The sequence below is a fragment of the Cotesia typhae genome, unplaced genomic scaffold (assembly GCF_013202065.1).
Source record: "Cotesia typhae breed Kobodo isofemale line unplaced genomic scaffold, CoteBio_Ctyphae contig_56, whole genome shotgun sequence".
Taxonomy (NCBI): domain Eukaryota; kingdom Metazoa; phylum Arthropoda; class Insecta; order Hymenoptera; family Braconidae; genus Cotesia; species Cotesia typhae.
Window position 1 is genome coordinate 803,316 of NW_027423760.1, and position 144,179 is coordinate 947,494.

General features: G+C 30.6%; 7 protein-coding genes, 6 long non-coding RNA genes and 1 pseudogene across 24 annotated transcripts in view; 5 read left to right on the forward strand and 9 right to left on the reverse strand.

Moving 5' to 3' along the window:
- Nucleotides 1-4,615, reverse strand: part of LOC141532128 (uncharacterized) — a 140,359-nt gene extending 135,744 nt beyond the window's left edge. Inside the window, exon 1 of one of the 7 annotated variants that reach the window (XM_074250331.1) lies at nucleotides 4,187-4,615. Coding sequence is in view for 2 of the 7 variants with exons in the window: in XM_074250328.1 (XP_074106429.1) it covers nucleotides 2,739-2,804 (66 nt within the window). In the remaining 5 variants the exon portion in view is untranslated. Of the gene's footprint in view, nucleotides 1-2,738; nucleotides 3,309-4,186 lie in introns of those variants that run through there. The other 6 variants (XM_074250336.1, XM_074250328.1, XM_074250327.1 and 3 more) reach the window with 6 other exon arrangements.
- Nucleotides 526-1,886, forward strand: LOC141532093 (uncharacterized). Its single transcript, XM_074250263.1, has 2 exons — nucleotides 526-643; nucleotides 713-1,886. Exons 1-2 carry the CDS (start codon nucleotides 634-636, stop codon nucleotides 1,798-1,800), a joined length of 1,098 nt encoding a protein of 365 aa, XP_074106364.1. The 5' UTR covers nucleotides 526-633; the 3' UTR covers nucleotides 1,801-1,886.
- A 2,603-nt stretch (nucleotides 4,616-7,218) lies between the features above and the next one.
- On the forward strand, nucleotides 7,219-9,662 carry LOC141532089 (uncharacterized). Of its 4 annotated transcripts, none has more exons than XR_012480030.1 (7): nucleotides 7,219-7,495; nucleotides 7,573-7,631; nucleotides 7,715-7,874; nucleotides 7,967-8,153; nucleotides 8,247-8,307; nucleotides 8,545-8,708; nucleotides 9,417-9,662. It is a non-coding gene; the product is annotated as an uncharacterized LOC141532089 (long non-coding RNA). The 4 variants fall into 4 exon arrangements; XR_012480029.1 differs by having other exon boundaries at nucleotides 7,220-7,485; XR_012480028.1 differs by having other exon boundaries at nucleotides 7,220-7,495; nucleotides 7,573-7,874.
- Nucleotides 9,663-10,966: 1,304 nt separating this feature from the next.
- Nucleotides 10,967-13,801, forward strand: LOC141532108 (uncharacterized). Its single transcript, XM_074250282.1, has 2 exons — nucleotides 10,967-12,827; nucleotides 12,899-13,801. The coding sequence occupies exons 1-2, from the start codon at nucleotides 12,301-12,303 to the stop codon at nucleotides 13,059-13,061; spliced, it is 690 nt and encodes a 229-aa protein (XP_074106383.1). The 5' UTR covers nucleotides 10,967-12,300; the 3' UTR covers nucleotides 13,062-13,801.
- An 8,785-nt stretch (nucleotides 13,802-22,586) lies between these two features.
- On the forward strand, nucleotides 22,587-33,631 carry LOC141532049 (uncharacterized). The gene is made up of 7 exons (XM_074250207.1): nucleotides 22,587-22,609; nucleotides 23,555-23,727; nucleotides 26,797-26,927; nucleotides 30,921-31,103; nucleotides 32,163-32,324; nucleotides 32,960-33,151; nucleotides 33,249-33,631. Exons 1-7 carry the CDS (start codon nucleotides 22,587-22,589, stop codon nucleotides 33,426-33,428), a joined length of 1,044 nt encoding a protein of 347 aa, XP_074106308.1. The 3' UTR covers nucleotides 33,429-33,631.
- LOC141532090 (uncharacterized) lies at nucleotides 23,892-26,089 on the reverse strand. Its single transcript, XR_012480032.1, has 3 exons — nucleotides 25,194-26,089; nucleotides 24,363-24,554; nucleotides 23,892-24,264 (listed from the first exon to the last, which is right to left on the reverse strand). It is a non-coding gene; the product is annotated as an uncharacterized LOC141532090 (long non-coding RNA).
- A 519-nt stretch (nucleotides 33,632-34,150) lies between the features above and the next one.
- On the reverse strand, nucleotides 34,151-35,347 carry LOC141532078 (uncharacterized). 2 transcript variants are annotated; one of them, XR_012480022.1, is made up of 4 exons: nucleotides 34,921-35,347; nucleotides 34,634-34,825; nucleotides 34,438-34,582; nucleotides 34,151-34,363 (listed from the first exon to the last, which is right to left on the reverse strand). It is a non-coding gene; the product is annotated as an uncharacterized LOC141532078 (long non-coding RNA). The 2 variants fall into 2 exon arrangements; XR_012480021.1 differs by having other exon boundaries at nucleotides 34,438-34,825.
- A 1,010-nt stretch (nucleotides 35,348-36,357) lies between these two features.
- On the reverse strand, nucleotides 36,358-37,503 carry LOC141532079 (uncharacterized). The gene is made up of 3 exons (XR_012480023.1): nucleotides 37,469-37,503; nucleotides 37,195-37,321; nucleotides 36,358-37,076 (listed from the first exon to the last, which is right to left on the reverse strand). It is a non-coding gene; the product is annotated as an uncharacterized LOC141532079 (long non-coding RNA).
- A 31,975-nt stretch (nucleotides 37,504-69,478) lies between these two features.
- Nucleotides 69,479-72,425, reverse strand: LOC141532050 (eukaryotic translation initiation factor 2A-like; annotated as a pseudogene).
- A 1,972-nt stretch (nucleotides 72,426-74,397) lies between these two features.
- Nucleotides 74,398-77,866, reverse strand: LOC141532114 (uncharacterized). 2 transcript variants are annotated; one of them, XM_074250291.1, is made up of 3 exons: nucleotides 77,546-77,866; nucleotides 75,610-75,855; nucleotides 74,398-74,597 (listed from the first exon to the last, which is right to left on the reverse strand). In XM_074250291.1, the coding sequence occupies exons 1-3, from the start codon at nucleotides 77,796-77,798 to the stop codon at nucleotides 74,563-74,565; spliced, it is 534 nt and encodes a 177-aa protein (XP_074106392.1). In that variant the 5' UTR covers nucleotides 77,799-77,866; the 3' UTR covers nucleotides 74,398-74,562. The 2 variants fall into 2 exon arrangements, with proteins under 2 accessions (XP_074106392.1, XP_074106391.1); XM_074250290.1 differs by having other exon boundaries at nucleotides 74,398-74,642; nucleotides 75,604-75,855.
- Nucleotides 77,864-86,799, reverse strand: LOC141532051 (uncharacterized). Its single transcript, XM_074250209.1, has 5 exons — nucleotides 86,742-86,799; nucleotides 81,047-81,253; nucleotides 79,922-80,276; nucleotides 78,061-78,261; nucleotides 77,864-77,881 (listed from the first exon to the last, which is right to left on the reverse strand). The coding sequence occupies exons 2-5, from the start codon at nucleotides 81,199-81,201 to the stop codon at nucleotides 77,864-77,866; spliced, it is 729 nt and encodes a 242-aa protein (XP_074106310.1). The 5' UTR covers nucleotides 81,202-81,253; nucleotides 86,742-86,799.
- LOC141532061 (uncharacterized) lies at nucleotides 85,672-105,393 on the forward strand. The gene is made up of 8 exons (XM_074250220.1): nucleotides 85,672-85,766; nucleotides 91,674-91,796; nucleotides 97,314-97,653; nucleotides 98,928-99,125; nucleotides 100,463-100,790; nucleotides 100,871-101,161; nucleotides 101,800-102,042; nucleotides 104,316-105,393. Exons 2-7 carry the CDS (start codon nucleotides 91,696-91,698, stop codon nucleotides 102,039-102,041), a joined length of 1,500 nt encoding a protein of 499 aa, XP_074106321.1. The 5' UTR covers nucleotides 85,672-85,766; nucleotides 91,674-91,695; the 3' UTR covers nucleotide 102,042; nucleotides 104,316-105,393.
- On the reverse strand, nucleotides 98,100-100,690 carry LOC141532062 (uncharacterized). The gene is made up of 3 exons (XR_012480015.1): nucleotides 100,557-100,690; nucleotides 98,935-99,090; nucleotides 98,100-98,864 (listed from the first exon to the last, which is right to left on the reverse strand). It is a non-coding gene; the product is annotated as an uncharacterized LOC141532062 (long non-coding RNA).
- A 13,602-nt stretch (nucleotides 105,394-118,995) lies between the features above and the next one.
- Nucleotides 118,996-120,096, reverse strand: LOC141532096 (uncharacterized). Its single transcript, XR_012480033.1, has 3 exons — nucleotides 119,777-120,096; nucleotides 119,137-119,358; nucleotides 118,996-119,075 (listed from the first exon to the last, which is right to left on the reverse strand). It is a non-coding gene; the product is annotated as an uncharacterized LOC141532096 (long non-coding RNA).
- Between the last annotated feature and the right edge of the window lie 24,083 nt (nucleotides 120,097-144,179).

The window sequence follows — 144,179 nt, forward strand, 5'->3', positions numbered from 1 at the left end:
TTCTTCTTCAGATGAAGAATCGATTGATGACGATGGTGAAAATTTTCGCTCTCTAATTAAAATGTTGTATGATAATAAATTCAACGATAAAGAAACTGATAAGTCTTTGAAAATACAAATTTTAACATTATTACCTATAAAATGGAGTGAGAGACGTATTTGTGAAACTATGAATACATCAAGACATTTGTCAAGAGTAGCAAAAAATTTGGTTGAAGAAACGGGTTTACTTTCTACACCTGAATCGAAATTAGGTATGGGTAGCGTAAAATCGATGTTTTAAATACACTTGAAAACTAAATTACTCAACATTTTTGTATAGGGAGGACAATTACTGATCAGGTAAAATTAAAAGTTGAAAATTTTTACAACGATGATGAGTATAGTGCTCAAATGCCCGGTATGAAAGACTTTGTATCAATTCGAAGTGATGATGGTAATCGGATACACGTCCAAAAAGACTTATCCTGTCTAACTTAAAAAGAATTATACCAATGTTTCTGTGAAATAAATCCTACTGAGAGAATTGGATTTTCAAAATTCGCTTCTTTGCGACCAAAACATTGTGTGTTAGCAGGGGCAAGTGGAACACACACCATCTGCGTGTGTACGATTCATCAAAACGTGAAGTTAATGATGCTTGGTAATTATCAAATTAATTAATAATTATAAACGCGTGAATTTTAAGTTTACTAAATTACTGTTATTTTAGGTGCAAATATTTATTCTTTGACAAGGAACACAGAAAAGCCCATTAAACACTACAGCGATTACTTGAGCATGATTATATGTGAAAATCCATATTTTCAGTGTTATTTAGGTGGATGTAAAAACTGTCCTGGGGTCGATGAGTTGAGTAAAATTTTACTAAAATGTTTTGAGGACCGGGAAATCGAGAATATTACATATAAATATTGGATATCAAAACCGAGAAGTAGTTTAGAAACTATTATTAAGCCTACAGAAGAATTTGTGGAAAAATTTTGTAGTGAGTTAGAAATTCTTCTACCTCATTCGTTCATTGCTAAGGAGCAAGCCCAATTCTTGAAGACATTGAAAGATACATTGAAACCAAACGAATACGTTATTATTTGTGATTTTGCAGAAAATTATGCCTTCGTAGTACAAAATGCGGCAGCTGGTTTTCACTGGAATAATAATCAGGCAACAGTTTTTCCAGTCGTTATTTATTATACAGTAAATAACAAACTTGAACACAAAAGTTTAGTAATTATCTCAGATTCTAACAAACATGATGCCGTTGCTGTTCATGTTTTCATCGAAATAATAACTGATTACGTGAAAAGTCTTCCTGAACGTTGTAACAAGATTTATTATTTTTCTGATGGAGCTCCTCAACAATTTAAAAACTTTAAAAACTTTGTAAATTTATATTCCCACGAAGATGATTTTGATATTCCTGCTGAATGGCATTTTTTTGCGACTGCCCATGGGAAAGGTCCGTGTGATGGAATCGGTGGTATTCTCAAACGACTTGCAGCGAGAGCAAGTCTCCAACTCGCGGTAGACAAACAAATAACGACACCAGAAGAACTTTTTGAATGGGCTTCTGCACCGGATAACTTGCCGAATATTATAGTGAAGTTTTCCCCAGAAGAAGATTATGACACAGCAGTAAATGATTTAAATGATCGATTTTTGAAAACGAAACCGATTACAGGAACTCAACAACTACATTGTATAATTCCGGACAAAAATGGTTGTTTACTAGTTAAAAACTTTTCGAATTCGAATGAACACAGAATTTGTAAAATATTTAAACGACAGAGAGAAAAGTAATTAATTTTAGCTGCATCAATTATTGATCTTACTAATTACAGTCATCGATGAAGCCTCTAAATTGTGAATGTAATGCCGTAAAATCGTTGAATTGTATTTACCTCATTATATAAATAAAATTTATGAAAAAAAATTTTTTTTCCATTTTTGAAAATTTAACAATATTTTTTCAATTGAATAAAAAAATAGAAAGAGAAATCGGCCCAATCTGGGTTCTACAGGGATAACTGTGGAATTGATTAAAGTTTATTTTAGAAAAAAAAATTTTAAAAAAATGTCGAACTTCGAAAAATCATTGATTTTTGTCAAAAACTGAAAAATTCCATATGTATTGACTTACAAAAATTTTTTAATATTTTTATCGGAAAGTACATCTAAAAACAAAAATTAAAAAAAAAAAAAAGGTACCTAAATGTTTAGTTTTGAAAAAGTTATGGCTATTTGAAAATAAAAAAGCCATTTTTTTGAAAAATTCATAACTTTTTTGGAGTTAGGTAAAAAAATTCAAAAAAATTCTGAGAACCGTTTTTTATAGGGTAGAAAAGGATGGAAAACTTTCGGCCAAATCGAAAAGGGTCGGGGTCAAAAGTGGTCGATTTGGCATGGAATACCCCATATGTACGTGGACTAGTCACTTCGAATTCAGAAACATATTCTTTATGCTTTTATTACGATATCTTTCGATCAAATCAATCGTTTTTTATGGAATTTGTAGCATTCTATATATAATAAAAGCCAATTCATTAGCTCTATGATTATACCACCCAAATAGAAAGGCTTGCTTGACTATTACAAATGTGGCAACTATTGGGTGTTCAACTACTGCAGCACATCAGAATTGATTGTACTACTACTCCTCCTAATATAGTAAGTATATCTTTAGAACCTCGAAGAAAAATAAATATTCAACTCCTTACGTAAAAGAAAAATTCATTTACCTCAGCAAGTCCTAAGACACCTTTATTTTCATATGGAGATAATCCATCAGCATAATTGCAAGACATTTTCTGCTGTGGCGAATTTTACAGAAAAAAAAAGTTCGTCAAATTTTTAGTTCGAAATTACATAAACGACACTCTTATATAGAAACTGTCATTCAAGTGAATAACAAAAATAAAAAGCTTTATAACTTAAATGGTTTGTGTCAATTTTTTTATTTACTCGAGAGCTGTGTATAATGTTTGGAATTATAACAAATAATACAATATGCACTCGAGTGGTTAGCGATGTCTCTTTTAATTTCATAAGCTACAGATAAAAAGCCCGGCTCTCTTAAGTTGGCGGGGGGTAATTGATTTTTTATTAATTTTTTTGGCTAATTCAATTGTTTTTTAACTGTTCTTCAATGTTTGATCAAAAATTTCTTTTGTTCGTTTTTAGTTTTTTTTTTTTTTTAATTTTCAAAAATTGACTCTCAAGTTAGCACTAAATATTGATTTTCTCACTTTTTTTTTTTTTTTAATAGTTTATAATTATTTATTCATTGTTCGATTAAAAAAAACATTTGTTCGTCCTTCGTTATCCTGTAATTTAATAATAAACTTTTTTTTTATTCTAAACCAATTTATTTTCACCGCGCATGCGCAAAGGTCATTCGAACCGTAAGTAACCCGGCAATCTTTAAATGAGAATTATTTGTAAATTATCGTTATATCCAAGGGACATAAAAAGTTTTCTGTTAATATTTTTTAGGATTTAAGTTGATAATTATCTTAAATATACGTATTGCATGTCTTTAATGCAAAACACGTCGGTAGGTTCTACAATGGCCTAAAAAGCAGTTCTTACTTTGCATGTTCTGCCATTTTTGTATAATCTATTTATTTATATTAAATACTAATGGTCGTTTAATAGTTTTTAATAGTGTATTTGGATTATTTCATAGTAATAAATTTATTGATGAACTTTTTTTTGTCAAATTCGCCCGAAAATTTTGTTATCCTTTCAGCTATACAACTATCAAGTTTTTTTTCAATTTTATATAAAATTTTATGAGAGTAATCAACAATCGATTAATTTTATTCTAATAAAAATATTCAATTAGTTATCAATAATAGTATTGTACTATTCTACTTCCGATTATAACCACACGAATGACCTGATTGGTGCGGTTTTTCAAATTTCAAATTGCATTTTCTCATAATAATAATAATTCAATATAGAGAAAAATAAAAAGTTTGACAACAGATATCGTGATCGATACAATTTCAAAAACATGTAATAGACTAGTTACTTATAATCAAAAAATAATAAAAAGAGAAATACATAGATAAATAAAAGATAATTTTTTAATTAATTATTAATTCACAGACAACTATATCTGTGTTTATATTAAGACGATAATCGAAAAAATTATGATTATGTTAATAATATAATAGTTACCTACCGACCGATTTTCTATTGAATGTAGTGAAGTCTATTGTATTTGAATTGTCTAACTAGACGTGTTTAACTATATTTATAATTAATTGATAAGTTAATTAGTAACAGGAATAAAATTAATTGTGCATTAAGCTGTTGGTTTGTAGCCAGGTGATTTTTCTTATGTGATTTTACGTATTAACAACTGCATAGAATCATCTAACGTAGGATAATTTATCACAATACTATCAACTTAATAAATAATTTATAATAAATATAACCATATTCAAATGAACAATCATAACTTTCATAATATTTAATAATCAAAAATGTACAGATAAAACCTGATGTTGTCACTGTTGTCAGTGTCATAAACCATGTGTCTTAGTAATGTTGAAAATCATGCTGGTAAAGCAATAAAAATTAGTAATGTACTTAAAATTTTTTTCTACAATGAACCCATTGTTATTAATAATTATGAATGTATTCATGGTAAATATAGAACTGATTTAATAGAAAAAATTCCAATAACTGAAAAACAATTTATGATAACTGATTTTTAGTATTCAGCTAATAAAGCAGCTAATGATAACATTAAAAAATGTCAGCGTACTATCTACTTAATAACCCTTTTTGTTTTGACTTATTATTGCTAAGACTTGGATCTGATTATTACACTTGTTTATTGTGTTCTGATAATTAACTACTGGAGAGATCAAATATATAAACTTGTCTAAGCAACAATAACACCGTATAACTTCATTTCAGAAAAAACTGCGATGTTTCTAATAATTGATAATATTTATGAAACTAAAATTGACAGATATTGAAAAAATTTTTTTAATTTTATAAAAATGAAATTATTATGAAAAAATTTAATAAAAACAACTCCACATTTGAAAATTAAAAAAATAATTAGTGAACATTTTTAGAAGCATTTTTTTATTGTAATTGATTTGCTACAAAAATTAAAAAAATTTAGCTGTCAGCTAGTATTATTGATATTCTATTAAAAAGAAAATTATCAATAGTCTTTTTTATAGACTGGTCTTCAAAAAATTATAAATGTGTTAGATTCATAGTGGTTTGTTAGATATGTTTATATCAATGGTGGCTTATATTTTTTGTTACACTCTCAAAGCTCAATGATAATAAATAAAATAATATTATTAAATAAATTTTTCTTTAAATGTAATTTATTAGTAATTTAAAATAATTCTATCTGCTTACAATATCTAATTTATATCCACAATAATTTTCGACCTACAACATCAAAAAAGTTAAATAAATAAATAAAGTTATCAATTAAATAGTTTATTATAGACGTGAGCGCTAGTAAAAAACTAAATCAAGATCAAATCTATTTTTTTATTATTATTATTTAATTAAATTATTTATCAGTTCATGTTAAAAATACTAAGTAAAGAAAAAAAAGATGAGAAAGATATAAATTAAAACGAGAATATTATATATCTGGCGTGCGCGAATTGGATTACAAAAGAAAAAGTTTATTTTACTTTATTTTACATTGTTTCCACAGAGTTATTCTCAATAAGTTAGTAAAACCACATAGAATTTGTAATCGTTTTTGTGCCATTCGGTCAGCTGGAGAGAACAAATAATGGTGAAAGCCCCTAAAACGTTGATTAACACGTGATGTTAGCCAGAAACTAATGGCCTTAGCACACTGATTATAGCTGAGATGAATTGAGGACAAAGCACTGATAACTTTAAGTAATGATAGTAAAATAACTCATGAATAAGATCAATTGAAAACTATGAGAATAAAATGATATAATAATAGTAACGCAAGAAAAATACAAGTTCTGCATATATTCTCGGTCGATAATAATTCAACTAGAAAAACAAGACTCTTATGAAATACTTTTCATTCTCACTTTCAGGCACGCATATTCTAGTCCACGTTTTTGATTTCACTGTTTTCTTTTATTAGTATTGTTATTATTATTATTATTATTATTATTATTATTATTATTATTATTATTATTATTATTATTATTTGGTAAATTAAATTATAAAACTCCCAGCTAAAAATGCCAAAATAGGTAACCTCCGTGGTTGAAACTACTTATGTACAGTAAATATAAAACTTCGCCCCAAGTGGCACAAAAATATTTTATTGAATTTAAGTTGACATAATTATTAATGTTTAACTTCTTGGTAAGCAGAATTTACCAAAAGGTCAACTATTTTTTGTGACGTTTGGCGTATAAGTCCAAACGGTCTCGATGTTGAATTATTACACTGACACCGATGTTTTCATTAATTTTCAGCGTGCTTTCCTAAATATCAAAGCGGTGTTAAAATATGATATCGAATTTCACATTTCTTTTATTGATAACTAAAAAAAAAAAGTGTCAACTTATTCACATATAAAAAATCCTGATAAATCCACGTAGCGTTAATATAAGAGCTGTTATATTCACGCAGCGTGGCTTTATCAGGACTTTTTTACTTATGATGAGTAGACATGTCTATTAAAAAATTGTCTCATGCTTTTCATATTTACATTTTTAAGTTCATAAATGATAATAATAATAATAATAATAATAATAATAATAATATATATATATATATATATATATATATATATATATATATATATATATATATATATATATATATATATATATGAGAAGAGAAATACGAGTTATTTCTTTGGATCAGCGAATTATATTCAAAAAGTGTAATATTGCAGAAAAATATTTATTTTCTTTAATTTGAATGTTTTTCAAAATTTAATTAGTTCCCTTAATTAATTTAATTAACCTTTTTTTTAATAAAAATAATAAGTTTTTTTTTTTTAGAATTTAAATTTGTTTCATTTCCTAACAAAGATAAATTTGTTTATATGTTTTTTTTTCGCTACGTATTTCTTTATATTTTAATTAAAAAAAAGAAAATTTTTCGATAGAAGGACATCATTATTGAAAATTTATTCAAATTTCTGCTACATTTATGAAAGATGATAGCTGCAGTGCCACCTAATGGATTGTCAACTAATCGATTACATGAATACATACATCATAATGTGTATACGCAAGTGGTAGTGTTGTTATTCAGTTATTCGACATATTTTTCACACATGCTCCAATTTATTTCAATTAATTTCTTCCGTATTTGATTCAGAAATTTAACTTCTTCGATCGTTTATTAATTAATTGATCAAGCTTTGTCTGTCTATTATAATAATATTATGAGTGATTTTTGATCTTAGAACATTACGGAGTGAAGTGGGTTACATTGACAAGTCAAGTAGCTCTACGTACATATGTATGGAAGGTAGTTTGTCGAAATTAATTTGTAAGTTAGAGTATGTTTATATTTATGTAATTTTTTGGAAACCTTAAAAACTCAGTAATTATTTTTATGACTTCATACTTTTTTCAGATCTAGTTGATGTTTGATATCCGATATTAATTAAAAAATCATGAAACTGGTCAGAGGATGTAAGTGTTCAAAGTTACTCCATTTTGGATTACGAAAGTTTACAAAATTGTTTACATTATTACAAAATAAATGGCTTTTGCAGTTTATTGGTAACATGTATAATTCTGAAAAAACATCGGATAATTCAATAACATGAAAAGATGTAGATTGAATAAAAATATGGGAATGGAGTTATCATTGCCAACTCTTAACTAAGTGTATGGTGATCGAAACAGAGTAACTGCTTCGCGGCATAAATATTGGTAATAAATATTATTTTGTTGAAATATTGACTTATTAATTATAATTTAAAAGAATTTAATAGATCATATTGACACCATGAATTTTATTTTAGTTGGAATGGACAGACACCAATAGATTGCAATGCCTAGGAATATTGAAATAGTATTTCAGGTTTTACTTGAAACTTAGTGCAGTAGTAACTACGGATTATTGGTATGTTTGGAAAGGTCGTTTCGAATAATTTTGTTTCAATTATGTAATTGGAGATTTTTGAAGCAGTACTTTTTATTTTCATGCAGGTATGGAAAAATTTTCGATATCAGGTTGTATATAAATACATTTTTCTATAAAAAAATTTTAATATGACCTATATTAACGATTCTTTATTTTAGGATGTTTCTGGTCAACTATATTAGTAAACAGTAGAATTGAATCTAAAATGAGTACTGATATGTAAGTTTGAAATGTTTTATTATCATTAAATAAAAATTTATCATTTTTTTTTTTTTTGTGAAATAAAGATACAATTTATAAGCTGCTTAATCACTTTTCGTTTGTGACAATGTTTTATATTTCAAGTATATAATGTCGATTTATTGAACAAATATTCTAATTTTAATATTTATAACGATTCTCAAATAACTGATGTTTTTTAAATCAAATATTTTATTAATTTATTTATTTTTTCAGATTTATAAAATAATAATTCCAAATAAAATTAATTTCGAAAACTAAAGTAAATGAAAATATTGATATCTTTAAACATGGAGCACAAGATATTTCGTATTTGGATGTATCTATATATTTCTTTAAATTCATTTAATAAATATTCAGTCAATATTTTTTGCTTGAATGTAAGTATAATTAATCATTTTTCATTTTTGATTAGAGACATTGAAATTGAAAAATAATTTGTTCTATGAAGTAATACTGTTATATCATATAATTAAAAGTGGATAAATTTATAACTAATAAGATTTGCAATAAAATTAATTTGTAATAATCTGATGATTGACAAGAAAGTTTACTAGTCGCCGATAAAGTAGATAATCTTTCAATTTTATTTTTATATGCAACAATGGCTAATTAAAATCTGATAGTTTTATATTTTTAATTAAAATATTTATGTTAGAAAAAAATTTTTTCGTCTGATTTTTAATTTTTTTACAATTTATTTTTCTGTAAAAATAAAATATCGTAATTGTAGTTTATGTACTTGTGTATATAACTTATAAACATTTTTGACTTAGCTATTTGTATTATTATTATCATCATTATGATTATTATTAACATTGTTATGTTCAAACAAATGACTACTTGTGTGATGAATATTATATCGAAAGAACCTTTAACAAATAAAAAAAAAGTTATAAAACATTTATTTTATAATTGAAAATTAAAATAAATCAGAATTGCGTAAATATAAAAATAATATTTAGTAAATAGATATTCTTGTGAATCAGACAAGGTGTGAATTAAACATTAAAAATTTAAGTAAGGTGCTTTCATTAAATTTTTTTGTAATTACTTAATTGACTAACTGTTGTTATTGATTTTTTTAGGTATTACTAATTTTTCAAGTAAGAATGCCACCTAAGAGTAGAGTATCGATAGACGATGCAATTAATGTATTGATAAAATATATTAGTTATTTTGCATCGGATCAATTACCTGAATGGTCTTCTGACGTATGGGATAAGATGTCAAATGAACCTGAATTTAAAGATAAGTGGAATGTTCCTTGTATAAGAACAAACATCAAAGAAAATCGACGCGATATTCTAACGAAAGCAAAGGAACGATGTGGTTATTATGTACCTATAAAAATAATGACATAAATAATGATGATAATGACCTCGATGATGACATCTCCGACGATTGCGACCGGGACGACGTTAAAAAGATCCAGATTATTATAGTAATGTGTATATTAATGAGCAGAAGGATTTTGAGTGTTTTGATGTAGTACTTTCCAGACATCTATGGAACTCGATTCAAAAGTTACTCCTATTGTAAAGAACGATAGTAACTATCCCGGTCTTCAACCTAAAGTATGGACTGATACTCTGATATTAGAATTTTGGAAGCAGTATCGATTAAAATGTGCATTCGTATTTAAAAAGGTACTATTCAACAATATGGACATTATTATGCAACAATGATAGGACGATGCAAAAGTAAGAAATGTAGAAACAATTTATTTTGTTATATCGAAAACGATCCGGGTATTGATGGTGATGTTATCATAAAAATGAACTGTCGAGACACACGATTTGAGAAGCATGACGATCTTAGCCGTCCACTTAGAGGAAAAAAAAGAGAAGAAATGAGAAAAGAAGTTAAAGATAAAGGAGCAAAAGCAAGTATTAGAGAAGCATCCCGAAAGCTTCTTCAACCTGGAGACACTCAATGTCCAGTGATAAGTAAAGCGAATGTTCTATACCAATTAAAAAAGAATCAACAGAAAATGAGTATGATGTGAAGCCAGAAGACAGGCGAGATTTGATAAAAGCTCTTATGTGTGTAGATGAGACCCCCATTTACCGTAATTCGATCAAAGTTGTAAGTGCTTCACCTTTCTGGGTTTTCTATGGAACACCTTCCCAAATTCATTGTTATCGTGAGTATCAGCGATTACACAAAGACTTATCATCAATTAGCATTGACGCAACTGGTGGGATAGCCTGAAAATTTATTGATTGTGGTGAACGTACAAGTGCTATCTTCTTATACCAAATCGTCATAAATTTCTATAATACTACTATTTCGACATATCAAATGTTGTCGGAATGTCATGACACAGATGTAATTACATTCTGGTTAAGAAGATGGTTACGGCTTGTACGTGATTCTTCGACTGTTCAGAGGATTCCTGGCGAGGTTGTGTGTGATGGTTCACGTGCGTTACTAAACTCAATAGCTTTAGCGTTTAATAATCAATCATTACCTAATTATATCGAGTCGTGTTTTAATAAAGCTAAAAATAATACTTCATGGAAACCGAATACGTATATTCGGTTGGACACAGCCCACTTCATTCATGCTGCCAGCTCTTGGAAATGTTGGAAGTCGGTAAATCACAAGAATGTGAAAATTTTTATTTGTATTGCATTGCACTGTTGATTCAGTGTAATACTTTGAAAGACTTTGAAAAAATGTTAATATTGATTTTAATTGTTTGTTCTACCGAATTTGATGATTCAACAATTTTTTATAATCAAAAATATATTACGCCTCTAAATGCTCGAACAGAATTAGAAAATATAATTGGTAATAAAAACAGTAAAGATTTGTATCATGAAATTGAAGAAAATATGAAAAGTATGGACTTCGATGCTGAAAAAGTACTATTTTGAATGACGAAAAAGAAGATCCAAGTAGTGACTCGTCTACCATTAGTTCATGGATAAAAGATCTTGTTACTATTTCAAATAATGTTCAAACTACTGGTAAAGTATTAAATTGTTTTTATGTACCATTATTCAAAGAGTCCTTTCTAAAAACTGTCAAAGATTTTCCACTGTGGACACAAGTATGTACTCCAAAAATAAATTACGTGCTACGTCATCATATATTGAGCAAGACTTTAGAGATTCAAAAGAAATGCTCAATCGGCAAATCGGTCTTCCTGCACGAGTCGACATTTTAGTGAAAGCTCATTTGAAAAATCTTTTAGGTGGTATGGTTGTATTTCAAAACAAGCTCACAAAATTTGTCGATGACAATATTGATAAATCTACTATATCTAACGATTCAAATTGTAATGATGCTAAGTCGGAGGAAAAAAACAGATGGTGTTAAGGTTGAAAATTCAAATGATGCTAAGATTAAGGAAAGAGCAGATGATGTTGAGGTTGAAGATAGTATTGATTTTGAAAATTGGCGCGGCTTGGGTAACGATATGAAACATCAAAACTTTGAATGGATTAATTATGCAAATAATTTAAATCACCCTACACAAGATATGAAAGCCGAGAATTCAACTATGGAAGTAAGTAACGATTCTGTTATAGAGAATTTGAATAAATCTATTGAAAGCGAGCATGATTATAGCTTAAAAACTAGTACTCCGAAAACTACCCAAATCTCTGAAAGAAACGTATTAGATGCTGCTATTGAAAAAAGAGAAGGAAAATTAATAACGAAGGTAAATACTTTAAAGACTGTCCTGAACTTAAATTAATAGATAATTTACTTGCATCTCAAAAGAACAAAGAAAATGTTCCTACTATAAAAAAAAAAGGCAAACAAACAGAATTATATTTATTGATAAATGGGAATCTAAGTGGACCAGTTATTCATAATGGGGTAGCTTTTTTAGCTTATAATACTTGTCCGTTTGACAGTATAGTCCAGTTAATTTTTAATGGAGCATTAGAGAGTAAGAGCTTTCATGAATTTTTAAATTGTTCTGAAAATTCGACTTTTAAAGTTGCATTAAATTTAATGAGAAATGGTGTGATCAAAAATGGGCAACTATATAATGATCGGTTCAATATTTTACACAAAATTTATCAACAACAAGAATTAAAACAACCAATGAAATGGAATGATGAAGATACAAATAAAGTAAACACAATATCACGTGTAATATATTGCGAAGACAATGTTAGTGCGTTATGGAATAAATTATTCCAAAACGATCCTAGTTTAATTGAAAATATAACATGTACAACACCAGAATGTGTTGATTTTCAAAATAAAAGGCCTACGCTGTCTGTCAATTATGAAATTCTTCTTAAGAATGGTATACAAGATTTGCAAAATGCTCTCATCTATCATGGAACGTTCCAATCAATCTGTACTTTTTGTAAGAATAAAACACGAATCTGTGAACAAAAGTTAAACTCTTACATTTATATTGAGTTGGACATCAAGCTGCGTAACCAAGATAGCAGCATGTTATACCGGTTACGAGACTTTCCAACGTTTTTAAATATCAAAGAAAATGAAACAAAAAATATACGGTATCGGTTGGTATGATTTTATTACAATATTTCTAAAATTCTAAAAATTGTATTCTAATTTTCTTTTTAATTTTCAGTTTGTGTGGACTTATTGGATATAATGCACATCATTATATTGCATATTGCCGCAGATTATGCGGAGATTGGCGATTTTATAATGATTTAATGAAGGAGTCAAAGCCAATTGGGAAGCATACAAAAATTTTACCACATGGAGTTCTTTATATATTAGAAAAGTGATAAGTCAAGTAATTTTATTACTTTTTTATAATTATAAAGAACAAAATTTTCATGGTGATAAGGGTGGCACAAAAAAACCCATTATTTTTTTTTTTCTGAGTCGAGTAAAAAAATGTTAGTTTTTGCTGTTTTAAGAGGTCGCTCCAAATTTTTTTAAATTTCAAAAATCGTAAAAAATCGAAATTTTTTTTTTTTAATTTTTTTTCTCGTTACGTCGAAATTTTATAAACAAAAAAATAAGTGCCTGAAAGTTTCAATTCAAAATTAAAATTTTGAAAGGTCGCTAGTAATTTTTTTTTAAATTTCAGAGTCAAAAAATGCTAATCCAATTAAATAGTCTTAATAAATTAAAAAAAATTATGAGCGACCTTTTAAAATTCACATTTTAAACTGAAACTTTCAGGAAAACCTTTTTTTTTTGGTTTATAAAATTATGACGTCACGAGAAAAAAAAAAAAAATTCGATTTTTCACGATTTTTGAAATTTAAAAAAATTTGGAGTGACCTCTTAAAAAATTGTTTTAAGCTGTCCTTTGGAGCGAGCTCTTAAAACATCGAAAACTAACATTTTTTCACTCGAGACTCAAAAAAAAATTAGTCAGTTTTTTTGCGCCACCCTAATGGTGATAAAAAAATATAGTTGGAATGTAATGTTATTTTTAGACAAATTCACATCATAATAATTACTATCTTAAAATAGAGTTTCAATAAATAGAAACTGAATTCTTAAAAAAAAAAAATCTGCTCAGTAAATGCTGATGAATTAATTCATTAATTCGAATTATTTTTTTGTTTAATTGAGTACTTAATCGTAATGTCTACTGAATAGCAACCGTAATACACGATTATTATGATGAAAATTTAAATACATATTTTTAGAGCATGTTAAATTAATCTTGAAGATTTTAAATTTTTATCGATGTTTTTGAATAATTTATTCAGAAAATTGTTGAAATTTTAGTGTATGAGTATGGTGCAAAATAATAGGTAATTTAAAAGAATATTTTATTTAATTTATTCATCTTTGTTGAAGAATTTATTTATTTATTAATTATAATTTTTTGTTTGCTAATTCTACGTACAAAATAGAAACCATCCATATACTAACATATACTATATAGTTATATGAAAATTTTCATTTGATATTAATTATTAATAAGAACCAACTTCATGTTATGTATTTTATATTTAATAATACAAAATCCTTCAATCCAAGACTAAAAATTTTGTATTAAATGTTAATTATAATTAAAAGAGCAGAAGTATGCCACTTTTTATTTCAATAACAAAATCATTTTTAATTATAAATGCGTAGTTTTTCAATATTTTTTATCCTAATTGATCGAGTATGAAAATTCTAAAACTTGTTAGATGTTTGTCAATTTTAATATGATTATCAACTATCATTATAATAATAGGCTATAAGTTGATGATAAATAAAAATATTTTTTTCAATTACAGCTACTAAGACTATTACATTCACCTAAGCATCTGTCACAACCGAATTAATTAAAACCAAACTTAGATTTTATATTCGGGAAAAAGTGAAGCGTAAAAAATATTCTGATAATATATATTTGGTAATCCTTCCTAAACACATTTGTATTCGTAATATAATAATTGCTTTTATTAAAAATTATTTGTTGTTATGCTATTCTTTTTCTTAGATATGGGTATCTAATACACAGAAATATTTTTTAAAATTAACACAAAATATCGTAATGAAAAGCTGGTTTGATAAGTACATGAGTCTAACGTTCAGCTTCGCCGGTCTCTTGCAATAACAGTGCTTTCTGATCTTTCTTAAAAATTAATTTTATTTATAACGATGGAGAGACACTATATTGCTCAATCGAACCTAAACTTATAAAGCTGATAATTGATCATGCTATTAATGTATTAGAAGTAACTATTCATACGTAAAAACTCTGAGTTAGTCACGCAGCGTGGATTTATTAGGATTTTTTACGCTTAAGTAGACATGTCCTAAAGTTTTATGAAAAATTATCTTATGTAGAAATTAAAAATTTTATCGCTGTGAATTTCTGAAAATACTTTATCAATAATTGATAATATAATTATTATTTATTTATTTATTTTTATTTATTAAATATATATGCCAAAGCTAAACAGCCGAATAGCAATGATAAATAAAGTTTATATCAACAAAATCAACATAAGTAGTATTGGTTAGAGATAGTTTAGCAATTTATAATAATAGGATTTATTTATGATTTTAATTTACAATTAGAATATAAATTATAGTTTAAATTATTAAACTAAATTAATAAGTCTATATAATACTAAGTAGAAATTATTAATTCATTGTTTCAAGATTCACAAAATAAGTAAAGGCTTTATTTTTGAAAATTTCGATGGATTGCGAGTTTATGATGTCAGCTGGTAGTTCTTGCCAAGTTCGAATAGCAGTTACGATGAATGAATGCTCAAATAAAGTGGTAGCAAAGTTTGGCATTTTAAAAGTGACATTATTATTTTTCGCTAACAATCCACCAGATTGTCTTACGTCAGCCTCAACTTCATGGAAGAGATCACGCAGAAATTTTGGTTGACCAGTTTCAAATAATTTAAAGAGCAAGCATGCCAATGAATAACATCTACGTGATTTAACATCTACGTGATATTTATTATAATTGATTTGTTATAAAATTCTGAAAAAAATTATCAGGTGTTTGCTGATTTCGGTATCAGTAAATATCTACGATATTAGATATTGGATCTAATAGACACTCAATAATTTTTATAGAAGCTACAAGTGAAATTTTTAAAAAATATTTTCGTAGAACTAGTTTTTTAAATGAAGTTAAAAATATTAAGGTCTGCTGCTTTGAGTATCATTAAATAGTGATGAAATAAAAATGATTAAATAAAAAAAATTATTAGGTACGTGTACTAAAGACGTGCAATACGTATATTTAAGATAATAATTATCAACTTAAATCCTAAAAAATATTAACAGAAAACTTTTTATGTCCCTTGGATATAACGATAATTTACAAATAATTCTCATTTAAAGATTGCCGGGTTACTTACGGTTCGAATGACCTTTGCGCATGCGCGGTGAAAATAAATTGGCTTAGAATAAAAAAAAGTTTATTATTAAATTACAGGATAACGAAGGACGAACAAATGTTTTTTTTTTAATCGAACAATGAATAAATAATTATAAACTATTAAAAAAAAAAAAAGTGAGAAAGTCAATATTTAGTGCTAACTTGAGAGTCAATTTTTGAAAATTAAAAAAAAAAAAACTAAAAACGAACAAAAGAAATTTTTGATCAAACATTGAAGAACAGTTAAAGAACAATTGAATTAGCCGAAAAAATTAATAAAAAATCAATTACCCCCCGCCAACTTAAGAGAGCCCTGGTGGCTATCAGGGGCAGCTTGAAAGAAGCTTAAACTATATATCCATACTATAGCACAACACTGAATGTCGGTAATTGTTATGTCCTGCGAGGTTACTAGATTCGCTGATGATGACACCTCGTGGACAAGTGGGTTGTTTATTGTCACGCGGGATTTGATTTTATAATTTAATTTGAAATATACTAAAAAAATTACTGATTGAGATTGTGTGGCAAGGTATGATTTTTAAATGATAAGAGTTCAATTGAACTTTATGTTGATGTTTATTTAGAAATCGGAGAGATGGAGTGAATAGTTACAGCTCTCGGGGAGAAGTGAAGTCACAAAGTCTCAACTCTGACTCCTCAGCTTCACTTTCCCCCACTATGGTTACACGTATACACTTATACTATTGCTAGAACTACCCTTATACATAGTGCGTAATATACTATCTTACATGTACTTATATAAACTTACTTTTATATAACACTTATTTGCGGCTGCGGCCGGCTTACATATTCATGTACCTGTATTTACCTGGCTTTAAATTCAGCACAGCGACCTGGGGAAACCGCAGAAAACCTGGTCGAGGTACAGACAGTAATGATAACATAATATCAGATCGTTGTTAACAATGATCATCCTTATCTATTATTTATAATTTAATTAACATATATTCATTAGAATCAATTAACGTGTTATAATTTTAAAAGGCTTTTAAAGTATTATCTGCTCAATAAATTATATCAGATGCGGATTTTACTTAAATATTTGCTAATCATTTCTAAATTCAATTTAATACCATTTACTATTCAATTATTCTAATATGTAATTAAATTTGTCTAAAACCATTGTGACATTAAATCCATACATATATACACATGTTGTAGCGTCTAAATACTCATTATTTATGTTATTTAGTTACTTAAAATAAAGTGGATAAATAAGTTATTTTTATTTATTTGTTGTCAAATTCAGTTGAAGTGCCTTGTTTTTAGAGAACAAGAGACCGTTGACTTTCCACACGTGTCTTTTATGGCTTTTCTTTTAAGGACTTGAAGTTGTCAATGTGGCAAGGACATGTTCTGTGTTTACTCGAAGATTTTATGGTTTTTCAGAACCTAATACTATATTCCTTTGTATTATTTTCTTGAGATTAAAGTTTCTCTTTCGAAGACACGTGTGCACTCAACGACCAAACTCAGCAATTAAATCAACTATTAAATCAAATAGAAATTCTAAATCTATATAAAATATAAATATAAATTTAAATTATAAATGTAACTAATTAACATATTCAAATTCTGTTTTATCTGACAAGTAGTGTCACCTGCCAGATGCAACCCAAAGCATTATAGTTATTGCGACATAACATAATGGAGTCTCGAATTTTTTTTTCTCCGATTCACGCGGGAAAATTTAAATGAACTTGAGTTGAATTATTTTACTCTCAATCAATTTTTTTTTTTTTTATGTGATTAATATTCTATCGACTTCGAAAAATTCACAAAGAACACGAGCACATAAGGCATGCACATTTGGATTTTCTAAACTTTTTTTGAATATCATTAATTTCAGAAAATCCATTTATTTTGGCTTAGCCTCAAATCGAACACTATACTCAAATGTAGCTTTACAGCGACTTTTAAAATCTATATAACAAAAAACACTATTTATAATTTATTATAAACCAAATTATACGAAATTTGCCTGGTAATGTATCAACGATGACACCTATTGTATGACTGTATATAACACTGCTGTTATTACAAATTATTTCTGCAAATTTATGATAATATTACATTTTAATTAGTGAAAAGTGATTTTGTATTGAGATATAAAAATTTTTGTTGATATTTGAATAATCTAATAGAGGAAATAATTTTTATAATTTATCTTCACTTATATCCAACAAATCATCATATTCAATGGGTCCTGTACAAAGAGGGCACTGATTATTGAGATCGGCAAAACACGAAGTACAAAATAGTCCATTACAATTAGGTGTCATACATTTGATGTGATTGAAGTTAGTCTTATTCACAATAGTTCCACATATCAGACACATCTTTGGTTTCTTAAAACAATACTTCAAAATTGGGTACTTCGAAAAAAAGTTTTCATAGGATGTATTAGATTCACCATTTTTGATGTATTTTAGTCCATTCTGGCAACGCAGCTTACGTCTAACGAATTTTAAAAAATTTTCTCGGACTCTACAATAATTCATTGATATTAGACAAAAAATAATAAAAGTTTCTGAGTTAATTTTTTACATTACCGAAGAATATGATTGTATAACCAAACTGTTCGATGTCTTGCTCTTTCAGGATAATAATAACTCATGACCGTTTGACTAAATCTTCTACCATATGGCTCAAAGAGAGCCAATAGCCAACAAAAACTAATTATCATTGCAATTGTTATATATTGATTATAATTTGGTGATGACGGATCCGGAAGACAAAGAAATGTTGAGTTTCTGTTATCATTTTGAAATCGTAAAAAGATTTTAGATACATTTCGATAGATATCCGCGATATATTTATTGCCAACAACATGAAATCCAATAATGTTACTTTCCAAAGTTTTCGTTGAAAATCGACCATAGTAATTGATGGTACTTAAAATCCAGAAAAGACTATGATCAACAAATAAATTAATGCAAAATTTGATAGTTACTATCCCTAAAAAAATTGTTGATCTAGCCATTCGAATTTTTTCTTGAGTAATCAATTTTATTGACAATAACTTGATATATTTCTTTTTTTCTCTTCTACTTAGTGGCAAAACTATTTCTTTTTTTTTTCGTCTTCTAATTAAATCAATATTATAAAAATTATTAGTAAGATATTTATTATCAAAAGAATCTTTTGTTAACCACTTGTATCTATAGTTAATAACTCTGAAATGGATGAAAAAAAATATTAAGAAACGTAATTCATTAACATTAACTGGAGCCAGGAAATTCTCACCTCAATAAAACACATAAGAAAAAGAAACTTGTTATGAAACTCATTGAGTTAAACAATATCGAAAACCTACTAATTTGAGATTTAATATCTTTTAAGATATATATCACTATATTTTGATACTGATTATTTTTGTGAGTTTCAAAATTCAAAAAATGTGAAAAATTGATTTTAACGTAAAACATTGTTTTCAGTTGATACATAAAACTTTTGATGTCTATAAAAAATGACTAAGTACATAATTTTTTACACTATTAAAGTAATAAAAAGCTACTATAACAAATAATATTGAATTCATACTTTTTTGAACAGTATCTAAAATCATATTTTTGATTAGAGAAGTCAAGAGACATACGAAGTCCAAAGGTTTTATTGTATAACATAAATTTTGTGCAGTATTTGCTATTTCACAGAAATGCTTAAATAGTGGTCCAAGTTTTGCTTTACAATCAGCTATAGCAATGTTAAAAACATTTTGACATTTCTCATACGGTGTTCCGAACTTTTTATTGCAAAGGTTCACAATGCTTATAAGCCAATCGTAAACTGACTTTACTATTGAATCTATAAAACATAAAACCGTAAAGCAATATACAATTTATGACTGACAATACTTACAAAGACTGAGGAAACATTTTTTTATTGTGTATAAAATGATTTTAATATTATCCATTACATTGCTGATAACTTTGACGATTTGCATAATAGAATATCGAAATGCTAAGTAGGGTTGTATCGTTAGATTAGTGAAAGTTTCAATAATTTGTTTCAATTCTTCCTATGAACTCAAAAGGTTGTAAGATATTAAAAAAAAATTAGGAAAACGGTTGACCCCAAAGGCCATCCCTGCAACTTCCCGCTAATTCTATACTCAAAATTGCACGTATGACGTTTTTGAGCTCTTCGAGCTCAAAAATATAATGTCCGTATCATTTTGAGCTCACCGAGCTCAAAAGTCTTATTAAACTTTAATAAAACACTATTTTTTGAATATTCAAGTCGCAATAACTTTTGAATGAATGAACCGATTTTCACGCGGTTGGCGGCATTAGACTCAGTTTTCAAAGCCTCATAAAGAACTATTGAGATTAAGTTGATCAAACACAGAATTTCGAAGTAATTAAGAAAGAACACTTTTTAAGTTTTCTTTCGACAACGATAACTGACAAAGGAATCAACCGATTTTGACCGGGCTCCCTGGTTAAAAATATTGATTGAAAAGGATTGAAAATGATGAAATTAGAATACTTTTGAATAATTTCAATTCTTTTTCATGTATATATAGATATACAGTTCACATAGGGTGACTGATTCCCAATACTTTTCAATCAATATTTTTAATCAGGGCTGACAGCGATCGACCTGGTTTTTTGAGTTTAATAGCTGATTAGTTTTTGGAATTTATCCTAGGAGCTGTTTGAAATTATTCTAAAAAATCACATTTGGAAAATTTTTTTTTGGTAGTTTTTTTAAGATTTTTCAAAATTTACCGGGTCGAATCGGTCTAAATTGTCTTTAAAATCTAAGTTTAGTCAAGCCCCTTCGAATGGTAATAAATATATATATATATATATATATATATATATATATATATATATATATATATATATATATATATATATATATATATATATATATATATATATATATATATATATATATATATATATATAGGTGAGACGATAAATTTGATTTTCATAGAATTTTTTAACAGGAGCTTAGTTTGAGCATTTCCGCTGAAAATTCAAAATTTGGCCGGAAGTGCCAAATTGAATCTCCTGTTAAAAATTCTGTGAAAATCAAATAAATCCTCTCACCCCGAAATATCTCAGAAAATGCCTAAACACAGCTGCTGTTAAAAGCGGAACTCAAAATTCCAATTTTAAAAGGTTCTTCACGGAAGTTATATTTTGGCACACCCTAATATATATATATATATATATATACGAACATCATCGCGTAAACATTCAGTGAAGCTTCCTAGGAGCTCAAAACGTCATCATCCGTTCAAAACTCGACTTTCGAAAAACGGGCTAAAACCAATAACTTCCCGGTTTTCGAAAATTTTCAATTTTTTTAGCGGGAAGTTAAAAATTAAACTTAGTTACATCATTAACTACCTGTCCACAGGACAATAGCTCTGATAATACTTGAACGTTATGAAGTGTATTGCTTGTTGGACCAACTAACATGAGAACGAAAGCATAAGCTATCAATGCTTGGCGTCCACGTTTAGAAAAACATTGGAAAAATAGTAATAAAGTGATACATCTGAAGAATAAAAGCATTTTAATTTTAGGATTAAGAAAATTAGAAATTATAAGTTTTCTCAATTACCTAATTCGATAAGAAAAAGCTAAACTGATTGTCAATACTATTCCTAATAATGAGCAAAAGAAAGTCGCAGAAGATAGAGTAAACTTTGAATAGACCAGGAAGCATAAAAGAATGATAGTTAGTAAAACTCCACTTAGAAAACCAATAATGCTTTTGAAAATTTTGTTTTCAAAAGTGTCATTTAATGTTATCATGGAAACACTAAAAGCTAACAAGATTGCTAAATTGGTCACAGACTTCTGCAGTGTCTTATAAATTGTATTATTAGATCTATATTGTTATTATCATATCAATATTTTGATAATGGAACGAAGTGAATATTTCAATAATATACATACATGAGATTATAAATTTTTGTTTTCTGCAGAAAATTATGGTGAGTTTTTTTAACTTCATTTGTAGACATTGAATTAATTTTTTCCTGAAAATAAAAATTTTTTGATTTTTCTAATCTTGATGATTTCACCATAAATTTGAAGAAAGCCATTTTCAATGATGAGTAATAATTTTCTGATGGTTATAACTGCTCATTAGGTCAATTTTTGTTGTTTGATTTTCTTTTCTTGTAAAATATTATACGATGAAAATAAAAAAAAAGTTAGGTTAAATATGAATCGATGATAAACTTTTTTTGTATCAGTATCAAAGATGTAGTCTTTATTCTTTATCCTTTTATAATTAGTTTATCCTTTTATGATTAGTTTCCGAATTTATTTGGTCATCATGTTGAAGTAACATATGCATCACAAACTTTTAAATAACAACTTCAATTAACTGTTGAATTTGAATGTCAACTGTGATACACATAGTTAAATTCAGTAGGTGGCGCTACCTGTCATTGGATGTAATGCCTCTAGATGCATCCAGCAGGTGACTTTACCAGTCAGTGAAGTGCGAATTAAAATAATTTGGATTATTTTAAATTCTTATATTAATTTATAATTTAAATAGTGATGACTGTCCAAATTAGTAAGTTTAAGTTCTATGTTGTAGAATATTTATTATTTAGAGTATATTTTGTTTCAATAAGCTACTAGCTGTTACCCGCCCGCTCCGCTGGGCACTTAGAATTGTATTTAGAATTGAATAAAATTATATTTTTAGATCTAGACTTGAAATTTAATTGGAGTATTGTTTTGACTTGTACAGATTCTAAATTCCATCCGATTGGCCTGTACCTTTTATTCATGTGATTATTCTAGTTAATATTTATTGTAACTTTCAATGTGCAGTCCCTATAACATCCCCGTGGCTATCTTCCAAAAATGAATAATTATTGACATGAAGAAAAAAATATTTAAATTAGTTCTCCTCGAAGGCCATCTCTGTAATTTCCTGTTTCTCGAAAGATTTAATCAAATTTTATAGCTGTAGGAACTGTATTTAAAGAATATGAATTTTTTGACAATTATCACCCTTGTGGAAAAATTTCTCTGAAAAAACAGTGAAAAAATTTTTAAAAGTACAAATAATCGTTCAAAAAGTTTTTTATTTTCTTAAAAAGTCCAAAAAAGTCTTATTAAGTCGGAAAAACTCTTCACTCGACTTAGGAAATTTGATTTTTTGCAAGATTTTAGACTCTGCCAGAAGAGTTATTAAAACTTCCTGTAGGAAATTTGTGCGGCTACGTAAAGAGTTATTCTGAGTTTTTTATACCTCATAAAAGGTTGTGTAAAAAAATCGTGCGGCTGTCAAATGAATTATTCAGAGTTTTTCTGATTTATTAAAACTTTTTGTCGAAAATTTGTGCGGCTGCGTAAAGAGTTTTTCAGAGTTTTTTTTATACTTTTTCAAAATTTCTGTATAAATTTTGAGCGGCTGCGTAAAGAGTTATTCCGAGTTTTTTATACTTTTTAAAATACCGCAGATAATTACTATTGCTATTAAAAGAATTCTTCGCAATTTTCCTTATAGATTATTAGATAAAAACTTACGTGCTTGTGAAATAATTGAATTAAAGAAGATAAATAGTACAACTATTTTAAAGGGTAAGTACTGTTAAGGTATATGCTATAAAAAGAAATGATTGAAAACACATTTTTATTATTTTTTAAAATATATTTTTTAAAATATATTAAAATAAAAATTATTTAATTAAAATATAAAAAAAAAAATAATTCATCTCTTTAATAAAATTAAGAAAAAACTTTAACCATTATTCAAACTTAAAAAATTTTAAACTTTTGGCCTTTAAGGTAATCTTTTTTTTTTTTTTTTTTTTTTTTACTACCTATATAACGTTTCTATTATCAACTTACATAAGAATAAATTTTTAAATATTTTATATATTAAATACAAGCAATATTTCAGTTATATTAAATTTTATCATTAAGGTACTTTGTAACTATACCATTATTAGAGTCTTAATTTTTTCTTTGCTGACATTATTGCTCGACCTAAGTATGTATTGAGTTTTTTAAGCTCAATACGAATCCTTTCTTGCGAAAAATTTCGCGTTCTGATGAAGTCTTCGAAGTGATACGGCAACAATTCAACTTTCTTCGGCGTAAGAGGGTCTCGTTCACCTGTATTTTTTTGTTTTCTTACAACTCTTGTAGCCAACAGCTCTGATCTCCATAAAATTCATATTACAGCACAAAATTTATATTGAAAAGAATAATACCTTGCTAGTTCCAGGTGTGACATCAAATGTTACCTTCTTGGCTGCTAGTATTGGATTCTTATTTTCTTTTGCAAGCAAAAATTTTCCTTTGCCCATTTTGATAATTTTTGTAATATCATTGCCATCATGAAGGTTGTGATCATCGCCTTCGATATCTCCTATATCTTCTGCAGTTAATTCAGACAAATCCCTCTAAAAATGATTAAATTTATCAATATTTGAAAATGTCTTTTATAATTCACATAATTTATAAAAATGTTAATTATTTATCAGATGGAATGAAAATAGATTTATCATTGTATAATCTGCATTAACGAGCAAATTTGAAAAAAATATCATTGTCGAATTTCATTAAGTTTATTTTACTTCGAAATAGGCTAACAGAATGGGACATTTCATAAGGACTTCCGTAATAAAATTACTCAAGAGACAAACAATTAAACGAGTTTTGTTGGTAAATTAATAATGCTGCTATTTTTAACTTACTGATTCACTTTTTTTTTCCTTAATTAATATTTAAAATTGTTTAAAGAATAAATCTGTTATTTGAAATGATATTGCATTGAGCTTTTTAGCGATAAATTTCTTTCTGTTCATAACAGGTTAGTAGCTTATTGACATTTTTATTTTTAAGTAAACTCAAATAAAAAATTTCAAAGAGACGTTTTGAAAGACAAATTCGTTGGATTTAAAATAGTTAAAAAATTAAAAGTGTGTTTTATTCATTAATCTAAAGACAATTTACTATATGTATAAGATATTTCTAATAATTAAAATAGATCAAATACAAAATTCATATTACTACAAAAATACATTAAAAAAAAATAATACCTTTGTAGCTTTCGATATGGAATTAAGTTTTTTCTTGTTGATTTCTTTCGATTGATCCAAATTCTGTTTTGCCTCGGTGATTTTATTGCCATCATGCAACTTACAATTATTGTTTTCGTTATCTTCTTCTACGGGTTTGTAATCTGTCACTAAAGATTCCCCCTAAAAAAGATTAAATATGTCAATTCTAAATTTTCGAAAATTTCTTTTGTAATTCTCTTAATTAATGAAAAAAGTAGTGAAAACTTTTTTTTTTATCATCAGCGTTCAGATGATTTTTAAAGAAATTCACAAGCATGATATATCGTATAGTTTAATAATTATTATATCAACTTAAAACCAACAAGTAGAATGTATGTATTATTAACACCGCAAAAAATTCAAAGAGCAAATTATTTTGACATCTCATTGATCCTATTATTGACAGGTCTTTTATTACATACATACATACATACATATCTTGAGACAGAATGCATACACTCGTCTGTTAGTTAAATTTCTGATATTTTTTTTTTAGATGTTTATTTGAATTAAATAAATGAATTCATTAAAATTAATTTCAGAAAAAATGTTTAACATTCTGAATTTATACACATCTAATCATTTTATTTATTTTTTCCGGCAAAAAAATTATCGTGCTACTTATTTTGTTTTCTTCACTAACCAATTAATTAAACAAAATCACAATAATTTATTAAATCAACTTCAACTTTGTCGCTGTTAAACGTTCTATAAAATATATGTATTTTTACAATACAGTATTGTGTAGCTGAAGCTGTTAAGTTGAGGGCCAGTTTTTCAATCCGGGATAAAATTTTATCCGATGCCAATCTATGTATAAATTGGCATCGGATTAAATTTTATCTTGTATTGAAAAACTGGCCTTTAAAACTGAAAACTTAGTGATACATAGAATAGAAAGAATAATAAATATCAAAATTAAAGAATTATATTTCCTGAAAAAAATTTAGTTACTTATAAAATAGCAATACGAAAGAAAATTCAAACTAACACTTGAAAAGTTTTTTTCAATATTTCGAAATAAGTTTTTTAGCATAGACACAGTAGAAAAGAGAGAAATAATTAAATGCAAGTATTTTTTCTAACGCAAAAAATTAAAAATATTTATTCAACATAAATATAAATTTCACTTATTAATGTGACTAAGCAAGTGTGGGATAGAATTATGTAAAATATAATCGATGGACATTTTTAATGTAACGATTTTTATTTCATAAATGTTTAAACGATCCGGATAAGTTAAACGTAAAATCAGTTGAAATGAAGTATTAATTATAAAAAATAAAATTCTCGTCTCAAATACAAGTAATTGAAGCTAATTTAACTTTTTTTTGTAGTAAATTCTCAATCAATTTGTTCGTTAAAAAATGTTTTAAAGAATTTGTGTTTGAAAAAAATTGTTTTATTAAAATAAAAAATTATCTAATGATATTACTTAAACAAATTACTATTATGTTTTGAAAAACAATCGGAATTTAGTCAACATCAATATTTTTCTAATTATAAAATAATCAAATTGTTATAGATAAATTTTCAATTAGATATGCTTATAATAATTAAACAAAAATATGATCCATTTCAGACATTCGAGAAGAATTAGAAGATCCACAGTTACGTTTACGGATTCCAAAAATAAAAAATCCATCAGCACTCAAGTCATCAACTTCAGAGGATGAAGAAGTCGATCTGACAAAAATTAAAAGACGTCGACAAGTAAGTGTTCATAATTGCTTTGAGCATTTTAGTTCAGAAACAAAGACTTATGTATTAATTATCTATAGTTAACTTTTTTATTGATTATTATTATTATTATTATTTTGTTATTAAATGCTCAGGGGGGGTTATCCCCGGAGTCCGATTCTCCGAGGGCCCAGCCTGAGCTCCATCCGTTACTGCTGGACCACTCCGCACAACAAGGCGGTTAGTGATCACAGCAGGCCAAAGTCATTTCCCTTAAGAGACGGAGAGAACCAAGTAAAACAGCCTTCTGCATCCTAACTGCCAAGAACTCAGCTTTTGATGAGCAAGCTGGAACTTTGGCAAGTGAGGATACAAAAGACTGTTTCATCCCTCCAAGAACGCCAACAATCAGGACGACAAGCTTGACACGGTAACCTGGGTAAGTTTGCCAATTTCAAACGGGAGATCCTGATATATTTGTCTTTTGTGCTCTTCTTTGGCTGAGATGTTGTATTCATCCGGGGCCGAGAACTCAATGACATAAATGTCACGAGTGGCCTTGTCGAAGAGCACAATATCAGGTTTGGTGTGATCTATCCGCCGGGTTGTTACAAATGGCATGTTCCAATAAATTTTGCAACTGTCATTCTCAACAACCTGGGGAATATCTCCTGGCAGATAAGGCAGCAATGGTGTCACGTCAATACCGTAGCAATGACGAAGATAGTAGTACAGTACTCTCAAGGCAGCATTGTGACGCTGTATGTATGCACCTCTCGCCAGCACTGGACATGCCGACAAAAGGTGCATAAGCGTCTCCGGATGTTGTCTACACCTCCTACAGGAAGTGTCCGGTAGCTGCACCTGGAGCACCTTGCTACGGTATTCGAGAGTGTTGATAACACCATCTTGGCAGGCAAATATAAACCCTTCGGTCTCGGACATCAGGCCAGCTGACTTCAAGAAGGAGAATGTCAGCTGGGTGGACAAGCCATGGTCACGGACGTGTTTGGAATACACGCTGTGCATGGACTTGTCCATGTGTTCACCGAGGAGTTTTTTCTCCTCGGCTATCCTGACGACGCTCTTGAACTCCTTTTTCGGGAGTTCAATGAGAGCGTTTATTTCTCCGAGACCTAAGGTATTTGCCGCGTAGATTGCTGCCTTATACAAGAACGACCCCTTCCGCGCATTTTCATGACTATGAACAAATTGCATCAGGAAGTCGTCCTCGTCTGCTGTGAAATTGGCAACCTCGTATGTTAAACCCAGAACCAAACGATCGTGAAGCCGCTCCAAGCTCTGCAATCCTCTCCTCCGATGTTCCGGGAGAGGTACATCCTGGCGACTGATGAGTTAGGGTGCATGCTCTGATTCATATTGATGACTTTACGGGTTTCGATGTCGAGACCTTTCAACTCATTTCGAGGCCATTTCAGGGTCCCAAAAGAGTAAAGTAGGACCGGGACAGCGAGCATGTTAGTAGCTGAGACTTTGTTCTTGCCGGAAAGTTCTGATGACCAGATCTTCCGGAGTCTCCTAACATACTCGCTGCGAAGAGTTGTTCGGACTTCAGAGACGGCATGCATTTGCCGCTCTTCAATCCCTAGATATCTGTACAACTCTCCGGCGTCTAATTCTCTTCAGACGCTCCCATCCACTAATTCGACATCTCCACCCGTATCAGAGCACTTACCCTTCGCCAGGTGTACGACCGCACACTTGTCCAACCCAAAAGACATTCCGACATCTCGTGTGTACTCTGCTACGATGTTGAGGGCCGTTTGTAGATGATCTTTGTTGGCACTGTATATCTTTAGATCATCCATAAACAGTTGGTGAGTGATCGTGTATACTCGATCACTCGGTGGCCCCGCAGAGTACCCACGAGTTTGTCGGAGGGCAACAGATATTGGCAGCAGTGAGATGCAAAACAACAGAGGGCTCAGAGAATCTCCCTGAAAGATGCCTCTCTTGTACTGAACAGTTCCGGTTACGTGCAAGGCATTTCCACTTCCTATGTGAAAACGCGTTCGCCAGAGCTGCATCGTACGTTGTATGCATCCCACTGTTTGGCGATTGATTCCGAGGCATTTGAGCAGATAGAGAATCAACTCATGTGAAGTTGAGTCAAATGCCTTACGGTAGTCAATCCAGGCCATGGACAGGTTGCGTGGGTAGTAGATTGCATCTTGAATGACGCATCTATCTACCAACAAGTTGATCTTGCAACCTGACACGCCCTGTTTACTGCCACGTTGTTCGTATATCTGTTGCCACACAGGCTCTATCTCCCGCAAGATACGGTTATTTAAGATTTTTGTAAAAATCTTGTAAACCGCATTCAAGCAAGTGATAGGCCTGTAGTTCTTCGGGTCGGACAAGTCACCCTTTTTAGGGATGAGTACGGTTCGCCCTTCTACCAGCCAGTCTGGAATTGGTTCGTCGCCCTGAATGTATGATGTAAAAATCCGGGCCAGATGAGCATGTGTAGAAGAAAATTTCTTCCACCAGAAGATGTTTATGCCATCTGGACCCGGGCAGCCCAGTTCTTGCTGCCATTCAGGGCTTTACGAACCTCTTGCACACTGACTGCAGGGCTCTCTTCGGCGATATCCTGCCGTCGGTGTTCTCGACAGAATGCCTCGAAGTCGTGCAGAGCTGGAGTATCCGGGTTCACGTTTGGTTGATCTCCGTACAATTCACTCCAAAAGGCTTCCACTCGCTCAGATGATGGATAATTCTCGGGAACAGCGGTCTTAGGTGACAGAAAGCGTGAAGGGTTGGATCGAAACAAAGAGTTGTCGATCAACCGCTTCAGCCTTTTCTCTAGTGACTTTTGGAAGCCACCAGAGCCCGCAACCTGTTAAGAGAATCTTCTTTGATGACAAGAAGAGTACTCTTGTTCAGTGTGTGATGTCGCCTTCGAAGTTCTGCCGCCATGCGACGAACTTTTGGCGTGTACGGTCTTTGAGTACTAACATACTCTATCACACACTGAATGCGGGAGACTTGTTTCCGAGAAATGTCAATTTTGTGTCCAAGTTGAGCGATGCGCAGCTTCAACTTCGCCTCGAAGGAGAGAGAATGTCTTCTCTCTATCGGCAGAAGCGAAGCCGCGGCACCGTAGACAACTTGGTTGACAGTGAGCAGAGTGGAGTCCTCTTGAAGCTGTGTGGGGAGATCTTCGTTCACCGTGTCGAGCTGTTGTTTTGAGTGAGACATCTTTTTGGAGATGCTCACTTGTCGACCTGTAAAGAGGTTGTCGTTGTCCTCGGAGGAACGGTGCCGTTCTTGGTGTAGCGGTGCTGGAAATGAAGGCCGATTAGACAGCCTTCTATTTGGCAGCAGCGATCGTCGATTATGCCGAAGGTATGAGGCGTAATTACGCAGGTGTTTGGGCGTAAAATGTCTGTGCTCCGGATGCATGCCACACCAAAGTGTGTGCATCCGGGCCATATACCCTGATACCTCCGGCTCGCTGTTCTGCCAGCACACCAAGAGATCGGCGCGAAGCTCCTCCGTCCACTTAAACTTAATCCTATAAGCGCCGGGGTCGTCATAAGTCATCGGGTCCGGTGTGCTCCTCCCACCTGATGACTGGTCCTCATCCGAAGAGGACCGGTTGTGGGGAGCACTTCTGAGATTATACTGTTTTGGAACTCAGATATTACGGTGCAACGGGTAGTTGGCCCGTTGCTCCGGTTACGTTGTTAGCCTACAGACCAGATGTTGCGGTCTGCGTTTCCCGCGGTGCGCCACTAGGAGGCCACGTAACAAGCACCGCATAATTATTATTATTATTATTATTATTATTATTATTATTATTATTATTTAGAATAAAAAACAAAACATAGTTGCATCTAAAAAAACAGGGAATAGACGAAATTTTGAAAGCTTATCAGTTTAACAGTGAAATAAAAAACACAGTACATATTTATAATAAAGTAAACTATTTAAAAAATTTCTCATTTACAATAACACAATAGTTAGACTTTTTAACGAATATCATTCAAAATTTTTAAGGAAAAGATTAATGATAACAACATTGCTGATAGTTCAGATGAAACTGTGGATGCAGACAATGAAAACGTGGATAGAGAGATCAATGATGTAGGTAATGGTGAACAATTATCAGGAAATAAAAATTTGGTCCTGCAAGAGCAAATCAGCAATGGAAATAGCACAATTATTCCTGAGACATATGAGGTAAAAATTTATTTTACATTTTGGCAGGGATATGCGTTTAGAGAATGATAATTATACAAAAAGCCTTTCGTGTTAATGTTGCTCACAGGAATTGCATATTTTTTTTTTATTGTCCCAGATAAAAAATCTTCATATTTTAGATTTTTTAAATCAAATGATTTTGATTTTCCTCGAAATTTTTAATGACAAATTTTTTTCATTACTTTTTATAAATGTAAATATGAATATGCTACGGTAAAAGTCCCTATTATTGACAGGTCCTCTACTATTGATACTCTATTTAATTTTATTATTTCGTTATTAAAATCTGTTAATAATCACAATTGTTGATATTTCATGACAATTTTACATATTTAAAAAAAAATAGTTAAATCTAATTCCAAGGTATAAACTATTCACTGCAAAAAATTTCATTTATTGAAATAGGCCAAAACTGCTTATATGCTTGTAATTTCTTAAAAATATTGTTAAGAAAGACCTTATTTTCAAATCCAGATTTCTCAATATTTTTTTTAATGTAATTGCATTGTTTAAAATTATTTTAGATTATTTATAATCTAAATAACCATATAATCATTTATTTATACTTGATCGAGTTAAAATTAAATTTAAAATAGCGGATGTCAATGATAAGAATATTTGACTAGAAAAAATTGCTAAAAAAAAAAAATCTGGTAAAAAATATAGAAAAGCTAGAGCTTAAACGAATTTTAAAATAATAAAAATTATTAATACGTTTGCATTAGTTATTAAAAATGATATTATTATTAATATAAATTCAATTGTAATAAAAGACCTGTCAATAATAGGATCAATGAGATGTCAAAATAATTTGCTCTTTGAATTGTTTGCGGTGTTAATAATACATACATTCTACTTGTTGGTTTTAAGTTGATATAATAATTATTAAACTATACGATATATCATGCTTGTGAATTTCTTTAAAAATCATCTAAACGCTGATGATAAAAAAAAAAGTTTTCACTACTTTTTTCATTAATTAAGAGAATTACAAAAGAAATTTTCGAAAATTTAGAATTGACATATTTAATCTTTTTAGGGGAATCTTTAGTGACAGATTACAAACCCGTAGAAGAAGATAACGAAAACAATAATTGTAAGTTGCATGATGGCAATAAAATCACCGAGGCAAAACAGAATTTGGATCAATCGAAAGAAATCAACAAGAAAAAACTTAATTCCATATCGAAAGCTACAAAGGTATTATTTTTTTAATGTATTTTTGTAGTAATATGAATTTTGTATTTGATCTATTTTAATTATTAGAAATATCTTATACATATAGTAAATTGTCTTTAGATTAATGAATAAAACACACTTTTAATTTTTTAACTATTTTAAATCCAACGAATTTGTCTTTCAAAACGTCTCTTTGAAATTTTTTATTTGAGTTTACTTAAAAATAAAAATGTCAATAAGCTACTAACCTGTTATGAACAGAAAGAAATTTATCGCTAAAAAGCTCAATGCAATATCATTTCAAATAACAGATTTATTCTTTAAACAATTTTAAATATTAATTAAGGAAAAAAAAGTGAATCAGTAAGTTAAAAATAGCAGCATTATTAATTTACCAACAAAACTCGTTTAATTGTTTGTCTCTTGAGTAATTTTATTACGGAAGTCCTTATGAAATGTCCCATTCTGTTAGCCTATTTCGAAGTAAAATAAACTTAATGAAATTCGACAATGATATTTTTTCAAATTTGCTCGTTAATGCAGATTATACAATGATAAATCTATTTTCATTCCATCTGATAAATAATTAACATTTTTATAAATTATGTGAATTATAAAAGACATTTTCAAATATTGATAAATTTAATCATTTTTAGAGGGATTTGTCTGAATTAACTGCAGAAGATATAGGAGATATCGAAGGCGATGATCACAACCTTCATGATGGCAATGATATTACAAAAATTATCAAAATGGGCAAAGGAAAATTTTTGCTTGCAAAAGAAAATAAGAATCCAATACTAGCAGCCAAGAAGGTAACATTTGATGTCACACCTGGAACTAGCAAGGTATTATTCTTTTCAATATAAATTTTGTGCTGTAATATGAATTTTATGGAGATCAGAGCTGTTGGCTACAAGAGTTGTAAGAAAACAAAAAATACAGGTGAACGAGACCCTCTTACGCCGAAGAAAGTTGAATTGTTGCCGTATCACTTCGAAGACTTCATCAGAACGCGAAATTTTTCGCAAGAAAGGATTCGTATTGAGCTTAAAAACTCAATACATACTTAGGTCGAGCAATAATGTCAGCAAAGAAAAAATTAAGACTCTAATAATGGTATAGTTACAAAGTACCTTAATGATAAAATTTAATATAACTGAAATATTGCTTGTATTTAATATATAAAATATTTAAAAATTTATTCTTATGTAAGTTGATAATAGAAACGTTATATAGGTAGTAAAAAAAAAAAAAAAAAAAAGATTACCTTAAAGGCCAAAAGTTTAAAATTTTTTAAGTTTGAATAATGGTTAAAGTTTTTTCTTAATTTTATTAAAGAGATGAATTATTTTTTTTTTTATATTTTAATTAAATAATTTTTATTTTAATATATTTTAAAAAATATATTTTAAAAAATAATAAAAATGTGTTTTCAATCATTTCTTTTTATAGCATATACCTTAACAGTACTTACCCTTTAAAATAGTTGTACTATTTATCTTCTTTAATTCAATTATTTCACAAGCACGTAAGTTTTTATGTAATAATATATAAGGAAAATTGCGAAGAATTCTTTTAATAGCAATAGTAATTATCTGCGGTATTTTAAAAAGTATAAAAACTCGGAATAACTCTTTACGCAGCCGCTCAAAATTTATACAGAAATTTTGAAAAAGTATAAAAAAACTCTGAAAAACTCTTTACGCAGCCGCACAAATTTTCGACAAAAGTTTTAATAAATCAGAAAAACTCTGAATAATTCATTTGACAGCCGCACGATTTTTTTACACAACCTTTTATGAGGTATAAAAACTCAGAATAACTCTTTACGTAGCCGCACAAATTTCCTACAGGAAGTTTTAATAACTCTTCTGGCAGAGTCTAAAATCTTGCAAAAAATCAAACTTCCTAAGTCGAGTGAAGAGTTTTTCCGACTTAATAAGACTTTTTTGGACTTTTTAAGAAAATAAAAAACTTTTTGAACGATTATTTGTACTTTTAAAAATTTTTTCACTGTTTTTTCAGAGAAATTTTTCCACAAGGGCACTCCCGCATTCCTATATTGGGGAAGAATTTAGTAAGATCCTATTTAAGATGATTTTTACATTATAAATAAAAGCTTCCAACAAACCTTCAAGTCCATAGAAACTATTATTTTAAAATGAGAGATTTTTATTGCTAACGCCCCCGCAATACTTTTTGGGGTTAGAATTTGAGATAATCCATTATCAGCTGAACTTGACATTATCCACGAATATTCCAACTAAATTTTGAGACTGTAAACGTTACTGTTTGGAAATTAAAATTTCAGATATTAACACACTTACCCCCGCAATGCCTATCGGAAGTAGAATTTTTTGAAATCTGTTTTGAGATGATCTCCTCGTGAATAACAAAAGATTCGTACCAAATTTACAGCTATTAGAAGCTATATTTTAGAAATGATGATTTTTTATTGTTAACTTACCCCCGCGATCCTTATTAGGGGTGGTTCGTCGTAAAACCCGCTCAGATCATTTCTGTATCACATACAGAAAAAAGAAAACTTTCACCAAATTTGGCCACAATAGGATCTATAATTTGGAAATTATAAATTTTAATAGTTGACACCCACCTCTGCAAACCCCGCTGTAAGGTGAGCTATCGTAAAATTCGTTTGTATATTATTTCTATCCCTTGCAACCTTCACCTCACTCTGGAATCACTCTGTATTCAGAGTCAGAGTGAAATCATATTGAAACCAGTGTGGATCCAGAGTGGTTTTGTGCCTTTTTTCCAGAGTCAAATCACAGTGAATCCAGAGTGATCCCAGAGTGAATTCAGTGATCCCAGAGTGAATTCAGAGTAATCTCAGAGTGAATTCAGAGTAATCTCAGAGTGAATTCAAAATGAAACTAGAGTGTTTTCAGAATGTCGTGAAAATGTTTTCAACGTGGGTTTAGCGCTTTTCAGAGTAAATTCGAATAATTCTCAATTTTGTCCTTAGTATACCCTTGCAACCTTCACCTCACTCTGGAATCACTCTGTATTCAGAGTCAGAGTGAAATCATATTGAAACCAGTGTGGATCCAGAGTGGTTTTGTGCCTTTTTCCAGAGTCAAATCACAGTGAATCCAGAGTGATCCCAGAGTGAATTCAGTGATCCCAGAGTGAATTCAGTGATCCCAGAGTGAATTCAGAGTAATCTCAGAGTGAATTCAAAATGAAACTAGAGTGTTTTCAGAATGTCTTGAAAATGTTTTCAACGTGGGTTTAGCGCTTTTCAGTGTAAATTCGAATAATTCTCAATTATTTGTCCTTAGTATATTTATGATAACTTTAACACGAGTGTAGTGCATTGAGTTTTCATAATTTACCTAATTATATTAACAGTTAGACGACAAATGGTTAATGAATTGATAATCATATAGCATTTTTCAACTACATAATTAACAATCATTTCATTCTACAAAATAAGAGATAACAAATTTTGTAATTTGAAAATACTTTCAATTAGTTAAAGGTCTATTTTTATCTTTATTATATTAAATTATGAAGTCAACAGGTGAATTTAGTATTATACATTATTAATTGGTTCCCTATTTAAAAATTTTTAAATGTTATGAATTTTTGTATGACTTAAAAAGATTTTATTTTGAAAATACTAGAAATTCACATAGGGATCCGTTTGATCCCGGGAAAAAAATTATATATAATTCTATAGAACCATATATAATCTATATATAATTTCATATAATTTATATATAACTATATGTCTTTACATATGTTTGTTTTTAAGATTATATGTAATTATATAAAGCTATATATAATTGCAAATAATTTATATATAACTGTACATCACTACATACATTCGTTTTTAAGATTATATATAATTTTTATATAACTACATATAATTACATATAATTTATATATAACTATATGTCATTACATGTATTTGTTTTTAATATTTGATCGAGCTAAATTTTAAATTATTTTAATTTTAAATTATTAAAATTTAACCAATTAAATAATTGTCTTCGAATAAATTAATTTATTAATAGTTAATAAATCTTTCTATCAGTGTATATTGATAATTAATAATTTACAAACGAAATAAAAAATTTTGTTCATTACGCATTGATCATGAATTCGATTTGCATTACTTGTAGTTGTTAAAAACCCTGATATTCAAGTAATTCTCATCGGTAAACTGGTAAAGAATTAGTCTTTCAAGCGTCAGGTCCCAGATTCGATTCCCGAGCGTAACGGTTGTTTTTTATTCGATTCCACTCTGACTTTAGTCTGGGTTCACTCTGGTTCCACTTTAATTTAATTCTGAGTTCACTTTGATTCCACTCTGGCTTTAGTCTGGGTTCACTCTGGTTTCATGTTGGAAAATAGGCACAAAACCACTTTGGAACCATCATGATTCCATAACGTTTCCAGAATTTTTTCAGACTGATTTCAGAATGATTTGAAAGTCGCAAGGGTTAAGTCATGATACGGAGCTTCAATAGCACTTGTTGCTACGAACCATTCTTCAACATGAAAAGAAAACAATAAATAAGCAAACTTCTTGTAAAGCTAATAATTCTGAAGGGTTGACGTGAAATTGTTTTCTGAACATATAAATTTTTAAACTATAGATAGCTTTCGATAGCCAACGAGCATAGTGCATAGCACTAAATTTTAGTGCGGAGCTCTAAATTTTACACCTTTGTTTGGTACACCTCCTAAAAAAATGTAGCTCAACGTCAAAAGTTCATGATAGTCATCTCTTGAAGTTCGATTCTGTAAAAATGAAATGTAGTTAATATTAAAATATGAAAATTGTTTTCTCAGTGAGAGAAACAAAGCACAACTCAGCAATAATTATTTCCATTAGTAAAAAACTGTACAATATTTTTACCTGTAGATGATCTTCGATGAAGGGTAGTAGAGTACTTTTTTTTTCGTCCAGAATATCTTTAATTATAACATCTTCTGTACCGATGTCATATTTTAACTTGTCTATTTTTTCCCAATTACTTTTAAATCTGACAAAAATCGTTACATTAGGACTATTAGTACTTGGCCACGCTACTGCTGCTACATTTTTCAACATTATTTCAAAAATATGGTGCCTGCAGAATGTCTTTCGACTTTTTTCATTGGCTGATTTAAAAGTTCCGGAAGTAACTTACCGTCCCAGTGTACGATAAAATTTTGTGCAGTTTCCTGTATCCCGACTTTCAAATTCCCAGCAACTGTTTTTCTGAATTTTAATCGAGCATTGCGAATAGTCGTGTAACTGATATTATAATTGTCTATATCTAATCCAAGACTAGTAATGACAGCAGAAATAATATGCATTGCACTCCGATTACTGATTTTAGTGTGATCCAGTACTGCTACTAGAACTTCAGTCATAACATCAACCTTACGTTTCCTTATAGCTTGTGGAAACTCATCTTCGTAATCTGACAAAGATCGTTTTTCAGATTGATTTGATCATTGGCTACTTCCTTCATTAGACATTGAGAACTGCGATAATTTTTGACTCCCCTTGAGGAAAAATTTCTCTGAAATAACTGTAAAAAAATTTTAATAAGTACGAATAATAGTTCATAACGTTTTTTGTTTTCTTAAAAAGTCCGAAAAAGTCTTATTAAATCAGAAAAACTCTTTATTCGACTTAGAAAGTCCGGTTTTTACCAAGATTTCGGACTCTGCCAGAAAAGTCATTCAGAGTTATTAAAACTTCTTGTAGGAATCCTTGTGGAAATAATTCTCTGAAAAATCTCTTAAAAAGTCAAATTTCCCCTGCAAGTTGGGACTTTCCTAAAGGGTTATTAAAGATTTGATAAGACTTATTCAGTTTTCCAGTAAAAAGAAGAGAAAGTTTCGTTTCAAAAAATTTACTGGTCAGAATTGGAGAAAATTGAAAATTAAACTATTAAAAGAATTAATGCATGTTTTGTAAAGAATTTTTTTTTCGAATAATATTTTCATCACAAAAATATTTCGATAAACATATAATCGCTCATAGTTGAGCATGCCAAAACATCAACAGCAAATAAAGTGCATTTGCTGGTAAAGACAGATACTACTCAGAGAGTAAATCAAATCAATATTTAATTTGGACTATTGGGAATTCATCCACTTAGATACGTTACCTGACGGATGAAATATTAACTGCTCTAAGCAGGTCGAATTCAAACAGCTGATATCATATAACATGCCGAAGCTGTAGTTGAAAGTTACTAAAGTTATTTTTTGGAATATTACCTAATTAATTATCATATATAAGCTTAGTTACTATTAAAAGGTACCTTTAATTTTCACACTGTTAAAAAAAATTTGAATTATGGAGCTCATCGTTCTCTTCTTCGGTCAACTCTATTAGTTCATGAAGCACCAGTTCCGCATTTTTTTCTTATGTTTTTTACCAGGAGCCTCCAAAGTTTTTTGTCTTTAATTCAAAACAATCGTGCTCTCTCAAAGGTTTCGGATCATATTTTTCAAGTGCAGCTTTGTGAGGAGCACTCCAAACACATTTTTTGTCGGTGCAGGTGATTAGTTGCAGCTTTTCAACAGAATTTCTAAAAATATTAAAATATAATATTAACAATAGAGTGATATGAAATTTAATTTTTCTATGTGCGATAAATTTATTTATAAGCAAAAACTTAACCTGTTACAATACAGAAGTGTAGCCACCACGTGTTTACAGTCTTGACCTTCGCCAGCTTTGCACGAACATGACATTCCCATAACTTTTCCATCTAATCTGACGGCGAAAAATTGATATTAAAATAGTAATTTGAATATAGTTTATTAAAAAATTGGCTTATTCTGTCTTAGTATCAGCGTTAAGTGATTCTCGGATTAATCACTTAATACAACAAACAATGAGAAAATTATTTTGAGGTTAGGTACGCCATAAAGGGTCAAATTTGTCAACATAGACAATAGAGACGGTAATATCATGCTAATTAACTAGAGCAATGATAGAATATGCCATCTTGGGACTGCTTGCTGCAGTTTTTCAAAGAATGATTTCTACTTATGCAAAGTTGGCGTGAATAAAGTTGACAATGAAAAAACTTAAATTTTTTGCTAATTTAGGAATTTTGCTACAAAAAATTAAATAGTCTTCATTTTTATTTTTTTGGTAAACGACAGAAATGTTGAAAAATTGCAAGATCTATGTTATAATTTTATTCTTGTAGTTTTTTTATTAATTTGTATGTTGTTTTAATATTTATTATGAGTAAGAAATCATAATAATTTAAAAAAAATTTTTAGTGTAGGGAAATATGATGGTAATAAAGAGAAAAAATAAATCTACATAACACTATGAGTTAGTATTTATCAATTTCTTACGTTTTCCGGTATAAAAATGGCTGTAAATTCATTAAATATTGGTTGGATAACTTTTTTTTTATGACTCCCCTTGTGGAAATAATTCTCTGAAAAAACTCTTGACAAGTCTTTATAACTCTGAATAAGACTTTTCGAAATTCTTCACATCCCTAACTAAGTGAAGGAAAGACATAATAAGTCTTCAAAACTCTGCAATACTCTTCAAAAGTCAAATTTTCCCTGCAATTTCGGAATTTCTCAAAGAGTTACTAAGACTTGATAAGACTTGTTCAGTTTTACAGGAAAAGAAGAAAATATTTCTTTTCAAAAAAATTACTTATCAGAAATAAATAAAACTATAAAAAAGAATTAATGCATGTTTTAAAAAAATTTTTTTTAAATAATATTTTCATCACGAAAATACTTTGATGGGCATCGAATCACTCATAGTTGAGCAAGTCAAAACATCAACAGCAAATGAAGTGCACTTGCTGTTGGAAACAAATATTACTCAAACAGTAAATCCAATCGGTATTTAATTTGGACTATCAAATATTAAAGTCAACTTTCTAGGTAGGAAAGAATTTTCTAACCACATGCCACCTATTAGAAACTAAGAACACTCAAAGATTCTAACTGTAAATTCGTAAAGTAAAATATGTTAGGTATCAATTAATTCCAGCAGATAGCGTGTGGATAGAAAATTCTTTCCTACCTAGAAAGTTGACTTTAATATTTGATAGTCCAAATTAAATACCGATTGGATTTACTCTTTGAGTAGTATCTGTTTCCAACATCAAGTGCACTTCATTTGCTGTTGATGTTTTGACTTGCTCAACTATGAGTGATTCGATGCCCATCAAAGTATTTTCGTGATGAAAATATTATTTAAAAAAAATTTTTTTAAAACATGCATTAATTCTTTTTTATAGTTTTATTTAATTCTGATAAGTAATTTTTTTGAAAAGAAATATTTTCTTCTTTTTCTGTAAAACTGAACAAGTCTTAATAACTCTTTGAGAAATTCCGAAATTGCAGGGAAAATTTGACTTTTGAAGAGTATTGCAGAGATTTGAAGACTTATTAAGTCTTTCCTTTACTTAGTTAGGGATGTGAAGACTTTCGAAAAGTCATATTCAGAGTTATAAAGATTTTTCAAGAGTTTTTTCAGAGAATTATTTCCACAAGGGTCAGTCCTTTTTTTCTTTCTACCATTGGTGATTTGCTCGAAAAATTAAAAGAAATTATATTTTTTTCAAAAATTGTACTTTGACGACTCCTACCGGTGAACCAGTGCGAGTTACACAAAAAAACTTTAAGGCTTTTTTGAAAAGCGTGAAATTCCCCACAAGGTCCATTAAACCGATTTGCAATATTGTAAAAGCTGGCTAAGCATTAGATATTTGAAAAAAAAAAGATTTTTTTACGTGCATTTTAAATGGTAAAACTTTAAATTTTTATTGTAAGTAATTAAAATTTATATTAAGAGCTCAAACTTGGTAGGAATTTTTTTTTCTATATGTAGATTAATATTTTTCATGAGCATCGAAAAAAAAAAATTTGCGGAAATGAATCACCTTAATATATATATATATATATATATATATATATATATATATATATATATATATATATATATATATATATATATATTGTAACAGTTTTACCTGCTCAGGTTGGCCCCTAATCAATTTTTAAATTAACTAACAAAACTAACAACAATAAAAATTATCAGGGCGCCACCAGGATTATTAATCACGGTTCCTGGAACCGGTCCAGAGCTGAGAAAATCCTATCTTAGGGTAGAGAGAGTGGAGGAAGGTTGCTGTTAAATAATAAAAATTTAATTAACAAGATCGATCTATATTTATTAACAATAAAAATAAAACTTAACAGAGTTGGCTTAAAATTAGTTAACAAAATTTCATTCACACACACACTAACCACACTTAACAATATCTTAATCTCGACGAGCCCCTCCCGGCGTCTACCCGTCGATTTCTAACTTATTCTCAACGAGCCCCTCCCGGCGTCTACCCGTTGATTTCTAACACGTGCCCCTCCCGGCGTCTACACGTGACAGGCCCCTTTCGGCGTCTACCCGATTTCTAACTACTGTCACCCGCACAGAGACGAATCATATACTAGGATCGTTAACTCGGCTCACAGGAGTAACAGCCCAGCGACGAAACATAGGCCTAGATACTCCTGCAGCTTATACACACTTTACTACAGAACAACAGCCCAGCGACGAAACATAGCCCTAGATGTTCTGCAGCACACTCTCATAACCCACACCAGCTACAGCAGTAACGGTCCAGCGACGAAACATAGACCTAATCACTCTGCAACTCACACATAACCCACACTTGTCTCACACTCACACTACTAACTTGACTTTTATTAATTTTTACTTTATAAATTTTACTTTAATAAAATTGACTGTAACTAATTCTAATTAAATATTTTAGATCAATTATTCAATCATTAGTAAATTAATAAAACGACAAACAATATTCAATTACAACCAATTCTCAAATTCCAATTGTAAATTTTAATTCCGTTAAAATATTAGATGGATTATAATTCCTCAGTAACTTATAATCATGGTATTAACAATATACAATAACTATTTAAAACAAAAGGTCTTAATACCTTGAATTAACTTTTGATAATTAAATAAATCACAATATAAAATTCTCAATCACGTTCAAAATTATTAACACAAGTTTAATTAATGAATTCTGACTAAACTCTTACTGTGACAATTTTTGACTCAATTAACTAATTCCTAGGACTTAATGTCCACGCCGATAATTATCAAATTAGAGTAAAATTAATTTAATTAATTCACGGACTTAATCCCAAAATTATTAAATTCACACTTGATGGAATAATTTTATAATATAATATTCTCAATAAAAATTCCTAATATAATATACTTAATAATTTTCCAATCTATATTATCCTCAATTAATAATTTTCTTAATATATTTTTCGATCGGTATTGTTTTTCAATAATAAATTCTGACTATAATATTCTTAACAATTAATACTTAATAATTTTCCGATCTATCTTATTTTCAATAATAAATTCTAAATATAACAATCTTAGTAATTAATTCTTAATATAATATTATTGATAATTATCTACTCGTTTTATAAATTATGAAAAATTTGACAAACTCGAAATATTCAATTTTTATTTGCTAGAACATTCGCTAGCTAAGTTTTGCTTGACCTTGGGTATTGGAATTTACTGCGACACAAAAACTGACGCTTGGCCAAATTCCACGAATAAAAATTTGTCGATTTTTTTCAATGACAAAAATCAATCAATTTTACTAAGTTAATTATTATAAAAATAAATTTAACGAATTTTCAGATGTTAATTAATTGATTGATAATTTTTAGTTATTAAATTTTCCCGTAAGGTCAATTGAGAGATTTTCGGGTATAAGCCCCCATGAAAATCTCTAAATCCAAAACTAGCAAATGTTCCACAATTAATCTATTAATAAAAATTTTATATACGAGGAGAAGAGGAATGATAGACCGAGTACAAACCGCGGTCTATCTTCCGCCCACGGAATGAAATAAAGTACCTGAGTATTTGACTTAAATTCCTATTCACGATGTCTCTCCGATGTGGTGAATTCTCTGAGTACTCGTTGGTTGGTTTTCTTTCACTCCGGGGATCTGTCTTTACTTCCACTCCCGTTTTCCTATAACAGTAAAAATGTTAGAAATGTTGTCTTCAAACTTAAAAGACAATCTTGATAAATTTTCATCGCAGCGTTCCAAGATTCACGTGCGAATATATTAATTACCTGTTTTTCTGTTGAGTAGTGACCGGTGCGGTTGACTATCAAACCTCTTCTGATTTTGTCATTCTCCGACTCCCGAGCACTTACCCATTCCACCCCCCCTCTTAATTACTAAACGGAAGACCCCGAAGGTCGGGGCGCGCCAGTGCTGAGTCGACTAATTATCGATCTCTGGCGACTTCTCGATTTAGGGTAATTTACCCTGTTACAATATATATATATATATATATATATATATATATATATATATATATATATATATATATATATATATATATGGCTAATATATATTTGATTTGATTTGATTTTTGAATCACCCTAATATATATATTATATATGGCTCTTTACCGTAAGATGGACGGTGGTGTTTATTACTCAATAGGCCCTATAAGATGACTGAATAGTAATTACGGACAGTGTCTCGGATAGCTTAACTGGTAGAGCCTTTGGCACGTAACCAAACGATCCGGGTTTGATTCCTGGTCTGGGCTGTCCGAATTACTTTTTCAGTTACCGAAAATTCCTACTGAGGAAAGGTCCTCCCCTTCCTCCTTTATCCTTTATTTCCCCCAGTTCCCAAAAAATTTGTCTTTAATGACAAATTTAGCTATTATATATGGCTATATATTTGATTTGATTTGATTTTCATAGAATTTTTTAACTGGAGCTTAGTTAGGGCACTTCCGCTGAAAATTCAAATTTTCGCCGGAAGTGCCCAATTAAACCTTCTGCTAAAACATTCTATGAAAATAAAATCTATCGTCTTACCCCAAAATATCTTAGGAAAGGCCTAAACACAGCTGATTTCAAAAGCGGAACTGAAAATTCCAATTTTAAAAGGTCCATCAAGGAAGTTACATTTTGGCACACCCTAATATGTATATATATATATATATATATATATATATATATATATATATATATATATATATATATATATATATATCAGAGAGGCAGGAGTTATTGTTGGGGATTCGGTATTTTGTGATTCACTCATTTTTATTATTACAATTAATTAATATTCACAATTACAAAAAAGATCAATTATTACGAATGAGTAGATAAACTCGTACAAGGTTAAGTTAATTCAGGCCACAAACAATATTAATAATATCTTGCGATTGACCGAGACTTAGGAAATAACGAATTCGCGATCACCAGGACGTCCGTTCGATCTCGATCTCAAAGCAAGAATGTCTTTTCAAAAACTATTCTCAAATAGTCTGCCTGCTGCACATTTCTCTTTTCCTTATTAATTTTATGATACCCCTATCGTCCTGGGATCCCGACTACGTTGACAACCATGTGCCTACCTAGGCCTAAGCCTACCGCAATAAAACATTTTAGTTATATCTTATTTTACAAAATATTAAAGTAACCATACATTTCTTAAAATAACTAAAAAAATAGAAATATCCTAAAGAATATTCTCATCGCTTCGTCAGAAAATACTCCACTGTACTTTACTCTCCGACACGGCCATTCTGACAATCACACGCCCTCGGGTGTATCTAAAACATTGAGTTACAGTGGTATTTTAGTTTTTGATCTTGACTGACCTCGCTTATCATGAAACATTTTACAATAGGTAAACTACATAAGAAAATTTCAGAAGTCCTTTCCAGTAACAGAAATCCATTAATCATTTATTATACTAAGGAGTTAACGTATAGTACTCAAGAGATCGAAATCCGTCAATCATTATTCCTTATCATCCAGTCATCAAACATCATTTCATTTTTTCTCCACCAATAGACCTTTGCACTATCTCTAGGCTACCCTGTATGCCACATACAGTATCCCACACATCTTGTAGTTGCCACAACTACCTACCGTCATATCATCAGCTGCCCATCGCACCCTGATCAAACTAACATTAGCCACTAATTTAGTTTGCAGTTGCGACTACACACTGATGCATGTGCGTGATCAAAAATACAAAAACAATTCAGGTCCACGACCTACAGCCATCAGTGCGCCACGTCATTGGTGGTCTCTCTTTCTACCAAAGTCCCTATTTCAGGACCCGCATCAACAGTCTCTCCTGCACAATTTTCATTGTCCGAGCAGACATCCAACTCAATAGGAATATGATTCTCAGGCATTTCTCTCAACTTATCATGACTATACTTAAAACTCCTATTATAACTCAAAGATTTTAGTTTGTATCGATCATTATCAAGTAATTCTGTTACCACAAATGGACCTCTAAATTTTCTGTCAAGTTTCGTCTGATTATGTTCTTCATTTCTAATTAAAACATGATCTCCGATTTTAAATCTATTGACTTTAGCTTTATTTTTATCGAATCTAATTTTCTCATAATTAGCATTCTCTTCTATACTATCGATCGCTCGTTGTCTTACATTAGAGATATCAATTTCTTTTTCGTTGTCATCAACTAACAATCCATAAGGTCTTGCTTTCTTACCGATTAATAATTCTAACGCACTAGATTTGGTAACACGATTCAGGGTTGAATTTAAAGCTAACTGGACTTCACCAATGGCCTCTTGCCATGGGCGATTATTAGATTCAACAGTAGTGAACATATTTTTTAGCGTACTCATCACACGCTCTACTTGACCATTTGCCCGACTAGTACCTGTAGCTATTAAATGCAAAATAATATTTAAAGATTCACAAAAACCTTTAAAGTCTTTTCCAGTAAAACATCTACCTTGATCGGCAATCACACGAGCTGGGACTCCAAAAATAAATATTGCAGCCTTTAAAGCTTTGATAACACTATGACTGTCAATTTTGCGAGTATGATGTAAATAGACATATTTGGTAAAACCATCAACAATAACAATAACGTATTCTTTGGTATTATTTTTACCACTCAATTTACCTGTAATATCTATATGCACAGTATGCCAAGGTATGCGGGTCTTGGGGATGGGATGCAACTCAGCTTGAATTTTACCTGAGTGGGTTTTAGAGAGTTTACAAGTAATACAACTGTCAATAAATTTACGTACATATTTAGACATACCCTCAAACCAGTAATATTCATAAACTTTATTGAGTGTTTTATCCCAACCCAAGTGCATCACAGACTCATGTACGTGGTTAATAACGGACCACCGAGAAGCTCGAGGTACGATCGGCAATCAGATGGTTTCACCTTTTCTTTGTATTTTTCGGTAAAGCGTATCGGCTCTAATCTCGTAAGATTTTGAGAGGTCTTCCGATAGCTCATCATTTTGTAATTTAGTGACTATTTCCGAAATTTCTGAATCACGCCGTTGTTCGGCAAGGAGCCAATCAATTGATATTTCCGCGAGTTTTACACGTTTCTCTTCAATTTTATTAACTTGTTTTGACAAATCAGGCAAAGGATTTCGAGAGAAGAAATCCGCGTGAGCCATGTATTTGCCTTCTCTATAAACTATATTGAATTGAAAAGCTTGTAAATAAGCCCACCATCTATGTACTCTATCGTTAAGGTCAATCTTATTTTGGGAAGACTTTAAAGAATTGCAATCAGTCACAACGGTAAATTGTCGTCCGTGCAAGTAATGCCGAAAGTGTTTTATTGATTTAACAACAGCCATAGTTTCAAGTTCATAGGAATGATACCTGGACTCAGCTGGACTTGTTCTTTTACTAAAATATTCAATAACTTTATTTTTACCATCTACTTTATGCATAAGTATTGCTCCGTACCCATCGGAACTGGCATCGGTATGCAGTTCTATGGGATAATCCGGGTCAAAAATAATTAAAACGGGTTCATTGGTTAAAATACGAATTACTTCTTGTCGAACATTTCCATGTCCCTCAGTCCATTCAATATATTTTTTACCTAAGGTGAGTGCATATAAAGGTTTCATAATTTGTGAAAATCTCGGGACAAATCGTCGGAAGTAAGACGCAAGGCCAATAAACTGTCTAAGCTGGGTAACTGTCCGAGGAGCGGGTAACAACGTTAAAGAATTTATTTTACGAGGGTTTGGACGAACTTCCCCATCTTTAATTTCATACCCGAGATATGAAACAGATGTTTTAAGGAAAGAACATTTTGAAAAATTAAATGAGAATCCCGCATCTATAAGAATTTTTAATACCATTCGAAGTCTTTCAAACGCTTCCTCTATTGTATCCGCAATTACTAATACATCGTCTAGGTAAACTACAACGTAAGTATACGCGAGTTCACCTAGTGCTTTTAAAATTGCTCTTTGGAAAGCAGAAGGAGCGTTTTTAAGCCCAAATGGCATTGTTAAAAATTCAAATTGGCCATCAGGAGTGACAAATGCCGTACGTTCTATAGATTCTGGATGTATGGGAATCTGATGGAAATCGCTGGCCATATCTAAACTAATATAAAATTTAGCTTTTCTAAGTCGCGGTATCTGATCTAAAATAAGCGGCAAAGGAAATTTATGTGCTATCGTGTTTTTATTTAATTCACGATAATCAACGCATAAGCGGTCTGATCCATCTTTTTTCTTAACTAGTAAAATAGGGCTAGCAAACGGTGAATTACTAGGACGAATAACATTCGCTTCAAGCAATTCATTAATTCTTTTTCTAACTATTTGTTTCTCTTCTACACTAAGTCTATATGGCCTTCTCTGTACCGTAATGCTCGGTCAATTAAACGTATTTCAAGTTCACCACCGTTAACGTGAGTACGAGGGAAGCCTGTGATAAAAGAACTTTCATATTCTTTTAATATTGAAACTAATCTTATTTTATCGTCTTTATCAACATCGGTATCAACGGTATCAAAATTGATGATTTCAACTTTACTACATTCATTTATGACTTTAGATTTACCGATATTAAAATTAAGTTGGGAAATATTTACTTCAAATTCCAAGCTTAAAATTTCTCGACCAATTAAAATATTTTCGTTCAAATATTCATCCGGGACAACGTGAAAAAGAATCTCTAATGTAAACGAATTCATAATAACGGTAGACAAAATTTGCAAATTACAATTTACTGCAACATTTCCGATACCCTTTAAAATTACTAATTCGTTGACTCTTCTTCCCGAGAACTTGAGAGCAATCGATTCTTTTATTAGTGAGCATTCCGCGCCCGAATCAAAACAATATGGAAACGACTCACCAAGATGGTTCAGAATACCTGTAGGAGCTGCTACTGTGCACAGATTTACACGAAGTTCGACGCCACCGTTGTCCTTGTTGTTTCCTGGACCGCTACGACCGCTGCCTGAAGCCGTACAGTTTGGCGCAATATGGCCAGCTGCTCCGCATTTGAAACACGTCACAGGACGCGATGACGAGGGTAATCCTTGGCTACCACGATAGTTACTGCTTTGCTCTACGTGTTTCTTCTTAAGTTTAGGACACTCAAACTTCTTGTGACCTATTTCTCCACAAAAATGGCACTTCACTGACACCGCTGGCTTGAAACGCTTTGAATCCGGTGCAGAAGAGTTATCTGACGCTGACACGGGTCTTTTTCGAGTGTAGGAAAAGCCTCGCATTTCACTCAAAAAGTCAACTTCCGTTTTGATGTCTGTAGTCAATGCCACGCGCTCCACCCGATTGTCAAGGTGAGTCAATCGCGCAAGCACAACCGCATTGATAATTTCATCGACCGATAAAGACCTCCAGCGAGCCTTCAGCGATGATCGAAGTTGAATGCCGAATGCACCGACACTTTCATCCTTGGTTGGTAACTCCTGGTGAAGTTTCAGCACGACCGCTGTCGCAGTTTCCTGTCCACCAAAACGTGACACGAAAAGTTCTTTTAATTGCGGCCACTGTATACCTGGAATTGCTGCTTGAGACAGCCACTGAGCCGCTGAGCCTTCCAAAGCTTTACTAAGCGCCGATATCAATCCGCTTCCTTGGAGAGGGTTTTCCAATAGGCACAATTCCGTTGCTGAACACCATGCAACAGGATCCGATCCCGCACTCTCTGGATTGAACCGCGGTAAAGAAACATTATTGTTTCTTCTTTCTAGGTAGGAAAGAATTTTCTAACCACATGCCACCTATTAGAAACTAAGAACACTCAAAGATTCTAACTGTAAATTCGTAAAGTAAAATATGTTAGGTATCAATTAATTCCAGCAGATAGCGTGTGGATAGAAAATTCTTTCCTACCTAGAAAGTTGACTTTAATATTTGATAGTCCAAATTAAATACCGATTGGATTTACTCTTTGAGTAGTATCTGTTTCCAACATCAAGTGCACTTCATTTGCTGTTGATGTTTTGACTTGCTCAACTATGAGTGATTCGATGCCCATCAAAGTATTTTCGTGATGAAAATATTATTTAAAAAAAATTTTTTTAAAACATGCATTAATTCTTTTTTATAGTTTTATTTAATTCTGATAAGTAATTTTTTTGAAAAGAAATATTTGAGAATTATTTCCACAAGGGCCCAAAATGAAATGCAGAAAGTTACCCAAGAACCTAAAGAAAGCGCTGAACTCTTTGGTGCTCGCGTTAGTAGAATTTTAATCAAAGGATTAGAAGCCGCTAGGGGACGTTTCGTCGGAGAAGGATATCATGGAGTCGCTGAATTATTACAATCAAGTGCTGTCAATGGATATTTGCGAGGGTTGTGGAATTCTTTGATTGGCCTAACAGTTGCTAACATGATACCAAACAACTTGGAGGAAGCTATTAATGCCGCGGAGCGACTAGAGACAGAGGTGAACGAGCGGCATTACTCTCATCAAGAATCCAATGATCCCAGTCGACCCCCTCGAACTACAAAGGTCCATCTTATCTCTGATACTTCTAGTAAAACCTCTGACCCACCGAACAATCTTCGTAATTCGATTAACCCCCCGTATCAACAACGCTGTTACAATTGTAACGAAGTAGGACATATCAGCCCCAATTGCCCATACAAACATGACGATAAAGGAAAACTCTATTCCCGTAATCATTATTCTAACAAGGGCCGTGATCGGTATGGGAAAGGTCAGTATCGAAGAGGTGATAGATCTGATGGACGCTATAATTTTCGTAAGAATTATGGATCCCCAACTCAAGGTCGTGATAAGGATTTAAACTTGGAGGGCGTTTCGCAGGAGAAGACGACTCGAAGCCAGCCCTTAATAGTTCACCGCAATCCCGAAACGTCGTCTGCTACAATCTCCAATTAAACACGAAAAACGAGCTACCGGTCTTTCCTCTTGACCATGAGATATTCGCCGAAAAGGTAGCATATTTTATGATTGACACCGGTTGCCCCGTTAATCTAATTAAGGAAAATTGTTTATCTGATCTCGCTGTTGTTAATACTAAAATTATTCATCACCTAGAAGGAATTGGTAAAGGCGTTTGGCGGACATATGGAGAAGTCGAGGTTTCTATTTTTGATGTGAAGATCAAACTTCAAGTCGTTGGTAATGGATTTCCAATTCCCCAAGCAGGAATCTTGGGAATGGAGTTCTTAAAGAAACAAGAAGCCACTATAAAATTTAAAGAAAGTCTTCCCAGCAAAATTTTCTTAAATGGTAGCGAACATTCATTGTGCCTACCACCCACATTCGATCTTCCCCCTCGAACTAAGAAACTGATTCTCGTGCCCGTGAAAAATACATCTAAAAATACCGGATATATCCCTAAAATTCAAGCTGGAAGAGGTATTTTTATTGGCGAAGTATTAGCATCCCAAGTAAACGGAGTCGCAAAAATCTTCGCGATCAACACCACCAGTACACCGGTACGAGTCACACTTCCTGCCGTAGAATTCGATGAATTCGAGGTAGTGACCCCTTCGTCACAATCAGCACAAAAGGAAAAAAAGGTCCAACTCCCAAAAGACCAGGTAGCCGGTCAGCGCCTTGTCAAGCTGAACGAAGTACTTAAACTTGAGCATTTAAGTGAAGAAGAGCGAGCCGGGATTCTGGAGGTCGTTCATCAATTTTCTCTTCAATTTCATCTTCCTGGTGATCGATTAGGAGCTGCAAATGTTATTAAACACACTATCATTCCGACAGACGAGATGCCTGTAAATACTAAGCGTTATCGTTACCCTCAGGTCCATAAAGAAGAAATAGAATCTCAGGTGAAGAAAATGCTGGAGAATGGGATCATTCAAGAATCTAATTCCGGGTATAATTCCCCGGTGTGGATTGTTACGAAAAAGGGCTGTGACGCGAATGGGAAACCACGCTGGAGGATGGTAATAGATTATCGCGGGCTTAACGAAGAAACTATCAGTGACGCATATCCTCTTCCAAACATCACTGACATCTTAGATCAGCTGGGTAGTGCTAGGTATTTTTCTACGTTAGATTTAGCTTCCGGATTCCATAAAATCTTGATGGATCCCTCTTCTAAACATAAAACTGCTTTTTCTACTCCTTTCGGACACTACGAATTCAATCGTATGCCTTTTGGTCTAAAAAACGCCCCAGCAACCTTTCAAAGGGTAATGGATAGAATCTTGTCAGGGCTTCAGGGAGTAGAATTGTTTGTTTACATGGACGACATTGTAATTTATTCAAACACTCTTGAAGAACATCTGAGAAAACTAAAAACTCTTCTTATTCGTCTGCAGAATGCCGGGTTAACTCTTCAAGCCGACAAATGCCATTTCCTCCGAAAGGAAATGTGTTATTTGGGGCATATTATTTCTGAAGACGGCGTAAAACCTGACCCTGAGAAAATTAAGGCTGTTAAACAATTCCCTGTCCCGAAAACCAAGAAAAACGTAAAATCTTTTCTTGCACTAATAGGATATTATAGGCGCTTCGTAAAAGATATGGCCAACATTGCCAAGCCTCTCACTCTTTTGTTGAAAAAGAAAGTTCCATTTACATGGACAGATGAGATACAAAAGGCATTCGAAACCCTAAGAGACATTATCTGTTCAGAACCTCTTCTTCAGTATCCAGATTTTTCCAAACCCTTTCTTGTCACTACCGATGCTTCTAATTATGCATTAGGCGCAGTATTGAGCCAAGGTATTGTAGGAAAAGATCTCCCCATAGCATATGCTTCTCGAACATTAAAAGACCCCGAGATAAACTATTCGACCACCGAAAAAGAACTGCTTGCTATCCTATTCGCTGTTGAATATTTTCGGCCGTACCTCTATGGGCATGAATTTACGCTTATTACTGACCATCGCCCTCTTGTTTGGTTACATAAAACTAATGATCCAACTTCTAAACTAGCACGATGGCGTATAAGGCTAAATGAATATGATTATAATATCATCCATAAGCCGGGAAAAATCAACTCAAACGCTGATGCATTGTCACGAAACCCTATCATCTCTCACCCTTATCCTCCTCCCCCGTCAGAGATTGTAGAAAAAGACGAAAATGATGACAGCCTTAGGGCATTGCGAAGGATATACATCTGCGCAGATGAACTATCAATCTCAAAACCCGACGGTGATTGTCTTCTTAAAAATAATTTAGACTCAGTTATACAAGAAAAGGTCTGTTCCGTCTTCTTCATGCATGGGAAGACTGGACACGACTCGGAGGTCATAGACAATTTAATCCCTGTAAACTCATTGTCTTAACATTAAATATTTATTTGCCGGGACCAGGTGTTAAAAGATGAAGGAGACACATTCGTGGTTGTAATGATAATTATAAGACTGCTGACGAAAATGACAACTCTGAGGGTAAAGACACGGACACCGGCGTAGTGGCTACCTTGGAGGTGAACGGTCCCTCATCACCGATACCCGGGTTGATACCGATCCAAGGAGGTACTACGGGGTGCATAAATGAGACTAGGATGTTTGGTATAAAGAGGAAACGAGAAGTGTCTCCTGACCCTCAGACGACCTCCAAATTAAAGACTGCAAACTTACCTGACATTAACAAAATAAATCATAAACCTAAAATCATTAAAATCTCTGACGCACCCAATTCTATTGTACTGTCTACTCCTACTCTAATCTATGTGAACGATTACCTATACATGAGAAAAGATAATATCGTTCATTTTAACGTATAAGTAGAACTTACTCCATGCTCTGGTCCAGTTTCTGGATACTGTGTCTAAAAATCCAGTGGCGCCCTAAATAAATTTAGGGGTGACCAAAGAGGATGAGTGGACTTTTTTTTTTCCAAAAGAGAAATATACCGTTTCAGAGGCTTATTTTCCAAAACGTTCGCTAAAAAAGTGATTACTCGAATACCTAAGACTAGGCAATAAAAACCAGACATCCAGGCTGGCTGCAAATGACCTGGGAACGTCATGGGCCTGAAATTATTGTCGGTACTTTTATTTTGTAAACCATTAAATAATAAATGATAGATTTGCGCACAAGGCAAATCTAAATTAAACTAAAATAATCTGAGTGTTTTAAATTCATTTTATATATATAATTTATATTGAATTATTCAAATTTAAATCTATTCTCCCGCCTTAATCTATTTACTGCGAGTTCAACGCCCTACCGCGTTCCAACGGGCGAATTAAAAGAATTCATTAAATTTACTATAGCCAATTTGGGGCTATACAACTATTGTATTACAACATACCTGTTGTTAAATAGCCCCAACTTAAGAGAGCTCCTAATTATTTTCCTCCATTTTTCAATTTTCCATAATTTTCCATAATTTCCATTTTCCATAATTTGATATAGTTTCATAGTTTCATAATTTTCCACACGCACCCACAATATAATTATTATCATTCAAACACACTAATTAAAATTTCCATACTTTATTAGTTATTTTCTAAGACTATTATTTACTTTTATTTTCCAAATTAAATCTGATTATTAAATTTTCTAAATCCAAATTAAATTTCAATTATTAAATTTTCTCTTGAATAAATTTTCCATTCATTCCCAATCCAAATTCCTATAGCGATTAATTTCCTTTTTAAAATTCTTAACTAATTTACTGCCGTGGTCTCAATAATACAACAATAAATATTTAATACTAAGAGGTCTTCGTATCTGGTATTAATAGATTAAAATTTGATGACAGAGGTCTTAATAATCTGCCGACAAAATATTCGCTACGTCCTAGTATTCTTACAAATTTATTTTACATTTGTCGATTTTATTACGCCATATTTTATTATAAAATTTTACTTAATTACTTTAATTAATTTCCTTAAAATTAATTTAGTTTCATTTTTCCGACTTTTGTAATTTTATTTCATTTACTTGAATTGTTTTAATCTTGTCCAAATTATTTGTCAGAGTTAATTAATTAATTTATTTAGTTTTAATCTCTGAATTAAGAAATTGACAATTGGTTTTATTTCACTCAATTTTAACTAAATTATTTTACTTGTCTCTGAATAACTGAGTTTATTTTATTCTTGCTAAATTACTTTCTTTACTTTCTTTATGTTGTTTGAAACTTGAAATTTATTTTATTTTAATTTTGGGGATTATATTTCACCTTACAACGCCTTGCGATTTTTAGTCTCGACCTTGTACGTCCTTTACTCGGCGTTTTAGCTCGAAACAAGATGGCGGACCCTCTCCCAACTTTTGTTGAATTTTTCTTCAAGTGAAATTTACAACTGATTTATTTTCTACTTTTATCTAAATGATTTTAACAATTATTCTAACGATTTTTTACGATTCTAATTTTACTTCTATTTTATTTCACACAATCAAAATTCGTTCCAAATTATTTATATTGATTTTAATTAATTTTAACTTCTGATGATTTTACTAAAATATTTTACTGAAATTATTTTAATAATTTTAATTGACACAAAATTAACTGATTTTACTCAAACTCAATTACCAGAGTTCAAATTTTCACGTGACACCAAAATCATGAATTAACAAACTGAAATAATTCCTCCCTTGTGGAAATAATTCTCTGAAAAAACTCTTGAAAAGTCTTTATAACTCTGAATAAGACTTTTCGAAAGTCTTCACATCCCTAACTAAGTAAAGGAAAGACTTAATAAGTCTTCAAAACTCTGCAATACTCTTCAAAAGTCAAATTTTCCCTGCAATTTCGGAATTTCTCAAAGAGTTATTAAGACTTGATAAGACTTGTTCAGTTTTACAGGAAAAGAAGAAAATATTTCTTTTCAAAAAAATTGCTTATCAGAATTAAATAAAACTATAAAAAAGAATTAATGCATGTTTTAAAAAAATTTTTTTTAAATAATATTTTCATCATGAAAATACTTTGATGGGCATCGAATCACTCATAGTTGAGCAAGTCAAAACATCAACAGCAAATGAAGTGCACTTGATGTTGGAAACAGATACTACTCAAAGAGTAAATCCAATCGGTATTTAATTTGGACTATCAAATATTAAAGTCAACTTTCTAGGTAGGAAAGAATTTTCTATCCACACGCTATCTGCTGGAATTAATTGATACCTAACATATTTTACTTTACGAATTTACAGTTAGAATCTTTGAGTGTTCTTAGTTTCTAATAGGTGGCATGTGGTTAGAAAATTCTTTCCTACCTAGAAAGTTGACTTTAATATTTGATAGTCCAAATTAAATACCGATTGGATTTACTCTTTGATTAATATCTGTTTCCAACAGCAAGTGCACTTCATTTGCTGTTAATGTTTTGACTTGCTCAACTATGAGTGATTCGATGCCCATCAAAGTATTTTCGTGATGAAAATATTATTTAAAAAAAATTTTTTTAAAACATTCATTAATTCTTTTTTATAGTTTTATTTAATCCTGATAAGTAATTTTTTTGAAAAGAAATATTTTCTTCTTTTCCTGTAAAACTGAACAAGTCTTATCAAGTCTTAATAACTCTTTGAGAAATTCCGAAATTGCAGGGAAAATTTGACTTTTGAAGAGTATTGCAGAGTTTTGAAGACTTATTAAATCTTTCCTTCACTTAGTTAGGGATGTGAAGAATTTCGAAAAGTCTTATTCAGAGTTATAAAGACTTGTCAAGAGTTTTTTCAGAGAATTATTTCCACAAGGGCTAGTAAGATTAATCCCGACTCTGCCTACGTGTTTAATTAATAACCCGAAATAATTCCTGGTATTATTAATTAAATATTTAGTTATTTCATTTCTAACTTGTTCTTAAATTTATTCTTAACTTTATTCGGTCTTTTATTCAGACTTTAGTTCAAGTAACGAGTGCTTAATTATTGACTAAACCAATTGCTTAAATTTTGGCAAGATTAATTAATTAAACGTTTATTTAAAAACTAATGATTGTGATCGAACACGAAATGGCGATAACCTCCAGCCGATATAAGGCCTGGCTAATGCCACTTCACCGAGAATCTATTTAGACATATTTATTGTACCTGGAGTCTTCTTGGGTTTTTCTTTCCTCACAATCCCTCGATGCTCTTACTTCCAGACTTCTCGTTTTTCCTTGATGTTTTCCTCGATGAGGTTTTATTGTCAGCACGGTCCTGAATCGCCACTTCGTAACTTAATTCTCAGGGAATATTTTATTCTGGAACACGAAATTGTTATAAGAATATTTCTTAGATTAATTAAACTTAAGTGAGCTGGCATTGGGCCTAGCACGCATTAAATTTAACTAAATTTTATCGCCTCGTTCCACAGAAAACAATAGAATAAAAATAATTACCTGAGTAAGATGTTTGCGATGTCGATTCTTCGATCGTTCGAACACAATAAAACTTACCAAAATTTGTTGGTTTGTTTCTTCTTGGCTCTCTCTTCCCCACTCTCTCTCTCTCTCTCTCAGCGCCGGCGCTACCCTCTCGGGGACTTACTAGCTTAAGACTATTGGCGCGAGTACTTCGGAGCACAGCGCCCTGGGGAATTGGTCGATAATTTTAGCTCGGATCGAAGACCTTCTCCGGATAAGGAAGGTCCCGTGTACTCCGTTACACCTCTTAAAGGATTATGACAATAAAATAAATAGAAATAACTGGGTTTTCCCAGTTTTTGTAAAGAGTATTCCAAAACGTTCGGTATTTTATTCTAAGTGACCATTACATTTAACGTAAACTTATTTTAACAAAGTAGTTTTTTTTGTATGTCTAAACTACAGAACCGTAATAAAAGTTTTGTAGGTTTTTTCCTTGGGAATTTTTGGTGATTACAATTTTGTCTCTACCCTAAAATTTATGATAGAAAAATTTCCATACTTAACAATAGAATTAAAAAATAGAAAAGTTTATAATATTTGAAGATTTTTATTTTTCTTACCAATATTAATACAATTGAAAAAAAATATATTTTAAATCTTACGGGGTTTTTCCCGCTACTATTTATTGCAGCCATATGCTTATATGTAATTCTATATTAATATATAGAGAGCGTTGTGATCAATCCCTTCTGATTCACAACAGGTATGTAAATAAACATTTAGATTGCCAAATCTTCGAATTTTTCTTCAAAACTTGAAGCAATACGAACGCGATCTACCGCTGCATTTCTTAACTAATCTGTTTCAAATAACCATGTGCTAATGTGTTATGTCCCGCGAGGGGGACGACGTTTATTGGACTGATTTAAATTGGAAAGGTAACCGATAGGACATATCCCAATTACCCAGATCCCTATTACCCGAATTACCAATTACTCATAATCCCGATGACCCAAATTTTCAATTACCTAAAATTCCGATCACCAGTAATTTCAATTACCCATACTACCAAATACCCAAATTTTCAATAATCCAAAAGTTCGATAGCTTAAGTTTTCATTAACCAGAAACATTGATGACAAGACATTCCGATTGGACAGATTTCATAAGCTCAAAGTCGATTTCTTTGTTATCGACAGATGAAACTTATTGTAAAAAGTACATTCAGTTATTATACAGATGGCCAAAAACTATTATAAAATGAAATATCATATAAACATGTTTAGAAAAATTTAAACGTGTTTTTTTAATACATTTATTCAAATTAAATTATGAATCATAACTATTTTTAATAATAATGAAGTTTATTAATATTATTTTCAATTTATTATAATTTTGACAGCGTTAACAAAAGTTATATTTAAGTACAACTGATCGATATTTATCTTGTTATATTAACGAATAACTTTTTAAAAAAAATACAATTTAAATGTAACAATTAGTGCGATTATGATTATTATTTATAAAGTAATAAAATAATAAACAGTTCGTGCGTACGTGTAGGCTTTAAAGTCGACTTAAAAAACATTAAGTAAAAAAAAGTAAGCGAATTATAAAATAAAAAAATTAAATATTCACAGTTAATAAACAATAATCACTACATGCAATTGAAAATTTGGGTCATCGGGATTATAAGTAATTGGTAATTCGGGTAATAGGGATCTGGGTAATTGGGATATGTCCTATCGGTTACTTTTCCGGGTGCCATACAAATGCCCTAAACCTTAGTTTATTCCAGTCTAGGGATATATCAGGCGCTAATTGTTCCTGTCGTAGTATTGAAACAAACAGTATTAGAGTCAGTCCAAAGAGTATAAGATAGAGGGGAAGGCTCTCATTAGTGGCAATGTTAAAAAGCGTACACAAGTTTCAACGCCTCTAGTGATTGTGTCCAGTCATGAAAACGTAAAACGCGCGGGACATTCGGTTCAGTTCAATTTAAATTTCCTAAGATAAAATGTGAAAACAAATAATTTAAGACAAAATAATTAAGAATTATTAAAATTTATTAAAATAATAAATATCTGCAAATACATAGTAATAAAAATTGATTAATGATAATCCTGAAATGATAAAACTATTATTTTAACAATAATTATATTGTAAAAATTAGCAAAAAGCAATCTTTCTTTTGCAAAATGATTTGATGTACGATAAAATTTACTCAATTGAACTAATTAAAAACATAATATAAAACTTGGTGTAAATATAAAGCTCTCTCATATTAATAAAAGTTTTCTTAAAAGCAACCTATTAATTATAATAATAAAATATTTCATAAAACATATTTTTTTACTAATCACTGCTGCAACAGCCAAAATTCTGTCATTGCACTTGGTAATATGAAAAAATCTATCTACGAAATATGCTTTAACGTATATAACAGAATAACAATTAAATAATATGTATAAAAATTTTTTTGCTTAAATGACTATAACAGATAAATAATATATAAATATATATTTTACTCAATCTTTTCCTTAATTTATTTTTTATTGGTCTTCACTTTGGTTCGATTTTATCTTTGGAATTTCTTCAGTAGTTGATTTTACGAATTTTGACAGTTTCCTTATATTTATTTTTTGGATGTTACAGTATCAGTCTTTTTTAGATCACGTCTGATGAATCGCGCTTCCCAGAAGCATCGTGTTTTTATAAAAATATTTAAAAATAAAGTTGTAGCATCGAAGGAACACAATTGAAAAGCTGGTAATTCTGAACTCAGTGTTGAGTATAAATGCGCCGATATATTTTTTTCATAAATACAACTACGGATAACTTCGTCAAACTTGGTATTCCATTTTTAACAGCTGTAAACACAATTTCTGTAGAATATTGGAGCCCATTTTTATCAGCATAGTCTTTCATAATAGTAAATAGTTTGTATTCTTGATAATTGTTATCAGATTTAGGTAGTACTAGGAAATCTACACATTTTTGACAGTTTTTGTGAAACTTTAAAAATTTGCGGGTTAGATATCCACAAATGTAATAAATCGCATTGTCATGGGTGAATGAAGCTGTTTCTGTCAGTGACATATCTTTTTCTATTTCTTTGATTGGATTGGAGGCTTCTATTAAGGCTTCTCGCAAAGACAGTTGACTTTTTTGTGGCTTGGCGATTGCAGCACTGAGCTTGTTTAATTTTGCAAAAATCATGTTTCCGTCATCTTGACAGTTTGCCGATTCGGAAACTTTAGTTAATTGCGTAATAAAATTTTGTTTTATAGCTGTCTCGAATGATCTGGTAGAAGGATTGACTGAACATCCATTTTGTTGACGAATAACTGCAAACAAATTTTCGAGAGGATCTTGATTCAAACGCCTAGTTTTCAATGCTGGAATATTATATTCTTTTCTTAGCTCTTCAGATAATTTTAAAACACTGTTAATAGTTAGCATAATTCCTGTGATGCACGGTGGAATAGCTTTTTGTTTATCATTTTTTTCAAATTTGCTATCGGCAAAGTGAAGCAACATTTCATTTAAAAATTCTATGTGTCCAGATGTCTCAGTTATGGCAAAATTTAATTTTGATTTAACTGTTGGTTGAAGAAGATGCGAGTTAAGTGAATCAAATAATTTATCCATGTCCAATAAGAAATCTGCCGTTGTATCATTGTCGGGAAATTCGTTCGGTTTTATCATTCTGTAAGCTTGATAAGCTAAATACATTGAATTTTTAAAATTTGAGTTGCTAGTGAAACAGTCATTTTAGCTGCATTTTGTTGCATTCCAAAATGACGATCATTGATTTTTGGAATAAAATTAATGTTCATTTGGTTACTCAACAAATAAACTTTGTAAATCAGTTTCCAATCTACGTATCCACCTCGGTATTTAAATCTTTTGTTAAATAGATTGTTGCGAAAAGATTTGATTAAATGAGGAGGGTCAAAAATGATATAAATCTTGCGTTTTTCGTCACCAACTGTAAACTCGAAGAAAGGTTTATCTTTAGTTATTTTGTACTTCTTTATCAGTCCGGTATTTCGAGTTCCCTGATCGCAAATTAAACATTTGACGATAAGATCAGTCTCATTCAATTTTTCAATAGTATTAACCATTATTTTGTGAGTTTTTGCTGAATTGCCTTTCTTTCCTAGAAACCAATATCCAATCGTTTGCTTCATTGGTTTATTAATCCAAGTTATCATTGCTACTAATGCACAATGCGCTATTTCATTCGTACGCTCTTCCCCATCATCAGCATAACCGTGGAACATATCTTTGGCTGCATCATAGTGAACTTCAGTGGCTAAACTTATTTCGTCGAATAAAACACTAACAAGACGATCTTCAGTATTGTTTTTTTCAAACGTATCTTTAAGTTGATTTAATACAGTTAAATTTAAACCTGGAGTGGTAGGAAAATCTTTTTGATATTCGTTCAAAGTCCTTATAGTTGGTATATGTAGAAATTTCGCTAAAAGCTTATAAGTTTTGGGGGAATGATATTTTATAGACAATGCAATATCTTTCACCTCGTTACTGTAGCGTTTAGCATATTTGTTCTTCACAGATAAGCGTAATTGGGCTGCAAATAATACTAAAGCTTTTTACTCAAATAATTTGATGACGCATTTATTATTGATTCAACGTCTTGCTTCATTTTTTTTTTTACAGCAAATTTTTTCTCCATCCTGTTAATTTGGCTTCGCAATCGACCTATTGTTCTAGCCCCTTTATGCAGCCTTAAAGATTTAGGCGTTAACATTTCAATTTTTTTAACTTTAGAAGATACTGCGTTCGGTGATTTCATTATTTGACTCGGTGTTTTTTTGAAAAAGTTCAAACTTACGTATAAATTTATGATTCTTTTTAGGTGTACTATATTGCGCAGGAATCTCAGGCGAAATATTCAAGTTTAGCGTTTCCGCCCTGTTGTTGAATGGCAACTCTTCCAATGCTGCATTAGATTTCGGTTCTTCAGAATTAGTTGGCAATATGGGCATATAAGTATCATTTTGTGAGGCTGCCTCGACAGTATTGATAAGTTTTTCTGCTGCATTAAATTTAGGTTCTTGACTATCAGTTGGCCGTATTACTGCTTCTGGATTTAGTGGTTCCGTTGATTTTCCAATTTCTCGTTCGTCTTGTAATGAAAAAAAAAAAAAAAAAAATTGATGACGTAATAGATGATGCTTTGTAAGATTCATGAACTTATTGTGTTTGTGATTAGTAGAAAAAGTGGGGACAGAAAAAAAATTAAACTAAGTAGGATAGGAATTGGCTTCACAATCAAATAATCTTAATTGTAAATTTTGTCGAGTTTTATTTTGATGTTGTCACTAAATTTTACACTGGTATTAATGCGTATAAGGCTGTAATAAGTTGCAATTATTATATACTGTTCACTATTGCTACGGTAAATCTGGAATATCTATCATGTTTCCGGGGATTGATTACAATGCAATTCGAACAATATTAAGTTACTTACAATTTTCCAATTTTATCATCTCCAAAATAAGAAAATGTTAATTTAAGGTATTTAAAATATTTTCTATTTTTTACCAAAAATTAAAAATTTGTGTTTAAATTTTAATAAGCTATTTAAACAAAAAATCTAAAAATATTTACAATTTTGATTCAGATATTTTTGAAACAGTAGTAACAAAAATTCTAATAAATAATATTTACAATTCGGGCTCAGACATTTTTAAAACAGTAGTTACTATAATTTTTAATTATTTACAATTATTAATAACAAAATATCACATTTTCATTGGCATTGAAATAATAAAAATTTGGAAAAATTGTAAGGCTGCTTGTTACAATAGTTATAATTTTCAAAATGCTATCTCTCAGTTGAATATCACAGAATTTTTTTTTGATTTTTTTTTGAAGTATATCTTCTGCATTTTATCCCCTCACTTTTGGATTTATTACATTTTCTATCGTTTCACCAGTTTCTTTTACTCGACAGAAACGCAAAAAAATCATGAATTTAAATATTAAATGCAATTTACTGATTTTTTTGCCTGTATTTAAGTCACAGCTTCTAATGCAAGCAGAAGCACTTCTTACCTCTTAATGAAATTTTCACAAAGCTATTTGTTTCAATATTAATTAAAGCTGGTTCATTATCAGTAGCCTTGCGTATTTCAAAAGTAATGCCCCTGTCATTATGCGAGCATTCATCTGTAACAACAATATTGATATTAGCGATATTGTTCTATTTTACTACTGCAACAATTCTCATTTTTTCTTTAAATTATTTTTAAAACAATACCTTTCAAAGCCGGACGTTCAAATATAACTTCTTCATTATTGACGTTTACTAATAAATTTTTGCAGTTGAATTTGTCAAAGGAGGTTTTGGCATATTCTTGGGCATCTTCAAAATATTATCAGGCGGAAGTAAAGTAGGAACAGCATTTGGTACTAATAGTCGTTTGGGTGGTGCATTTTTCTTGATATAACGTCTTTCAAAATGATCGGAACAAATTCGTAAACTGTTGGAAGACCCTTTATACTGAGCAAAGTCCTTCCATTGTTGGCGTCTATACAATAAAATTTAAAAATCAATTCAAAACACTAATTTCATCGAGCAAAATTTTTAATATTATGTAATTTAATGTAAATAAAAACATTTAACAACACCAAGTTTACAGGATATAAATATTTACAAGCAAGAAAAGTTGATCGATAATCAATAACTTACTTTTGAGACGCTATAAATTTAATGCCTATATTACTTACATTCGTTCTTCCTTTGGCCATAAAAAAAAGAATGGTCTTTATCTTTTTCTGGTCTTCTTAGACATCTTTTCACATTACACCGAACCATGTTTTTTTAATTAGTTTAAAAAAATTTTATATTAAGATAAAAATCAAGTGCTGTTAGCCGTTACAAGCAACTTTGGTATTACCAGTATGACGCATTACTTTAAACCGCCATGACAGTACTTTAGTACTTGGACACAAACATCAGATGGCATTCGTAACAGTATACGCGACCTTCCCCTCTATCTTATACTCTTTGAGTCAGTCGAAATTCATTCCAACTATAGTTTCAGCTAGACTGGCTTTTAGTTATTACGATATTGTATAGCTCCAAATTTAATACATATGACTGTTGAGCCATTGCAATAATAACATTTACAACATTTACACTCTACCAACTTTATTACAAGGACTTTTAAATCCACCCATTATTCTTACTACTTCATAATTATATCCAACATGTATTATTACTCTAACAATTTATACTTGTCAGAATTATTATCAATCTATAATCATTTCATAATTACTTTAATGCATATTCAAATTAAAGCGCACAGATTTTAAGTTACCCTCTTTTTAAATGATTCCAACTTCCTTTCTATAGAAATTTCTCTCAGAATTCGTTTAATGCAACATCATATTAAGCCAGAGGTTAAATGTTGTCAACATATTTTATTGCAGCGCATATTTAGTCCATACGTGTTTCTTTCACCGGAAGGAAGTTAGCGCAGAATATTTTTTTTTATAAACTATATGCCAAATAATTGCTCCTTAAATGCTCTTCCAGAATCCGCAATTGCTCCAGATATATAATTAATATTTAATTAATAATTAATTTTTTAAAAAATTGCTAACTTGGAAAATTAAAATTCTTATAAGTCAAAAATAATTCACTTTATACTATATTTTTTTGCTCTAAAAATTGCTCTCGATTTGCTCTATTGACTAGACAAAATAGTTATCGGATTTTTGACGTATTTATAATAATTAATTACAATAAACTATTTGTACGTGTTAATTGCTGCGCCATGACGTCATCAATTGTCGTTGGAACTTGTGAAGGCCATATTTACATGTACTAGCGCTGTTTCATGTTCGCCTTAATGTTTATTTATATTTTCTTAATAATTATAGTACTATCATAAGAAAAATTATGAATATATATTTGAATCAGATAGTTATTCTATTTTGATTATAAAAATAATCAAAAGTTATCGTAATCCTGTCCAAAGTTTTTCTTTCAAAGTCAGTTCTCAAGCTATAAGATTGCCGGACTATAATATTATAATTTATAGACAGCAATTAATAACCTCCATTTGATATTTAAATGTGCTATATTTTATTGAATGATCTATAATTAAGTTGATAATCGAATTATTAAAGAGTAATGTAAGTGTACTTACCTCATATTTATAATTATAACTGAGTTAAAGTGAAAAATATATAAACTTTTATGTTTATGAAAATGTAATCAGCAAACATTTCATAACTTGTAGGATTGTTTTATTTATTGATCCATTATCATTTTACTATTAACACTAATTAATTATCATGAAGTTTTTACAATAAATAGTTTATTAAAAAATCTGAAAATTGTCAAATGTATGCTAATTTCACTTTTATAAATATCTGTACACTTATAAGTAGATTTTCATGTTGATTGTTGATGATTTTTTTCAGTAAATTATTGTTTGGATGCTATGCTGTAATAGACGAATATCATTCATTTTCATCAAGCATTTATTATTCCAACAATATTATAGTCGATGATCAAATATGCTGATTATTTTTGTAAACAATAATCCTCAAATTATTGTTCTGGTTATAAGTATTTTTATCTTTAACTTAAAATTTTGTAAGAAAAATTAATACTTTTTTTTTTGTTTCAGGATGTCAAAGAGTAAAAATAATGAGATATATGTAAATTTATTGTTATTACTGAACTTTATTTTTAATTTTAGACATAGGTTTTACATATAATAAGGGAAAAATAAAAGTGTAAGTCTTATTTGATCTAAGTATTATTAAATATTGCTCATCATTACAAATTAAACTCTTTAATTTCTATACTAGTACATAAAATAATAAAAACGCTTTAACTTCTCTTAATTTTGGTGCAAATTTTTTTGATTTCTGTTGCATGTCGTTAATCTGTGTCCAGATATTATTTATTGACTGGGTATATGCAATATAATGTGGTATACTTAGTGGATCTTCAGCTGGAACGAACTCTATGACACCAGACAACAGAAATGACATTTCAAATACCTTCAAACGATGTGGTATTTCCTCCAAATAATAGCCTGTTCGTTGTTTTAGACCAAAATTAGTACAGTAAATATTCGGTTCATAAAAGTGTTCAATATTAAGGCATAAGTATGAAGTGACGGTAGTTTGTTTGTTGGCAGATAAAGTTTTACACGCGTCACATAAATATAGATGTTTCTTTCTCACCTCTTGACAGATACATTCTTCCAAAGATTTAAGTCCATTTTTCCAAACTAATTTAGCACTTACATTCAACACTGGCACTTTTACAGACTTGAAGTATTTACATTAATTGTTGGTACAGTATGTTTGTTCAGTGTTACAATTTGACTCGTTCATAATCCATGTGAAAGTTCTTGAAACATCATCACGACAGTTAATAGAATAATTTTCTTCTGGGTATTCATTACTATTAAATAAATAACTAAGTCGTTTTTTATTAAAAGATGCATCCGCGCCAAATTCAGTATAATGTAATAAACAAGAGAAGAAAGAGTTGGGTTTGATTTGACAATCTACAAAATTTTTAAAATTACTGAAATTTAAGTAACTGAACGATAAAACCTCCATCAAACTATCAAAAGGGCACGTATTACACAGTCTTAATTTCTTTCCTTTAATTGGGTATGCACGGATGAATTGTCCATTGCGAATAATTTGTTTTTCTTAATTTTTTTGTTTTTAGGTTGTTTATTATTTACTTTAGCATGAAATACTTGCACTTCCGGGAAAGGTCTTAAATATTTTCCTCGCTTAGACTCAGGACTTGATTTGTAAGTAACTTTATCTTTTCTTTTCTTTGTTATTTCACTACATTTTAATTGGAAACTGGGTTGTTTCGATTCTAATTTTATATAAAAATTTTCATCAGAATTTTTTTCTAAAGAAAAGTTAGTATCATTAAAAGATGACGGTAATGAATATTTAGGATTAATAAGGTCTGTAAGTTCTTCATCAATAATCTTATTTTCAACTTTTATAGGGGTTGAGACAAATACTGGTTCAGGTAATTTATCTTTGTTAAAAATTAAATTAAGATCTGCGTCTAATTTTTGAACTGGGTCGAACAAATCATTATTATCATTAAAAATTGAGTTTAAATCTTCTGAACTTTGAACTAAGTCGAGTAAATCATTATTATCATTAGAAATTAAGTTAAAATCGTCTAATCTTTGAACTGGATCTAGTAAATCATCATTTAAATCTTCTGAAACTTGAACTGGTTTGTCCGGTAAAATATCACAAAAATGTAGATTTGGATCGTCATCTTGTTTCGTAAGTGACGTGTCGCTTTCTTCAGAGCTTAAACTAATAGGCTGGACTTGACTTCTCCAATTTTCCTGTAATTTAAATATACTGTCAATGTTTATTTTAGTCTGTTTTTTACCTTTATCTTTTTTAGCTGTTTTTCTTCCATTTTTAACTGTTCAAGTGCAGCTCTTGCTTCTTTAATTTTCGAAAAAATTGATCTTAAATGTTTAACTAGAAATTTATCCACCCGGACTGGCTGGTGATTTTCCAACTGAGTGTTTTTAATAACGTTAAAATAATTTTCAGATCGTGCTGATGTTGCAACAAGATTCTTGCAACCATAAGGACATTTCATAACGTTTGACCACGATGGAAACTTTTTAAATATTATCTTCAAACTAGGTAAAATAGCAGGACAGTAGTAGCTATTAATATTACTATAGTTTATGGATGTATTGGAAGAATTATCTATGCAAGTTTCGATAACCAATGTCTCAATGTAGTCATCAAGTTCATTAGGTTCTTTTAAACGACATTCAATATCATCCATTTTGATGAGCTCTTCATGACAAGATAAGTGATCATCACAAAAGTTTTTTTCTTCACAAGGAGTAGCTTTTTCAAATTCTTATAATTTATACTGTCATCAAATTCAAAAGATTCGATTTTATCTAATAACCATGTAATATCATCTGTGACATTATAATTATTTTGAGAAATCTTTAAAACGGCTCTCATTAATTTTTCTAATACTTCCAAATTTTCTGCAGTAGTCATCAGTCCAAAAACACGTAGGTAAAAATCCTTAACTGCACCATTAACGTTAGCAAAGCAACTCAAACGCGAAATCCAATGAATAAAATGGGCTATATCAATCCGCAGATAAGGTTTTATTAAAACTTTAGTCTTATTAATTAGAAAGCGATAGCACATTAATAAGTATTGATTATAGGTGATATTATTCGTAGCCAAACAGATAGCATTTTGTAGTGGTTTTGACATGTCTGTTACGATCTCCAATGGAATATTGACATTTTTCGAAAACCAATCTTTCAACCAAAACTCTATGATTGCAGTATCATGCCGCTCAGACAGCATTTGACAGACTGGAACGATTAATTTACCAATGTACGTCACGACTTGATACAAAAAAATCGGACCATTCGAGTAATTATCTTGCCGGAGAATTCGTTGAGCTATGCTTCCTGTAGCATCAATGGAAATACCAGGATCCAAGCTCAATAAATCATTAAAAACATCTATTTGTTCAGGTGTCCAATAAAATTGAAAAAACTTGTCTTTTCCAAATTGTTGGAGGGCTGCTTGAAATTCTACATTTTTTTAATCTGTCCAAAGATTCCCATAATGTACCTTTTGTTCCTAATTCTTCGTTAATTGCTTCCTGTCTAATTTGATTACAAACAACAATGTTCGGGATAATAGGTGACATTTGTTGTCCATATTCTTGAAATTTATCAATTAATTTTGCTCTAAAATTTTCGGTTTTTGTAGATTTCAGCTTTTGTTTAAATTCTTCACGTAGAGGTCCAGAAATATGTCTTTTTTTTTTATGTGCAATTTCTTTTGTGTCTAAGGTTATTATGTTCAAGGTGATGTTATCTTTTTCACTAAAATTAAATGTTCCTTCACCATAAATAGCAGCTTTGCAATTTTTGTCGGTGCAAAATCCATTTATTTTAATAATAAAATTATTTTTATCAGTAGAATTGTCTTGAAAGATATTATGAGTCTTTAAATTAAATGCGCATGGTAATCTTTGACTTAAATATATTAACTCACAAACAATATGTGCCCAACCTTTCTGAAAAGACCAGTATGATTTTTGGTTTTTATCGATTTTTTCACTCGGTTTGATTGATGACCATTGTGTTTCAGAAAATGTAATATTAAAATTAAGAATTTTATTTTTGCAAGAGTGATTATTTTGTGGGTGAAGAGTGAAATCTTCTGACGTAGGTTCATGCATTTCATCGGAATCTCTTTCTTCGTCAATATTATCCTCTTCAATGGAGTCTGTATTTTTGTTCTGAAAATTTCATTTCGATACTCTTTATAACTATTGTAAATTCCATTTCTATTCTGACTAACATAGAAATATAAGTTGAACGGTTTCATTCGATAATTCCCAGTATCATATAACCAATTTGAACAAATTTCCACCCACACATGATCTTTTTTTGACTTCAACTTATCATGACTAGTACATAATTCGAAATTTTTGATCACGTCAAAAATTTCAAAATGAGACACAGCAGCCCAAGACGTCATTTTTATAAACTATTTTTTTATAATTAATGCATCATCATTATTTAATAATATAATTTTTAAGGATCATTAATCAAGTCACACCAATAATTGTTTTTCTTTAAATATACTCTATTATTATAACTTTAATTTTTTTAATAAAAATTAAGCAATTGTTATTATTTAAGAAATTATTTTTTAATAATTAATACACTATAAGTTAATAATAATATATTCCACGATAACACATCAAAAAAGAACAATCATTGTTTTTATCAGATGTACGTTATTCGCGACTGTCAATTGATGCATTATTATTATTATTATTATATAATGAACTATTTTTAAATAATTAATGCACTTTTAGTTAATAATAATATGATATTTAACGATAATAATACATTAAAACACAGCAAATATTTTTTTTTGGGGGTACGCTATGTTCGACTGTCAATTGTTTGATTATTATTATTTTTAAAAAACAAGAGAAGGCACAGCGCGAATTAATAATGTCAAGCCTTTTTTACTTTTTTTTTTTATAAATTTATTTAATTAGAATTTAAAATTTGCATGAACTGAGATGATATTGAAATGAACAAATATCTAATATTTTGTGGCTTGGTTTTTATTAAGAACTATTCCAAACTTACATATTTATTATAAGAAATTGAATAACTTTATATGCAAATTTTGTATTAAATATTGTTTATCATAATTTATTTATTAAGTTTATCTGTCCAGCAATAGCCAAAAAATTGTCGGATGTCAGCTTATTTTATTATTAACATTATAATAAATTTTATTCAAAAAATTAATCTACAAAAAATTAGTGAATGCAATTTTAACATCAATATAACAAAATAGATTGAACAATTTATAATATTACTTTAAACTTGGTCAATTTATTAAAAGAATATTATTTTATTCTTTGGCAACTCCATTTTTCCTACACAGCTAAGCGCTTACATTAAGAACTCGCATAAAAACTCTTGAAGCATTAATTCTTAAATTAATAAAACAATTTTTTATAGTTTATCTATTTGTATTTCGTAGTAAATTTATAATAATGCGAAGAACACAAGAAAAATTAACGTTAGTAATAACGTTAATTACAAGTCGAACTTATTGATGTTAATTAAAGATGAGACACAGCAGATGATGACAAACTTAATCGAATCTCACGATGAACTAAAACAGAAATAATAAAAGTAAATTATAAAAAAAAAAATATCGAATGCTTATCGTAAATAATAAAAATGATAAAATTAGTAAACATATATGATCTTTTTTAACGAATAAAATATAAACTTTTTTACCAATTATTTCAAATTTTAACTTCTAATTTTTCACTACATTACTGTCATCTTGATATTTTTTAAATATTCGCATTAAATACCAACTCAAGTAATCTTACAGAAAATATATAATTGCTCTTTAATATATCAGCGACTTACATGTTCCTAGATAGATTAGTTGTTGTATACTATTAAGACCGTTGATTTTCAATTAATATAAACTTATTGCTCAGTGTATATTCAAGCCAAGTGTTCGGGCAGTAACTGAAAAAAAATGTGTAAAGTAATCAATCAGTGATCAAAATGTTTTTAGAGATACAGAAAAATAAAATTTTTGCTAATTAAAAAATTTTTTTCACTAAAGAATTTCATTTCCTTGTAAATTTTTTTCTTTTCTTGCAAAAATTTTTTTTTTCTGTTGTATATGAAAAAATATGAACTTAACAAGACTCACTAAATTTTTTTTCTGCGCATTAGCTTCCAACTCTTTCTTAACATTTTTTAGCTTCGCGCTTCTTTTTGGCCTTGAGCGCGGCTTTTGACGACGTGTTGCTGGTGTTCTTCTTGGAAGCATCGTTATCATCGTCATGCAATTAAAAATTTATTGTACGACCACGAGCCGAGGGATATCTGTAAACTTGCTTTGAAGCCTGAGGAGCACTGAGTGCAATACCCTCAACAGCTTTGTAACTAATTGCTTGTTCCGGGAAGGAATTTACAGGAAACCGTTGCCAAAGGACTTTCCACAGTTCTTCCCGCTTGTTCCAAGGCCTTTTGTACAGAGAAGTACCAGTGTAATGCCAAATTTTAAACCCATTAGCCATACGGAGCCTCGGTGCAGTGGTAGCAGTCATAAAATGCTGATCTTCTGGTGACCAGTGGAGCAGAGTAACAATGGCCGTGTCACCCTTCGTACTGAAGTAATGCAGTGCTTGCTTACCGTAGTATGAAGCTCCAGTTTTGTCAATGTCCATACTGGTCAGAATCAACACGCTTGTACCCTTTGAGTTTCAGTAAAAATCAACTCTATCAGACTGGAAAAAGCTCTTGGTTGCTAAAGATTGTGCGCTGTCCGGTTTCGGGTACTCGAAGAGTCGAGCTAACGATGGTTGTCCAGTTTTACTCGGTGTATACATTACAATGTGGAAGGAGCGTTTCCAGGTGCTATTTTAAATCTTCCGGCTTTGGTTACATTTATACGATGAACAACTTTTTCAAAATCTGCATATTCGTAGATTACTATGTTCGTGTTGATGAAAATAGCGCAGATTTTTTCATCGTCTGACCACTGGGGCTCCCAACCAATTCGTCATTTCTGGGTAAAACTTTGAACATGTTCGCTGTTTTTTGACTTCCAGATGTGGAGCTGAGGGTTTCCTTGAGGATTAGCTGCTGATACGATGAAAGGCTATCTTATTATTAAATGTGTTCCAAGAGTTGAAAACTGTAGAGCACATACTTTTGGCTTTTTGATGATAGCAACGACAGCCCAAGTACTGCACAAAACAATTTTAACAGTAGCTCCAGAATTCCAGGCAAAGTATTTACCATCTGGATTAAATGTCTTACCCTTGCAATTTTTACCGTCGTCTTTAACAAAGAACGACACTTCCTCGTGCCTTAGAGGGCCATAGCTCAAGCAACAACTCCATTATCTGTATCGGTGATGGTGAGATTCTGAGAATTTTTCATGAGAGGTGTGATAATAATTGACGAATTTTTGTAACAATCTTAACTTGGAAAGCGAAAATCCCAATTACACTATTTAATGTATACAACACCTCTATACCTTTCAATAGTTGAACGGTTTGCTCGCAACATCAAAATGAATTACTCAAATACTATTCTATTTAATATGCAATTTATTTCCAACTTATACATCACGTATTGACCTGTAATATTCAATATATTTCCCATTCAATATTACCTTACGTGAACGTTATACATTATAATAATGATAAACATAACAATACCTGGTAGCATAACCGCAGATAGTACATAACTATCTACATTTATTGAGTCATAATTCGATTACTCATAAGAAATATCAAATTGACAATTTATTATTAATAGCAGAATATAAACATTTAATTATTATTATTGTATCCGGATACATTTAAATTTCAAACGTAAACTGTGGTTATACCTGATCCTCGTGAGAATAACCTAAGTTTTTATGTAAATAATAAACATTAAGGCGAACATGAAATAGCAAGTTCAGCACTAGTACATGTAAATATGGCCTTCACAAGTTCCAACGACAATTGATGACGTCATGGCGCAGCAATTAACACGTACAAATAGTTTATTGTAATTAATTATTATAAATACGTCAAAAATCCGATAACTATTTTGTCTAGTCAATAGAGCAAATCGAAGCAATTTTTAAAGCAAAAAAATATAGTATAAAGTGAATTATTTTTTGACTTATAAGAATTTTAATTTTCCAAGTTAGCAATTTTTTAAAAAATTAATTATTAATTAAATATTAATTATATATCTGGAGCAATTGCGGATTCTGGAAGAGCATTTAAGGAGCAATTATTTGGCATATAGTTTATAAAAAAAAAAAAATATTCTGCGCTAACTTCCTTCCGGTGTTTCTTTCCGTCACCGAATTGTAGCGCCGCACGGTCACGGCAACAACACTTTGTAGCAATTCATAGAACTGATACCGACTGTTGAAATTACAATTTGTCTTTGATAAAGTAGGTTTTATAGGGTAACTGAAAGATGAAAATTTTTATGAATTTTAACAATAGGACCGAAATATGCTGCACTCTTGTAAGTATTCTTGTTACTTACAAGAAAGTGGTTATACACAACATAATCGCTGAATAGTATAATTTTATATGAAACACCTCTACATTTAATTGAATACTTATATATATATATATATATATATATATATATATATATATATATATATATATATATATATATATATATATATATATATATATATATATATATATAATATTTTATTCAAGTATATATGGGGTATTCACGCTAAATCGACCACTTTTGACCCCAACTCCTTTCGATTTAGTTGAAGATTTTCCATCCTTCTATACCCTATAAGAAACATCTTTCATAATTTTTTTAATTTCTTTTATCTACCTAAAGAAAAAGTTATGAATTTAAAAAAAAAAAGGCTTTATTATTTTTAATTAGTCATAACTTTTTCAATTTTTGACTAATCGGGACATTTTTTTATTATTTTTGTTATTAAATGTACTTTTGAAAAAAAAAAGTGACTGAATAATCTTTGATGTTTTTTTAATTTCGACAAAAACGAAAATTTTGGGTTTGTAATATTTAATTTTTAATTTTTTTTTTTATAATAATTTTCATATTTTTACAAATCTTCTGAAATTTTAAAAGTGGCACTTCTTTTCCTTTTTATTTTCAATCGAAAAAAATATCATAACATTAAAAATGAATAAATAACTTTTTTTTTTTTTTTTTTTTTTTTTTTTTAAAAGTACGTTTTATAACGAATAAAAAAAAACGTCCCGACAAGGATTGTAGTCAATTAAAAACGTTTTAATAGACATAGGTGGCTAACTAATTTGATGAAAGGTGATATAAACGATTACATAATGAAAGATAAAAAAAAATTTTATAAAATTTATTTTTCCAATACAAAGTACCAATTATATTATGCAATTTTTTAATTTTAATTAAATAATAAATTTTTTTATTTATAACTATAAGATCAATTGAATATTTAAACAAAGCAAAATTATTGTTGGCGCTAAGTCCACTATATTAACTTCATGACTCCTCTAGTTGATGTCTAAAACATTGAGATCTGCAAAAACTAAAAATTGATCATAAATATTGGGGATCCCATCAACGATGTTACCTAAAATAAAACAAATTAACAAAATTAATTATTTCAACAAATACAAAAATTATTTTTAAATCTTTGTTTGACCATTTTTCGCTGAGATATGAACAACTGAACGAAAAATAACTTTTGTTTCTTTGATTATTTATGTTTGATGAGTTGATGAGTATACAGTGAACAAATTCAAGTACACTTACATATAAATTTTTTCGAAAGCTTGAATAACTTATTAATATTTCCTAGTATTCAATAAACAAAAAAAAAAAAGTTTATGGACAACTCAACATCAATTTCAGAAAGTACGGAGAAATTCTTTCTTTAGTCATAAAAAATCCATTTCAACTTTATAAATATTATCAACAGTACCGATGTTTATCATTTGTTTTTTAGTGCTAACGTACTAAAAATCTATATAAATTGAAAAGTCGATTTCTGAAATTGATAGAGAAAAAATTTCTAATCAACAAATATTTTATGAAAATTGTAATTATTTTATAATAATAATATAAATTGTTTTTTATACTATATAAGTATGTAAAATAAGATTGTAGAAATCATCCCGTGAATACTTTTTTGATCATTTGAAAAAGATTCTGTTTAACCGATTAACCAAAAACTTGAAATGTTTTAGTCTACTTTTGAAACGAAGAAGTAATTTTTTCTTTAATCGATGTTGAGCATACTATTAATCCTTGTTTTACAAACATATGAAGAAGTACTCATAGAAGATTAAATCAAGTTTCCCAAATCCATCTTTTGTTCATAGTATGATCATTAACTTATAATATATTGTTGTAAAAAAATCGATTTTTCGTTTAATTACCAAGATTTCAGTGAAATAATAATCATAAAAAATCGAAAAAAAAAAAAACTTGAAACTACAAGTCAGGTAGAATAAATCTGAATATTTTCTTCGATAGCTTCAGTTACTTTTGAAAACAAAAAAAATTGCAAAAATTTCTCTATTAATTATTACCTGTACCATTAATAAGGTGATTATTCAACTCTGGATAATTTTGGGAATTACGATGGAATGCATGTAAAAAATGACTTGCGCATGCAAGAAAGTTAGGAATATCCAACGACTCTGCGTCGTATAAGTCCCAAGCTTTTATAATTTTGAAATTCGTATCGGTTGTGTGACGCCGCGCTGCCCTTGTTACATTCATACCATTCTGGAGAGATGCGTACTCTATATGAGTGACGGCTTGTAACTCAGTAAGTTTTTCTGAAAGAATTAAATTAGAAATAAAATTATGTGAAGAATCGTGTACAAAAAAAAGTAATGCTTGTGATTAAATAACATAGATTATTTTTTTTTCGAATCGAGTTTGATCATTCTAAGTAAATGAAAATCATAAAAAAACTTTTTTTCTTCAGCCTATATTTCTATAATGCCATAAAAATAAATCTTGTATAAAAATATGTATAATATGTATACCCAAAGCAAAATATTGGCTCAAGACTTGCAATTTTTATGTCGTTGAAGATATTTATTACCGGGAACTGCAGTATAAAAAAAATATTTAACAACATTTGTACAGTTGCTACATGCTTGATAGTTATTGTAGGCCAATAATTGGAATGTAACATATTTGTGTAAGTTTCAGTACCCAATTTAATTTTTTTGTCGGCAGTATAATAGAAATTACAAGATTTGAGCCAGAATTTTATTTTGTGTAAAGAAATAAATATAAGAAATGTAAAAAAAAAATTTTGCCTTGAAACAACAAAATTAAGATTATTATTCTGAACAAAAATTTAAGTTATACAATTCCTAACTGTCTTAAATAAAAATTTTTCAGCAAGTTCAGTAATTATTATTATTAATAATTAAAGATAAATACAGTGTGTAGAATGAATTTCATAACTTGTCAAAATAATATAAGAAATTAAAGTTTTAATTTCGTTGTTATTGATAATGGGACTTTTTCAGAAGTTATGTAATTTTAGATTACTTTCGAGGTTTTTATTGTTTAAAAAATTTATAAGAAATTCGAATTTTACAATTTAATTTATAGTTGAATACAAAGTAAACGTCATCAGTTACAATTATTTTCAAAGTAAATTTAACTGTAAACTTCTTTTATAAAATAATTGTTTTTGGATAAGAAACACGTTTAAATGAAAGGTCTATGAATCATTCAATGATTTAGCTTTCTAAAAATGATTTATTTTTATTTTTACTTATCAGAAACAGCATTTGATAAAATGCGTAAAATTACGGCAAAAATTGTAAGATTTCTCAATTTCTCAAACGCTAACGCAAATACTAAAACTTTTTTCTAAACTTGTTGCATCATATAATATTGTCATAATGTCAATTTCAACATTTAATTTATGTAATGAGAGGTCTCAATAAAAATATCAAGTGATGTTTGTATCGATAAAGGGAATCAAAATGGCCATTTTTCTTTGTTAATTTCCTAATGGTTTCGGAATTTTTTTCATCTTAATTGAAATAAATCACTGAAAAGACTAATACATATTCTTATAAGAAATTCAACGCTTTACAAAAAAGTTCTCTAATGATTCTTTAATAAATTCAGTCCTTTATAAATTATTAAAAGATTACTTCATATCAAATTTTCTGATATTTTCATTACTATGCGTAATTTGATTATTTGATAGGAAAAAAAAAGTCATTTGTTTTGGGTATGTACATACATCCTCTAGTGAGTATGTATAATTTTTTACGATCCAAGAATTCGATCATGCTTTTGTTGTAAAAAGAATGTAAAATTATTAGATTAATGATCCGATTAAAATCGGTTAATTTGTGCGAGAGATAATATTGCGAAAGAAAAAGTAATTTAAAAATATTTCATGCAGAGTTAATTTTCATTTGGTTTTTATAAAGAACCAGAAACCGATGGAATCACACATAAAAATATGAACGATCAATTTTCAATTTTTACCAGTAAATTGCCATATTGAAGGATGTACACCAAAACGACCTTTAGCGTTTTTGTGATAACTTTCTGTAAAGTTGTCCGTCCGGTGATTATTGCGATAAACACTCCATAATTCTGGTGGTGCTCTTTGCATCCACTGATCGTCAAAATACAATATAAATTCTTGTAATATGTTTAAGATGGGTAGAGGTGTATTCTCACATAACCATGTGAATCCTTGCCTTGCAGCATCGGGAGGTAACAAAGCCAATGCCATAATTTTTCGAATAATAATTTGTCCATACGTCCAATTTAAAATTAACTCATGCAGCTGAAGCTGTTTTAATTTTTAACAATAGACTAAAAAAACAAAGTTGATATAAATTATATATCGAATAATAATAAAATTATATATCGAATAAAAATAATAATATCGAAGAAACATTAAAAAAAAAAATAATAAAACATTTATTTACAGCTATAAAAAATATTGCAAACAATAAATATTTATACTTAATAAATTTTTATATAAAACTTACTTGGCAAAAATGGAAAAAACATCCACTATGATTGGCACGAGGATATAATTCATTAATTGGTTGTTTTAGTCCAGCTTCAAAATCAGTCATGATCATTTCAGGATCAATGTGCGGTGCCACAACATTCTTAAAATAAGACAATCCTGTTTTATATGACAAAGCAGATTTTTTCTCCATCAACATCCAGCAAAGTGGTAAAGCCTTTAACAATAAATAAGAAATTAATTTTATATCGTCAGAAAATGTAGATATTTTTCGAACAAAAATATATTGGTGAATTTCATCTTCATATGTTTCAAATCAATTTCGATCAATTTTTGGTATTTAAGAAAATTAAAATTAGTAAGTTGATAACTTAAACGATAATAAATTTCATTTTCACGACCGCAAATTCAAATTAAAGTGTAAGGTTAACGCCAATTTGGTATTTCTTTCTCTGTTTATTAATCAGTTGAAAATTGTCAGTATCTATCCGAGTATTAAGTCTATCCTCGCAACTCTGGAAATCGAATTTTGAAAGAAAAGAATAATTTAAAAAAAATATAAGTAGGGCTTTGGAGTATTCCTCATGTTAATGTTCGCTGATAGGGAAAAATAATAAAATTATATATAATATTATTATTATTATTAATATTTATATTATAACGGTTTAATATAACTTATAATTTGTCCTTAAAGAAAAACTTCCAAAGCCCTATATTTTTTAAGTTATTCTTTTCTCTTGATGAATTTTCGAGAGTTGTGAAAATACACAAATTACTCGGACTAATACTAACTGTTTCCAGCAGACTAGTTTTGAAGTATGGATGGAATTGCGTTGACTATTCTTGAAGTATTTCTTTCTTCTTTTATTAATTTACTAACGCTACCATAGTTGATACTGTTGTTTAAGTCTACGTAAATGACTGAAAATTTGTCATTGTCTTGAGTATTATAGATGATTGTTTTTACATGCTGAAATTATGTAAAATATACTCAAATTATTACAGTCAAAATACTATAACATTTGAAATACAAAAATTAAAAACTGAAGAGCTGTAACACAGTGTAACTTTTAAATTTACATACTCAAATCACGTAAAAATAAACCAAGATATTTTTTTAATTTAAAATATAGGATTTTTTTTTCTAATTAACTTCCTGCATCACGTTATCTTTTACTAGTGTTATATTACAATGAAGAAATAATTATACGATATGAAAAAAATCAAGTTATTCCATTATCAAAAACGGTATATGGGATGATTTTATGTTACAGAAAGATATCTAGACACAATCTATTTATTCAAATAAAATTTTTTGTAAAATATTTTCTTGAACCAAGAATTATATCTTGGCTCAAGAAATTCATTTTCTTCAAATTGGTATTTTTGGTTCAAGATTTTTGCTCTCGAGTCAAGTTAAATTTTTTATCAGTGTACTAAAAAAATTACACGTAATATAGTTACTTTTTACAATATTCCGAAATATATAAAAAAATTCCTTATATTTATCAAATCAGTCATTGTAGTATTTTTTAAAACCATTATTAATCAAAAAATCATCTATTTTAATCTGAAATATTAATAAAGCCTTTCATCGGTTTAACGGTCATTGACTTAATAAAATTTAAATGAAATTTTTAATTTTTAGCGATAAATAATTGTATAGAAAAAAAAAATTGAAACAAAAACGTCAGATTCATTGATCTTATAACATAAATGATACCAAGGAAAATTCTTTCCGCGTGTTTTTTTTTTTTTTTAATTGCGTCCAGAATATTTCTGGACAAAAAGTAGCCTTTTGACTAGTGTATGATTTTGAGTTTCTGAGAGAAAAACTTTCGAGATAATTAATTTTATTTCTTTCACTGATAACTCACCTTATGATCATTAATGAGACCGAGAATTGTGAAAACTTGATAAGTTTTTGGCTTTTTCGGCGTTATCTTAAATGTTGCGTCCATAAATAACGTCTTTACATTCACTACAGTTCGTAAGAAATCGGAATTATATAATATCGTCAGTAATTTGCCATTAGACATTGTTTGCGTAGACGCACTCAATTGACCTTGCGAGTATTTAAGTAATTGAGCCCACTCAGGCATGTTTAAATAATTGGCATATTGTTCTAGATTATTCGGTATTGGTGGATGACGCGGCCGATCTCTTCGGCGCCATCTTTCCATAAGCGGCTGCATTTTCGCCCATGTGAATTCCACTGCTGCTTCATGTTGCCTATAAGAAAGCAATTTTATATAATGAGTATGAATGAAATAGTTATCTGATATAATTTTGAAGAAGTGGTATCTATGAGAATGTTCATTCGCATCATACGCATTGTATTTATATTGCACAAATTTTGTTATTCAAAGTTGAAATTTGAAAAATTTTAAGAAATATGTAATCGAAAAAATGGTTTAATGATTATAGTATATACGGAAATAGTGCTGATTGTTTCCTAAATGTTATAAGGGTCCTTAACTATTATTGCGACAAAAAAACTGTCAGATATAAACGAATAAGAATATTCGTATCTGTATGCATAAAAAGAAAATTTAATTCAAATTTATTATGATGGCACTGTATCACTGGGAAACATTTGAACTGTAAAAGAAATTACTATAGTCTAACTCAATTTTTATTATATATCTTATAATAATTTTTAACTATGAGTTTGGTATAATTTTTTTAAGTCAAATAAATCTCAAATTTTATGCAAACTTAATCTAAAACTAACATTTTTATGATCTTCATCAAAAAAATTTTTTTTAATTAATGTTATTTTTTGTTAAATTAAAAAAAAACTTCAAACGCATTTGACGACGTTTGAGAAATAAGAACAGTAATTTTAGGAAAAAATCCGATCACAATATACAAACAATAAGACTATTAAACAGAATTTAACAGAAAATAACTTGTAAATTAAACAATATTATAAAATAAATGTGTGTGTGTGTGTGTGTGTTTGTGTTAAAAAATTAATTATTACAATTAGAAGAACTTACTGAACACTGATATGATCGTAAAGAGCTCTGATAGATCTATAAGGGCGTATCATTGTTGCATCGTATAAAGATTTTTGAAAAGTCGAAAATTTCTCCAACAACGGATTATTAGCATGATTATGGGTTCTAGTCAAAATTGGTGTACCATTTAGCATTTTTCCATGAGCAGGACAAGCATTACTTCGATGTTCACAGCATTTTATGTAACTGTAAAATATAATAAATGTATGTAGAAACATAATAAATATTAATAGATTAACAATATATATAAAATAATAGATTTTTGCAGTAGTGAGCCATTGACAAAGAAATGTCTGTTAATTTTAATCAATTTTGTTTTTAGTTCATCACTTGAATATTCAATACTTATAAATGCTAATAATAATAAGAAAAAAATTTTTTTAATTCTTTATTCTCGAAGTGAAGAACAGTTATAATTACCGATGCAAAAAAATAAAACTGATATCATTTTAATTTTTCTAAGATAATAATATCATTAAAACTAGTAATTTAAATGTAGATAAAATAATTTTAATGAAATTGCATCTATAAATATTATAATTTTATTTAGATACATTTTTTCGAAATATTCCTTTTATAGTTAAAAACATGTGAGAAAGCGACACAATAAGTTATGAAATATAAAGACTTTTTAAAGAACTCTTATTTTAAAATCATTCGATTGCAAATTCCTTCTCTGGCAATTAATAAATTTGCATTGCTTTAGTGATATTGATTTCATTTGTTATAAAATTTGCATAAATGAAAACGTTTCTTTAATTTTCGTTGTAAATAGTAAATTATGAAAAAATTGTATTAAAAAAAAATTCATATTGGATTTTTTATATCATTTATTTATTGACGCAAATGAAGACATTATGTTTGTTAACTAAAGTTCCGCTTTCCTTTAACTATAAAATTCAGTTCCTCGGTGATCCAGAATTATTTTCTTCGGTAGCCTAAGCTTCTTTTTAATTTAAGTGATAAAAATTTACGATACGGCATCGCAAAAATTACGATGTTTGAGTTTAGGTCCGGCATTAAAATATTCTATACTAAAAATTACGATGTTTTAACCGTAATTTTTCATACAGTTTTCTTTCCGTGTGGTTTTACCCCAATATCGAAAATCAAGTAATTAAATAATAATTTTAACTGTTTATAATCATTTTTTTAATATTTCATTGGCTTAAATTATTAGTGAAGAGAAAATTTTTCTTCTAAAAATCTTAGTTTGCTCTTCTTATAAAATTTATAGTATTGTACAGATTGTAAAGAACTTAATCTTCATTGTTATCACTATCATCGTAAAGTTAAACAATACTTAGTCCATTTGTACTTTCAATCATTTCATTATATTCTAAAAAAAATATAATAAACTTAATGGTACACGGAGAAAAAAATATCGTTAAAATGACTATCCAACGTATCTTCAAATGACGTTTCCTTTAAATAACGATCCAGTTGTCTGATTGAAGGATTCATTTGTTTCACGTAAGCATACAGAGAATAGCTCTTGTAAATATATGTAGTTTCGTTAACGTAAGGATCTGTATAGTTGAGTTAACTAAATGTTATGCCTAAATGACACGGAACGTCATTTTGACTATCCGCTGTATAGCTGAATTAACTTTACAGAATATATCTCTAATCAGTAAAATGAGTATACGGCGTATAGTCAGAATAACGATACGTATCCTTTATTCTAACGATATTTTTGCTCCGTGTAACTAAAATAAGAAACAAATATGTTTAACTGAAATTTATCGACACTGATAAAAAATTAATTTGACTCAAAAGAGCCTTAATCTTAAACCCAGAATACCTTTTTGAAGAAAATAATTTTCTTGAGTCAAGAGACTAAATTCTTGAGTTAAGAAATTATTCTTAGTCTAAGAAAATTTTCTTGAGACAAAAAAATTTGAATTTTTAATGAAAAATTTATATGTAGTCGATATTTTACTTGAAAATTACCATTATCATGTAACACAGTAATTAGTGCCGTTTTGTATTGTAAACACTACTGCTCTTTGTTTTTCTCCGTGTATGTTGCTAAGAGTTTGAGGAGAGTATTCATTTGTGCACATATTTTTTTTAGGAATGTTCACGAAATTGAATACTTACCTGATTAAATTTCTTCGCACCCCATATTATCGGCATTTTATTATTTTAGAGACACTGAACAAATTACAAGCAGTTACTCATATTGAGTATAAGTCACTATTGAATGGAAATAATGTAACGAGACCAGCACATACGCAAACGTTGGAAATAAACGAGAAAATTACTGAAGCATGGCAGCTGTACGAAAATAATATATTGGATATTTCACACTTTTTGGCATATGTCAGTAAATTTTTAAAAGCATTTCATCAAAACATCAATGATAGTTTTGATGACTTGGAAGTGAATGTTGCTGGTATTGATAATTTGATACAGTATATTACATTGCAAGGGCAAGAAGTTAAAATTCTTAGACTGCGCATCATGCAGGCATATCAGTATGGCACGCTGTTTTACTATTTAATGATCAAATGAAAGTTGTCTCAAAATTGATAACTAAAATAAAAATCTACATTTCATTTCAAAACATAATTAGAATGTTGTAGATTAATTTTATATCTAAGCATACATTTTTAAATAAATAAATCATAAAAATTATAATTCGTCCTTATCTGTCTCTTCCTATGCATAAGCATTTAAATCTACGCCAATATAAAAATTATTATGAAATGAAAAGTTACTTTTTTATGTTTTTCAACAATATTCTGCTATTGAATAGTAAAAAGGCGGGCCATACACCAGTTTAGCTCGTCGTATGATAAGTAAAAAAATAATATTATTTCAAATAATGTAATTTTTAAACCCAAAGATGAAATGATATTTCATTTTACATATATCAGGATGATTAGAATAACGATGAGTAATACCATTCATGCTTAAAAATGTTAAATTAACCCTTAAAAATGTTGAATAAAAATGAACTTTTGGAAATTTGTCGTTTATTGTCTAATTAAAAAATATTGGATATCAATAAATAAATTTACCTAAATTGCTAAAATTGCACCTATAAATGATATATAATGAAAATGAGCCACTCTATAATAAATATGTAGAATAATATCAACTAAGTGTACATTGTGTGCGCAAGCGCACAAGTAAAAGTTTATTACATGATAATTTTATATTCTACTATTCTTAACCAATCACATTACGAATAAATGTTTTACGCCTGATATATTTTCATATTTTCCATCTGAATCATACGAGTGGATAGCAAAAGACACCTTCAGCTTTTTTGACAATCTACATGTGTCAATTTTTCGAATTTTTTTTTTCCCAAAAAAAAATTTGAAACTCGAAAATTATGATTGTTTTTTTAGTTTGGAAGTCGATATAAATGCAAAAAAAATTTTTTTCAATTAAAATTAAAAAAGAAAAATTTAAGATTTTTTTAAAATCTACATTTGTCGATTTTTTATTTTTTCTAAAAACAATTTAAAATTTTGACATTTTCTTCGTTTGGCAGTCGATATAAATGCTGAAAAAATTTCCTCAATTAAAATAATCAAAACAATATTTAGATTTTTAAAAAATGTACATATGTCGATTTTCTAATTTTTTATTTTTTGGAAAAAAATTCAAAATTCGAAGATTTTGATCTTTTTTTGTTTCGGCTTTCGATATAAATGCTAAAAAAAAAATTTCTCAATTAAAATAAAAAATGAAAATTCAGATTTTTTCAAAATCTACAAATGTCGATTTTTTATGTTTCCTAAAAACAGTTCAAAATTCAAAGGTTTCAACATTTTTTCCGTTTTGGTAGTCGATATTAATGCTAAAAAAAATTTCTTTAATGAAAATAATAAAAGAAAAATGAAGATTTTTTGAAAATCTATGTCGACTTTCTATTTATTTTTTAAACAACTTAAAATTCGGTTTTAATTTTTTTTTTGTTGCGGCAGTCGATATAAATGCTGAAAAAAATTTCTCGATTAAAAAAAAAAAGGAAATTGATTTTTTTTTATATGTACATATGTCAATTTAAAATATGAAGATTTTGACATTTTCTTGTTTTGGCAGTTGATATAAATGCTGATTAAAATTATTAAATTAACTTAAGCTACCTTAAGCAGCATTAAAAATTTTTTGTTAACATTTTGTAAACTTTAGTTATATATTTTTTATTTTATATTATGTATCTTAATTTTATTTCCAAGTTAAATGTTATTTATTTTTAACTTCTGGTTTTAAAAAAAATGACTTAAAAGTCAACATTTTTGTTTGTGCCACTTGAGTCGTAGCACAGAAAAAAATCTTTCTTATTTCTAAGAAGCTACTATCGGTTACCCCTTCTTTTAATATCAATACCCCTTTTGTTTTCGATGTACGGATATGCCACCTTTCATAGATGTTGCGTGCGCATAATTCACCGACCACGAAAGGGGTATTCTGCCTCTGCCCAAGATCTAAACGCGCGCGTGCCACTCAGTGCAGCCAGATCGTGGGTAAAAAGTTCCCCCACTTTCCATTACACTCCATGCTATTTTGCCTTAGTGGGGGTCGTTCTACCCACGATCTGGCTGCACTGGTGCCACTCAGTCTTTGTCTTAAGATCCTACAGTTAAGAGTGTATTTCTCGTTTGCTGAAATATTTGTTATTTTTTTCACGTCAGATAATTTTAACATTTTTTCAATCAAGAAGCAAAATTTATTTTTGGTATGTAATTCCATAATAATTATTTCACAGCTGTCAATTTAAAAAAAATTTTTTTTAACTAAATAAATTGTAATAAAAAATTTAAGAAAACGGTTGACTCTCAAGGCCATCCCGGCAACTTCCCGCTAGTTTCATGCTTAACCGCTCAAAATTCCATTTAATACTTTTTTAATAACTTTTCTTCCTATTGTACATACGAAAAGCTGAAAAATATAAATTTCTTATAAATCGGTAGTCATTTTTCGGGATGTTAGGTTCATTACCGTTTCAAAATTAATAATAAAAACTTAAATACAGTGTCCCCATCTTAAAATATTCTAGTTCTCTCCAATGAGCCACAAACAGAAAAAAAAAATTTGTATATCAAGCAGCATATTGGATATGAAAATAATTTGTATGAAATTCATACAAAATTAATTTCATAATCGTATATATTTAAAATAGAAGTCGTGACACTTGAAATAAAATTTCATTGAGCTAGACAAACATCTAACAATTTTTAGAAAAATACTTTTATAAAAAAATTTTTTTTTAAGAAATTTGCAAGAAAAAATTTTAAAATACCTTGATGGGAATTTAAAAATATTTCTTATAAAAATTTACTTTTGAAAAGTGTCTGCTTTTGTTGAGTCGCGTATCTTAACATACAAATAATCTATGAATATTATCCAACTATGAAAATACAAAATATTTTTAATTTATATTTTTCAAAAAATAAAAACTATCATTGTTCGTTAAAATTCTATTGTTTATACACAGAAAAACTGCCTGAAATACTCTAACAACTAATGTTTCAATTTATTCTATGCTTATTACTTTTATAATACTTGTCTTCAGTCATTTTCAATCACTAATGCTGATATCACCTTTAAAAAATTCAATTATTTTCTTCGAGAATTTAATTTAATATTAAAGATTCTTAGTATTAAATTTGTTTTAACAGTATATTATGAAATAAAAATAATTTAAACTAACAATCACAAGTAACCTGCTTTAACTTGCACTCGCGTAACGCTTGCCTTCCGTACTTAACTTAAAACTAGCGTCTTTTGTTTGGTATGAATACCACCATCCATCGATACACCAATGCGTAATACTTAGTTTCTTCACAGTACTTACACATGTATATAAATGACACAGGGTGTCGCAGAATAAGAAGCAACTGTGTGCTACACTATTATAATGGGACGTCGTAGTCAATTAAACACATATATGCAATATATAATTATTATACTCTTAGAAGTTTAAATTGATATTAAAAATTTCTATTATTTATATTATTTTAACAATATTAAAAATTATAAATGCACAGTTTAAATCAACAATCACAAATAACCTATTTTTTCTTACACTCACACTTCGTTAACCTTCCGTATTTAACTAAAAATTCTTCGATTGTTTAGTGTTATTAATAATAATTCAAGATGATCCAATTTTTCAAACTAATATTCTTAACTCAAGTTAATTTTTTTATAATTGTAATAAGCTATTCGGTTTTGGCAAGATTTACCCCCTGAAATTTCTAACTTTCTAGGTTTAGAGTCTTTTAAGACGAGAGTATTCGATTTTCTCATGAATCTCGAACAATAATATAACAAAATATTAAGCTGGTTATTAAGATTAAAAACATCATATGCACTTGATTATTATGTAAATTCTATATTTTAAGCTATCATGTAAATTCTTTATTTCTTTTATCTATATTAGGGTGGGTCAAAAAAATCGAATAATTTATTTTTGACTTTATACTCTGAAAAATAGGTTCGTAGACACCTAAAAAGAATTCTCTCCAAGTATAAGCTCTTAATTATAACGGGAAGGTCCTCCGCTTTGCGGGTTTCTATTTTTTTCGAATAATCAGATAAAAAAATTTATATCTCGCTTCCAACTGCTTGGAAAAATATTCCGTGGCATAGATTTTGTGAGAAATTGAATGCTTTACAAAAAAGATCTCTTATGACTTTTTCAAAAACTCAACCGATTAAAAGATATTCATAGTTGAAGTTTGGCTATTTTAAGGAAAATATTCGTTTTTATTATGAATTTTATAAGTCGATGAAAAAAAATTATTTCGGATTGCGGAACTCATGATTTTGTAGGAAATTTACTGCTCTACAAAAATGGTCTCTTATGATTTTTTGATTAAGTGAAGCCGTTACGAGATATTCATCGTCAAACATTAACGAATATCAATATTTCCAGTTTTTGATCAATAATTCGATAAATTTTAATTTAAACTATGAGTTTCAGGAAAATTTACATAAATTTGAGTTTCGATCGATAAAGAAATGTTATAAACAATTTTTTTAATATTGTTTTCAGTCTTGAGCTTGTTTGATTGCATTAAAACAAGAAATTAGAGCATTTTTTTCGACATATAGCCAATGATTAGTTTAATTTGAAGTGAATGACATATTTCTTTGTCAAATTTAATATGAAAAGTATTGAATCAAGTGAGAAACAACCAGTATTTAACTTTTTTATAGATAAATTTTTTATTGAATTATCAATTGCAATATAATTGTCTATATTTTTAACATAACAGTACGCTATTACTATAAATAATTTCTTTTATTACAATTTGGGAATGTTTTTGATGTTCTTTGACAACTTGCAATAAGTACTGGAATTGTTCTTCATTTTTGTCAAGCATTGATTATATTCACTGACTAATGCAACAGCTCGCTCTGCTGAATCATTGACAACTTTTAGTTGTTGAAAGTATTCTTTATTTTCGAGATAACTTTCATTAGTAGGCCATAATTCAACATCGACATCAAGAAAGTCATACGGTAGATCGAAGATTTTGAAAAGATTTTAATGACTTTTTAGACACAAAGTCACTCAGAGTTCTCTGCGCCAATGAATTCAAATCTTTTTAGCAATTACAAATCTTTTAGCTTTAGAATCTGTACCTTCACGAGTATTAGCAGCTTCAACAATACGTTTTTTTACTTCTAATGGAACGCCATCGTCAAACAGTGATAAAATGGCAAGTTCATCGCTCAAATACCATAAGTGCGAAATCATTTTTTCACACGTAGCTGAAGAAATCAAAGGATTGATATGTTTGTACTCCAATAAATTTTTCATAAACTGCAAGTCATGATAAGCAGCAGTTGTTGCAGAAGTTGATGAAAACCAAGCTTTTAAATACAATGTGACTATAAAAATACAGAAATGACGAAGACCATGCAATTCTTTCTGAGAGAGTTTGAATTCATCTCTGAATAGATACATTTTCAAACTATAAATGGCCTTAGCCATCCATCTAGCATGATGAACAGCACCAGGACGTTTGAAAGAAATCTTTTCTTGAGGCATTTCTCCAAGGAAAATCAATGATAATTCTAATAATTCTTTATCTAACTTATTATAACATTTCTTTATCGATCGAAACTCAAATTTATGTAAATTTTCCTGAAACTCATAGTTTAAATTAAAATTTATCGAATTATTGATCAAAAACTGGAAATATTGATATTCGTTAATGTTTGACGATGAATATCTCGTAACGGCTTCACTTAATCAAAAAATCATAAGAGACCATTTTTGTAGAGCAGTAAATTTCCTACAAAATCATGAGTTCCGCAATCCGAAATAATTTTTTTCATCGACTTATAAAATTCATAATAAAAACGAATATTTTCCTTAAAATAGCCAAACTTCAACTATGAATATCTTTTAATCGGTTGAGTTTTTGAAAAAGTCATAAGAGACCTTTTTTGTAAAGCATTCAATTTCTCACAAAATCTATGCCACGGAATATTTTTCCAAGCAGTTGGAAGCGAGATATAAATTTTTTTATCTGATTATTCGAAAAAAATAGAAACCCGTAAAGCGGAGGACCTTCCCGTTATAATTAAGAGCTTATACTTGGAGAGAATTCTTTTTAGGTGTCTACGAACCTATTTTTCAGAGTATAAAATCAAAAATAAATTATTCGATTTTTTTGACCCACCCTAATCTATATATTAGCTATACTTATGTGAAGTATAATTTTATATGGATCGTTTGTACCATTCGGCTTTGCGCCTTGGCATTAAAACAAAATAAATAAATAAATAAATAATAAACTCATTTACATGAGTCGTGACGGGTGATAACGTACAAATTCGTATAATTTAATGAATGAAATTGTTGAGCATTTTACATTTAATAATTAATAACATCTCAGATCGAAGTTTTACCAAAAACTAATAGCATTAAATGATTTTTTTCCAACGAGTATTTGAGCTTCAACAGCTTGAAAATGTATTGAAAGCGATGGCTTTTAGTGTGAAAAAATTTGTTATTAATATAACATACAAAATAATGTCAGTTACGTCGATTTTCATATAAGCGCGAGGAAACATTTTGTTTTTTGCTAGCAATGGTGTATAACGCATGCGCATTTAGTCCATAAAAAAAGAGAAAGTAAAATCAGAATGAGAAGTAGGTTGATATGAAAACACAATGATAGTAAAGATAAATGTTACAGGCGTGTGTAAGCATGTAAATATTACATATATTACGCAAAAAAAATCATCTATCGTTGTTATTCTTTAATATTTAAATATGAAAATATTCCTTCTCAATGGTTACACTAAAAATATTGCAAATGAAATATGAACAACAATTGGTTTACTGTTTTTTGCATATGAGAATTCTATAATAATATAAAAATCGTAAAAAAATAAAAAAATAATCGAGTGTTACAATTCTTACTTTATTAATCATCAGAATAAGTAACGATTACTTTTTTTTAGTCATTTGTTAAAGTAATTAAAACAATATTTTTTTGGGGATGGAATATTTTTCTCAATGTTGATCTAATAAAACTTGCCTGTATATAGTTGATTGATCGTTTTTAAGTAATATATTTTTCTCATCATACCTGCACTAAGAATTTCAATTTTCGGCCCTGTCTCGAGGGAAGAAAGTGAGACTTTACTTTACAAAATTATATATAAAAACAAATAATCATGGATGGACAAATAATTTAAGTTCAAAGTTTAATATATATGAATGTTTCTTTTAAATACAAGAAAACCGCAAAGTTGGTGCATATATAAAGTATACGTAATGATGCATGCAAGTTACTTTAAATAACAGCAGAATATGTGAATTTTTATCAAAAAAATTTTCGTCTTGAAGTTATCCATAATATATAATATATAATAAACAAATTCCATTTTCAAATAAAAGTAATTTTTTTATAATTGTTTGAAAAAATGGCTGTAAACAATCGATGGTCCAAAATCTCTCCAAAATAATCGCGATGTTCAGTTTAAGCGGGTCATAATATGTAATGAGACTTGCTTGTTCACTGAACTCTAAATTTTACAAAAAGCTAATGTCTTGTCTAAATCATACACTGAAAAAAGGTTTACTTAAACCCAGAAATTATGTGGAAACAGATTTATTATTTTTGAACACAAAAACTTTCGTGAATAAAATAATTTTCCTAAAATATAGTGAAAGTTTTTACTTCAGCCAAGAGAAAATTTGTTTTCCTGAATATTTTCTTGGGTCAAGAAAATTCATTCTTTGATAGTAATTTTTTTCTGTCAATTGGATAATGCTCCATTATTGAAAATTTGTTAATATTTTGAATACATTTTGATATTTATATATTACGAAAAAAGAACACACGAAAATGTGCGCCAGCTGTAAAAAATTGTAATATTAAATACAACTAAGTTTTTTTTCTAGTTTAAAGAGCTCAAAGAGTGCGTATTCTTTAATTTCAAGGTATTGAGCATCATTGCCTCTATGCAAACATATAATGTATAAATATACAAGTTGAGGTGAATAAACTCATTTCAATTCATAAAAATTTTTCTGAATATTTTTTTTCTCCGGTGTCGATTACTCTCAAATTTTTATTAATTATTATTTGTTTTTTTTTTTTTTTCATATTCAAAGGTTTTCAATTTTTTAAGATTTTATGGCTAAAAGAAATCGTAGCTCTTATATTGAGTCCTTACCCGACAGGGTTTTTGACGGATACGTTTATCGCCAAGGAAGACCTTTAAAAGATGGTGCTAGGTATGTATTAAGTGACTATAGCAATAAACTTTTTAAGATTAATATATATATATATATATATATATATATACTTTCGATAAACAGTCTGAGAATATTAAACATAAGTTTAGAGTAAAAATGTACGGATTATTTTCATTAATAGTTTAGTCGTGGATTTATTCTATAGTATTTATATTTTCATAGCCGGGCTGAATAAATGATTATCTTCATCATTTAATATATTGGTTTCAAACGTTTAATTTGTTCCCGAGCTGAATCGGATGCTTGCAACGCTCAAGGTACATTGTCTGCTACTGATGATTTTTCCTATGTAGAAAATAAAAGTGTACATTCGCATGAGCGAGATCCAAACAGCGAATATCAAGCACGGTTTATGCGTGATTTATACATCGCAACAAAACATGAGTTTCGAAATCTTCAGAAAATTTATAATGAAATATCATTAATGTAAGTAGCATTTTTTATACATAGCAGATTTCTTTCATTAATTATGTGTATTAGATAAAAAAATTGAATGTAGTTAAAAATGAGTCTCCCTGATAAAAAAATGTTGATTGAGGAACATTCATTATTGTAAGATTTGAATTTTTTTTCAATAATTTCAATTATTCTGTATGTATATATAGATATACCATTTGCATGGCGTTAATTTTTTCAATCAATATTTTTAATCAGGGCTAGAACAAAAATATTTATTATAAAAAAATTTCACTGTTTTCAATTAAGTATTCTCAATTTTTAATTATGTAAATTAATTATAATCCAAAAATATTTTATAGAATACAAATTTTCATATTTAATTTGACATAATTAAATTCTTTAGAGTAATATTCTTTATTACAAACTTTTTTTTTTTTTAATAAAGTTAATTTCTTTATCGGTGTAGTAACAGAAGATTTGCTGTATCAATAATAATAATAATAATAATAATAATAATAATAATAATAATAATAATAATAATAATAATAATAATAATAATAATAATAATAATAATAATAATAATAATAATAATAATAATAATAATAATAATAATAATAATAATAATAATAATAATAATAATAATAATAATAATAATAATAATAATAATAAAGTTCGTCGCCTGGCGGCAGAACTTCGAAGGCGACATCACACACTGAACAAGAGTACTCTTCTTGTCATCAAAGAAGAGTCTCTTAACAGGTTGCGGGCTCTGGTGGCTTCCAAAAAGTCACTAGAGTAAAGGCTGAAGCGGTTGATCGACAACTCTTTGTTTCGATCCAACCCTTCACGCTTTCTGTCACCTAAGACCGCTGTTCCCGAGAATTATCCATCATCTGAGCGAGTGGAAGCCTTTTGGAGTGAATTGTACGGAGATCAACCAAACGTGAACCCGGATACTCCAGCTCTGCACGACTTCGAGGCATTCTGTCGAGAACACCGACGGCAGGATATCGCCGAAGAGAGCCCTGCAGTCAGTGTGCAAGAGGTTCGTAAAGCCCTGAATGGCAGCAAGAACTGGGCTGCCCCGGGTCCAGATGGCATAAACATCTTCTGGTGGAAGAAATTTTCTTCTACACATGCTCATCTGGCCCGGATTTTTACATCATACATTCAGGGCGACGAACCAATTCCTGACTGGCTGGTAGAAGGGCGAACCGTACTCATCCCTAAAAAGGGTGACTTGTCCGACCCGAAGATGCTTGCTACGTGGCCTCCAAGCGGCGCATCGCGGGAAACGCAGACCATAACATCAGGTCTGTAGGCGAACGACGTAGCCCGTGCAGTGGGCCAACTACCCACTGCATGGAAATAACTGAGTTACCACAAGATACCAACTCAGAAGTGCTCCCCACAACCGGTCCTTTTCGGATGAGGACCATTCATCAGGTGGGAGGAGCACGCCGGACCCGATGAATGATGACGACCCTGGCGCCTTAAGGACTTACTTTAAGTGGACGGAGGAACTGAGAGTCGATCTCTTGGTGTGCTACCAACGTAGCGAGCCGGGGGTGAGCGGCTATATGGCCCGGATGCACACTCTTTGGAGTGATATGCATCCGGAGCTAGCGCATTTTACGCCCAAACACCTGCGTAATTATGCCGCTCATCTTCGGCGAAATAGAAGATCGCTTGTGCCGGACAGAAGGCAGTCTAATAGACTTTCCTTTCCGGCGCAACTACACCAAGAGCGACGCCGTTCCTCCTTGGACAACAACAATCCCTTTGTAGGACGGCAAGTAAGTATATCTAAAAAGATAACTTACTCCCAACAACAGCTTGACGCGGTAAACGAAGATCTCCGTGCAAACATCCTGGAGGATTCCACCCTGCTCACTGTGAGCCAGGTTGTGTATGGTGCAGCAGTTTCGGCTTTTCCGAGAGAGAGACAATGTCTCTCGATCGAGGCAAGGTTGAAACAGCGCATCTCACAACTTGGCTTGAAAATTGACATGTCCGGAAACAGGTCTCCCGCATTCAGTGTGTGATTGAGTACGACACAACTCAAACACCATACACGCCCCGAATTCGGCGCATTGCTGCTGAACTTCGGTGGCGTCATCACACACTGAACAAGAGTACTCTTCATGTCATCAAGGAAGAGTCTCTTAATAAATTGCGGGCTCTAGTGGCTGCTAAAAAGTCATTAGAGAAAAGGCTGAAGCGGTTGGTCGACAACTCGTTGTTTCGATCCAGCCCTTCACGGTTTCTGACACCAAAGACCGATGTTACCGGGAATTATCCAACACCTGAGCGGGTGGAAGCTTTTGGACTGAGTTGTATGGAGATCAACCAAACGTGAACGCCAACACTCCAGCTCTGCACGACTTCAAAGTATTCTGTCGGGAACACCGTCGACAGAATGCTGATGAAGAGAGCCCTGCAGTCAGTGTGGATGAAGTTCGTTCAGCTCTAAATGGCAGCAAAAATTGGGCTGCCCCGGGACCAGACGGCATTAATGTCTTTTGGTGGAGGAAGTTTACTTCTACCCACCTCCATCTGGCCCGCATATTTACATCATACATTAGAGCTGACGATCCGATTCCGGACTGGCTTGTAGAAGGGCGAACCGTACTGATACCTAAAAAAGGTGACTTGTCTGACCCTAAGAATTTCAGGCCTATCACCTGCTTGAATGCGGTTTATAAAATTTTTACAAAAATTTTAAATAACCGTATCTTGCAGCAGATAGAGCCTGTATGGCAACAGATATATGAACAACGTGGCAGTAAAGAGGCCTGTCAGGTTGCAAGGAGAACCTGATAGTGGATCGATGCGTCTTACAAGATGCGATCTACTATCAACGCAACCTGTCAATGGCTTGGATTGACTATCGCAAGGCATTTGACTCAACTCCACATGAGTTGATTTTATATCTACTCAAATGCCTGGGAGTCAATCCCGAAATAGTGGAATGTATTCGGCGTACAATGCAGCTCTGGCGAACGCGATTTCACATTGGAAGTGGAAACGCATTGCACGTAACCGGAGTTGTAGAGTACAAACGAGGGGTCTTCAAGGCGATTCCTTGAGCCCTCTGCTGTTTTGCATTTCACTGCTGCCTATATCTGTTGTTCTCCGTAAAACTCATGGGTACTCTGTGGGGCCTCCGGGTGATCGAAACTATTCGATTACCCATCTGCTTTACATGGATGATCTGAAGTTGTATAGCGCTGATAAAGATCATCTACAAGCGGCCCTCAACATCGTAGCAGAGTACACACGAGATGTCGGAATGTCTTTTGGGTTGGACAAGTGTGCGGTCGTACATCTGGCGAGGGGTAAGTGCTCTGATACTGGTGATGATGTCGAATTAGTGGATGGGAGCGTCTTAAGCCAATTAGACGCCGGGGAGTTGTATAGATATCTAGGAATGGAAGAGCACCGCATGCATGCGGTCTCTGAAGTCCGAACAACTCTCCAGAGCGAGTATGTTAGGAGACTCCGGAAAATTTGGTCCTCCGAACTTTCCGGCAAAAACAAAGTCTCAGCTACTAACATGCTCGCTGTCCCAGTCTTACTATACTCTTTCGGTGTCCTGAAATGGACCCGAAAGGATTTACGAGATCTCGACATCAAAACCCGTAAGATCATTAATATGAATCGGAGCATGCACCCCAATTCATCAGTCGCCAGATTATACCTCTCCCGGTCCATCGGTGGGAGAGGTTTGCAGAGTTTGGAGCGGCTTCACGACCGTTTGGTCCTGGGTTTAACTCACGAAGTTGTCAATTTCACTGCAGACGAGGATGACTTTCTTATGCAAATTGTACATAAACATGAAAATGCGCATAAGGGGTCATTCTTGTATAAGGCAGCAATATATGCGGCAAGAACCCTTGGTCTTGGAGAAATAAACGCTCTTATGGAACTCCGAAAGGAGGAATTTAAGAGCGTCATCAGGAACGCCGAGGAAAAACTACTCCTTGGCGAACTGATGGACAAGTCCATGCACAGCGTGTTCTTTAAACACGTGCGTGATCATGGCTTGTCCATCCAGCTGACGTTTTCCTTCTTAAAGTCAGCGGGCCTGATGTCCGAGACTGAAGGGTTCATATTTGCCTGCCAAGATGGTGTCATTAACACTCTTGAGTACCGTAGCAAGGTGCTCCAGGTGCAGCTTCCGGACACGTCCTGTAGGAGGTGTAGACAACATCCGGAGACGCTTATGCACCTTTTGTCGGCATGTCCAGTGCTGGCGAGAGGTGCATATATCCAGCGTCACAATGCTGCCCTGAGAGTACTGTACTACTATCTTCGTCATTGCTACGGTATTGACGTGACACCAGTGCTGCCTTATTTGCCAGGAGATATTCCCCAGGTTGTTGAGAATGACAGTTGCAAAATTTATTGGAACATGCCATTTGCAACAACCCGGCGGATAGATCACAACAAACCTGATATTGTGCTCTTCGACAAGGCCACTCGTGACATTTATGTCATTGAGTTCTCGGCCCCGGCTGAATACAACATCTCAGCCAAAGAAGAGCACAAAAGACAAATATATCAGGATCTCCTGTTTGAAATTGGCAAACTTTACCCAGGTTACCGTGTCAAGCTTGTCGTCCTGATTGTTGGCGTCCTAGGAGGGATGAAACAGTCTTTTGTATCCTCACTTGCCAAAGTTCCAGCTTGCTCATCAAAAGCTGAGTTCTTGGCAGTTAGGATGCAGAAGGCTGTTTTACTTGGTTCTCTCCGTCTCTTAAGGGAAATGACTTTGGCCTGCTGTGATCACTAACCGCCTTGTTGTGCGGAGTGGTCCAGCAGTAACGGATGGAGCTCAGGCTGGGCCCTCGGAGAATCGGACTCCGGGGATAACCCCCCTGAGCATTTAATAACAAAATAATAATAATAGTTTCAGTACAACAATTTTCATAATTTTCATCATGTCTTTTTTGATTGAACATTAAGATTTAGCTTGTTATTAATATGCCACTACTTTTTCTACTATTAACACCGAAAAATATATAATGATTTTACTTCCTTATATTCTAAAAGTTTTATATTCTATTTTACTGAATTTTTATTATTGTTTTATAGTCATCAAGAAGTTGCAACTTTAATTAGCTTTGACAAAATTAAAAGAAGAATGCAAACATGGCAAGAAAATCGAGTACTTCCGAAGATAACATCTCTTGATGATTTAAAATCAAAATTACAAAGTGAAAGATTTAAAAACATAAATCTCCATAATGATGGGAAAACGGAAATTGAATTTTTAAAAAATCAAAATGGTCAAGAGAGTGCAATAATATTTGTTGATAAAGTTCTTTTCGCTCAACTGGAAACATCAACATTGTTTATACAATCAACAGAACAATTATTTGAAGGACTCGACCGTTGTCAATTAACATCAATTTCTACAAAATTTATGGATCATGTAAGGAAAAATAATTTATTGTATAGATTTATAATTTTCGTATAATTTTAAGATCTATAGATTTAACTTTGAGCCTTAATAACGATAAAAAAAAACTGAATTTTTTTACTGAAGATAAAAAGAAAATACTCTTCAAGCAAAAAAAAATTTCTTGTCTCAATAATTTCTTCTATCGAAGCATAAAAGTCAGCTTTTCATAAATGATAAATTTGTTTAAAAATGTTTTCTGTTTATTTACGTTAATTTTTATTATTGTAGATTTCGATCAAAACGTACTATCATATTATAAAACTATAGTATTCTTCTACAAAAATAAATCATTGAAAATCTTTTTAAATTCAATAATTGAAATACATTAAGGTTCAAATGTTAACATAATTTATTTAGAAAAATAATAGAGCTAACAAAATTTTACAATAATTGTGTCTTCTATCAAACAAGAAAATTTTAAAACCAAGTAAAATTCAATTGAATACAGAAAAATTCTTCGGTTAATGAAATTTCTACTTCATTAAATAAAAGTGAATGTTTCGAAACGATGTCTTATTTCAAAACTTTTTCTTTCGAATTTGATTTTTTTTATCAGTAAACTTTTTTGATTGAATCCAAAAAATGAAAAAAAAAAATTATCATTATGTAACAAAGCTAAAAATAGATGTTACTTGAGTAAAAATCGATATTGAAACTCTTATTTTATAAAAATATTTTCTGGTGACATTTTTCTGATTTTCAATTGAAATCTCCTTTCGCCTTGTATTATTACTAAAGAAAATGTAATTTTCAACATTTTTTAATATCTATATTACTAATAATTCTCTTAATAATTCAACATTTCGTCTATAATTTTCTGCTCTAAAATTTTTTTTAAAATCGTTTTCAAAATTGACGGTAATGACAGTAATATTACATATAGATAATAATGTCAATTTTAATTTTAAAGTCTCGCACTTAATTATTAATTCGCAACTGAAACTGAACACAGACTTCTTACTTTTCCTTTTTCTTTAATTTCTTTATATCGAATTTGGTCGGTTTCTGACGATCGCTGAGTTGATAGGGCTGCAAATGCTTACTCTATAACTCATACAGCTGTTTTTTCGTAATAAATAATTTTGCAATCATATTAATTGTATTTTTAGACGTCTTTTAGTCACTACTACTGTCAACAATTTGACCAGTCATTTCTCAATGATACTAGCGATGATTTCAACCTGTGGCAATATTACTCACTAAAATAGATGTATACACTGTTACATGTATCTTTTGATTTACAGATCTTACCTATAGTGTGGATTGTCGAATTCGACAAAACTGAAGAAAATTGCAAAATTATGCTTCGAAAAATATTAAGTTTCAAAGAAACGTTATCACCTGTTGAAATTTTTGTTGATTTTGATCATGAGTATTGGACAGCCATAAATGCAGATTTTCCTGAAACTATCGTAAATGGAACATTTTTAGCTTATTGCAAAGTAAGAAAATTTTGATGTTAATTCTATCTTACCAAAAAATGATAATTCTATTACTAAATATTAATAAATCGCCTATAAGATAAAAATGATTAACATAATACTTGCATGAAATGAACACAACTAAAAGAAATAGAGTACAATGAATTAAAAAATTAATTATTTTATAGTGGTTGAAAGTAGAATAAATCTTGATTATTTGATTATATTTCAATACAGTGTAGTAATACTAATATAGTGATAAACTTGTTAATTTTTGTTTCAAAAATAATTTATTCAAAAATACAATTCAAAAAAGTTTGGTAAATCCAAATGGGCATTAAGCGCTCATTTTATCACAAAAAAATAAAGAATAGTTTAAAAAAACACGCTTTATATAAAATTCAACTAAAAAATAAAAAGTAAATTTTAATAAATTTGAAATGAAAATAGTGCAAAAAAAATATATTTTATTGTAAAAACAGCGTGGGGTGCTTGGTGACGATAGTTATAAATATTTTCTTGACAGATATAAGTAGAAGAATTATTATTTTAATAACATCTTAAAAAAAGCACCCCACGCTTTTTTTACAGTAAAAAATGTTTGTTTTTTACACTATTTTCAATTTAAATTTATTAAAATTTATTTTCTATACTTTAGTTGAATTTATATAAAACGAGATTTTTAGTTTTTTTAAACTATTATTTATTTTTCATTTTATAGTTAAATTTTCTATAAAAGTGTATTTTATATTTATGATAAAAAATATTATATATGGCTGCCTAAAATGTCACATTTTTTCTAAAAAGTTACTCAAAAAAATTAAATTATAAATAGACCGCAAAATATTAAGGTCTAGAATTTATTCAGAGCCGTCCTTAAAGTTATAGGAATTAACGATTAAAAAAAAAAAAAACGACGCTGAAATAATGTTTTTTCACGAGTTATCGTGTTAAGATCCCCATGGGGACTTCAGAAATCATCATGATAAGCGATTTATCAATTTATAAATCATTTTTTTTTTTAATAAAAAAGAAGTACAAAAATAAAAAAAAAAGTTCAGTGAGTTAAATAATTATTTAAAGTTATAACAAAAATCTTTTTGTACCAATAATACTTCTTTTTTCCCCTATTTAACACATATTCAATGTGACAACGTCAAGATTTTAGTTTTTAGGCCCCAGTAGAGCATACCTCCACGCGCGTTCGCGCTTAAGGTATGCAATATGTATTAACTTTATTTCGAACATTTTTTAATTTTTAAATAACTTAATTTAGAATTATTTTAAAACTATATAACTATAAATTAATTCTTTTGAATTAATGATGCTAATAATTTTTATTATAATTATTTTTTTAGATTATCATGAACGCAGCCAGTTGCTTTAATTTAGATTTAAAAGATGATTTAACATTATCAGTAGTTTCTAAAATTGTAGTTATTAGCTTATTACCTACTAATATGATGGTAGATGCACTTCGAGAAATTGTTCGTGCTCTAAGTAATGAAGAGTTTCGTTATTTTAACGAATTATTCGAATATTACAATACTCACTGGCTGACAAATATAAAAACAGAAAACTATAGTTTTTACAACGATCCAATTTGTTTATGGAAGAATACAGAATTGATTCTTCAAAGTATGACACATCAACTTCAGCAAAATAATAGTATATGGAAATTGATTGGTTTGTATTTGGCAATTCTTTATAAAAATTATATCTAAGTTAATTGAATATTTACAATTACATAATTTTTTTTTCTTTAGAACAAATATCCTCGAGCAATTTTCAAATTCATTTTCACCTTAAGAATTTAAATACAAAAGGTGATTTTAAAATACACTCAAGGAAAGGAAAAAATATTTTTACAGGCGTAAAAAATTGTAATTGTATTACCAAATTGTGGAAAGAAATTGCTGAAGGGGCTTTAACAAGTACTGAATTCGTAAATAGAACAGGAAATCAACTAAAACCAATAATACGTAATTTATTGCTATCTAATGTTCGTATTCCTGTAAATTTTAAATTATTAACGTTATTTACGGATGGAGCAATTGGTAAGAAAATTACTGTTATCAAACATTTAATCTTTGCAAAAATATTGATATATAAAAAATAGTAATAGTGTTTTTAATTTATGAATTATTTTAACACATATTATTTGAAATATATGTTTCACGTAACCTTAATAATAATGCAAAAAAAACTTGTGGCAAATTTTTAAAATTATTTTATTTATTACTTTATTCTATTTTCTCTTGTTCTCGAAAAGAAATTTTTTTCAGTAAAAGTATTACGTATTGGTAATAGCCGAACATTTGCTATTCATTTATTTTTTTTTTAAATGAAATAATACAATATCAAAGGTATTATCAAAGGATAAAAATCATTTTTTCCTTTTATCTGTAGGAGTACAAAAAAAATATTTAAAAAGAAGTTTATAATAGAAATATTTTTTACATCACTCTTTAGAATTGTAAAAGCCCTTAATTAAAAAACTAGTTGTTTTCATTATTATTTATTAACTTATATGTTTTCAATGACTTCTTAGATATTTTTAGGTATCGATATTTTTTCCATAAATAGAGTACTTTTCTTATTGTCAAAAAGTTTAAAAACTTTTTCACTTCTTTCATTATCTTCAGCAGTGATATAGTAATTAACATGTAAAAATTTTATATTTTATGATTTTTAGAACCACTTCAAGGCTTATCCAATATTACACTCTTACTAAATGAGCGACAATTATCAAACTCAATATATAATTCTCAGTCAGATAGTGAAAATTCTGAAGTTGATACACAATCAGTTGTTACTCTGGCCGATAATCTAATCTTTATGGAGCATGACTACAATTCTGTATCTGGTCAACCTGAAAATGAAGAATCATCGGATTTTAACATCGTTCCCGAGCTCATTTCAATGGATAATGATTAGGGTGGGTCAAAAAAATCGAATAATTTATTTTTGACTTTATACTCTGAAAAATAGGTTCGTAGACACCTAAAAAGAATTCTCTCCAAGTATAAGCTCTTAATTATAACGGGAAGGTCCTCCGCTTTGCGGGTTTCTATTTTTTTCGAATAATCAGATAAAAAAATTTATATCTCGCTTCCAACTGCTTGGAAAAATATTCCGTGGCATAGATTTTGTGAGAAATTGAATGCTTTACAAAAAGGTCTCTTATGACTTTTTCAAAAACTCAACCGATTAAAAGATATTCATAGTTGAAGTTTGGCTATTTTAAGGAAAATATTCGTTTTTATTATGAATTTTATAAGTCGATGAAAAAAATTATTTCGGATTGCGGAACTCATGATTTTGTAGGAAATTTACTGCTCTACAAAAATGGTCTCTTATGATTTTTTGATTAAGTGAAGCCGTTACGAGATATTCATCGTCAAACATTAACGAATATCAATATTTCCAGTTTTTGATCAATAATTCGATAAATTTTAATTTAAACTATGAGTTTCAGGAAAATTTACATAAATTTGAGTTTCGATCGATAAAGAAATGTTATAAACAATTTTTTTAATATTGTTTTCAGTCTTGAGCTTGTTTGATTGCATTAAAACAAGAAATTAGAGCATTTTTTTCGACATATAGCCAATGATTAGTTTAATTTGAAGTGAATGACATATTTCTTTGTCAAATTTAATATGAAAAGTATTGAATCAAGTGAGAAACAACCAGTATTTAACTTTTTTATAGATAAATTTTTTATTGAATTATCAATTGCAATATAATTGTCTATATTTTTAACATAACAGTACGCTATTACTATAAATAATTTCTTTTATTACAATTTGGGAATGTTTTTGATGTTCTTTGACAACTTGCAATAAGTACTGGAATTGTTCTTCATTTTTTGTCAAGCATTGATTATATTCACTGACTAATGCAACAGCTCACGCTCTGCTGAATCATTGACAACTTTTAGTTGTTGAAAGTATTCTTTATTTTCGAGATAACTCTCATTAGTAGGCCATAATTCAACATCGACATCAAGAAAGTCATACGGTAGATCGAAGATTTTGAAAAGATTTAATGACTTTTTAGACACAAAGTCACTCAGAGTTCTCTGCGCCAATGAATTCAAATCTTTTTAGCAATTACAAATCTTTTAGCTTTAGAATCTGTACCTTCACGAGTATTAGCAGCTTCAACAATACGTTTTTTTACTTCTAATGGAACGCCATCGTCAAACAGTGATAAAATGGCAAGTTCATCGCTCAAATACCATAAGTGCGAAATCATTTTTTCACACGTAGCTGAAGAAATCAAAGGATTGATATGTTTGTACTCCAATAAATTTTTCATAAACTGCAAGTCATGATAAGCAGCAGTTGTTGCAGAAGTTGATGAAAACCAAGCTTTTAAATACAATGTGACTATAAAAATACAGAAATGACGAAGACCATGCAATTCTTTCTGAGAGAGTTTGAATTCATCTCTGAATAGATACATTTTCAAACTATAAATGGCCTTAGCCATCCATCTAGCATGATGAACAGCACCAGGACGTTTGAAAGAAATCTTTTCTTGAGGCATTTCTCCAATGATAATTCCAATAATTCTTTATCTAACTTATTATAACATTTCTTTATCGATCGAAACTCAAATTTATGTAAATTTTCCTGAAACTCATAGTTTAAATTAAAATTTATCGAATTATTGATCAAAAACTGGAAATATTGATATTCGTTAATGTTTGACGATGAATATCTCGTAACGGCTTCACTTAATCAAAAATCATAAGAGACCATTTTTGTAGAGCAGTAAATTTCCTACAAAATCATGAGTTCCGCAATCCGAAATAATTTTTTTCATCGACTTATAAAATTCATAATAAAAACGAATATTTTCCTTAAAATAGCCAAACTTCAACTATGAATATCTTTTAATCGGTTGAGTTTTTGAAAAAGTCATAAGAGACCTTTTTTGTAAAGCATTCAATTTCTCACAAAATCTATGCCACGGAATATTTTTCCAAGCAGTTGGAAGCGAGATATAAATTTTTTTATCTGATTATTCGAAAAAAATAGAAACCCGCAAAGCGGAGGACCTTCCCGTTATAATTAAGAGCTTATACTTGGAGAGAATTCTTTTTAGGTGTCTACGAACCTATTTTTCAGAGTATAAAATCAAAAATAAATTATTCGATTTTTTTGACCCACCCTAATAATGATTTCCCATTTCCTACTGAAGAATGTGAGACACAACCCGGTAATGATGACGATCAAAATGTAAGAAATGACATCGAAGATAACTTTTTACTATCTAGTCCAGTTGAGAACACAGAGTCATCAAGCCGTAATGTCCTTTCGGAACATACTTATATTTACCCTGAGCACTGTTTAGGCTGTTTTCATAGCTCATTAGAAGTTGGTTACAAGCCTTGTCATCACGTACCGTTTTGCTGGACTTGCAATAACAGATGGTATAACGAGGCAGTTGCAAATAATGAAGTATTCATTTGTGTATTGTGTAGGAGTGTTGTAGAAGAAACAATTGATTTAAAATCAAATTAATATACATAAAAGTAATCATTATTACTTATTATTATTATAGTTATTTGCTACTTAAGTAAGCTTATATTACCTAAATAATTTATATTCATGTAATGTTTTTTTATTTAAAAAATTTTAAAATCTTAAACGTAATATAACATTTTGATTAATATATGTTTTTATGTATAAAATAAGTTTTACGTGCATTATGTTTTACTTTGTATTTTGAGCTGACAAAAAACTTGTGAGAACTTGATAAAATTTTTTCCAAAAAAAAAAAGTAAATAGATATTTTTATTAGATACACACCGCTGTATAATGGGCAATTCTATCATTTGAAAGCTCATAATAAAAATTACTTAATATAAAGAGTTAATTATTAATTTTTTAATATTATTTCCTTTATTATTATGATTTATTTAATCTCGTACATTGATTTAGTTACAATTTATTTAGTTGAGTAAATTCGATCTTAAAAGCTAAGTAAACAATACAAATTGAAACAATAATTATAAATATCGATTGCAACTGCAAATTTACAATAACTCATAACAATAAGTGAACAATTTTATAATTGTTGCTATGATAATTATTCGGATGAACAGCTTTACCAATTCTGAGACATGTAAAACATTAAAAAGTAACTTAAATATTTTTTTATATTAACATTAGACAATTTGCGTAAAAAAATTCGAGCTGGAAAAAAAATTTATGTTTGTTAAATCAAAATTTAAGATAGTTACGTTGTATTTAATGACGAAATTTTTTAAACTTGATATAAATAAAATTATAAATTAATGGAATAAAAAATTTTATTAATAATTTTTGTGTTTATTTATCGTATGATGAATTATAAATTATCATGAATAATTTTTTAATTTTATATTGAAAAATTTCTCCTGAAGAAATTTCTCAATCATAATATATTTCAGTAAAAACATAAAAAATTAATTTTTTACTGCAATTAAAAAATGATATATAATAAACATAAGTTATTATTGTTTATTAGATTTAATAAAGAACAATAACATACGGTAATATTCTAATATTTATGTTAAATTAAAAGTTATTAAAAAAATATTATATATTATAAATATATATATATACAGGGTGTCTCAGAAGTCGTGAGCCACCGGACAGGGTGTGGTAGAAAATTGGATTCTGAATAGAAAAGTCCTTTACCATTTTTCGATCAGACCCATAGAAAAATTACTACAAATTTATGAAAATAGACCAATGAGGAGCGCGGTTTAGCGGCAGAACGGTAGGCGCAAGAGCGAGCGAGTGGAAGCGCGACAGGCAATGAGTGCGCGCTCGCTTGCACACGTGTGATATCATTGCTCAGTTATAGCGGGATGCCCGCATGCAATAATAATGATCAATGATACTCCTGTAAATAAAAAAATTAATATTAGAAAAATCATCCCATAGACAGCCCCATAAAATAAAAAATGTGCGATTTTTTGATAATTAAAACTCAAATTTTCGGTGTCACCGAAAAATGAAAAAAAAAAGCCAACAGTCATATTCAATGATACCCCTGTAATTAAAAAAAAAAAGAAGAGTTATAAAAGTACCCCATACACTCTGAGATACAGCCCCATAAAGCCAAAAATTTGCGATTATTTAATGATGAAATTCAAATGATCAGTGTGCACTTGAAGTTAAAAAAAAAGCAATAAAAATAATCAGTGACACTACTGTAGACCAAAAAAATTGAAAAAAAATAAAAAACTACCCCATAGACAGGGAGATACAGCCCCGTAAAGCCGAAAATTCGCGATTATTTAATAATGAAATTCAAATGATCAGAGTGCACTTGAAGTGAAAAAAAAAAAGCAATAAAAATAATCAGTGACACCACAGTAGGTGAAGAAAATTTTTAAAAATAAAAAACTACCCCATAGACAGGGAGATACAGTCCCATAAAGCCAAAAATTGTGCGATATTTCAATAATTAAAATAGAAATTTTCGACGACTACTCAAAATTTCAAATAAAAATCTAGGACTAATAGTTAACTATACCCATAACAATCAGAAAAAAATTAAAAATTACAAAAACCACCCCATAGACACTAAGATATAGCCTAATAAAGCCGAGTATTTCGGGATTATTTAACATAAAAATTAAAATATTCACAGTGCATTCGAAATAGAAAAAAATACCAATCAAAATTATCAGTGGTACTTTTGACCATCAGACAAATTTAAAAATTGTAAAAACACCCCATAGATACCGAAATATGACTTGATAACGCACAAAAATCGGGATTGCTTAGAAATTAAAATTCAAATTATTGGTGCCCATTGAAAATCAACAAAAGAAACCTTTTGTACTTATCGATTAAACTCCTGTGTATCGAAAAAATTATTATTTAAAAACCACCCCGCAAACTCCGAATTATGATCCCATTAAGCTGAAAATTTCTGATTTTTAGTAATTAAAATGCTACTTCTCGGTGTCCGTTGAAAATAAATGAAAAGTATGAAAACTCATTTTCAGATATACTCTTGTAAGCAAAAAAAAAAATAAGATTTGAAAAAACACCCCATTAACGGCGAGATAGGACCCCATAAATCCGCTAATTTGTGATTTGTTAGTAATTGAAATTGAAATTCTTGGTGTCCATTTAACAACAACAAGAGAAACCTGTTGTACTTTTAAATTACACCCTTAAAAACATAAAAACCTTAACTCTTGAAAATCCACCGCATAGACACTAACAAACATCCAAATAAAGCCAACAATTCGCGATTTTTCAATAATTAAAATTCAAATTTTCATATGACACCGAAAATTTCGATATCAATCCACAAAAAATCGATAAATCGCGGCTTTATGGAGGCGTATCTTGGGGTCTATGGGGTGAATTCTTGAATTTTGATATTTTCATTTATTAAAAAGAGTAAATTGGAAAGTGGAATGAGTTTATGCTCTTTATTTTAAGTGGACACCGAGAATTTCAATTTAAGTCAATTAAAAATCGACAAATAGCGACTGTATGGGGATGTATCTCGGTGTCTGTGGGGTGGATTCTAAAATTTTGATTTATTATTTTATAACAGAGATAACATTAAAAAGTACAATAATTTTCTTTTACTTATTTTGAGTAGACACCGAGAATTTCAATTTAAATCAATAAAAAATCGAACAATTGTGGCATTGTGGGGTTGCCTCTCGGTGTTTATGGGGTGGATTCCAAAATTTTGATTTTTTAATTCATAAAAAAGGTTAAACTGGAAAGAAAGATAATTTTCTTTGAGTTATTCCGAGTTGACACCGAGAATTTCAACTTAACTTCACAAATAATGGAGAAATCGCAGCTTTATGGGGGTGTATCTCAGTGTCTATGAGGTGGATTCTTAAATTTTGATTTTTCAATTCTTTACAAAGGTTACATTGGAAAGTACGATAATTTTTTTTAAGTTATTTTCAGTGGACACCGAGAATTTCCATTTAAATCAATGGAAAATCGAAAAATCGCGGCTTTATAGGGTTGTCTCCTGACGTTTTTAGGGTGGATTCCGAAATTTTCTTTTTTTAATTCATGACAAAGATTGAACTGGAAAGTGGGATAGTTTTCTTTGGCTTATTTTCAGTGGATACCGAAAATTTCAAATTAAATAAATGAAAAATTGAGTAATCGCGGCTTTATGGGGGCGCATCTCAGTGTCTATGGGGTGGACTCCATAATTTTGATATCTTTGTGTATGACCGAGGTTACATTAGATAGGAAGATTATTGTAATTCTGTTATTTTAAGTGGACACCGAGAATTTCAATTTACGTCAAATAAAAATCGACAAATCGCGAGTGTATGGTGTTTTTTCAAATCTTTTTTTTTTTGCTTACAAGAGTATATCTGAAAATGAGTTTTCATACTTTTCATTTATTTTCAACGGACACCGAGAAGTAGCATTTTAATTACTAAAAAATCAGAAATTTTCAGCTTAATGGGATCATAATTCGGAGTTTGCGGGGTGGTTTTTAAATAATAATTTTTTCGATACACAGGAGTTTAATCGATAAGTACAAAAGGTTTCTTTTGTTGATTTTCAATGGGCACCAATAATTTGAATTTTAATTTCTAAGCAATCCCGATTTTTGTGCGTTATCAAGTCATATTTCGGTATCTATGGGGTGTTTTACAATTTTTTAAATTTGTCTGATGGTCAAAAGTACCACTGATAATTTTGATTGGTATTTTTTTCTATTTCGAATGCACTGTGAATATTTTAATTTTTATGTTAAATAATCCCGAAATACTCGGTTTTATTAGGCTGTATCTTAGTGTCTATGGGGTTTTTGTAATTTTTAATTTTTTTCTGATTGTCATGGGTATAGTTAACTATTCGTTATATTAGTCCTAGATTTTTATTTGAAATTTTGAGTAGTCGTCGAAAATTTCTATTTTAATTATTGAAATATCGCACAATTTTTGGCTTTATGGGACTGTATCTCCCTGTCTATGGGGTAGTTTTTTATTTTTAAAAATTTTCTTCACCTACTGTGGTGTCACTGATTATTTTTATTGCTTTTTTTTTTTCACTTCAAGTGCACTCTGATCATTTGAATTTCATTATTAAATAATCGCGAATTTTCGGCTTTACGGGGCTGTATCTCCCTGTCTATGGGGTAGTTTTTATTTTTTTCAATTTTTTTGGTCTACAGTAGTGTCACTGATTATTTTTATTGCTTTTTTTTTAACTTCAAGTGCACACTGATCATTTGAATTTCATCATTAAATAATCGCAAATTTTTGGCTTTATGGGGCTGTATCTCAGAGTGTATGGGGTACTTTTATAACTCTTCTTTTTTTTTTTTTAATTACAGGGGTATCATTGAATATGACTGTTTTTTTTTTTTTCATTTTTCGGTGACACCGAAAATTTGAGTTTTAATTATCAAAAAATCGCACATTTTTTATTTTATGGGGCTGTCTATGGGATGATTTTTCTAATATTAATTTTTTTATTTACAGGAGTATCATTGATCATTATTATTGCATGCGGGCATCCCGCTATAACTGAGCAATGATATCACACGTGTGCAAGCGAGCGCGCACTCATTGCCTGTCGCGCTTCCACTCGCTCGCTCTTGCGCCTACCGTTCTGCCGCTAAACCGCTCTCCTCATTGGTCTATTTTCATAAATTTGTAGTAATTTTTCTATGGGTCTGATCGAAAAATGGTAAAGGACTTTTCTATTCAGAATCCAATTTTCTACCACACCCTGTCCGGTGGCTCACGACTTCTGAGACACCCTGTATATATATATATATATATATATATATATATATATATATATATATATATATATATATATATATATATATATATATATATATATATATATATATATATATATATATATAATTCTGTTTTAAATAACCGGTAGAGTTACATTTAGAAATCTACCTTATCTACAAAAAGGGTAAAATTCAACAGTCGGTATCAGTTCTATGAATTGCTACAACCCTGATAGCCACCTTATCTATAACTTACTGTCAATCTACGTCCACAATTTGAAGCAAACTTGACGGAAAGAGTTGGTAAAGCGAACGATTACCTATTAGTTACCTATAACTTACTCTGCAAATAGACGTCAAAACTTGCTGTACAAGTATTTCCTTCAAATTGTAGTAAAGTTGAAAAGAAATTTAACTACAAGTTTTATTGTTAACTTGTATTCAAGTTGCGGCCGTAGATTTCCGTCAATTTGCTTACAACTGTTGTTGAGAGAAGAATTACCGCCAACTTGATGTATAAATTAACCGTAACTGCTGGAAGTCAACACTTACTGAGAAAGCGCTGGCTATCAGGGAAAGTGTTGTTGCCGTGACCGTGCGGCGCTACAATTCGGTGACGGAAAGAAACACGTATGGACTAAATATGCGCTGCAATAAAATATGTTGGCAACATTTAACCTCTGGCTTAATATGATGTTGCATTAAACGAATTCTGAGAGAAATTTCTATAGAAAGGAAGTTGGAATCATTTAAAAAGAGGGTAACTTAAAATCTGTGCGCTTTAATTTGAATATGCATTAAAGTAATTATGAAATGATTATAGATTGATAATAATTCTGACAAGTATAAATTGTTAGAGTAATAATACATGTTGGATATAATTATGAAGTAGTAAGAATAATGGATGGATTTAAAAGTCCTTGTAATAAAGTTGGTAGAGTGTAAATGTTGTAAATGTTATTATTGCAATGGCTCAACAGTCATATGTATTAAATTTGGAGCTATACAATATCGTAATAACTAAAAGCCAGTCTAGCTGAAACTATAGTTGGAATGAATTTCGACTGACTCTAATACTGTTTGTTTTAATACTACGACAGGAACAATTAGCGCCTGATATATCCCTAGACTGGAATAAACTAAGGTTTAGGGCATTTGTATGGCACCCACTTTTCCAATTTAAATCAGTCCGATAAACGTCGTCCCCTGCGAGGTTACTAGATTCGCTGATGATGACACCTCGTGGACAAGTGGGTTGTTTATTGTCACGCGGGATTTGATTTTATAATTTAATTTGAAATATACTAAAAAAATTACTGATTGAGATTGTGGGGCAAGGTATGATTTTTAAATGATAAGAGTTCAATTGAACTTTATGTTGATGTTCATTTAGAAATCGGAGAGATGGAGTATATAGTTACAACTCTCGGGGAGAAGTGAAGTCACAAAGTCTCAACTCTGACTCCTCAGCTTCACTTTCCCCCACTATGGTTACACGTATACACTTATACTATTGCTAGAACTACCGTTATATATAGTGCGTAATATACCATCTTACATGTACTTATATAAACTTACTTTTATATAACACTTATTATTTGCGGCTGCGGCCGGCTTACATATTCATGTACCTGTATTTACCTGGCTTTAAATTCAGCACAGCGACCTGGGGAAACCGCAGAAAACCTGGTCGAGGCACAGACAGTAATGATAACATAATATCAGATCGTTGTTAACAATGATCATCCTTATCTATTATTTATAATTTAATTAACATATATTCATTAGAATCAATTAACGTGTTATAATTTTAAAAGGCTTTTAAAGTATTATCTGCTCAATAAATTATATCAGATGCGGATTTTACTTAAATATTTGCTAATCATTTCTAAATTCAATTTAATACCATTTACTATTCAATTATTCTAATATGTAATTAAATTTGTCTAAAACTATTGTAACATTAAATCCATACATATATACACATGTTGTAGCGTCTAAATACTCATTATTTATGTTATTTAGTTACTTAAAATAAAGTGGATAAATAAGTTATTATTTATTTATTTGTTGTCAAATTCAGTTGAAGTGCCTTGTTTTTTAGAGAACAAGAGACCGTTGACTTTCCACACTTGTCTTTTATGGCTTTTCTTTTAAGGACTTGAAGTTGTCAATGTGGCAAGGACATGTTCTGTGTTTACTCGAAGATTTTATGGTTTTTCAGAACCTAATACAATATTCCTTTGTATTATTTTCTTGAGATTAAAGTTTCTCTTTCGAAGACACGTGTGCACTCAACGACCAAACTCGGCAATTAAATCAACTATTAAATCAAATAGAAATTCTAAATCTATATAAAATATAAATATAAATGTAACTAATTAACATATTCAAATTCTGTTTTATCTGACAAGTAGTGTCACCTGCCAGATGCAACCCAAAACATTATAGTTATTGCGACATGTAATGTCATCAGCGGAATCCGTAAGATGACGCTGCAAGCAGGAGGTGCGAATTTAAATTGTCCGATAATATGTAAAACTGTAATTGTTAATAACAAATACAACATCCGGTTAAATCAACGTCCAAAAAGAAATCTTTATGGCTCATAAATTTTGGGTAACACTCTTTTGGAGTAAACAATAAATAAATAAATCCTTGTAAACCTTTTCAAAAAAAAAAAAATATACACTCGAATATGACCCACACGTGTCGCCTAACAATTAGACCTTTGTGGAAACACATAAAAAGAAAACACATGTTGAACCTTTCAAGGGGTTCCCTTAACCATTTAGATATCCTACAACAACATTTCCCAATAGCAATAAAATATAAATACAAAATAAGAAAACTTAAAATTATAAAATTCAAATAACAATGGCACGGTTGTTACATGAATAATTAAGGAAATATTAAAATAACTTTTAAATATTCATCGTAAATTGGAAATTGTATTTCTATAATAAGTAATATATTTTTATAATCGATTCATTTATATATATATATATATATGTATTGACATGGGTTTTCTCTGTTGTTTCCCCCTGTCGCTGTTCCAAGAGCCTGAGAGAAAGGGGTGAGGAGCAGGGCAAATGCGATACACCATGCACAAGTCAGACCACAGCCGCAACAATAGAAATTAATTAATGAATAATTATGTTATTATAATAATATCACTGTTGATAAGTAAATGATAGTATTCAAAATTAACTTAATAATAATAATAATAATAATAATAATAAGTTAGTATAATAGTATTATAATGTTAACAAAAATAGTAATCCGAACAAAAACAGTTTCACTGTAAAAAAATTGCGCCAAGTCCACGTTCATAAAACTCATCTCAATAACGTTTGCACTTTACAAAAAAAAATAAGACTCGATATAATAATTGTCATTCTCTACAAAAAAAAGTGAAATACAAAAAAATACCAAGAAACTGTCATATTGTTAAAAAAATTGAAAGAAAATTTGTTGAAAATTTAAAAATTAAAAAAAAAAATTTTTTATCGTACTTGGCGCGCGTCATTGAGTACCCCAAATTTTTTTAGGATAAATAAACATCCTTTTAATGATTAAAAATTTATAATTAAGTCAACCTATAAAATGCATGAATTTAATTAATCAACTATTATTATTTAATAATAAGTTTTACAAAATTTAGGTAAAATCGACATGTCATACGTATGTTATTTGAAATTTTTTAATCTTCCAGACATCATTTATGATGTTATTCCTCCATCTAGTTGCAAAATATTTTATTGATACTAGCGTTACCTACCGTTGTTTTTTTCGTCCGGGAGTATTAAAATACTCAGTTCCAGTGCGGGAAAGGAAATTTGAATTGAAATTAATTATATTGAACGACTTGTTATTTGATTATTGAACCGTGTAAAATATACTTATTTCATTTATTGACTAAACATTTAAATACAAGCTTATGAAGAGAATTACAGAGAGTAGATTATACAGTTCTGAGCTCTCAAGGAGAAGTGAGTTACAAAAAATGTCGGCTCGAAACCTCCGACCTCACGTCTCCCCTCCATACCTCACACATATATACTCAACTATTACAATTCGTACTTCGCTTGACGCTTACACTAATACATACAACTAAACTTATCTCGAAATACACTTATATTTATTGCTTTTTATATATATATACACAATATAAGAAACTGAAAAATATATATATATATATATATATATATATATATATATATATATATATATATATATATATATATATATATATATATATATATATATATATATATATATATATATATATATACATACATATATATATATATATATATATATATATATATATATATATATATATATATATATATATATATATATATATATATATATATATATATATATATATACATACATATACATATATACACACATACAGATATTAGGGTAAGGGTTGTCTTATTACACCAAGTTTCTTATACTTTAGGTTTCCATTTTATTAATTAACTAAGATTACTATCATCATATCTACTTTAAATATCGTTAATATCAACACTAATTATTATTATTGTTACTACAATTATTCGTATAATTGTATTTTGTATTTACTATTATTGTTAACATTATAATACTATTATACTAACTTATTATTATTTCTTATATTATTATTATTATTATTATTATTATTATCATTATTGTAATTATTATTATTATTATTATTATTATTATTATTATTATTATTATTATTATTATTATTATTATTATTATTATTATTATTATTATTATTATTATTATTATTATTATTATTATTATTATTATTATTAAGTTAATTTTGAATACTATCATTTACTTATCAACAGTGATATTATTATAATAACATAATTATTCATTAATTAATTTCTATTGTTGCGGCTGTGGTCTGACTTGTGCATGGTGTATCGCATTTGCCCTGCTCCTCACCCCTTTCTCTCAGGCTCTTGGAACAGCGACAGGGGGAAACAACAGAGAAAACCCATGTCAATACATATATATATATATATATAAATGAATCGATTATAAAAATATATTACTTATTATAGAAATACAATTTCCAATTTACGATGAATATTTATAAGTTATTTTAATATTTCCTTAATTATTCATGTAACAACCGTGCCATTGTTATTTGAATTTTATAATTTTAAGTTTTCTTATTTTGTATTTATATTTTATTGTTTTTGGGAAATATCATTGTAGGATATCTAAATGGTTAAGGGAATCCTTGAAAGGTTCAACATGTGTTTTCCTTTTATGTGTTTCTACAAAGGTCTAATTGTTAGGCGACACGTGTGGGTCATATTCGAGTGTATATTTTTTTATTTTGAAGCGGTTTACAAGGATTTATTTATTTATTGCTTACTCCAAAAGAGTGTTACCTAAAATTTATGAGCCATAAAGATTTCTTTTTGGACGTTCGATTTCACCGGATGTCTTATTTATTATTAACAAATATAGTTTTATATTTTATCGGACAATTTAAATTCGCGCCTCCTAATTGCAGCGTCATCTTACGGATTCCGCTGATGACATTACAATGATTTTACTAAAACGCCCTCTCGTGTTTGGTTATGAAAACTACTTCAAAGTGGATACAATTGAGTGCTCTAGAAAAGAAAACATCCGAACAAAAACAGTTTCACTGTAAAAAAATTGCGCCAAGTCCACGTTCATAAAACTCATCTCAATAACGTTTGCACTTTACAAAAAAAATAAGACTCGATGTAATAATTGTCATTCTCTACAAAAAAAAGTGAAATACAAAAAAATACCAAGAAACTGTCATAATGTTAAAAAAATTGAAAGAAAATTTGTTGAAAATTTAAAAATTAAAAAAAAAATTTTTTATCGTACTTGGCGCGCGTCATTGAGTACCCCAAATTTTTTCGGAAGAATTTCAACCCGAGAAAAAACGATTTTGCTCGAATTTATGTAATTATGTATAGTTAAACTGATTCGGGCTGATCAGCTCTAATTACATAATATATGATTTCATACATTCTTATACTTATAAATTTACATTAGTCAAGCATACTCAACTCATTAAAAACACTGCTTACTCGATTAATTATGAGTTTCAGTGAAAAAATCCGTTTTTAAATTTTTTTTAAAATTTTTAGTGGACATAACTATCAATATGGTGGTGTGGTGAAATCATCTGAAATTATATAAAATTTTTGGATTCAATTATTTTCAGCTCTGTCATTAAGCTTCAATGAAGAAACTTGATATTGCTTAGCTTAATTGTAATTAACACATTTTGATTGGCAATCACACCGCATTTTCTCAATTTAGTCGGCCATATGTTTTCTTTTCTAGAGCACTCAATTGTATCCACTTTGAAGTAGTTTTCATAACCAAACACGAGAGGGTGTTTTAGTAAAATCATAAATGATGTCTGGAAGATTAAAAAATTTCAAATAACATACGTATGACATGTCGATTTTACCTAAATTTTGTAAAACTTATTATTAAATAATAATAATTGATTAATTAAATTCATGCATTTTATAGGTTGACTTAATTATAAATTTTTAATCATTAAAAGGATGTGTATTTATCCTGAAAAAATTTGGGGTACTCAATGACGCGCGCCAAGTACGATAAAAAATTTTTTTTTTTAATTTTTAAATTTTCAACAAATTTCCTTTCAATTTTTTTAACAATATGACAGTTTCTTGGTATTTTTTTGTATTTCACTTTTTTTTGTAGAGAATGACAATTATTATATCGAGTCTTATTTTTTTTTGTAAAGTGCAAACGTTATTGAGATGAATTTTATGAACGTGGACTTGGCGCAATTTTTTTACAGTGAAACTGTTTTTGTTCGGATTTCACATCTTTTTGTAAAGAATGAAAATTTTTGAAACAAGTCTTATTTTTTTTTGTAATAAAGTGCTAATGTTATTGAGATGAGTTTTATGAACGTGGACTTGGCGCAATTTTTTACAGTGAAACTGTTTTTGTTCAGATTTATTAATAACAACAATCATTTTAGTTATAATAATGATAATGATAAACATTATTATTGCTTTCATTTTTAACATCAATTTATTATTACCGATATTAATATTTTCAGTATTATAATTACTATTATTGTTATTTTTATTATGGTTACCAATATTATTTATTGTTATTATGATATTGTTGTTAGTAAATGACGCAATATATCAAACGCATAGTCATGTTTCGTATTATCAAGAGATTAAGATTATTTGAAACCCGCTCAATTGGATGACAGTGCCACCTACAGGCAATAACCATAAGATCACAGAATGTTCACACTTTTTAATGAGAATTCCCCAGACACCGAACATCTGGTTTATCCGAAGAAAGTATAACTCATACAATCCCTGATAGCCACCTTACCTATAACTTACTGTCAATCTACGTCCGCAATTTGGGTAGACCTCTATAGCCATGAAAGTGATGACTTAAATAACCGATAACATAGGTTCCGATGACTTGAATTCCTATAGCCCAGATTCCGATTACCAAGATCCCGATAGCCAAGATTTTTAATTACCAAGATTCCGATAGCCAAGATTTTTAATTACCAAGATTCCGATAGCCAAGATTTTTAATTACCAAGATTCCGATAGCCAAGATTTTTGATTGGATATAATCCCATTAACCCAGAATCCCGATGGAGTAAAATTCCAAATGCATCTGTGAAAAAATTTTTATTCAGATAGGTGGCGCTATTTTATTGCAGCTCATATTTTCCATAATACTTTAAGACTGTTTACATCAAACGACAGCACATTATAAGGAGTAATTTAAAAATTTTTAAAGTTTTAAAATTTTGATTCTCATTCCGTATAGAACTAATTATATTTGTAATTAATTAATTAATTAATTTTAAATAATTAAATAGAAAGGTATAACACCAAATTAATAATGAATTTTTTTATTTTAAGATTTTTTAATTATTTTAATATAAAAACTAATCACTCAAAATTTATAAAATTTTATTTTTCAAATATACCATAGCTACTATTAGAAAAATTTAATAATGGAGAAATCCAGATACAATGCTTTAAATAGTTATTTAAAAATGATCTAGGTTGGTCAAACATTAACGAAATTAAAGCTTTATTACTTCTAATTTTTTTGGTTTTTAAATGTAGTATTAGAAAAAAAAAAAAAAAAAAAATATCATAGAGCTTCCTTCTATTTTTTATGTTAATAAAAAAAGAAAAAAAAAAATTAGGAAAACAGTTGACCCTGATGAAGACCATTTCTACAACTTCCCACTAATTCCATACCTAGGTACTTAAAATTGCATTTATGACGTTTTTCGAGCTCTTCAAGCTTTTGAAAAAAAAATTTTTTCGATTTAATTCAATTAATAAAAATTTTTAAAAAATTATTAAAACTCGGCTAATGTATGAAAAATTTTTTAATATATATTTGATAATTTTAAGAATTTTATAACAAATAAATTGTAACAAAAAAATTTACATTTAGAATTTACAAAAATAACAAATGTAATTTTATAAAAATAATATTTTTGTTCAATAAAATAAAATATTATAAAGTGAGTGCTACGGTCACTGAAATTAAAACTTTACATGACTTAATTTGTTACAATAAAATATAACTCAATTTTATCATGACAGTTATGATAAATAATTATTATTGAAAAATTTTATTCAATATTTTTATACATTTTCAATCAATATATTTTTCAGTATGTTGAAATTTATTCTAATTTATATTTCACTGAAAAAACAAATTTTTATAATATTACAAAATTAGCGCTTCCGGAGAAATTATTTAACTAACTTCATATATTGTATTTATTAAAAATTATATACTTATAATAAAAACAGTAATAATAATAATGGATTTTTCCGCTGTAGAGACTCCCTTGACAGTCTGAGAGGAGTGCGGGCGATCGTTAAGCAGAGAAGAGACTAAATTTACTGCAAGTGGTGCTGATAAATGCGCTTCTTCCAATTTCAAGTGCTCGTAACTATCAACTTGCTCGGAGGAGTGTCCCTTTGCCGGAATGTCGACTGACTCTTGGCCTTTAGCGAGTCCGCGCTACAGTCGCTTAACAATTGACCCAGGCTGAATATTGATATCTCGGAGGTAATGATCATAAGGAGGTTATCGCCTGAGTGGACAGGAATCACAGCAGGCTCAGTCCCTGTCAGTATAACACCACTGGCTTAACTGGTGAACCTGGAATTGTTACTTACACCCTTCACTGCTCCTCTTTGCTTTTGCCTCGGTTTTTACGTACGTAATGCTTACGTCGTTGTCTGTTAGTTGGTCCAGCTGGTGCACCTGGATTTTTAGCGTCGAAATTATGCAACTCCAGCACTGCGATACGGTTAAGCCTGGGCATTGCGTGACTTGTGGGCTGCCGATTGGGTCGTTGGAGCTCGACGATGAGCCAAATTACGAAGAATTGCTCGTACAATATACCTGGGAGGCCCTCGACGAATCATTGGTCGTAAATGGCCTGTTTAGAATAGTTTTTATTAATTATTTTTATTTTTATTATATTTTAATAATGAATTCTAGTGACCTCCAGTTTAATTATTAAGATAAAATTTTAGATTGATATTTTTTTATCATCAGGTGTTTTTGGATGAAATTAAAAAAATAATATTTTATTATTAGTTATTTTATGAACTAATTAAAAAAATAAAAATGTTAATAGTAGCTATGGTATATTTGAAAAATAAAATTTTATATATTTTGAGTGATTAGTTTTTATATTAAAATAATTAAAAAATCTTAAAATAAAAAAAAATTCATTATTAATTTGGTGTTATACCTTTCTATTTAATTATTTAAAATTAATTAATTAATTAATTACAAATATAATTAGTTCTATACGGAATTAGAATCAAAATTTTAAAAATTTTTTAAATTACTCCTTATAATGTGCTGTCGTTTGATGTAAACAGTCTTAAAGTATTATGGAAAATATGAGCTGCAATAAAATAGCGCCACCTATCTGAATAAAAATTTTTTCACAGATGCATTTGGAATTTTACTCCATCGGGATTCTGGGTTAATGGGATTATATCCAATCAAAAATCTTGGCTATCGGAATCTTGGTAATTAAAAATCTTGGCTATCGGAATCTTGGTAATTAAAAATCTTGGCTATCGGAATCTTGGTAATTAAAAATCTTGGCTATCGGAATCTTGGTAATTAAAAATCTTGGCTATCGGGATCTTGGTAATCGGAATCTGGGCTATAGGAATTCAAGTCATCGGAACCTATGTTATCGGTTATTTAAGTCATCACTTTCATGGCTATAGAGGTCTACCCAGGATATAACTGTTATGCCTCCATCCAGTTGCGAATTGTTTTATTGACTCGAGCGTTACCTACCGTCGTTTTTTCGCCCGGGAGTATTAAAATACTCGGTTCCAGTGCGGGAAAAGGAAATTTGAATTTAAATTAATTATACTGAACGACTTGTTATTTGGTTATTAAATCGTGTAAAATGTACTTATTTCATTTATTGACTAAACATTTAAATATAAGATTATGATTTGAATTACAGAGGGTAGATTATACAGTTCTGCGCTCTCAAGGAGAAGTGAGTTACAAAAATGTCGGCTCGAAACATCCGACCTCACGTCTCCCCGCCGTACGTCGCACATATATACTCAACTATTAAAATTCGTACTTCGCTTGACGCCTACGCTAATACATACAACTAAACTTATCTCGAAATACACTTATACTTATTGCTTTTTACATGTATATCTACAATATAAGAAACTGAAAATATATATATATATATATATATATATATATATATATATATATATATATATATATATATATATATATATATATATATATATATATATATATATATATATATATATATATATATATATATATATATATATATACGCATATATACATATATACATACAAACATATATATACACATATATATTAGGGTAGGGGTTGTCTTATTACACCAAGTTTCTTATACCTTAAGTTTCTATTTTATTAATTAACTTAGATTACTATCATCATATCTACTTTAAATATCGTTAATTTCAACCCTAATTATTATTATTATTGTTACTACAATTATTCGTATGTTTGTATTTTGTAATTACTATTATTGTTAACATTATAATACTATTATACTAACTTATTATTATTATTATTATTATTATTATTATTATTATTATTAAGTTAATTTTGAATACTATCATTTACTTATCAACAGTGATATTATTATAATAACATAATTATTCATTAATTAATTTCTATTGTTGCGGCTGTGGTCCGACTTGTGCATGGTGTATCGCATTTGCCCTGCTCCTCACCCCTTTCTCTCAGGCTCTTGGAACAGTGACACGGGAAACCACAGAGAAAACCCATGTCGATACATATATATATAAAAATGAATCGATTATAAAAATATATTACTTATTATAGAAATACAATTTCCAATTTACGATGAATATTTAAAAGTTATTTTAATATTTCCTTAATTATTCATGTAACAACCGTGCCATTGTTATTTGAATTTTATAATTTTAAGTTTTCTTATTTTGTATTTATATTTTATTGCTTTTGGGAAATGTTGTGGTAGGATATCTAAATGGTTAAGGGAACCCCTTGAAAGGTTCAATATGTGTTTCCACAAAGGTCTAATTGTTAGGCGACACGTGTGGGTCATATTCGAGTGTATATTTTTTCGTTTTGAAGAGGTTTACAAGGATTTATTTATTTATTGTTTACTCCAAAAGAGTGTTACCTAAAATTTATGAGCCATAAAGATTTCTTTTTGGACGTTGATTTAACCGGATGTTGTATTTGTTATTAACAATTATAGTTTTACATATTATCGGACAGTTTAAATTCGCGCCTCCTGATTGCAGCGTCATCTTACGGATTCCGCTGATGACATTACACCTTCCCCTTAATTTAAAAGGTGTTGTTATTAACAATAACTTTTATATTTGTTTATAATTGTTAACTATCCTTGTTGTCATCGCCTACAATGCATGGGATAATGTCTGGTCGGATGTGCGCAAGTTTCAATTTATTGGAATGTACCACTTTCGTTTTACTGTTATTAATTGCTATCATGACATTTGAGTCTTCAAATATTTCTATTATTTTGTAGGGTCCGACCCATTGTTGATCAAACTTGGACTGTTTTGGTTCTTTTAGAAGATATACCAGATCATCTACTCTAAATTCTTTTGGGTTTTGATTTTTATCGTAATATGTTTTCGATCGGGTTTTCGCTCGGCGCAGATTTTCTCCAGCAGTGTAGCTTGTGCAGTGGTAATCTTATTAAATAAATTATCAAAATACTCGATGTAGGTTCTAGGGATCTCTTCTTTTGGAAATTCTGAAGGAATTCGTGCTTTTCTCCCGAAAATGAGTTCATACGGGGTAAAACCGGTTGACTCGTGAACATTCCATAAACAATCCATTGATCCCAATCTTCTTCTGTACAGTAATGTTTCAAATACTCTACGAACACGTGATGCGTCCGTTCGAGTGAGCCTAGAGATTCTGGATGGAAAGCTGTTGATCGAATTTGTTTAATTTTAAAGATTTGACAGAATGTTTTTATCATTTGACTAGTGAAGTTACTACCCTGGTCTGTATGTATTACCTTTGGACACCCGAACCTAGCAATAAAATGTTTCGCGAAAGCAAGGGCAACGGTGACAGAATCTGTTTTTGATATCGGGATGGCATCAGAATATTTAGTGAGGTTGTCTTGTATGGTTAACAAATAACGATATCCATTGGCTGTTAAGGGAAGGGGACCGACGATGTCCATTTGTATTTTATCGAAAGCTGCGTCTGGGGTGTCTGTTATTTTCATAGGTTGTTTTGTTTTGACCCTTACTAATTTATTTTTTTGACAGCTATTACAGGTCTTCACGAACTTTGTTATATCGCTCATCATGTTCTCCCAATAAAAATCGTCTCTAATACGATTATATAATTTTTTTATATCGAAATGACCGCCTACAACTGAATTGTGATATTCCTCGATAATATTTTTTTGTTTATTTGGCGGAGGTAAGTGTATTTCGCCAGAGCAGACCGTGAAGTGATAATCTTGATTTGCAAATTTATCCCGTAAATTATTTTCAATTAAAGACCAAAATTTAGGAGAGTACTCGTTTTTACATTTCGACAGACTAGCGGTTTTTATATTTAAATGTTCCATTAAAATTTTTAACGCTGATATACAACTCTCGATGTTACCACTCTCGGGTCGTTCATTTTTAGTACTTTGAAAGATCAGGTGTAGGATGTAGTTCTGGTTCCAACGAGTAGCGATAACTTCACCAACGTTCCCGGGATTTTCCAACAATTTTTCAATAGAAAACTTTCCTTGGTCGAACAGTTCCCTACTTGCTCTAGATATAAAAGTACAATCAGCAGAAATTAATTGAATGATATTGTCTTTTCGCATACTTAATTTGTCCTTAGTGTAGGAAAGGCGCAAAGGAACCATAAATAGGATTTTTCGTATTTCTTGATAGTTAGATTTCGTCCGTTTATTTGTCAAGTTATTATCATCTGTATTTTCATTATGTCTTTTTTCAGAAGCTGTTGAACAACCCTCCAATACACTCTCAAGATTTTTTCCACATTGTATGCCACTGATAGGGTCTTTAACAGACTTAGGTTCTGGCGGTACAAGTGAAACTTTATTACTGATGTTTATACTGATATTATTACTAATGTTTGACTCGCAAGGCACATCCAAACGATGCGCTTGCAAAGTCCTGATATTATTTCTGATAGTTGACTCACAAGGTACATCCAAACGATTCGCTTGCGAAGTCCTGATAATGTTACTGATGGTTGACTCGCAAGGTACATCCAAACGATGCGCTTGCAAAGTCCTGATATTTGATTCATTCCGCTCCCCATTCTTACAGCCTAACGGCTGTTGTGTTGGGTTTGCGTTTTGAACCTTCTGATAAGAGTGGGGCTCCCATCGCACCTCGCTGTTACAGAGCTCTAAGGCCTGAGTTTCCGAGTAAACATGTAAAGCCCCTGAACGTAAATTTGCTCCCGAAAGAACATTCTGATACTGATTATCTTTTGAGTGTACTGGGGCCGTTTTGTTTTTACCATTACATGATAGATCTAAGTTATTTACGTTAATTATTTCTGAAGAGTTATCTGAGTTGTTAACTAAGAAAATTGATCCTACAAATGTTTCGATATCTGATTCGCTAACTGTCTCATTATCAGTATTTGCACTCGTGGCGAAACCTACAACTGGTATCTTGTCTGCGCAGTCAAGTACCGATTCCAGATTTCTAGAGTTTATTGACATAATTTTATACTGTTTGTCTTTAACATTCAAGGTTTTGTCTGTGTCAATGTCGACGGGATTTCGTGAAAGGGCGTCGGCGTTAGAATTAATTCTACCAGGTTTGAAAACAATGTCAAAGTCGTATTCATTTAATTTGATTCTCCATCTCAATAGTTTTGATGTTGGATCTTTTGTATTATGAAGCCAGGTTAAAGGACGATGGTCGGTTACTAAGGTGAAAGGGTGACCGTATAAATAAGGTCTAAAGTGTTGTACTGCGAAAATAATAGCGAGGAGTTCCTTTTCCGTAGTAGAATAATTTATTTCTGTATTAGAGAGTGTTCGGGAGGCAAAAGAGTAGATTGGTAAATCTTTACCAATTGTTCCTTGACTTAAAACCGCACCTAGTGCATAGTTAGAGGCGTCTGTGGTAACTATAAATTTCTTAGTAAAATCTGGATATTGGAGTAATGGTTCACTGCATATTGTGTCCCTTAGAGTTTCAAAAGCTTTTTGCTGAGCGTCGCCCCATTTAAAGATGGTGTCTTTTTTTAATAATAAAGTTAATGGTTTAGCTAATCCCTGATAAAACGAAATGATTTGAAATGATTCAAAATGATTAATTTTTTAATCATTTTTAATCGTACCAAATCATTTAAATCATACCTGATATTTCACAGTTAATCATTATGAACCATTTTAAATACAAATCTATTGACAGGATAAAAAATGATTTGGTATGATTAAAAATTTTTAATACTATTAAATCATTTCTAATCATAAAATACTCTGTGAATTTCTGTCCCCTGGTATGATTAAAAATGATTCAAGTATGATTCAAAATTTTTAATCATACCAAATCATTTCTAATCATAAAATACTCTGTGAATTTCTGTCCCCTGGTATGATTAAAAATGATTCAAGTATGATTTGAAATTTTTAATCTTAACAAATCATTTCTAATCATAAAATACTCTGTGGATTTCTGTCCCCTGGTATGATTAAAAATGATTCAAGTATGATTGGAAATTTTTAACCATAACAAATCATTTCTTATCATAAAATACTCTGTGAATTCCTGTCCCCTGGTATGATTAATAATACACCGGCACACAAAAAAATAAAAGTTGTCTGTGCATTGGACGCGACACATATATTCTCATGTATTTTGACCCGCTCAATCCGAATCCGAGGTCCGTTTGACCCGTATACCTTCAAATTTTCGAGAAAACCTTAAAAACCGTGAAAAATGACTTAAATTCGGGGTTTTAGTAGTATAAAAATTTTTTTGATCCAAATAAAGCCTGATGAAACAGAATGATTTGATATGATTAAAAATGATTAAAAATAAATCATTTACAATCATTTTATATAATCTAAATCATTTTCTAAATTTCACCAATAATCATCATTATAATCATTCTTAATAATAGAATAAGAGCATGATATAAAATGATTAAAAATGATTAGAGATTTTTAATCTTTATAAATCATTTCAAATCATCAAAAAATACTCAAATTTTTGTCGCAAGTTATGATTAAAATTGATTCGGTTAGTATTAAAACTTTTTAATCATTTCAAATTCTTCTTAATTGTTAAATTATGTTAGAATTTTTTTACTCGTTATTATTGAAAATGATTTCATTAGTATTAAAAACTTTTAATCATTTCAAATCGTTTTTAATCGTCAAATAACGTTCGAATTTTCGTTATTTATTATGATTTGAAAGGATTCTGTTGTTATTAATAATTTGAAATCATGATAAATCATTATTAACCATAAAATATTTTCTGAATTTGTGAGACCACTTATGATTGAAAATAATTCGGTTAGTATTAAAACTTTTTAATCGTTTTAAATTATTTTTAATTGTTAAATACTGTTAGAATTTTTTTAATCGTTATTATTGAAAATTTCATTATTCGTATTAAGAATTTCGATGGTAAATTGTTTGTATTGCAGAAATTCCGATTAAATTAAATAAATTGATAAAATCATCCATGGTCAATATTAAAATTATTTTAACTGCTTTAGAATTGTGTACAATACTATGAAAATTTATTTATTTTTATTTGAAATCTTAGGAAATTACTTTCCTCGGCTAGAAATATATCTGAGTGAAGACTGAATTTAAAATATTTCGACTTGTAATCGTTGTTCATAATCTACATAGAATTTTCTTCACTGTTAATTTTACTCTAAACAGAATTAATGGCCGAAAAATTATTATTTTTCTATTCCTGCCTTGTATTTTTACAATGTATCTTTGCCTTCAAGGTTTATCAGTCATTGAAAAAAAAAATTTCGCTCACGCAAGTAAAAAAAATTATATATATTTCTGTAATAATCACGAAAAAATTTTTACTGATTATAAAAAAAATGGAAAACGGTCGACCCTAGAGGCCATCCCTGCAACTGCAACTTTTCGCTCATCCCATATATATATATATATATATATATTATTACGTTTTTTAGCTGTTCAAACTCAAAAATCCGACAGCCCACGGAAAAAAATGATATGTTAAAATTACAGTAATATAGCTGCAAAATTTACATTATTAATAAAATGTTAATTTTACAAGAAAAAACTCTAAAATTTTTAAAAATAAAAGTGTAAAAATTACAAAAATTCGATTTATAACTTTAACAAGAATAAGCTGTCAAATTTACTAAATAAGTAGATTAAAATAATACTAGTTACTTACTTAATATCCACAAAATAATAAATGTTATTCTTACAATAATCAATCGATAGTAAAGATTGTTCTACACGGAAAGAAAAATATGGGAACTGTTTCCATAATTATAAGAACTGTTACCATAATTATGGGACAATTCCAATACCTATAGGAATGGTTCCCATAATGATAATGGAATGGTTCCGATAATTATAGGAATGATTCTTATACTGTCATGGGAACCATCCTATATAATTTTGGTAACTATTCGAAAGGGCTTTACTAAACTCAAATTTACTGTAAGCTTGAACCAATTCAGACCGATAGATTTTGAAAAATACTCGTTTAGAAAATTGAAAAATCTACACGAATATTTTTTTTTTTTTACTAAGAAATTCAAAATTGAGTTTTTTTATATTTCAAAGTAAAAGAAATTAACAATAAAAGATTTGTAACATTTTAAATTGTTAAAATTTTTACAAATATATAAAATATGTAAAAGATTGATGTGGATACTCGAATGAAAGGTATCGATGCCTGTAACATTGGGATGCCCTGATTAAAAAAAGTATTTAGACGAAGGAAAAAGTATTAAAAAGAATTAGATTGATGATAAAAAACTAATTCTTTTTAATACTTTTTCCTGTGTTTGGAATACTTTTGTTTAATCAGGGTGAGCTTATATCTCCAAAAATATCAATATTCGATAAAATACAATACCATTTCTTAACTATTGACATTTTTACATTTATACACTAATAAAAGAAATTAGTTGAACTAGGAAACAAATCTTGACTTAAGATAATAAATTTGAAGAAATTGATTGCCATGATCTAAAAAGAAAAATTCTGAAACTAAGAAAAATTTACTTAAACTGAGAAAATGTTCTTGGTTCAAGAATTTTTTCGTCGTGGCTCAAGATGATTAATTCTTTCAAAATTATTTTGTTGAGTCAGATTAATTATTTTTTCAGTGTACAAAGAAAATACTGAACTTTCAATAAGTATCATTTTTTAGGTGTAAAATTAACATCTTTTCGAAGCAAAGTTTGCTTTTTTTTCATGTAGATATTATATTTTGCCAGCTGTAATATTTGCATTTAAAAAAATGTAAAGTTAACATCTTTTCAAATGTATGTTTAACATTATTGATTTCACAGTGCAATTTAATAAAACACTATTTGATAAATTTTCAAATTGCGATAACTTTTGAATGGACGAACCGATTTTCACGTTCCTGGCGGCAATTGACGCGGTTTTTCGAGTTCTAAAAATCTTTCCATTGCATCAAAGACGATCCTATCAGAAATGTCGGAGTTACGTTAAAAAAAAACCCTTTTTTTTATTTTCTTGGGTTCACGATATCTTCCGAACGAATCGATTGATTTTGACCAGATTGGTCCCAATCGACGTGGTCTTGTAAGCTTTAAAGTTGATTAGTTTTTGAACTTGATCAATTGAGCCGTTTAAAAATAATTACAAAAAAATCACATTTCAAAAAATTTTTTTTCTTCGTTTTTTTGAGATTTTTCAAAAACTATCGGTCCGAATCGGTTCAAATTCTCAGGAAATCTAAGTTCAGCAAAGACTTTTCGAATGCTGCCAACTATTATTGGATCGCTCAAGCCGTTCAAATGTTATAAGCGGGTTACACACATCTACACACACACACACACACACACACACACACACACACACACACACACACACACACACACACACACACACACACACACACACACACACACACACACACACACACACACACACACACACACACACACACACACACACACACACACACACACACACACACACACACACACACACACACACACACACACACACACACACACACACACACACACACACACACACACACACACACATTCATACAGACATACGGATATAACAGCTAAAATTTTTGAAGAAGCTTCCTTGGACCTCAAAACGTCAAGATCCGTTGAAAACTAGATTTTCGAAAAAAAAAAAAGAATGGAACCAATAATTACCTGAATTTAAAAAATTTTCAATTTTTTTTAACGGAAAGTGAAAAATAAATAAAAATTATTTGTTAAAGTATTTGAAAGTATTATGAATATGCTTAATAATTACTGATAATTTTCATTAATACTTTTTGTGATTTGAAATAATTATATATTTTTTAACTAAATCGAATTATTTTTTTAGAACTAACAATGAATGAAAATTTTAATTTATTTCACATCATTTTCAATCATATTTTTATAATTAAAAATGATTAAATATTTCTAATAGTTTTAAATCATTTTCAATCATATATTTATAAATAAAGATCATTTGAAATGATTAAAAATTTCTAATCATTTCAAATCATATTCTTATGATTAAAAATGATTTAAAATGATTCAAAATTTTTAATCATTACAAATCATATTCTTATGATTAAAAATGATTTAAAATGATTCAAAATTTTTAATCATTTCTAATCATTTCGTTTTATCAGGGATTTAGAAAAGTCTTGAATAAACTGCCGATAATATCCGACTAATCCTAAAAAGGATTTTATATGCTATTTGCTATTAGGGATAGGAAAATCGTTGACGGCACGAATTTTCTGGGGGTCAGGTTTCACACCTTCATCGGTAATTAGATGTCCCAGGTATATTATTTGTTTTTGCAAAAAATGACATTTCTCGGGAGATAAGGCAAGACCGGCATTTTGTAGTCGAGCAAGTAATTTTTTTAGTTTACGTGAATGTTCTTCCAATGAGTTAGCATAGACCACAAAGTCGTCCATGTAAACAAATAACTCGACTCCCTGCAGTCCCGAAAGGATACGGTCCATGAGTCGTTGAAAGGTCGCGGGGGCATTTTTGAGACTGAAGGGCATACGATTGAATTCGTAGTGACCGAAAGGGGTAGAAAATGCTGTTTTATGTTTCGAGTTAAGATCCATCAGTATCTGGTGAAATCCGGAAGCGAGGTCGAGGGTGGTGAAGTATTTTGTATTCCCTAACTGGTCGAGGATATCTATTATGTTGGGAAGTGGATATGCATCATTAATCGTTTTTTCATTTAAACCGCGATAATCAATAACCATTCGCCAACGGGGTTCGTTTGAGGGACCTGGTTTCTTCGGGACAATCCATACCGGTGAATTATATGACGAGTCTGAATTTTAGATAATTTTGGTTGTAAGAAGTTCGTCTACTTGTTTCTGAATTTCGCGTTTTAATAGTTGGGGGTTTCGATATTGCTTTGTATTAATCGGCACCTCGTCTATGGTAACTATTTTGTGTTGTAATACGTCTGTAGCTTGTAGTTTATCTCCTGGAAGGTGGAATTGAAATGGGAATTTCATGGGAATTTCATTTAAGTTGTCTAGATTGAGATTTTCTGTCAAAAGTGCAAATCTTGCCGCGGCGTTTTGTTCGGTTATTTTCTTTTCAGACATCGAATTTTGTGTTCGAGGGAATAATGGTAGGGCTTCGAAATCTTCTACTTCCACCGGAGGAATAGTTAAGTTTACTGGGTTGGATAGTGTGTTAATAGCGAAGATTTTTAGGTATCCGTTTTTTGGTGTTGCTAATACTTCACCTAAGTGTATCCCGGGTCCGGCATCAACCCTTCTAATATATTCAGATTTTTCGCGATCGCCTTTGACTTTAATTGTCAGTAATTTCTTTGTCCTAGGGGATAGAAAATGAGATGTATGTTCATTTAAAATTAATTGACCAGGTAAATTGTCTTTAAAAATTAACTGAGCATCTTGTTTCTGTAAGAAGGGTGCACCAAGTATGCCTTCTTGCTTAATGGGGAATGAGTTTTCAACTACCTGAAATTTTATTATTATACCATGTATGTCAAGTTCAACTTGTCCATGGGTCTGTAACATACCTGAACCGATACCTGTTAAGTTAAAAGTAATACTTGGGTCCACTGACATTTCGGAGGTGAGAGAGTTAGCTTCTATTAAATTTAATTGTGCTCCAGTATCTATTAAAAATGTGGCTTGCCTACTATTAAATTTGTCATTATTTAGTTTGATAGTGGGTAGGCCAGGGTTTCGCGCGTATTTAATTCGTAATTAACTCTGTAGATTGCGAACGCGCTACTATTTCGGTGTTCCGTGTCGCGTCCTTCCGCGGAACATTGTTTGAGTTTAAATTATTATTATTCCTATGACCACTTCTTTTACGCTGTCTATATGCTTCTAGTTTATTTGGATTTTTTACAAAACAGTTGTCTTCAGTATGACCCGGTTTTGAACAAAACTCGCAAATTATTTCTTCCGTACAGTTTGATTTAATATGTCTGGGCTTGCCGCACCCATAACATTTTTTAATTTGTTCCCCATTTAATGTATTTATTTTATTGGTTTTGAGAGAGACTTTAATGAAAGGGGAGGATTGATTCGGGCCGAATAATACTTTCCGATTTTCCGCCTCTCGCTCTAAATTTGATGCTACGTTTATTGCTTCTCCTAACGAGCTAGGATTGTCTCTAGTAATTAGAGCGCTTAACAAGGGGCTTAGAAGCCCTCTAGTAAAACCTGTGATTGCAGCGTGATTCAAAATACACCTGACTCCAACAGCCTCCAATGGCTGATAATTTTCTTCAATTGCTTCGATTCCGCGACCTAGAATTTCGCTAACCCGTGCCCCGTATGCTTCAATGTTTTCGTCATCCCTTTGTCTTATACCCTTGAGCTCATCGTGAATGTGTTCCACGTCAAATGTTTTAGCGAAAGAATTTTTTAATAGGCTAATTAACTCGCCGAGGTTGGTTGGATCACCACGATTAGCTATTAATTGGTCTGCATGGCCATCGATTTTATTTCTAATTAAGGCTAGCAAGTTTATTTTATCTCGAGGGTGAACGCGAGTATCTGCAAGTTTGCTTTGCTTTATAAATTTTGATAAGGAACACGATTTTCCATCAAACCGCGGGACAAGGTCAACTGCTAATTTTAAATTCATGTATGAGAATGACATTGAAGGGGATTCAAAATTAGTATTATTTATCGAGATATTAGAATTTAAGCTATTACCACTCGATGACTCAACGGATATTATTGTAGGAATGAAAGGTGGAGGTACGGAAGATAAGTTATCGATCAATTCATTATTTAAACTAGGAGTATTATCAATTTGATTTTCGATGACAGGTGGATCGGCATGATTGCGGGTAACTCTACGTTTACGCGGTAGATCTGGTCGGCTTAATTGATTACCACTACGGCTACTGCTTTGACTACGACCTCGACGTAGCGGCGGCATTATAATTTAATGATTAATTCTTTAACCAAGTATAATTTTGCTCAAATTTAGCTATACAAAAGAAATTAATGCGCGAAATAATTAAGATAAGTAAATTTTGAAATGAATTTTACAATGAACGATGAAAATTTTTTTTTTTTTGTACTTTACACTATGATTATTCTAGTAAATACTGAAAAGATGATGGTATCGTCGATGATATTGATGGCGTTGCTTGGTAGCTGATAGTCGGTTGGAATCTCGGAAGATGTGAACACTGGATCCTTGGATGGCTTCCTCGGCGATGATGTTGAACTCCTGATGTTTAATTGATATTCTTTAACAGCGGCGTTGATGATTGGATGCTTCAAAAAATTGGATTTTTGAAATTGCAGGCCGTGTTGGCGTTTGCCTTCACTCGCGAAAACACAAAATTCAGGAAAGTACTGGCTGATTATCATTAATACTTCACTTCTGTTCGGAATACTATTACGAAAACTTCATCACTTTTATCATTATTGGAATGTTAGTTTATTAAATTCAGTTAATAACGATTGTCATTGATTTAAATATAACTGTGCGGAAAGTTAATCATTTCTAATACACATCAACCTTTAACTATATAATTTTAAATACATAAATTTATTTTTTTAGAAAAAAACGTTTCACTATAATAAGAGTGTTATTGGATTACTCGAAAGATTTTAATGTTTATCAGATCACTTATATGGTTAACACATTTTAACAATCTTTGTGCGAACAGTAGAATAATAAAGTTTTAATTGCAAGATTATGAATTTCCGCGCACTAAAACCGGCGAATCCCATTTCTGACACTAAATTGTTAGGCCTCCATCTAGTTGCGAATTGTTTTATTGACTCGAGCGTTACCTACCGTCGTTTTTTCGCCCGGGAGTATTAAAATACTCGGTTCCAGTGCGGGAAAAGGAAATTTGAATTTAAATTAATTATACTGAACGACTTGTTATTTGGTTATTAAATCGTGTAAAATGTACTTATTTCATTTATTGACTAAACATTTAAATATAAGATTATGATTTGAATTACAGAGGGTAGATTATACAGTTCTGCGCTCTCAAGGAGAAGTGAGTTACAAAAATGTCGGCTCGAAACCTCCGACCTCACGTCTCCCCACCGTACGTCGAACATATATACTCAACTATTACAATTCGTACTTCGCTTGACGCCTACGCTAATACATACAACTAAACTTATCTCGAAATACACTTATACTTATTGCTTTTTACATGTATATCTACAATATAAGAAACTGATATATATATATATATATATATATATATATATATATATATATATATATATATATATGTCGGAGAAAGCGTGGTTCGGGCATCGTTAGGGTCCTTTGGATCATTATCAGCCATCTTTATTTATTTTTACAATAATCAAATATAATAAAGACTTTGATTTAAAATATAACGTACACTAACTCGTACAAATAATAAATTTAATTACAAATATTCTACTGCGATTGATATAACAGTTAAAGACGTTTTGGGAATAAGACCGAGAACGAATCCGGGGTCAGCAGGATGTATGCGATCCTTACTTGATCAATGCTCATCGAGAACTACTCTCCCAAGTACCCTAAGTACTTATTCACTCAAAAATTATTTCGACAGTCCTCATTGTCTGTCGATATTTCTAACTATATACTTTTTACTTCTATCCTGTGACCTCGGCTACGTTTGATGACCATTGTCACTCCGGACTTAAGCCCATTGTTATAACCATAAAAAATATAACTAGCTTAAATCATAAATAATATCTAAATATTCTATGCTTTACGATTTTGCTTAAAATTAACAGACAAACTAAAATATTGGGAATTTCCAATCTCTGGGAAAACCCAGCTCGATATTATCTCCGACATATATATACACTACTGGAAAAAATTAAGGGATCAAAAAAAAATTCCAAATTTTTCGGTAGTTTTCAACAGGCCGTAACTTTGAGAGAAATGGTCGTACAGGAAATAAAAAAAAAGGAAATTGTAGCTCCACGTGTCTAGTTTTTGGATTAGAACTTCAAAATTTTGTAGCTTCCACGGTTTCTGAGTAATCGTAGAAAAACCAGCAACAAAAAAATTCTCAAAATTTTTTAGTTTTTTTTTGGTCTACGGGCGTGGAAAAAATTTTTTTAGCTTAACCACCATAAGGATCGGATACTTTGTTCATTTAGCTTTAATTTCTTTTTTAAACACCCTGATACGTCCATTCCTCGCTGAGATATCGGTCTTCAAATGGAAAAGGATCTTTTTGTCTTTGATTATCGATATCTCAGCAACCAATGATCGCACAGAAAGTTAAAGGTGGGTTTCAAGAACTTGAATGAATTCCCTTAACGACTGTCCATTGTTTTTTCGAAAAAAATTTTTTTCTTTCCGTCACATGAATTTGAAAATGCAACAAAAAAGGGCTTTTAGTGCTTTTTTGGAAAATCAAGCGCTGGATCGAAAATATTGAGGAAACCACTAATGTTAAGTGTGCCTTTTACAGTTCAATATGTCCACAAAAACCCTACAAAGAATCAAATTAATCCAGCCAGCCGTTTTTTTGTTTCACTTGATCGAATTTTTGAAAAAATTAAAGGATCACGTTTTTTGCTCTGAAAAGCTCATAATTTTTAAAAATGAGAAAAAAAATTGTTTTTTCGAGCTTTTTCCACATTTTTGTTCCAGAAAGTGCTTAAATTGAAAAAAAAAAAAATTTAAAAAAAAATTTTTTTTGAAATTTTTTCTCTTGAAAAGTTTAAGAAAACAATTACCGCCGGCATTAGCGTTATCCAAAGCGTACCACGTGGAGGTCGCGCGGACGGATTTACGCTGTGTGTGTGTGTGTGTGTGTGTGTGTGTGTGTGTGTGTGTGTGTGTGTGTGTGTGTGTGTGTGTGTGTGTGTGTGTGTGTGTGTGTGTGTGTGTGTGTGTGTGTGTGTGTGTGTGTGTGTGTGTGTGTGTGTGTGTGTGTGTGTGTGTGTGTGTGTGTGTGTGTGTGTGTGTGTGTAAGGTATTTCAGGAGAAGAATTGAGACCCGGTGGCTCGTCAGTTCCACCGTATTTAATGACTCCAAACTCATTCTCTGAAGGTTTTTGTTGGTTCAATACCGGGTATTACCACCCCTGTTTTCAATAACGGCTCTCAAACGTTCAGCCATGTTTATGCAGACGGTAATTTGAGGCTGCGGAATGGTATTCCAAATGTGCTGAAGCGCGCGCTCCAAAGCAGCTAAGTTCTGCAAATTTGGATACTCTCTGCGCAACCGACGGCCCATTATGTCCCAAACGTGCTCTATGGGGTTGAGATTTGGACTCATTGCTGGGTGTCGCAACAATGTGATGTCATGCCGCTCAAAGAAGCGCCGGGTAATGTTGGCTGTGTGTGGACGTGCATTATCTTGCATCAATATGAACGACCTCAGATGTTGTCGTCTGCGCAGAACAATGGGCCTTAAAATTTGGTCGATGTAACGTCTAGCTGTCAAATTTTCGCGTACAATTACCAAAGGTGTTCTCCAATTTCGTGAAACGCCGCCCCACACCATAACTGATCCACCGCCGTAGGCAACGACTGGACGGAGAAAGTTCTAGCGAAAACGTTCTCCACGACGGCGCCAAACGAGAGGACGTCGATCGTTGTCATACAGATTAAAACGAGACTCATCAGTGAATAAAACATTTGTCCATTCTCTCAAGTTCCAATTTCGATGATCGTAAGCATACGCTAAACGAGCTCGACGATGTCTTGCTGTCAACAGGGGTACACAATTAGGATGTCGTGCGTGTAACCCAGTTTCACGAAGACGGTTGATGATTGTTCGAGAGCAAATGTTTCGCACTTGATGCCGTCGTCGCTGTTGCTGTTGTTGTTGCTGTTGTCTGCGATTGGGGAAGTTTCGAGCGACAATATTCGCATTGACGAAAGGTTGTCGTCGAACTTCTCTAACAATTGTTCGATCATCGCGGGCATTAGTGACTCGATGGCGATCTTGTCCGGGGCGACGATGATATTGATTCGTCTCTTGGTATCTGGTATAAGCTCGAGATACGACAGATTGACTTACACCCATCCGGATAGCAACTGCATGTTGAGTGTAACCTTCGTCGATAAGAGTCACTAACCGAGCGACTTCCACCTCCGATAAATGTCGTCTAACCATGATTAAGAATCAAAAGTCAGAAATTTTCAATTTTGACCAAAAAATTAAAAAAATTTTTTTAGCGCAGAGGGATTAGTTTTGAAAAAACTGTTGAATGAAGCGATTTGCTAAGGATTCACAAAAAGAAAAAAAAAAAACTCCGAAAAGCGTATGAAAAAATCGAAATTCGATTGGGGGTATTAACTTTTTTATTAATTTAATTAAAAGGAGATCAGTAGAATCAAGGAATGCAGCAGTGGAAAGGTGATAAAAATCATTGGGCGATGGTTTTTTGAGTTTCCTTAACTTGTTAAAAAAATTTTTCCAAAAAAATTTTTTTTTAAATTTTTTTCGAAAAATTGTTTTTTTGAAAATTTTTTTTTTTTTTTTTTTGAATTTTTTTTTTTTTTTGAAAATTTAAGCACTTTTGGAACGAAAATGTGGAAAAAGCTCGAAAAAACCATTTTTTTCTCATTTTTAAAAATTATGAGCTTTTCAGAGCAAAAACGTGATCCTTTAATTTTTTCAAAAATTCGATCAAGTGAAACAAAAAAACGGCTGGCTGGATTAATTTGATTCTTTGTAGGGTTTTTGTGGACATATTGAACTGTGAAAGGCACACTTAACATTAGTGGTTTCCTCAATATTTTCGATCCAGCGCTTGATTTTCCAAAAACCACTAAAAGCCCTTTTTTGTTGCATTTTCAAATTCATGTGACGGAAAGAAAAAATTTTTTTCGAAAAAACAATGGACAGTCGTTAAGGGAATTCATTCAAGTTCTTGAAACCCACCTTTAACTTTCTGTGCGATCATTGGTTGCTGAGATATCGATAATCAAAGACAAAAAGATCCTTTTCCATTTGAAGACCGATATCTCAGCGAGGAGTGGACGTATCAGGGTGTTTAAAAAAGAAATTAAAGCTAAATGAACAAAGTATCCGATCCTTATGGTGGTTAAGCTAAAAAAATTTTTTCCACGCCCGTAGACCAAAAAAAAACTAAAAAAATTTTGAGAATTTTTTTGTTGCTGGTTTTTCTACGATTACTCAGAAACCGCGGAAGCTACAAAATTTTGAAGTTCTAATCCAAAAACTAGACACGTGGAGCTACAATTTCCTTTTTTTTTATTTCCTGTACGACCATTTCTCTCAAAGTTACGGCCTGTTGAAAACTACCGAAAAATTTGGAATTTTTTTTTGATCCCTTAATTTTTTCCAGTAGTGTATATATATATATATATATATATATATATATATATATATATATATATATATATATATATATATATATTAGGGTAGGGGTTGTCTTATTACACCAAGTTTCTTATACCTTAAGTTTCTATTTTATTAATTAACTTAGATTACTATCATCATATCTACTTTAAATATCGTTAATATCAACACTAATTATTATTATTGTTACTACAATTATTCGTATGTTTGTATTTTGTAATTGCTATTATTGTTAACATTATAATACTATTATACTAACTTATTATTATTATTATTATTATTATTATTATTATTATTATTATTATTATTTTGGTATTAAATGCTCAGGGGGGTTTTCCCAGGAGTCCGACTCTCCGAGGGCCCCGCCTGAGCGCCATCCATTACTGCTGCACCACTCCGCACAACAAAGCGGTTAGTGAGTGCAGCAGGCCAAATTCATTTGCCTAAGTAGACGCAGGGATCCCAAAATGACAGCCTTTTGCATCCGCACTGCTAGAGACACGGCTGCTGAACTGCAAGCCGGTATCTTCGCAAGTGAAGACACAAAAGACTGTTTCATCCCTCCAAGGACGCCGACAACCAAAACGACGATCTTGACACGATAACCTGGGTAGAGTTTGCCAATTTCAAACAGGAGATCCTGATATATCTGGTGTTTGTGCTCTTCTTTGGCCGAGATATTGTATTCGGCTGGGGCCGAAAACTCAATGACATAAATGTCACGAGTAGCCTTGTCGAAGAGCACAATATCAGGTTTGTTGTGGTCAATCCGCCGGGTTGTTGCGAATGGTATGTTCCAATAAATTTTGGAACTGTCATTCTCAACAACCAGCGGAATATCTCCTGGCAGATAAGGCAGCACTGGTGTCTCATCGATACCGTAGCTATATCTGAGATGATAATAGAGTACTCGCAGGGCAGCATTGTGACGCTGTATGTAGGCACCTCTTGCCAGCACAGGACATGCCGACAAAAGGTGCATCAGCGTCTCTGGATGTTGTTTACACGTCCGACAGGACGTGTCCGGAAGCTGCGCCTGGAGCACCTTGCTACGGTATTCGAGACTGTTGATAACACCATGTTGGCAGGCAAATATAAACCCTTCGGTCTCGGACATCAGGCCAGCTGACTTCAAGAAGGAGAATGTCAGCTGGGTGGACAGCCATGGTCACGGACGTGTTTGAAATACACGCTGTGCATGGACTTGTCCATGTGTTCACCGAGGAGTTTTTTCTCCTCGGCTATCTTGACGACGCTCTTGAACTCCTTTTTCGGGAGTTCAATGAGAGCGTTTATTTCTCCGAGACCTAAGGTATTTGCCGCGTAAATTGCTGCCTCATACAAGAACGATCCCTTCCGCGCATTTTCATGTTTATGTACAATTTGCATAAGAAAGTCATCCTCGTCTGCAGTGAAATTGGCAACTTCGTGTGTTAAACCCAGGACCAAACGGTCGTGAAGCCGCTCCAAACTCTGCAAACCTCTCCCACCGATGGACCGGGAGAGGTTTAATCTGGCGACTGATGAATTGGGGTGCATGCTCCGATTCATATTAATGATCTTACGGGTTTTGATGTCGAGATCTCGTAAATCCTTTCGGGCCCATTTCAGGACATCGAAAGAGTATAGTAAGACTGGGACAGCGAGCATGTTAGTAGCTGAGATTTTGTTTTTGCCGGAAAGTTCGGAGGACCAAATTTTCCGGAGTCTCCTAACATACTCGCTCTGGAGAGTTGTTCGGACTTCAGAGACCGCATGCATGCGGTGCTCTTCCATTCCTAGATATCTATACAACTCTCCGGCGTCTAATTCTCTTAAGACGCTCCCATCCACTAATTCGACATCTCCACCCGTATCAGAGCACTTACCCTTCGCCAGGTGTACGACCTGGACCGCACACGTGTCCAACCCAAAAGACATTCCGACATCTCGTGTGTACTCTGCTACGATGTTGAGGGCCGTTGAATTTTGTGTTTTCGCGAGTGAAGGCAAACGCCAACACGGCCTGCAATTTCAAAAATCCAATTTTTTGAAACATCCAATCATCAACGCCTCTGTTAAAGAATATCAATTAAACATCAGGAGTTCAACATCATCGCCGAGGAAGCCATCCAAGGATCCAGTGTTCACATCTTCCGAGATTCCAACCGACTATCAGCTACCAAGCAACGCCATCAATATCATCGACGATACCATCATCTTTTCAGTATTTACTAGAATAATCATAGTGTAAAGTACAAAAAAAAAAAATTTTCATCGTTCATTGTAAAATTCATTTCAAAATTTACTTATCTTAATTATTTCGCGCATTAATTTCTTTTGTATAGCTAAATTTGAGCAAAATTATACTTGGTTAAAGAATTAATCATTAAATTATAATGCCGCCGCTACGTCGAGGTCGTAGTCAAAGCAGTAGCCGTAGTGGTAATCAATTAAGCCGACCAGATCTACCGCGTAAACGTAGAGTTACCCGCAATCATGCCGATCCACCTGTCATCGAAAATCAAATTGATAATACTCCTAGTTTAAATAATGAATTGATCGATAACTTATCTTCCGTACCTCCACCTTTCATTCCTACAATAATATCCGTTGAGTCATCGAGTGGTAATAGCTTAAATTCTAATATCTCGATAAATAATACTAATTTTGAATCCCCTTCAATGTCATTCTCATACATGAATTTAAAATTAGCAGTTGACCTTGTCCCGCGGTTTGATGGAAAATCGTGTTCCTTATCAAAATTTATAAAGCAAAGCAAACTTGCAGATACTCGCGTTCACCCTCGAGATAAAATAAACTTGCTAGCCTTAATTAGAAATAAAATCGATGGCCATGCAGACCAATTAATAGCTAATCGTGGTGATCCAACCAACCTCGGCGAGTTAATTAGCCTATTAAAAAATTCTTTCGCTAAAACATTTGACGTGGAACACATTCACGATGAGCTCAAGGGTATAAGACAAAGGGATGACGAAAACATTGAAGCATACGGGGCACGGGTTAGCGAAATTCTAGGTCGCGGAATCGAAGCAATTGAAGAAAATTATCAGCCATTGGAGGCTGTTGGAGTCAGGTGTATTTTGAATCACGCTGCAATCACAGGTTTTACTAGAGGGCTTCTAAGCCCCTTGTTAAGCGCTCTAATTACTAGAGACAATCCTAGCTCGTTAGGAGAAGCAATAAACGTAGCATCAAATTTAGAGCGAGAGGCGGAAAATCGGAAAGTATTATTCGGCCCGAATCAATCCTCCCCTTTCATTAAAGTCTCTCTCAAAACCAATAAAATAAATACATTAAATGGGGAACAAATTAAAAAATGTTATGGGTGCGGCAAGCCCAGACATATTAAATCAAACTGTACGGAAGAAATAATTTGCGAGTTTTGTTCAAAACCGGGTCATACTGAAGACAACTGTTTTGTAAAAAATCCAAATAAACTAGAAGCATATAGACAGCGTAAAAGAAGTGGTCATAGGAATAATAATAATTTAAACTCAAACAATGTTCCGCGGAAGGACGCGACACGGAACACCGAAATAGTAGCGCGTTCGCAATCTACAGAGTTAATTACGAATTAAATACGCGCGAAACCCCTGGCCTACCCACTATCAAACTAAATAATGACAAATTTAATAGTAGGCAAGCCACATTTTTAATAGATACTGGCGCACAATTAAATTTAATAAAAGCTAACTCTCTCACCTCCGAAATGTCAGTGGACCCAAGTATTACTTTTAACTTAACAGGTATCGGTTCAGGTATGTTACAGACCCATGGACAAGTTGAACTTGACATACATGGTATAATAATAAAATTTCAGGTAGTTGAAAACTCATTCCCCATTAAGCAAGAAGGCATACTTGGTGCACCCTTCTTACAGAAACAAGAAGCTCAGTTAATTTTTAAAGACAATTTACCTGGTCAATTAATTTTAAATGAACATACATCTCATTTCCTATCCCCTAGGACAAAGAAATTACTGACAATTAAAGTCAAAGGCGATCGCGAAAAATCTGGATATATTAGAAGGGTTGATGCCGGACCCGGGATACACTTAGGTGAAGTATTAGCAACACCAAAAAACGGATACCTAAAAATCTTCGCTATTAACACACTATCCAACCCAGTAAACTTAACTATTCCTCCGGTGCAAGTAGAAGATTTCGAAGCCCTACTATTATACCCGCGAACACAAAACTCGATGGCTGAAAAGAAAATAACCGAACAAAACGCCGCGGCAAGATTTGCGCTTTTGACAGAAAATCTCAATCTAGACAACTTAAATGAAATTCCCATAAAATTCCCATTTCAATTCCACCTTCCAGGAGATAAACTACAAGCTACAGACGTATTACAACACAAAATAGTTACCATAGACGAGGTGCCGATTAATACAAAGCAATATCGAAACCCCCAACTATTAAAACGCGAAATTCAGAAACAAGTAGACGAACTTCTTACAACCAAAATTATCTAAAATTCAGACTCGTCATATAATTCACCGGTATGGATTGTCCCGAAGAAACCAGGTCCCTCAAACGAACCCCGTTGGCGAATGGTTATTGATTATCGCGGTTTAAATGAAAAAACGATTAATGATGCATATCCACTTCCCAACATAATAGATATCCTCGAATCGACCAGTTAGGGAATACAAAATACTTCACCACCCTCGACCTCGCTTCCGGATTTCACCAGATACTGATGGATCTTAACTCGAAACATAAAACAGCATTTTCTACCCCTTTCGGTCACTACGAATTCAATCGTATGCCCTTCAGTCTCAAAAATGCCCCCGCGACCTTTCAACGACTCATGGACCGTATCCTTTCGGGACTGCAGGGAGTCGAGTTATTTGTTTACATGGACGACATTGTGGTCTATGCTAACTCATTGGAAGAACATTCACGTAAACTAAAAAAATTACTTGCTCGACTACAAAATGCCGGTCTTGCCTTATCTCCCGAGAAATGTCATTTTTTGCAAAAACAAATAATATACCTGGGACATCTAATTACCGATGAAGGTGTGAAACCTGACCCCAGAAAATTCGTGCCGTCAACGATTTTCCTATCCCTAATAGCAAATAGCATATAAAATCCTTTTTAGGATTAGTCGGATATTATCGGCGGTTTATTCAAGACTTTTCTAAATTAGCTAAACCATTAACTTTATTATTAAAAAAAGACACCATCTTTAAATGGGGCGACGCTCAGCAAAAAGCTTTTGAAACTCTAAGGGACACAATATGCAGTGAACCATTACTCCAATATCCAGATTTTACTAAGAAATTTATAGTTACCACAGACGCCTCTAACTATGCACTAGGTGCGGTTTTAAGTCAAGGAACAATTGGTAAAGATTTACCAATCTACTCTTTTGCCTCCCGAACACTCTCTAATACAGAAATAAATTATTCTACTACGGAAAAGGAACTCCTCGCTATTATTTTCGCAGTACAACACTTTAGACCTTATTTATACGGTCACCCTTTCACCTTAGTAACCGACCATCGTCCTTTAACCTGGCTTCATAATACAAAAGATCCAACATCAAAACTATTGAGATGGAGAATCAAATTAAATGAATACGACTTTGACATTGTTTTCAAACCTGGTAGAATTAATTCTAACGCCGACGCCCTTTCACGAAATCCCGTCGACATTGACACAGACAAAACCTTGAATGTTAAAGACAAACAGTATAAAATTATGTCAATAAACTCTAGAAATCTGGAATCGGTACTTGACTGCGCAGACAAGATACCAGTTGTAGGTTTCGCCACGAGTGCAAATACTGATAATGAGACAGTTAGCGAATCAGATATCGAAACATTTGTAGGATCAATTTTCTTAGTTAACAACTCAGATAACTCTTCAGAAATAATTAACGTAAATAACTTAGATCTATCATGTAATGGTAAAAACAAAACGGCCCCAGTACACTCAAAAGATAATCAGTATCAGAATGTTCTTTCGGGAGCAAATTTACGTTCAGGGGCTTTACATGTTTACTCGGAAACTCAGGCCTTAGAGCTCTGTAACAGCGAGGTGCGATGGGAGCCCCACTCTTATCAGAAGGTTCAAAACGCAAACCCAACACAACAGCCGTTAGGCTGTAAGAATGGGGAGCGGAATGAATCAAATATCAGGACTTTGCAAGCGCATCGTTTGGATGTACCTTGCGAGTCAACCATCAGTAACATTATCAGGACTTCGCAAGCGAATCGTTTGGATGTACCTTGTGAGTCAACTATCAGAAATAATATCAGGACTTTGCAAGCGCATCGTTTGGATGTGCCTTGCGAGTCAAACATTAGTAATAATATCAGTATAAACATCAGTAATAAAGTTTCACTTGTACCGCCAGAACCTAAGTCTGTTAAAGACCCTATCAGTGGCATACAATGTGGAAAAAATCTTGAGAGTGTATTGGAGGGTTGTTCAACAGCTTCTGAAAAAGACATAATGAAAATACAGATGATAATAACTTGACAAATAAACGGACGAAATCTAACTATCAAGAAATACGAAAAATCCTATTTATGGTTCCTTTGCGCCTTTCCTACACTAAGGACAAATTAAGTATGCGAAAAGACAATATCATTCAATTAATTTCTGCTGATTGTACTTTTATATCTAGAGCAAGTAGGGAACTGTTCGACCAAG

Excerpts from the sequence above, each read along its gene's own strand:
- LOC141532108 (XM_074250282.1), top strand. The coding sequence starts at position 12,301 with ATGAGAAATGGTGTGATCAAAAATGGGCAACTATATAATGATCGGTTC. Across the intron at positions 12,828-12,898 it reads ACAAAAAATATACGGTATCG|TTTGTGTGGACTTATTGGAT; the intron begins GTTGGTATGATT and ends TTTAATTTTCAG.
- LOC141532049 (XM_074250207.1), top strand. The coding sequence starts at position 22,587 with ATGCCTCTAGATGCATCCAGCAG. Across the intron at positions 26,928-30,920 it reads AAATTAAAAGACGTCGACAA|GAAAAGATTAATGATAACAA; the intron begins GTAAGTGTTCAT and ends AAAATTTTTAAG. Across the intron at positions 31,104-32,162 it reads TTATTCCTGAGACATATGAG|GGGGAATCTTTAGTGACAGA; the intron begins GTAAAAATTTAT and ends TTAATCTTTTTA.
- LOC141532114 (XM_074250290.1), bottom strand. The coding sequence starts at position 77,798 with ATGGCATTGGCTTTGTTACCTCCCGATGCTGCAAGGCAAGGATTCACA. Across the intron at positions 75,856-77,545 it reads TTCAATATGGCAATTTACTG|AAAAACTTACTGAGTTACAA; the intron begins GTAAAAATTGAA and ends TAATTCTTTCAG. Across the intron at positions 74,643-75,603 it reads TCACCTTATTAATGGTACAG|GTAACATCGTTGATGGGATC; the intron begins GTAATAATTAAT and ends GTTTTATTTTAG.
- LOC141532051 (XM_074250209.1), bottom strand. The coding sequence starts at position 81,201 with ATGCTAAATGGTACACCAATTTTGACTAGAACCCATAATCATGCTAAT. Across the intron at positions 80,277-81,046 it reads TACGATCATATCAGTGTTCA|GCAACATGAAGCAGCAGTGG; the intron begins GTAAGTTCTTCT and ends GCTTTCTTATAG. Across the intron at positions 78,262-79,921 it reads GTCTCATTAATGATCATAAG|GCTTTACCACTTTGCTGGAT; the intron begins GTGAGTTATCAG and ends TTATTGTTAAAG.
- LOC141532061 (XM_074250220.1), top strand. The coding sequence starts at position 91,696 with ATGGCTAAAAGAAATCGTAGCTCTTATATTGAGTCCTTACCCGACAGG. Across the intron at positions 91,797-97,313 it reads CCTTTAAAAGATGGTGCTAG|TCATCAAGAAGTTGCAACTT; the intron begins GTATGTATTAAG and ends ATTGTTTTATAG. Across the intron at positions 100,791-100,870 it reads TAGTATATGGAAATTGATTG|AACAAATATCCTCGAGCAAT; the intron begins GTTTGTATTTGG and ends TTTTTTCTTTAG.